The sequence below is a fragment of the Harmonia axyridis genome, chromosome 5 (assembly GCF_914767665.1).
Source record: "Harmonia axyridis chromosome 5, icHarAxyr1.1, whole genome shotgun sequence".
Classification (NCBI taxonomy): Eukaryota; Metazoa; Arthropoda; class Insecta; order Coleoptera; family Coccinellidae; genus Harmonia; species Harmonia axyridis.
This window is the reverse complement of record NC_059505.1, coordinates 17172452-17316630: the sequence shown is the minus strand read 5'-3', so window position 1 is coordinate 17316630 and position 144179 is coordinate 17172452. Positions and strand designations below refer to the sequence as shown.

Sequence of the window (144179 nt, the reverse complement as noted above, 5' to 3'; positions counted from 1 at the left end):
AATATACAAGTGAATAATTTTAACCCATCAAAAAATTCCATGGGACGTCAATACATCAATAAATTTTAGTTCAAGGTAGTTAAAATAAGTTTCATCAAATCTATAATAATTAAATAATAATATAATATAATAGGTGAAGATATTATATAATATAATGTTTATTTACTATAAACATAAAAAATTAAATATAAATATAAATAAAGTCAAAATTTAAATTAAATTAACATTGAAATAAATTAAACGAAATCAATAAATGAACGTTCAAAACAGGTCAAATCTCAAGACATTGATAGTCAATATTCATAAAATAATTAAATGTAAATATGAATAAAGTCAAAATTTAAAATAAATTAACATTGAAATAAATCAAATGAAATCAATAAATTAACGTTCAAAACAGGTTAAATCTTGAGACATTGATAGTCAATATTCGAGTATAAGAAAAACAATACATAGGTACATGACAAATAATTCAAAATGGCTAATCCAAAACTCACTCATAGTGTAGAAGGCTTTTTTGTACAAATTTTTTTTTATTTCATGTTTCAACTTATTTTTGTTCATGACTTCGAAAGCTTCAGGGATCTTATTAAATACTTGTATGGCCTCATGGTTAATGCTTAGCTGAGTCGCCGCGACCCTATGATATGGTGTTCAAGAGTTCCTCGCATTCCTTGTGATGTAATTGTGGAACTCTCCATTTCGCGTCAGTTTCTCCTTGTTGTCGTGGATGTATAGGATACAGGAATGTATGTACAAACAGGTGAGTGTCATTATGTTCTATTCTTGGAAGTGACTCCTACAGCTTTCAGCCCTCCCCAATCCACACAATATACGAATTGCATTTTTTTGTTTTGTAAAAATCTTCTTCATTTCTGGTCCACCACCGCAAAACAGCAACCCATAATTCAAAACACTACTGAAATATCCATAATAAGCGATTTTGGCTGCTTGCTTTCCTGCCCATTGTTTAGATCTCCTAATGAAGTAAGTGTTTTAGTTTCACTTTATATATTTATTGAAACACTTCTTGTTTTAACTATTTATTTTATTATTATACAAGTCTGTAGTTGTTGTAGTCTGCACACGTGCTAGTTGGGAGAGGACCTAACCTCTCTCATCTCGAGGATGTTCGATATTCTGTGGTCATAGAATATTGCCACAGAATATCTTTATCTTTTTACAATATACAACATTAAAAATATACAACAGTAAGTAGGTACTGACAATTTCTTTTCTAATTCCTCTATGTGTTTCCAGAACTTCAAATCCAGATATATACCCAGGAATTTCAGGTTTATCTCAGTCGCGGGTTTAGTTGAGGTTTAGGTGAGGTATTTTGTTTTTTCCCTGCTTATTTTGAACTTATTTGCACTTAACCATAGTTTAGTCTGTTCGAGGATCTTCGATGAAATATCTTTGAGCTCTTCTTCAGTAGTACCAATTGTGAGGAATGAAGTGTCATCAACAGAGAGCACTGTACTGTGTGATTTAACATTTGGAGGTAGGTCATTCATGTATATCAAAAATAATAGAGGCCCCAGTATGGACCCTTGAGGAACTCCACACTCCACACATTCCCAGTCCGAGTATTTATCCTGAATACAAACTCTTTAATATCTAACTTGCAAGTAACTACTGATCAACTTCAGCGGGACACCTCTAATGCCATAGCTCTCCAACTTCCAATATCATCATTAAGGGTATCAAACGCCTTACTCAGATCGCATGCTATCAGCCTGCACCTCTTTCTTGTGTCCAAAGCATCTGCAACCTCAACCAGTACCGAAGTTATTGCTGTACTTGTGGACTTATTTTCTTGGAAACCATGTTGTTCATGACATCCTCGGTTTGTATCAGTGAACAATCCGAATAGCTAGTAATCTCCCGAAATAGCTTCAGGTCATCGGCAAAGAGTATAAAAGAACAATATGAAAAAACCTCGTATACATCATTAACAAACAATAAAAACAACAGAGGAGACAAAGGAGAACCCTGAGGCAACCCAGATATTGCCTCAAACTCTCCAGAACAAAAATCGAACATCTTCACCCTTAATTTGTTGCCCCTAATTCAGTGAACCAACCAAAAAAAAACGATGAAATGTTTTCGGCGTAAATTCTAACCTCTCTTTTGTGTTTCAGTTCTCTCCTGATTCTTAGTTTCTTGCAGGTTCAAGTTTGTTAATAATAATAATAAGGGGTAGCGGTAGGAAATCCCTAGCGATTCACCTATCAGGAGAGTTGAATCGACTCCTGCCCACCGCAGATTCCAGGAGCTCTCTGATCCGGGAAGCTGTAACCTGTCGAAGGGTCCCTGTCCAGGGTAACGGACGAAGCCGTGTGGAAAGCAGCTCAACAATTCTCCCATCATAGCTCTGCGGATCGTAAAAAGCGATCAGAGGCAGTCCCCCCACGACACGGAGGAACCCATGAATGATGGTGGATTTGAGGAATAGAAATATAGAGCCACTGCCTGAGACGGGCGTCTGTCGAACAAAATGCTACGCCTCCACAATCTCAACATTCTAGGTCTAGGAGAAGAATAACACGAGTTTCTCCGACTGCTGAAGTTCTGTGCAGGATCCCCAACCAGCACTCACCCAAGCAGGTCTACCAAGAAGACGCATGAAATGGACAAGTTCGATAAATTAAACGATCATGCGCATATACTATGGAGTAACTAATATGGAAGAGGATGAAATAGGCTACCGGCAAAAGCTGTTTGCAGAATTTTACATAAACTATCCCGAAATTCAAGTTTCTGAGCAAAGAGTAGCCGACCAATACCGGGTCATATTGAGAAATAAATTTGTAGCCGATGAGAGACTTAACACCATAAAAAATGAAGTCCAACTGAGGCTACATAATAGGAACCTCACTAACAACGAGACGACAATTGAAGAAAACTACGATTGTGCTGAAAACCAACACAACATCAATGCACAAATCAATACTGAGGAACAAAACAGCGGAGATTTGACACCAGTAAGAGATGAGCAACGGCGGAATATACAAACTGCAACTATGGTAAACCGAGAAGAAGGTCGAAGAGATCTATTAGAGCAATTATCTGTTACAATGAATAGATATTCCATAGAATTCGATGGTACTGATCCTCTTAAACGACCAATTCTTCCTAGACTGAAGACATCGAAAAAACTCTCACATATTCTGTACATAATGTACAAAGAAATAATTCCACCGTTTCTTTCGAATGACCAAAACCTCGAGTCATTGCATCTTATTACCTACTGTGCAGCCTCTACAATATCAGCAGTGCTCGGCGTAAAGCCAAAACCTAGAAGTGAGCAACCAGCACAGAAAAAACAGCATAACAAACCACATTGGCAAAATAGGCTAGAAGCAAAAGTTAGTAGCCTCCGACAAATTAAAGGAAGGTTAACACAATTCGAAAAAGGTTCTGCGTCGAGAAAACTACAAAAAATAGTGGATGCAATTATGGATCGCCATAGGCGACATACAAACAACGACGCCAACAATGAAAGTGCTCGAGAAACTCTAGATACACTCAAACAAAAATTGAGTGTATACTTTGAACGACTGAGAAGATACAATGAGAGTTATAAACGAAAACATGACAATATGATTTTTGAAAACTCCGAAAAGAAATGTTATAGAATGCTTAATGAAGAAACGTCAACAAAATTAGGGAGTCCTCGAAGCGGCGAAGATATGGAGAGTTTTTGGACCGATCAACTGTCAACACCAACTCCTTTTAAATCCCCAAGCGCGTTGGATAAGAAGAGATGAGAAATCATGTGAGACCATAGAAAGTATGCCACATAGTGTATTAACGTCTGAAGAACTACAGGAAATATTGAAGAACACTCACAATTGGAAATCTCCAGGCCCAGATGGAATTCACAACTTCTGGTTGAAGAAGTCGAATACATAAATAACATAATACATAATTGAACAGAAATGCCAACATTTTTAACAACAGGTATCACTTACCTAATACCGAAGGATTTTAAAAACACTATGGATCCATCAAAATACAGACCTATAACATGCCTACCAACAATATACAAAATCATCACATCATGTTTAGCATCTCGTATCTACAAACATTGCGAGAAAACTGAAATAATTACAACACAGCAGAAAGTATGTTCCAAGAATTCACAAGGATCGAAGGAACAGCTGGTAATAGATTCCATCATGTGCAACCAAGCCTACAAGAAACATAGAAACCTCTTCATGACTCATTTTGATTATAAGAAGGCTTTCGACTCACTTCCACATGGCTGGCTGAAGAAAATTCTGGAAATATACAAGATCGATCCAATTATAATCACTTTTTTGAAGCTTGCAATGGTCAATTGGAAAACGAACATCAAGCTTTCCACGGCAAACAAATACCAAGCTGATTCCAATTAAGAAGGGAATTTTCCAAGGAGACTCCTTGAGCCTTTATGGTTCTGCTGAACCCACTCTTTAAACAGCTGAACGCTACTGAAAAAGGTTTCAACATTAAAGGAAATAATAATACTACCATCCTCAATCATTTGCTGTACATGGATGATTTGAAACTGATAACAGGCAATAAGAACCACTTAGAAATTATGGTCAAACTGGTGGAACATTTTTCGAAAGATGTAGGTATGGAATTTGGATTGGACAAATGTCGTACTCTCAACGTAGTGAGAGGAAGAATTCAAGATTAACCGATCACTCTCGCAAATGGACAATCACCAAAGAATGAAGCAAAACTTAACGACTGAGTTCATTAGGAGAACCCAAAAAATCTTAAAAACAAACCTTAACAGCAGAAACACGAGGAGAGCCATCAACACATATGCATGTTCAATTCTAACATACTCATTCGGTATAGTTCCATGGAACAAAACAGACATCGAAAACTTGCAACGTAACATGAGAACGTTGATGAAAAAATCAAACAAGCACCATCCGAAAAGCATCATTGAGAGGACTACACTGCCGAGAAATAAAGGAGGCAGGGGTCTAACGGACATCATGCAACTTGCTAGTGGGCAGATAGAAAGCCTGCGGAAATACTTCAGAGATCAAGCAAGAACATCAGAGTTCTACAAAATACTGTGTGAAGCAGACGAATCAACACCTTGTAGGATTTCACATATGCCTACTTATGCGTTTCGTCCCTGGCACACATACCGGACTCATCAGTGTGACTTTGGTATATTTGTGTGTGCCGTGTCACAGACGCTTGGGGAATTTATTATTATCGGGCGCCGCCGGGACTCGAACCCGGCACCTTGTCGCATCTCGGTGAGTAAGTCTACACACTTACCCACATGGAGAGAGAAGCCCCTGCATGGAAGATATTTCAACGAGGTGAACCAGGATCATGTCGACATTGAAGCGTCGAACTATTGGCTCACATCAGGTGCAATGTACCCAGAAACGGAAGGTTTTCTTTTAGTCATCCAAGATCAAGTGATCTCAACTAGAAATTACTGCAGGCATATCTTAAAGGATCGAACTATTACTGACGATCGATGCCGATATGGGTGTTCAACAAATGAAACAATACAACATATCACGGGAGGATGTCAAACGTTTGCAGGAAATGAATATGCAGAGAGACACGATGCAGTAGGAAAGATACTACACCAAGAATTGGCAACCATATTAAAACTAATTCATTCTGAAAAAATGCCATATTACAAGTACCGACCGGAGACCATCCTGGAAATCGAACGCTATAAGCTGTACTGGGATCGTACAGTTTTGACTGATGAAACAGTCCCTCACAGTAGGCCAGATATACTGCTTGTTGTTAAACAAAAGGCAGCAACACTCATCGACGTAGCAACACCTAATAACAACAACATGCGTCAAAAAGAGGTCGAAAAAATTTCAAAATTTCGAATTTCAGATAAAGCGCCAGCGGGGAATGATATCAACGAGAACTATTCTATCATCTCAACAACAGGAATAGTACTCAAAAATCTCAAGAGAAATATCATGCAACTAGGAGTTAGTGCGTATATATATATAATATAATGCAAAAAGTTGTTCTTTTCGGTACTGCAAGGACGGTGAGAAAATTCCTAGGAAGCGAAGGATAGGTCCAAGGATCGCGTGTAAGAGGTAAGAAGTTCGACGAGAACCAGGGGGACCACAAGGACCGGACACGACTGAGCTCTACCCTTCTGATATTTTAAATATCTGGGATTCAGTGAATGATTCTCTTAGCGAGGAGTGAGAAGCCGACGGCGAGGAGAAATCCTACGCGTATAGCCAAAGTCGGGGGGATAATAATAATAAGTTTATTAATCTCAATAAGTACAATATGATCACTATACAGGGTGAGTCTTTGACTTGTACATATATTTTAACCGAAGATTCTTGAGGTCAAAAGAAACACTTTTTCATTTGCCATTTTTTCCGATTCGGCCCGGTTAAAAAGATACAGCCATTTTAAATTTTCATAATGAGCTAATTCACCCCTGGAAACCGGAATACTGAAGTTTTTGCAAGTATAAGATATACCATTTGAACCTTGGAAATAAGCTACTAAATTGGAAAAACCATCATAAACTCACTTTTAACATTCCATTTGTTGAACAAAGTAGTATTTATAATACAATAAATGAGTTATCCCAATTTCATTGACGATGAAGATTAAATATTTTTCTCTTGATTTTTTATTTCATTTTCGATAATCATAACGAATTGAGCTCGCTACCACCCATATTGGCTCAGCTCTGATATTCATAATTCATATCCATTCATTTATTATATCGCATTTATAATATATCGTTGTTTATTTCATTTCGTGAAAGAATTGTCATTTAAGAGTCCATTCACGCGGCGCAAATTCAGGCGTTTTCTTAACTAATTCGGTCTTGATTTTCTCAGGAACGGTAAACGCTATCGAGATGATTCAAAACAATATTGGAAGGTCTTTATTCCTTGTATGTTCGTTAGGTAATAATTTCACTTTAAGTTGCAAATTAATTGTTTTATTGAAGTAGAAAGTACGATTTTCAATACCAATTTTGAATAATTTATTGTCGCTTCAGTTGACCTAAGTTCGAAAATCTAATACAACATGGTCATAGCCTATTTCTTCTTCTTTCCAATGATACCAATTTGAAATATATTACATCATAGTTACTCAAAATTATATGTGACGTTGTAAATCTGTTTCAAGTGCCAGAATTGTGAACTAAAAATCGTTGCTCCTGCCTGAGGGGCGTGGCTTGTAGCTATCAGGACCGTCTTTTAGGAAATATATTCTTGAAAACCTGAATTATTTGTCACGAACAAAAAAATATTTTGTCGCTTATACCTGCATGTTTCTATTGCAGCATTGATTATCTTTAGAGCCATACGACCGATTTTCATGTAACTTTCTCGAATGAAAAAATGGATTCCTCATGGAAGGTTTTGGATTGGATCCAATAGTCAATTAATTACTTCAAACCGAAGGTTTCGTAAGTTTGGGAAAAAGTAAATGTCTGTTATTATGAAGGAAAGCGATTCGGATGTAATGATGGCTGGAAAATTACCTTGTTTTCACCATATAATACAAAATTTGGGAAGTTCAGAAGCTCTCTTAGATTCGGTATTGTGCTTGAGGATAATACTTTGGAAGTTGACAAGAAGTGATTTCGTGTGAATTTATTTGAGTTATTTCACGATTTTAATGCCACATCAGATAAACATCAGTTGTAAATAAAGGTTATTCGGTACTCTTTTGTGTACCGTATTATTTCATTGCTGGACAATTTGACAGTTTCTAGGTAGGTTCAGCATTGCATAGGTACCTGAAAGAAGGCAATTTCAGAGTAAAGATTCAAAATGGTCTATTTTTGTACCGATACATATATTTCTACTTACTCAATGATTTTATGTAGAAATGAAGAATATCAACTATATCTGACATTAAAATAACGCATTTTCAAACTGAAATTTCTAGAATGGTATTTTCAATTTGGGGTTGCGGTACCTATTACTAGAAGTTTTCATATCTATTTGGCCTGTGCAGTTCTTCTTATAATTTTGTTTATGTGTATTGAATCGAACCTTTTTTGCTGGGAAATATCTTTGGATGAATTCCAAATTGTTTATATTCTGCAATTCATAGATTCTCTGAAAGAACTTTCTAATCACTCCGTTTTTTTTTTAATGAAATTTATCTAATATGCGTTTGGTGAAGGAAATAAAAATTGGGTTTCAGTCGAAATTAGTTTTCGTACGTGATATGTGTAGAATTTCGAAAACAATATCATTTTGAAGGAAAAAAAATAACGAATTCAACGAATTAATGATATATAGGGTGTTCCATTAAAAAAAATATAGGTTTGTATTGAATCTTCAAAACCATACCCCGAAAAAAAAAATTGAGTACGCCACTGGATTCTACGCAGAATTCTGAATCAGATGTAGTTTTTACCTCAGCATTATTCCTAATAACTTCGGAGATAAAGGAGGGGTCCGAAAAGTATCAATTTCCAAAATCGCCCTGTATCTTTTGAACGGAAACAGTTATGCAAAATCTGATTAGACCAACTTGAGTTTCACGAAAAAGTAGGACAGGAACGTGAAAACCGCAAGGCTCTATCTTAAATAACAAGCGAGAAACCTGGCAGTCTCACCCAAAATGGGATGCACTGTACTTGTCCAGAACATCCAGAAATACTTGATATAAGCACATCCGCCGTCAGTAGTGTCATGAATCCTGGTGATGGTTATGCACAGCTGAAGAAAATAGGAATGATATGAATATCCCTTGTTTTTCATTTTCACTGTAAGAAAGAAAGAAGAAGAAAGAAAGTTTATTCAGAAGTAGGTAACAGAAAATCATTCGAAATTTTTCACAATGATGATAACTATAATAATTTCAAAATAAAAGAGTACACAATGAAGTATGTAATGCCTGGGAACAGATAGCGTTGAAATCTATGGAAGAAGCCGCAGCAGAAGAAGTGAACTAAGCGATCGAATGTGGAAGTATCGACATAAATGGTACACCTTCAATAACGGTATTTTGTGGTGGTAGTTGGGCTAAACGATCTCATCGAAACTGGGGAAATTATAATTCACTCTCCGGAGTTCCTACAATTGTTGGGTTGCAAACTGGAAAAATTTTATATTTGGGTGTGAAAAAAAGGATTGCATAATATGTCAAAGAGTTCAAACTAACAATGACATACCAACAGACACATGCTATAAAAATTGGAATTCATCTTCGACCGCCATGGAAGCTGAAGGATTTTGTTCCAGTTCACCTATGTACAACAAAATGATTGCCGATGGGGACAATAGTTGTTACAAAAAATTCTTGATAGTAGACCTTATGAACAATGTACAGTTGAGAAAATAGAATGTACCAATCATTTACTGAGGAACTACTGTAACAAATTACGAGAACTCTCGAAAGCACGTAGTGTTCTAGGGCCATTGAAGATCGAGCGAAGTGTCTATTAGAGAATGAATTGTACTCGAAGATCACAAACAGTGGCCTTTTTATTAATAAAAAAAGGTCAAGGTCCTTCTCTAGATGGCATTTTTGAAAAAAGTAATCATTCAATTGAAATCAAATGCGTTTTTTCAGCAAGAAATAATATGATAAAGGACGCTATTGAAAGGAAACAAATCACATATTTGGAAAAAATGATGATCAGGAATATCGATTGAAACAAAGCCAGAATTATTATTTTCAAGTTCAGGGACAATTAAATATAGCTGAAAGAGAAAAATGCTTTTGTCGTGTGAACTTTGAAGGACACTTTATTCATCGAAGTCAACATCGATGAAGAGTTTTTCGAAGGAAAATTTCATTAGAACTGTGTTTTACCTGTAATAATTGACCTAAGACATAGAGGCTTAAAAAAAAGAATCCTCAATACAAACTAGATCTTCAGGATAAGAAAAATTGAAGATAACAGAAGGCAATTTGAAATATATCATTATGAACCAAGCTGATTTTTTAATTATAACAAAGTACTATTCCTTAAAACTGTAGATATTTATGAAATGAGTTCAACAAAATTCTCAATGAACCTTTTTTATTTCGGATTAGATATTTCAAAATTCATTCCATTTAATTCATAAGGGTTTTTAACAATTCAAAAAATGAGGATAATGGTATATCAAAGCGTATTTGGATTCTCAATTCGATATCAAGTAATTATGGAAAGTAGAGTCTTTTTCAAAACCTAAAAAACAGTTCGTGTTTCTCAACTCTGTTCTTATTATAAAGAAACCGTCTTTACAATTACAACCATAATCATAGGTGACCATTTGACAATCATTTCATTTCATCAAAATGCCAAAAATCCGGCTGCATATTCCGACACGCACTAGTAAAACTCGAGAAAGAATTGAGATCATCCCAATGCGTTACAAATTCATTCAATCTGGGCTGAGGGCCTAATACGTTCTCGATATTTTTACTACGATAGTCGACGCCCACCCGCTCTTGCCCCTTCACGTTGCGACCCCTCTGCTTCCCAAGCATTGTGGTGTAAACAGACTCTTAACCTTACATTCTCAAATGAATAATATTCATCTGTGAAAATTCTAACACAGACTATTAGTCTGTGCTTTTAAGTTTGAACCTCAAATTTCGAGTGTTGCAAATTTAAACACAGCAGTTCGAATAATCTATGTTCTAACCTAAAATATTCATTTTCATTTCCTGTTTACACTGTTATTGTGATATGATATTTGATATTATGTGTGCATAAAATGAAAATCATCGAAGATTTGAAGAAACCTAACAGAATATTGAAGCTCCATACATATTTTCAAGAAATTTAATAACAATTTCCAAAATAATTGTGTGGATACAAAATAAATAAGTGTGCATTCTGATAGAAAGCAATTCCTTTATGAAATGAAGCATTTGATTTGTTCCACCTATCTCATAAAAATATTGATCTGCATCAATATTTTTGAAGCCATCAGTGTGAAAATATGGAAATAAAGTTTTATGGCTCTGTAATCAATGGAAAATGTTGAACTCCACTTGTAATCAAAGGACCCCGCACGTTCAGTATGGGAAATGGCTTTCCGTGAATTTGGCTGAATTTTTGATATGTTGTAGTTCTTGATGAACTGATCAGAAAAGTTCCTAGCCACAAAGCTCAAAAATGGACAGTTTTCGAGATATGGAGCTTTGAAAATGGAGTTTTTGCAATTTTCGGGGTTTTTGCTCATCAATCGGGTAGCTCTCATTTCTGGTTTTGAGGGAATTTGGATGTTCGGCGGCCAGAACCCGACTGAGAAATGATCATCCTTGGTTAAATTAGGCACCGCCATCGATAATTTTTTATACACTGCTCCACATTGGCTATGAAATGAGATAGAAAATCCAAGATCTTCCATACATCTTTTCATGCCACAAAATGACGCCAGAATAATTCACATGACCGAGAAACGACATATTGTGAGATTTTTTTAAGAGAGACCATAATAACTGAATCCTCATATATCTGATGTCAAATAATATCAAATATGTTAGCCGAAATGTTCATAACCAGGCACCGCGAGCTGTAATGGGGGAAAATGGGAAAATCATAATCATATATCCTCAGGGATAACAATTGTGATCACTATTGATGTCATTTACATATGATATGTGATTTGTTTGTCACAAATCTCGATAATCTGACAATGGGGTGCCAAGACATTTTCCTCAGAATGTCTCGAAATTGATGATAGCATCTCACAGACAAACGAATCCGTGAAAATGTCTGCAGTTTTAATACAATACAGGGTGTTTCCTAAACATGCGGCAAAAATTCAGGGGGTTGTTCCTTGGACTATTTTAAGCAAGTTTTGTCCTTGGATGATTTTTGAAAAACCTCTTTGTTTCGAAGATACAGGGCGAACAACATTTTTCATATTTTTGAAATTAATAATAGTTCAAATAAAAATGCGTACCGCACTGTGTTTACTAAGTAGGTACAATTTATTTTTAAATTTGTTTAACACATTCCAATTACTAAAAACGGCCAGTTTTTTGACTAAAGGGGCCATCTAAAATCATTAGTTTATACCACTCCAGTAGAAAATGTGGAAGACTTGCGAAATCGGATCATTGCTGGGTGTAACTTAATAAGAAATGATCCTGGTGTTTTTGAAAGGGTTCGGCAGTCAATGAGGAGAAGATTGGATGCTTGTATGCTGGCTAGAGGTGGTCATTTTCAACAGTTTTTGTAGGTTGAGTTGAATTTTCATGTAATTTTTCATATTAAAATGTTATTATCTGAAATTTTCTTTCCCCTATATCTTCGAAACAAATAGGTTTTTCAAAAATCATCAAAGGACAAAATATTCTTAGAATAGTCCAAGGAACAACGCCCTGAATTTTTGCCGCATGTTTAGGAAACACCCTGTATAGTACTATCCGGGTAGAATATAGAAGTCCAAGTGTTGGAAGCTAACTATGAATGGAACTTCCGATATTAACCCACGGATTCTTGAAAATAATTTTTTTTTCTATGAACTTTTTGAACTTCACACATACGAATGAATATTACCTAATAATATGATTATTATTATGAATGTTACTCTCATTATCATATTGTTTTTGATTGATCTACTCATTCATTTTGCCAACGATCATATTATTAGATAGTATTCATTCGTATGTGTGAAGTTCAAAAAGTTCATAGAAAAAAAAAATTATTTTCAAGAATTCGTGGGTTATTATCGGAAGTTCCATTCATAGTTAGCTTCCACTACGGGCGAGATTCGCACATTCAGGTTACTTTCAGGTAATAATCTTTTTAATCTCGCCTCTATGGCCTCTTCTACGTCATTTGAAGACGTATATGATACATCTGATCCTAACGACGGTTTCAAGCGGTTCTTCGATGTTCTGGAGTTTCTGTTGAACTCAGCTTGTCCTATCAAGAAAAAAAAAAAATTTGAACAACCGGAAAGCACTGTGGATAACTGAAGAGGTAAGAGTGGCTAATCGTGAATTGAAAAATACTCATTGGCTTTTTCAACAATTGAAATCTGAAAGGGCTAGAGAACTTTACCTTTCAAAAAAGAGGGAGTACAAAAATTTGCTGAACCAAACCAAATTAAATTTTCACAAAGATCTCGTAGAGTGTTCTAGCAACAAAGTTAAAACAATATGGAATCTTGTTCGGAAGGAGACTGCCAGCAAGAGCTGCCATAGTAACATCAATTTAAATGTAAACGGGAGAATTTATTGTGATGAACGAGAGGTAGCTGATATTTTCGGTGAATATTTTTCCAATATTTGTTCTTCGAGTTTGAGTCAGCATTTTCAAGATAGTTTGTCTGGCTCCTGTACAACTGAGCCACTATCAGCTCGAAATTTCTTTTTTTTTCCGGTGGTTGCCGATGAAGTCTATGCCGTTATAAATAACTTTAAGAATAAAAATAGCTGCGGATTCGATATGATTTCGATTAAAGTTTTGAAAGTTCTTTCACCTCAGATCTCGGAGCATCTCGCCCACCTGATTAACTTGTCGATCACTTCGGGTAAGTTTCCTAGTGTCTTGAAAATCGCGAAGGTTATCCCCGTACACAAGAAGAATGCTGTTGACGACATTTCAAATTATCGTCCCATATCTCTTTTGAGCACTTTATCGAAAGTCATAGAGAAATTGGTATTCAATAGAATGTTGGATTATTTGAATAGGTTTTCATTAATTACTGAAAGCCAACACGGCTTCCGACTCAACCGATCGACCAATACAGCTGCTTGTGATTTACTTAGTTTTGTTTACGACTGCCTTGATGGCGGATCCTATGTTGCAGGGCTCTTTTTCGATGAATCAAGAGCATTTGACTGCCTTAATTTTGAGTTCATTCTGGCTAAGTTATACAGCCTTGGATTCAGGGGTGTTTTTCTTGAGTGGGTCAAAGATTTTTTGAATAGTAGGTATTTCTATGTCCGCATAGGACAACAGGAATCTTCCAGATATCCAGTTGAATTGGGGGTCCCGCAGGGTTCTGTATTGGGACCTCTATTATTCATTCTGTTTGTCAATGATCTTCCTCTTCACGTCATGATGTATTCAGCAATGTTGGCCCATATCAAGATAGTTTTGTTTGCTGACGATACATCCTTTATAATTTCCGCATCAAGTCTGATTGAACTCACAGCCAGGTGTGAACTTTTGGTGCGCTGTTTCACTGATTGGTGTTTTCGTAACTCGATAATTCTGAATGTCGATAAAACCGATCTTTTGTACTTTCAGTCGCGGGATATGGGTCGCCAATTAATCTTGGAGCTTCCGTCGGGTGAGTTGAGGTGTTCCGAGTGTGTGAGGTTTCTTGGACTGCAGGTTGACGGTGTCCTGAGTTGGAGGAACCACGTTGACTCAGTATGTTCGAGATTGAGTAGTGCATTTTTCGCAATTAGACGTCTCAAGCAAGTCCTTTCGGAGGAATCTCTAATTTGCGTCTATTATTCTTTGGCCTACTCTCACCTTAACTACAACATCGTGTTATGGGGAGGATCCTCCTCGAGTCATCGTGCATTCATCGCACAGAAAAAAATCATGCGGCTCATTTTCGGCCTTTCACCAGTGGAGTCCTGTAGACCCTACTTCATTTCCAACAGATTGTTGAGTTTTCCCTGCGTTTTCATGTTAAATTGTTTATTGCATATCAAAAAGAACTCAAGGTTGCTGAAAAAATGCTCTGATTACCATGATTACGATACAAGACATAAAGATATTCTCTGTATTCCAAAACATAGAACAACAAAATTTCAGCACTCGCCAACCTACTATGGTATCAGATTGTTCAATCATCTTCCGGAGAGACTGAAAGTTTTGGAGTACAGAAAATTTAAGAATGAAATTAAGGAATTATTGTTGATGAACTGTTTTTATAGTGTCAGCGAATACTTGGATTACTCTTTTGTTTAAGGAATTTGAATCTTTTGTAGATAAAATTTTCTGTTTCAGTTACTAATTTCTTTCTTTTTTCGTATTATTGTTATTATTGTATGCATATTCATTTTGACGTTTTCTATACAGTGTACTCTGTCTTAAGGAAATAAAGAAATATTATTATTATTATTATTATTAACACTTGGACTTCTATATTCTACCCGTATAGTACTATATTGCATTAAAACTGCAGACATTTTCACGGATTCGTTTGTCTGTGAGATGCTATCATCAATTTCGAGACATTCTGAGGAAAATGTCTTGGCACCCCATTGTCAGATTATCGAGATTTGTGACAAACAAATCACATATCATATGTAAATGACATCAATAGTGATCACAATTGTTATCCCTGAGGATATATGATTATGATTTTCCCATTTTCCCCCATTACAGCTCGCGGTGCCTGGTTATGAACATTTCGGCTAACATATTTGATATTATTTAACATCAGATATATGAGGATTCAGTTATTATGGTCTCTCTTAAAAAAATCTCACAATATGTCGTTTCTCGGTCATGTGAATTTTTCTGGCGTCATTTTGTGGTATGAAAAGATGTATGGAAGATCTTGGATTTTGTATCTCATTTCATAGCCAATGTGGAGCAGTGTATAAAAAATTATGAATGGCGGTGCCTAATATAAACAAGGATGATCATTTCTCAGTCGGGTTCTGGCCGCCGAACATCCAAATTCCATCAAAACCAGAAATGAGAGCTCCCCGATTGATGAGCAAAAACCCCGAAAATTGCAAAAAATCCATGTTCAAAGCTCCATATCTCGAAAACTGTCCATTTTTGAGCTTTGTGACTAAGGACTTTTCTGATCAGTTCATCAAGAACTACAACATATCAAAAATTCAGCCAAATTCACGGAAAGCCATTTCCCATACTAAACGTGCGGGGTCCTTTGTACTATAATATGTACCTACATTATAGCCAACCCTACTACATGATTCATCTTGATTTTGCCATTGAAAATAAATGAGAAATATTCAGTATAAATATCCACAATTTCTGTTGCCTGTTTCTTTCAACTCAACTATTTGTTTTCACATTAAAACAATTATGGCACTCTTGGAAGTATGTCAATCATATGCTCTAGGATGAATTTATGGAATAGCAAAAGAATAAAAGTATTCAATCTCAATCAATTGAATATTTGTCTAGTATGTACCTAGTGCTATAATATATTTCGATGTGAGTTTGAATGGCCCGAAGAAGAATATAGTGTTGTTCGATAGCAGCTGTCTTTAGTGGGATATTGATGGTTTTCATTATAATGGGACTATTTTGTGAAAACTTTCTTAAACATGGGCTTTATGGGTAATCTGGACTTTTCAAAAAGAATGTTGATTTTAATGAAGTATCTTCTTATTATAAGAGCGGTGCCAAAGCTCAGTAATTTGTAATCAAATTGAGGAGTTGAGGTGAGCTTATTCAAATAACTTCATTTTCAAACTAAGTTGGCTAGTACTTCAATTCTAAGACCTGAGACATGACATCATAGTAAATATTCATTTCTGTGGATTTTTTTCCATAACAGAACAGAGTTGCATTTAGCCAAAGTACCCAATTTTTTCAATTTCACAGATAATTTTTTTTTTTTAAGATCAAGTTACTCGAAAACGGCGCTTTGTACAAGAAAATATGAAGAATACTTTTATTTTTCAAATTAGCCAAATATTCTTCAATGATCGTTCAAATTACTTTTGAGAGTTGGGTTCTTTGAATTTCTGGTATTTTTATGGGATGTAATGTTCAAAATGAAGAAAATGAAAGATGTGTAGGGCATCTTGTGTTCGGAAAAGATGTATCACATCAAGGAATAGCTATATTCCAAAAATCATTTCCTTTTATAGAGCCATTTACGAGATATAGCCGAAAATCAAATTTTTTAATCGATTTTCAACAGCCTGTATTTTTGTAACCGGGCCGAATCGGAAAAAATTATAAAGGAAAAAAGTGTTTCTTTTGACTTCAGGAATCTTCGGTTGAAATATATGTACAAGTCAAAGACTCACCCTGTATATAATATAGAAATGAAACAAATGGGATTAAATGGCCATTACATTCAGCTTCCCAAGTTAGACTCAGGTGCTGTTGGGCCATGATTCACATTCTTACAGCAACAGTACAAAAAAAGAAAAAAAATACAAGCTATAAAGAAGAAGAAACAAGCAATACTAAAATCGCAAAATATAAGGAAAATAAATCAACAGGATGAAGATATTAGGTTGTACACATATTGGTTAACACAGGAAACGAACAGTCAAGAGGAAGTGAACATCTGAACATCAGGAAAGCAACATAAGCCTCTCTTTGTATTTATTTTTAAAATAAGCGCACGAGGAAGCGAATTAAAAAATTCTGCCTTCATTGATGACATGAGCGATTCTATAGGCGAATGATTTCTTAAAAAGCTGTTTTCTATGCTTAGGAACGGTCAGCAAACCTCGCAGTCGTAGTGTTCTGCACTTTCCCTGAAAATTACTCGCCTCATCAGATAGTCAGGAGTTTTTATCTTCAAAATTTTATAGAAAAAACACGCCTCATGGTAGAGCCGATACCTCTGCATATTTAGCCAACCCGCTTCCGTCAACTTATGAGAAACTCCCTGTCTACGTGGAATGGCATATATGAATCTCAGACATATTTATATTCATATTCATATTCATTTATTTTCCTCAAAAATTTACAGGAGATGTCAAAAAGAGTATAGATAAAAAAAATTCTTCACAATAGTAATAGGTATAGTACACAACATAAAACAAATATAAATATCCATATATATATATATATATAAAGACAAACATTATTTTAAATAAATTAATTTAGGGTTTGTTTGAAATTCGTAATTCATAAATTCGTCCATTGTGTAAAATACATCTTCTACCAATATTTTTTTCATTTTTTTCTTGAAGGCTGCACAAGATAATGATTTTGTTTGCTCAGGTATCCTGTTGAACATCTTCAGCCCGTTGAATATGTGCATATTTTGGATTTTAATGATTCGATGGTAGGCTAACACATATTTTCTCTTGGTTCTTGTGTGGTGGTCGTGAATTTCTTGATGTTGTTTGAAGTGGTTCTTGTTCTTGAAGACATACATTAGACACTCGAGTATGTAACATGATGTAACAGTAAGTATACCATATTTCCTGAACAGTGGTCTACAACTCGCAGTTCTGTCAACACCAGCGATCAATCGAACTGCTTTCTTCTGTTTTAGGAAAATACTCCCAGCTTGTGGCGATGCACCCCATAGGATAATGCCGTATGTCATTCCTCCATGAAAATGTGCATGATATACAACGAGTGCTTCGTTAACGGTAAGTGTGTTTTTTATATGCCTTATAGCGAACAATGCTGTAGAGAGCTTCTTACCCAACTCAATTGAATGCTGTTCCCAGCTTAAGTTAGCACTGATTGTCACTCCAAGTAAGGAAATGATATCCGAATCTGGCTGTTTTGTGGTGATGGTCAGTTGTTGTGTCTTCTCGGCATTCACTTTCATTCCATTTCTTTCAAACCATTCCACTGCGTCTTTTATTGTTTTTTTTTTTTTGTCCTCCAATAAAATATTCCTTGTGGCCTTGTTTAAGAACGTTGTATCATCGGCAAATAATATTTGTTCATCCGCATCAACGTAATATATCAATTCGTCAATGTAGATTAAATATAATACAGGACCCAGCACTGATCCCTGTGGCACACCAAAGTTAATTCTTCTTTTGGTTGATTTTTTCCTCCATAATCTTTAATTTGGTATCGGTCATGCAAATAAGATCTGAACAGGTTTAGTGCTACTCCTCTTATGCCAACATACTCCAATTTTGACAAGAGCTTTTCGTGATCGACACAATCGAACGCTTTGGTCAAGTCCATGCAGGTCAAGGTCACCTCCTCAGAATCATCCAGTGCCTCCATTATGTATTCGACAAGGTTCAGCAGAGCAGATGTTGTCGACTTTTCTTTCCTGAAGTCATGCTGACACTCATTCAGGAAGGAGTTTTTTTTTAAGAACGATACCAATCTAGTTCTCATCAGAGATTCAAAGACCTTTGAGACAGCTGGCAGTATAGAGATCGGCCTATAATTTTCGTATAGATCTTGATCGCCCTTCTTATGAACTGGAATTACCCTAGCAAGTTTCAGCTCATCTGGAAAAATCCCCTCCTCAAAACATCTATTTATCAGCAATGAAAGTGGGCCGGCCATGCAATGGATAACTTCCTTCAGCAATCTCACGGAAAATTCATAAATATCCAAGGCCGACTTGTTCTTCATCGAGGAAACTACTTGTTTCACCTCCTCAGGTGTTGTTGGAGATAAAAAGAATGATTTTGTGTTTTCCACTTTTCTGTTCTTCAGAAGACCATCGCTTACTTCTGAGTTACCGGTCTGCACATTCATCTTTTCCGCTATATTGGAAAAATATATGTTGAATTCTTCCTCTGATAGTTCCTTTGAGCTGTTTCCACTGGGATTACATTTAATTCTAGAGTTTATGACCCTCCAAATATCGCGACTTTTGTTATCTGATCGATTTATAAACTCCATGTTCCTCTTTTTGATGATCTCATTTATTGAATTCTTTAGTTCAACTTTTAACCCTCTGTATAATTTCAAGGAATGTTTATTTCTTTTCACTTGGAATATTATGTGAGCAGCTTCAACCTTGTTTTGAAGTTTCATTATCTCCGAATTCACCCAGTATTTCTTTTTAATCTGATTTGAAATTTTTATTTTTTTTTCAGGAAAACAATTGTTGAATATCGAGGATATCGTCTTATGGAATATTTCGTACGACTCACGTATGGAATCAACATATAAATAACTCCAATCCACCCTCTGTAATTGCTCACAGAAGGAGAGGGTATTTTTCTTGTTCAATGTACAAACTATTTTATGTTCTTTTTTCCAGGAGAATCCGCCAGTGCAATGTCCAATCTCTGTCCCAGATGGTCCGATAAGTAATGGTTGACTGTGTACGCATAATAGTCGGTACATTTTATATTTGTGAAGATGTTATCAATACATTTACTTGAAGTCGCAGTAATACGAGATGATTCTTTAAATATAACGTGTAAACCATATGACAATAATAATTCTCTGATTTTTATATTCTCCTTGCTTTTGCCGTTGAAATCAACATTGAAGTCGCCAGTAATGACGATCCTGAAATGTGAGCCTTCTGAAATTGAACTTAGCGCCTCGTCCATTTTATCAATAAAAATGTCAAAGTCACCCTTAGGACGTCTATAAATACATAAAAAATACGTATTCGTAGCTACCTCGAATATTCCTCACATCTCCACATGCCCTTCCACTGACAATTCATTAATTTTACTTATTGGTTTCGTAACCATATCGTCTCTTGCAAGTATTATATTGCCTCCCTTTTCCATTTCTCGGCGAGTGAATGTACAGTGCATCCCATTTTGGGTGAGACTGCCAGGTTTCTCGCTTGTTATTTGAGATAGAGCCTTGCGGTTTTCACGTTCCTGTCCTACTTTTTCGTGAAACTCAAGTTGGTCTAATCAGATTTTGCATAACTGTTTCCGTTCAAAAGATACAGGGTGATTTTGGAAATTGATACTTTTCGGACCCCTCCTTTATCTCCGAAGTTATTGGAAATAATGCTGAGGTAAAAACTACGTCTGAATCAGAATTCTGCGTAGAATCCAGTGGCGTATTCAATTTTTTTTTATGGTATGGTTTTGAAGATTCAACACAAACCTATATTTTTTTTAATGGAACACCCTATATATCATTAATTCGTTGAATTCGTTATTTTTTCCCTTCAAAATGATATATGATACTATATAGGTAGGATGGTCAGAAATGTTAAAAAAACACTAAAACATCAAATAATAATGATTTTTTGTTAATGAGCAATGGATTTCCCATATGAAAAAAAGGTTCGATTGGATAATTTCAATTTGTGATTTTTATAAATAGTAGAGTAAGCAAACAAAGATAATACACTCATCACTTACATGAAAAACAAAACGTAGGTACCCATGGGCGCCCGCAGGGGGGGGCCAGGGGGGGCCATGGCCCCCCCTGAGATTTTGATTTCCTCATTTTTCAGCACGACACCCTCAATATTACTAATGACAATCATGGACGCCTTATCGTTTTTCAATAATTTTCATTTTGCCCCCCCTGAGAAAAATTTCTGCGGGCGCCCATGTAGGTACCTACCTAATAGCAACAAATAAATAATATAAAAATTCATAAACATTGTATGATATCTTGCAGCTTAAACTGTTCAAATTAATGTCCATTTTCCTCTAATACATAATTGACAAAACTTTTCAATACGCCTGAGTGCATTTAATATTATAAAAGGGTGGTTTTGTAAATCCTGGAAAACTGCCTCTCTTGATGCACGAAGTTCTTCGAGACTGTTATGTCTTTTACTGTAGTATATAATATGTATTAGGGAAAATGGACAGCAATTTGAACAGTTTAATCTGTAAGATATTATGCTATGTTTATGAATTTTTTTATTATTCATTTGTTGCTATTAGGTAGGTACTTACGTTTTGTTTTTCATGTTAGTGATGAGTGTATTATCTTTGTTTGCTCACTCTACTATAAATAAAAATCACAAATTGAAATTATCCAATCGAACCTTTTTTTCATATGGGAAATCCATTGCTCATTAACAAAAAATCATCATTATTTGATGTTTTAGTGTTCTTTTAACATTTCTGAACATCCTACCTACATAGTATCATACATCATTTTGAAGGGAAAAAAATAACGAATTCAACGAAGTCATGATATACAGGGTGTTCCATTAAAAAAAATATAGGTTTGTGTTGAATCTTCAAAACCATACCCCGAAAGAAAAAATTGAATACGCCACTGGATTCTACGCAGAATTCTGATTCAGACGTAGTTTTTACCTCAGCATTATTTCTAATAACTTCGGAGATAAAGGAGGGGTCCGAAAAGTATCAATTTCCAAAATCACCCTGTATCTCTTGAACGGAAACAGATATGCAAAATCTGATTAGACCAACTTGAGTTTCACGAAAAAGTAGGACAGGAACGTGAAAAACGCAAGGCTCTATCTTAAATAACAAGCGAGAAACCTGGCAGTCTCACCCAAAATGGGATGCACTGTACTCGCTATCTTATAGCCTAAAATATTCAAACCTTTCAGTTCTTCGTTACTCATCCAATGTTGTGTCAAACAAACGACTTTATAGTCAGAATTTCTCAGGCATTGTATGTTTAAATTAAGAAATGACTCATATTTTTCATCTAACGGTTCATTTTTTTTTCATAACCCTAACAGTGTTACTCTTTTACATTTCTCTCGCGAAAAATCCTAAATCTCTTAACTACCACACCCAGTGACCTACTCTGCCAACATATAGGTACCCAAGCTCTCTTCGGTCGACGAATTTGCGTTAGTACCCGTTATTAGGATATCTCCTTTTTGAGACTACTTTCCCCTAAAGTAGACATCAAGTTTGTTCTTGAATTCTTTTTTTTTTCATATTTCAATTTTGCATGTTTATTAGTTTTACTCACAGTTTTCTTCTCCGACAATCCACTAATGTTTTCTACTGATGTAGATTCCTGTACTAGATCAAAAGAAAGGGAAAGTTCCACGGTAGATGGATTTATTTCTTCAGGAATTAATTCACTCCTCTTTGAAGACATAGATGGCGCAATACGTTTATTCACAGTCGATCCCATTAAATTTGTGTAATTTTTCAAAATTATAATTTTGTCTTTCAACTCATTGATCAAATCGTTCTTTCCTTCAATTATTGTGGACAAATATTCTCTTTCAGTGTCTCTGCAAATTTCGTTTTTCAATAGGGTACTTACTGAATTTGTTTCATCGTCGCAACTCAATGAATCATCAACGTTTTCTCTAGATGGTTGATTTCCACTCAACGATTGTTCGAAAGAGGCCTCATTTAAATTTGCTCTGCGGGTTTTCAGTTCGCGAATTTCCTGATCTTTCTTCTCACAATGACAATTTTTGGAGGTTATGTTTTCACAAAAAACGATTTCCCCATCAGCTTTCACATACATTCCACAAATCTTCAGTACACAACTTGGATGGTAATATTTGTTGCATTTTGAACAAGTGATGAATATTTTCACCTCTTTTGTACATTTATGTAGGGTTTTTATATCGTTGTCTAGGGGTTTATATAAAAAAGGCCGCCGGAACTTAACTATTGTTTATTTACACAATGTACAATTAAACTTCAATTGAATGTACAGCCACTGAACTTTCGTCTATAGAACTATCGAAGTTATTTTATTCCGTCTAATTGTTAATAGTCTAATTATCGAATTATCTAACTCGCTGCGTCTACTCTTTTACGTCGAATCATATGCGTCTATCACGTCGAATTCTTTAACCTTTTCCGTCTAATCTGTAACGTCGAATATCAACTATCTCCGTCTCCTATCTTACGTCGAATTCCACCCTCGTTCATCTGTATCGTACTTCAGTCCTTAAGTTTCAAGTACCTCTTCCCCTTACGTCTCCCTATCGATAAATCTGCATGGTGCAACCTTTGGCCCGGTGCACACATCCGACTTTTGCAGTTACGACACCCGTTGCGGTGTCGTACCTATTCAATGCACACTACATACTACACCGGCGTGGTTGCGGAGCCAGATCAATTCAATGAGCACTAGTTTCCCATTCAGCATCGTGAATGTAATACTTTCTGGACTTATTTGATTATAGTATTTGTTGGATCATAAAAATTTAAAACTTTTTCAGTTTTTCATGATTTCTACGAAACTTTCACTCATATGATCTTGAAATCTCTAGCTGTTTCAAAAATTGAATTTAAATTTTTATCAATAAGAGTTTGAATAAGACACTTTATTACTTTCGCAAAAACTATAGACAATGATAAAATCGTTCGGAAGAAAATATATAGGCTACCAGCGGACTCACCGATCATGAGAAATAGAAATGAATTGTTGAAAATCCTGTTGTTCGAAGAATTGATGAAAACATACTACTACCCAATAAATTTTTCTGATGACTTCATCTCATTTTAGTTTCTTCAATGAAGAACTCGATATCCAATTCCCTCGCTACCATTGTGCGAACTCACGACAAAAGTCGTATGTGTGCACAGGTCAATTTGGAATAGAGTACTGAGAGATCGCATGTACGACTGCGGCACAGTTGCGGCCTAGAGGGACATGCTACCAAAAAACGACCGTAGGCTGGCAGTTACGACGTCGCAACTGCACGGCGGGTAGTGTGCATGCTCCCATTTGATTCTTTGTACCACAGGCCGCAAGTACGACACAGCAACGGTGTCGTAACTGCAAAAGTCGGATGTGTGCACCGGGCCATTCAGTCGGGTGTTAAGAATTTGGATCCCACATTTATTACAAACTTTTTCTGCGCTATGAAAATTACGCGGCGCCATCTTGTATATAAGTTTTGGAGTCTTTGAATGCGTCCAGTATTATACGAGTTCAGCGCGGGGCCATACACAGTATCACAGAAACTCAAATGTGACAAACATAAGGACTCACAGAGCATTATCTTTGTGCTCCGGCTGAGGGAATATCTGTGTGCATAAATCTGCTTCAGGGTAGAATAGGCCAACCGAAGCTTCCAGTTGATATGCTCAGTGAACTGTAGCTTGTTATCAATAACACATATCAGGACCTGTGCTACTACTACTCTTCAGTAATAAATTAATTTAAATAGAGCCTAAAATTATGGTGTAATGAGATTTTCCATATTCGATTTGCATTTTTACCTACTACCGGTATATAATAAATCCAGTAGTACCCACGAGATCTCGGTAATCTGTAGAGCAAAAACTTTCGTAATAGTATAATAAATTAGCTTGAATAGAGCCTGAACTTATGGTGTAATCAGATGTTCCATGTACCTACATATTCGTTCTACATTTTTCACCTATTTTAATCACTTTCATCTGATCATATTCTCTTACAATAACTTTCTTCTACACTTTTAAAGACTGAATAACAAATGTCTTTAGAGATCTAGTACTCTCAAAGATATTAAAAAATCAGAAATAAAAAAGTTTATGATGAACTTACTTTGACGAAGGAAATAGTATTCCTTCAAAATAAACTTTAGTAAAATAATACAACAAAATTTGATTATCTATGATTGCATTCATATAAATCTGAAAATATTATCAATTGAAATCAAATTGAATGTAGAAATGCACAATCAATTTTATTCATTGCAATTCAATGGAAAAATCATCCTATCAATATGACAATTCCTAATCGGAATTGATTTTTTTGATGATTTAAAAGACCGCTCAATGCTAAAGTAAAAGGTAATGGTACTAGCTTCTTCTCTAATACAGCTCCTACAGACCAATTAGAGTCAATATGACCTTTGAACACAAGTTCACTCTTTGGTAAATCAACTTGATACCCAATAGAAGCCACTGATTTCTGCATTCTATGATTGACGCTATAGTTGTAGTATAGTTGTTTTCTGATTGGTTGTTGTATGTGTATTTTTGTATTTGATTTTTATCGTAGAAAGTTAACATGTAAGATTGGTTATTTATTATTGACTTTTTTATCACTGTAATTTTGAAATATAAGGTTGACATTTAAGTATTGTCTTCTGTTCTGCGATGCTTTGTTGAATAAGTGATTGAATGATTGATTGAGTATGAATCTAATATGTAGTACCCTGGATATCTCGCCTGAGGGGCAAAAAATGTCGTAATAGAATAATAAATTGGCCTTAATTGGGCCTAAAATTACTATGTAAGTTAAATTATTTTGGAAAGTTCCTTTACGATTGGGTTCTGCTAGCTTAATGATAAAGTTAGCAGAACCCAGGGTTTTTTGAAAAAACTTGAATTCAGAGAGCTTTTAATTATATTGACATTAGATTTTCCATATTCATATTCGATTTGCATTTTTCACGCACTGCCCATGAATCAAGTAATACCCATAAGATCTCGGTAATCTGAAAAGCAAAAAATTTTATAATACGGTAATAAATTAGTTTGAATAGCGCCTTATATTATGGCGTAATCAGATTTTCCATATTTATATTCGTTTTGCATTTTTCACCTAATGAAGAACCAAAAGTTTAAGTTGAATTATTCAGGGGAGTTTCTTTACGATTGAATTCTGTTAGCTCAATAATAAAGCTAGTAGAACCCAGGGTTTGTTTTTCAGAACTTGAATTCAGAAATTTGACAATGGGTTCAAACGTGAGCCTAAAATGAGCATAAATCAGATGTAATCAGATTGTCCATAAGAAACCGATTAACTCGGTGGTTCTGATAGCTCAAAGTTAAGTTAACAGAACCCGTGATTCCTTCGACAATTTTGGAGTAAATCGTTTCTCAATAAGGTTAGAGATTAGCCTAAAATAAGCCTAAAATTATTGCTTAAAAAAAATCAAAAATTCGAAAGTGGTTCGGATAGCTTAACGGGGGTAATAGGAACTGATAATTCTTGACCCAACTCAATACCAGGGAGTTTTTTTCTCAAGCTAGAAATTTTTGATAGAGGCAGGAGGAAGGACAAAAATAGGATGAAGTATCTAAACATGAGATTTTCTGAATAATTTAATATTTTCAAGAATTATGTTCATATTGGTGCATAATGCTATAAATAATCAAAGATTAATTATTGTGAACTCCCAGAAGTGGATGTGACAAACTGAGCTATCAGAGCAGCAATAGAATATATCGCTTTGAAAATCTGTAATAAAATCGAAGATATTAAAATTATTATTGAAACACATACTTTCAAAAAGATCAATCATTAGTCAGGTTTTTCTTTCAATGTAAGTAAGTAGGGGAGAGCGGGGCTGGAAGTTCCCGGGGTAAGGTGTTCTGATGCTTTGTAACGAAAAAAGATAGCAAGATATGCAAAATATGCTTCTAAAGCACCAAGTGGAGCGTCAATTTAGCAGTAATTTTTATTACTCTGGTGACGGTGGTTGAGTGGCTGTGTGCACGTGCTCTCGAAACTTCACGTAATTATCAGTTTTCATGTTTGAACTATTTGGTCTATCTTTGTTAATTATGAACCTATTCATGCATTAATTTCCCCACTTGTTGTTACATAAGTAAGCAATCTTATTGCTTTAGTATTGTTTCAATTGATTTTGTTAGTTTGCCAGTATGTCAATGTTCGTATATTGAAGTAATTTGGGGTCATAAGTTCCAATCGACTTTCAATCGTATTTAAAATTTTCATGACAATTTTTTTTGTATTCTACGGATGCGAAACTACTAGACAGAGAGAGGTAAGACCTCCAAGACAATTGTTACGTCAAGCTTCCCCTGCTATTACCAACGACGGAAAATCTGTTAAAACTGTGGCAAGAGAAATTGAATTTTCCGCATGACCTTACATTGAATTCTAGAAAATGACGTTGACCACAGACGACTATTCAAACTGACATGCCATTAAAAATGGATTGGCTAAAAAACAGGCAGCAAAAAAGACAAACTGATGAAGGCATTACAAGGACTGGAACAGAAAAATCATAGATACAAGAAAAGTAAATGGTAAAAGCAAGGAGGAAAGTGGAGAAAAATATCAGGATTACGAAGGGGCAAAACGCAAGATACCGAGAGTGACCGCGGTAAGGTTCTGTGGTGGGATTCTGTAACGGCAAAGCGAAGCGAAAACGTGACGAAACGACAGTTTTGCTCGGTTCGGTATTCTGTAAAGGGATTCGGCAATAGTCGTGTTTGCCGAAGCAAAGAACGACCTCATGACGATAACGAAACATTTTAGGGTTCGTTGTCATTACGAAAAGTCCGACGACGTTTTTGATTGGTTTACTTTTACCACGTGACCAAGTCTTAAGCGTCATATTATGACACTTGAATGATTTCGATGTTATAATTTTGAATGTTTTGCTTCACAATATCACAATTCTTAATATTAACTTTGAAATTCATTCTATTAATTATTGAAAAATTGCGTCTTGATTAACGATTGGCGCCATATAAAGGAGTCATGACAACTTCCAGGAAATCGAGCATTGGCATTCAATATTAAAAGATCAGAATTGCAAATCGACTGCACATTAATTGAGTGATATCCTTTTCTGTTCAAAAAGGAATGCTCTTCTTCTGATTGCTTCAAGATTTTTATGTGTGTACAGTCGATTGCTCCAATTATTCCTGGTATTCCACATTTCCTTTTATTTTGGGTCTTCTCAGAATCATTAGGGAATTTAATTCTTCCTTGGAATACATGGTTAATCAATTTAGTCACTTCACTAACACAACGACTGACCATGGGTTGACTTACTGCTAGCAAATATTCTTGTCCAATACCGCGTTGGTAATTTCCACTGGCAAAAAATCTCAGAGTTATCAATATTCGCTGTTCAAATGGCGTTCTCGTGTTCCTCCAATAATTATCCATAAATGGTTTCAATTCATCGAATAGAACGTGAACTAAATGTTTCGACAAACGGAAAACGTCTATGAATCTCTCATCCGTTAAGTTAAATGGATCACTTCTATCTCGAAGAAATCTATTCTCCTCTCTTGTAAGAGTTAGACGAACTCTTCTTGAGATTTCCTCGTCGATGATCAGAATCATTGAAAACATGATGAATATTTCTTTATACCTATACACACTATTAGTTGACTCCCCGAAGTTATTTTGTAGTATGGGTAGGTTTTGTAACTGGAATAAGAATGAAGGTTTTAAATTATAATCCATTGAACGAGGTTCCATTTCGAATTTCTTCCAGTGCTCAAATAAGAATTTTTGTAATACTCAATATTTACATTCAGGTGCTGTCTTCAATTCGCTAATTCATTCTTAATGATAAACTAAACAGTTTAAAATGGTATGAAACCCTTTGTTGAGTAACTTCCAATGAGAGTCATAAATCAAAATATAATTTCTGACAATACTCAAGTTAAATACTGTGGATTATTCAAAGGACATTACAGCTAGAGTCCATAAAAGGGACTCTTATCTCATTGCTCTTATTAGAGATTATCTCAGGTACCTCATATGTCAAAACCTGCAGAATCCTACAGTAGCTTAAATATCTACTTATTTGCAACGTTGCCAATGTTCCTTCGTGTAAAGTCGGTAAGCTCCGACAACGAAACTAAAAGCGTAAAGATAACGAAACGATAAAGAAAAAGACGCTTACAGAATACCGCATTCGCTTCGCTTCGTAACGTTATCGCTTTCGTTTGCTATGATAACGAAAGTTACAGAATCCTACCCCTGGAATGGTACCTACTGGCTAATTTGTTATGATTCAAATTAAAATTCTCGACCAAGACAACAATGGATTGTGGATAGAGTGTACTATGTGTAAAAATTAGGCTCCTACCAAATTATTGTGAGTCAGATGAAGAGAAGATTGATGAATAAGATTGCTGATGAATAAAAATGGAGATTGTCAAAGTTAGTCACAATTGATAAAAAAAGACTGCTGATTGATGATTAGACTTAATTAACCTGAATAAAAAGTTTATATGGAAGTAACTGATATGTTTTTCATTTTGAAAGTATATTTACACATTAGATAAGATTTATAGATTTTATGGACTTCAATTTTATTTTAGCTAAATAAAAAGATTCATACAAACCCACATAATCATAATTCATTATTTCAACAAAATATCAGAATCTAAGAGGTACAATTTGCCTCAAAGGTGGAACAACTCGCCCCAAAGTGGGGTTGAATGCTCCGCTCCGAAATTTTACAAACCTTTGCTTCTGTGAAAAAAACTATCGAGGTATCAGTAAAAACGACTATAAGATTTTCAAAAAGAATAAATATTCGTTCGATATTATACCAAGTTGAAAATGAAATCCTTCATTATCATGATGAAAATTCGTATTATTTAAAAATCGGAACGTCCAACCCCACTCACCCCTACAATAATAACTCAACTTCATTCAATATATAAATAATAATAATAGTATAAGAGCCCGTGGACACCAGACTCAGTCCAGACGCAAGTCTCGGGGGATTAGTCGACCCCAGCCATGCCAAGGTCTGTGCTGGCATGGTTCACCGCAGCCTCCTCGGGGCGAGAGTTGGACAGTGATCGACTGACACTGACCAATGCGGTGCGACTCCCCATACCCTGCTGTAGTGTCGTGTCTTGGGGTATTGCACGGGGTTTACGATGCCAGGTATGCAAGGGATCAGCACCTTCATGCCTGATATACCGACATGTGGAATCTGATGTCTGTGGTCATGTCTCGCGAGCAGAGGACACATGCCGGGGGATTTGGCTTAACCGCCTCAACCGAGTGTATGAAAGACACAATAAGAACATTCCCCAAGACAAGGTGGAACAGCGTATGCCGAAGTCTGCGTGGCTAGTGGGAGGATCTAGTCCTGAATATGCGAACTCCAGATACCAGGCGACCTCTGGTTTAATTGGCCTTCCAGGGGCATGCGCGGCTCTGCCTCTGGTGACTGAAATTCCTAAGCTGCACGTGGGACTTCATATGGACCAGATAGTAGAAAGAGAAGGGCCTAGCACTAGCCCTAATGTGCTAATTGAGGAAGAACAAAGCCTCACTCAGCCTGAGGAACAGGGCGCAAGTCCTGACCACATGGCGGAGGAAATGCTGCTGAAGAGGAGCGATGAAGAGGTCGTAGCTGGCCTCGAAAAGCTGACGGTCAGGAGACCTAGACTCTCCGGGGCCGCCAGAAAGAGGATGAAGTTCCTCCCCAAGAAAGGGATGGCTCCTGACGATTCCAGGAAAGAAGCCTCCAAACCAATTGGTCCAAGGCAGACAACAGGCCGAGGCACCAAGAGAACTAGGTCGGAGGACAGCACGCCTAAAGGCAAGGAGCCTAAGAGTGCCAAATGTGAGGCTTCAAAAGTCGCACGGTCCTCAAGAGGTGCCGGGGCGCAGGCCTCGGGTGCCTCCAAAGTTCAATCCTCTGGAGCTTCCGGGGCTCAGCCCTTAGGAACTCCAAAGGTTCCTGCATCAGGTGGGTCCACCTACAGGCCAGCTTTACAAGGGGCTATATCCCGAAATCATGGAGGGAGGCGAGGGTAGTATTCATACCCAAAGAGGGTCGAAAAGGCTCCCTGGAGCCTAAATCCTATCGACCCATATGCCTCACCTCCTTTCTCCTGAAGACCATGGAGAAAATAATTGACAATAATATAAGAGGAAGTTTAAAACTCCACAGCAAACAGTTTGCTTATAGGGCGGGTAGATCTACTGTAGACGCCCTTCATCATCTTCTTAGAGAGGTGGAAGGCACCCTCAACGCAAAGGAGATTCTGCTTGCAATGTTCGGTGATATCGGAGGGGCCTTTGACAATACCCTACATACCTCCATATGCAATGCAGCCAAAAGGAAAGGGATAGAACCCTCCACTGTTAAGTGGATACTAGCTATGTTGAAAGGACGAACCGTTACAGCCTATCTGGGAGAAACCGAAGTGACTGTGCTGACGTGCAGGGGATGCCCTCAGGGAGGGGTTCTATCACCCCTGCTGTGGAGCTTGGTCATGGATGGCCTCTTGGAGAGGCTTACAACAGGCGGATTTAACGTCCAGGCTCACGCCAACGACATAGTGGTAACGGTTAGAGGCAAGCATGGGGGCCCAATAAGTAGCCGAATGCAACTTGCTCTCAAAATTATTGAAAATTGGTGCGAGGAAGAGGGGCTTACTGTCAACCCCTCGAAAACATCAATAATTCCGTTCACTAGAAGAAGGAATCTCGACTTCAGAGCTCTGGTCCTAAATGGTCAGACACTGCACTTCTCTAGTGAGTGTAAATATCTAGGTGTTATCCTGGACAATAAACTGAACTTGAAGAAACATATAGATAAGACTCTTTCCAGAGCCACGGCGGCTATGTGGGCATGCAAAAGACTCTTTCGAAAGACATGGGGAGTGAAACCGAAAATGGTACTGTCGTTATACACAGCGATGGTACGCCCTATTGTCACCTATGCATCTCTAGCATGGTGGACAAAAACCGAGGAGGTCACCACACGCATCAGGTTGCAGAAACTGCAAAGGTTGGCGTGTATTGGTGTCACAGGAGATATGCGCACAGCTCCCACGGCAGCGCTGGAGGTCATACTAGACTTGCCTCCCTTACACCTACATGTGAGGAAATGTAGCCTGCTCGAAGCAATAAGAATTTCCCATAATGGAAAGCTCCTTCCTTGGAACTGGGTTGGACATATGAGGATACTGAATCAACTAGATTCAAACCTCCTTGCAAAACCATCAGATATGCCAACCACCTACGATTTTGAAACGCCCTTTGAAACGGTTATAAATGACCGTCATAGTGCAATAAGTCTCATAAATCGTCTGGACAAAAAGTCATCCATATGGTTTACAGATGGATCAAAAACAGAAAAGGGCACCGGCATTTGGGATATATGGACCTAGACTGAGGATCTCTAAAGCCCTGTGAAGTGAGCCCTCGCTTCTACAGACCGAGATAATGGCTGTTTATGTATGCGCCCAGGAGTGTCTCAAAATGAACCTCAAAGGGGCGCATATCTACATCACCACGGACAGCCAAACCACGCTGAGATCCCTGGAATCGTGCTGTCAGGGGTCTCTGCTGACTTTGGAGTGCCGTAACACCATAAAGCAACTGGCCAGAGGAAATAAGGTGACTCTACTATGGGTATCAGGGCACTGTGGGGTTGAAGGAAATGAGAGAGCGGATGAGCTTGCAAAAATTGCATCAAGTTTAAGACCTGCTGGACCTAAGCCTTTCTGTGGGATAGGAAAAGACCAATACAAAGCTGCGGTCCAGCTATGGGAGTTGAACAGTAGGACAATCCACTGGACTAACACTCCTAGACTTGCTCAGGCAAAGAAATTCGTGAAGGTTTCACCTACTTACACCAGAAAGCTCCTGAAGCTGTCGCGAGCAGAGCTTCGGGTGATGGTGGGACTGCTGACGGGGCACTGACGGTACAAACATCATTTGTACCGTATGGGTAAGTCAGCAGACGAGATTTGCAGGCTCTGTGGATCGGAAGTAGAAACGGCTGAACACTTGATATGCAAGTGTCCAGAGTTGGCTGGCCTAAGAACCATTCACATGGGCAAGCCGGTCCTGGATACCAGAGAGGTAATGGCCAAGGCCCCTAGGGAGGTTGTCAATTTTATTAACGTCGTTGACGACCTCCCTGGGTTTCTATGAATGAGTAGGATAGTGAACAAAAGATCTGCATGGTCGCAGTTCCCGGAAGGCTTACCGAAGCAAAACGACCCCAGTTCAAATAATAATAATAATAACAGTCCAGACGCATATTAGCATGCATCCCAATGCTAAATACTGCAATCGAGCAGTAGACAACACGCAAAGTGTGTGTGGAATATTACCAACTATTTTACTACTCTCCAGTAGATTCTCATCTTCTAGATGGTAAGTGTAGAAAGCCGGATTTCCTGGCTTCGAGCTTTCTGGTTACTTATCTGTAGTGACTCAAAATTTTATTTTAATGCTAATTCTATGATTCGTCTTTGTTTGAGATATGACCTCGATTTGCTCCATTCGGAGAAAACTGGAAACAGAAGAATTCTATGTTTCTTGACAGCTTTTCGCTTGTGTCAGGAAAATTTTGGTTGTTGCGAGGGGACAGCAGGAGATTGGACTTTTACGTCCACCTCTTTTTGCTTTTCCTTTGCAAGGTGGTATCGATCCTAGTATCCCATGACGATGTTGTGGCATAAGGATGGGAGTGGAAGGTCTTATTTAAGTCCTTAATGGATTTTCGTTTTGTAGGATTTTAACGTCATAAACTCGCTCGTCATTTTTTTTGTACTCGTTGTTTGTAAGTCTACGATGTTTACGTTCCATCATATATGTATGTACATCAACTTTAGAAAACGGATCAATCTTATCTTCATCACTTCTGTAATTACAAGTATTAATTATTGGATAGAAATAATGGCAAACAAAATACATTTCTTAGTTTAGTTTAGTCCGATTCCTCTTTTGGAATTTTGCTCAAAAAATTTTGTTGAGTCAATAATTCGTTTGGATAATTATCGGATGATAAGCTTGTCTCGAGTAATTTAATTCCTTTCGGAGATATATACTTATACGACGTATATGTAGAGTCTGAGTATAGGAACAAAAATGTCTTTGTTGATGCGGAATGTCAGGTGAATAACCGACTAGACTGTAGACTATCTATCAAAAGTACGGAATTTTTCAATTATGTTCTAGCACTTTGTAAAAACGACCAAGATTCATTCAACATGAATTAGCATAATGAAACAAGAAAGGATTTATACTTACTCTCACAAGTAATAAGAAGTTTATCTCCAGAAGGGAATTGCTCATTGAAATAGGTCTCTCTGCTCTTTTCGTGAAAATACTGTAGATTTTTATATTTTCTTTATTCATGTAGTACCAAGGAAGTTGATTGAGTAAATACAGAGTTCTTTCGGACTGGAATTGAATAAAAATGAATCAATTGTAAATAATTCAGCTTCTGTTTGAACTTCTATTTGAGTCAGAAAAATTAGGTAGGTATGTTAAATTTGACTTTGACATATCTACCTGAGAATTAAGGTTTGTTATGAAGTAATCTGTTATAACAATTTCATACTAGGATACATACCTACATAAAATCAATGAGATTCAAACAGTTCCCAAATTGAAATTGTAATATAATTAAAAGTATTAAATCGGTACTGTAGGACTGTTTATTGTTTTCCAGATATTCACTAATTCGATCAAATTACAAAAGAGATTAATGAATTTTGACACTGTATATTATGACATCTTGTTGGCTAAATTGTTCAAATGCGGCATTCGAGGACATGCTTTGAAACTTATGCGAAGTTACATGTGTGACAGAACTCAAAGGGTGAAAGTTGGTCGAGATCGGAGTGCTGCTTCGGTGGTGGACATTGGAGTACCCCAGGGGACTATCTTAGGTCCCATATTATTTCTGGTGTATATAAACGATATAGCTAGAATAAGAAATTTAAAGGGAAGTATCGTGTGTTTTGTTGATGACACAGTACTTTGTGTCACAGGAAGGGACTGGCAGAGTGTTTACCGCACTGCTGAAGAGGATCTTCGAAGGCTGCATATTTGGTTGAGCAATAATCTTTTAAGCTTGAATGTGGATAAGACTAGATATGTTTCATTTTCTCTTCTATCAAGTGATCAGCCTGTAGGTACTTTAAACATACATGAATCCACATGCACTCACAATTCATTGTGTCAGTGTAATTCAATTGAGAAGACCTCCACTATCAAGTACTTGGGCCTGATAATTGAACAGCATTTGAGATGGGACAGCCAGGCAGAGTTTGTTTTGAAGAGGATAAGACTCTTAATGTATAGGTTTTATACTCTCAGAGATATCCTTTCTCGCGATAATTTACTTCTGGTATATAAGTCGCTAGCAGAATCTATAATTAGATATTGCATTATCGTATGGGGGCGCTTTTCGTAAGAGCTTGTATCACTTATAAGTGGCCAAAAACACCTTGATCAAGATTGTTTCAAGAAGGGATAGGCGATTTACGACTCTTCAATTGTACTCGGAAACCGGGCTGTTTTATATATGCTAGGGAATCTACAATTTGTTCAATGCAACGTTTTATTACAAATATGGGGATATTATCACAGCCACATGATCTCTTATTTTTCATTTTCTTGATAGTTTTAATAATCTCTGCCCTTTCAATCTTGAACATATAAAAAGAATTAATGGATCGTTTCATCTAACTGTCTCTTTTTGCATTTGGTGAAGTCTTAATATCACTTTTGACTGTATTGGTAAAATGTCTACTGAACTCATCTGCCAAAACCTTTTTATTGCAGCTACCAACATTTGCTATCGATGGAAGATTTAGTACTTTTTTCTTGTTACCTTTCAGTTCATTGATTATGTTCCACACAGCTTTACTTTTGTTTGCTGCATTTGATATAATTTCACCATAATATTTTTGTTTAGCCTCCCTCAAAGCTGCGTCATATTTACATTTAATTTTCTTATATTCCTTAGCGTATGTGGAATCATGAGTTTTTGCCACAAAAAGAAAATCGAGATTTGTTTTTAGAGACCTAATTAATGGTGATCTTTTTATTTCGTTTGATTGTGGCGTTATTTTAACATCCTTAAGTGGGAAACAAGTCTCAAAGATGGTATTTATATGACCAGCAAACGTGTTCCACATAGTGTTTATCTCGCTCTTAGGCAACACATAAATTTCTGACCAATCAATCTCACCAAGCATCCGCTCTAAATTCTCATAATAACTATCTTTGAATATTCTAACTTTTTTTGTGAAATTGTTATTCAAAGGGGTATTGCTAGTTTGGAATGTCATCTTTACACCAGAGTGATCTGATATATGCTCCTCTAATACCCTTGTTACTCCCATCACATTAGATATAACATTATCTATACATGTGCCAGATGTTTTAGCAACTCGAGTGGGTTCCATAGTACCTAAACCTAAATTATAAGTTTTCAATAGCATTAAAAAATTTCTAGAATCTTTGGTGTCCTTTAGGACATCTATATTAAAATCGCCGGCTATTATAATTCTACATTGCTCCAGTAAACATTTATCAAGAAGTAAAACCAATTTTTCAAAAAACAAATCCATATCATTCCCTGGTTGCGAACAAGGTCTATATAAGGAGATAATTATGTATTTAGTGTTTCCTTCCATACATTGTATTGCACAACATTCGAACACTCCCACAGCACTTATTGAATTAATATCCTCTCGTTGTACGCAGTTTTTTCATCTCGACTGAAAATTACGGTTCCCCCATGTCTACCTTTTTCACGACAGAAAGCAGCTTCCAACTTATATCCATCAAACTTATACTCTTTCAGTTCTTCCATAGATTCCCAATGTTCAGAGACGCATAGATAGTCTACTCAGTGTTTGGCCAGCATTTCCTCCACCCTCAGAAATGAGGTCCCAATACACTGAACATTCTGATGAAATATATTTATATCTTTCAATATTGGCTTCAATTTACTTCTTTTAGGATATTTGGTGGTCTGCCCAGCTCCCTCCGAAAAAAATTCTTGAATGAAAAGTTTCTGACTAGTACACCCTCCGGCCAGAACTCTGGTTTACAAATATCAGAATAAAATTTCTTAGAGGCCACACCAATGCTGAATGCAGAGTTATTTTTCTTTGTATTTAGCTTTTTTACATCAAACTCATATTTATCATTACTTTGTTTCAAATATTTGATCATTGTTTCAGCTGTCACTTCCTTTCCTGCAATTTCACCAACATATATCCATTGTTTTTTTGGAGCTCCTTGAAAGCCTATATCCTTATCTATTTCTTTAGTACCAGTACATATATTCCTATTCATATTTCTATTTTTTCCTTTTCTAGCAGACATCCATTGGCCTTCATAGTCATCTGAAACACCTCGCTCATTTCCACTCATTCTGACGGCCTTTGATTCCTCTCTTGCCTGTTTATCACTGGAAAGAACACTGAAAAAATCCCTAACATTCTCTTGCATGTCCTTTTGTAGTATTTCAGTGTCATTTTCGTAATTTTGGCTCATACCTGGTTTGTTGATCGTTATTATTGGCTTTTGAATACTTGTCGCACCTGCAAACTTGTCCACAATTGTTGGCATTAAACTTAAATGTTTGTTTTTGTTTATACTTGTCGACTTGTTTGACGTCTTTGACATTTCTTCGACAGTAGTTCCTCTCGACTTGTTTGACCATTTTGACATTTCTTCTATAGTAGTTCCTGTCTGTGTTTTCTGTGCTCTGCTTATCACGTTAGCATAACTAGACTTGTTTTCAACTTTTTTTGTTAAGTCTTTAATTTTTTCTTCTATTAACCTCACTTTCTCTATTAATAATTCATTATTCATTTTCAGTACTCCGTTTTTGTCTTGTGTTTCCTTTACTAATTCCTTAAGATATTTAATCTCAATATTTTGCATTTCTCTGTTTTCCGCGGACATGACCATGTCAGACCTTTCACAACACTGCACTTTATGATCGTCCAGTATTCTCAAATTTGGCTGCCTTTTAGCACAACTTGCATGCAAAAGTGAATAATAGTTCACACACACGCAATTTGACAACTTTTTCTTAACGCAACATTTATAATTTGCACCATTTTCCGAATTATCAGGAGGACCCGTCTCATACTCAACTTCGCTTCCTGATGCCATTTTTAATTTATATTTATCTCGATTGCTAATATAACTTATATCTGGTAAGCATTACAAGCATTACAATACATAATCGATGTTAACTTGGTCAACTTCAAAAACGAAATAGTCGATCAATGGCAGAGCGGATAGAACTAAACTGAAAGTGAATTAAGAGTATTCAAACGATGTGTCAGAACATCATACCTAGCCAGAATACTAGGATCTAAGAATCGAACACACAGAACTAACACACCCAGGGCCAAGCGACCGGGTGGAAAGAAGTTTAGCTTCTCTCGGGGCATAATTCAAGGGCGCCAAATTGACCCTAGATCGTTCTTAAAACTATAGCAAAATTTCATGATGAAAATTGATTGTTTTTGAAACACTAGGTACTTGCATGAGATAATTATTGTGGGGGTGATTCAAAATTCAATATCAAGATTTCAAGGGAGTATTTTTCAGGTCAAAATAAGACTTTTTTCCATGAACATGTGTCCGCAAACGTTAAGTTACCGAACCAAAAAGCGATAAAGTTCTTATGTCTAGTTAATGTCTAAGGAAACTTGTAATTTGCTCATAAACCAAAAGTTTTTTGTTTCCAATGTAATATCTAATAGGTTCTTATCTTTAGTAAAAATTTTAATTAAGTGTAGCCAATAACAAAAAATGATTTCACTCTTTTCTCGATGACGATCGCAGATGCGTAAAAGTAACAGAAACCGAAAAATTCATGAATATAATATAGTATTCATTCACCACCGCCGTACTGCAAAAGTTTATGAGGTGACAAAATATATCCCTGTAGCTTCTTACAATCATTCGGCTGCTGTAAACCCTAAAACATAACCTATAGTCCAAATTTGATCTTGAGAGCACAAAAACTGAAAGAGCAATGAAGAAAAAACTAAAAAAAAATCTTGAAACTTGTAAGCCCTGTATTAGGGATGGGAATACCGGTTACTCACCAGTCACGGTACATTCGCGACCGCTCCAGAAAAATACCGCTCCAAAATACCGCGATTTTGTAACTGTGGTTACAGGTAACAAAACCGTAGGCGATTGCAACTAAGTTGAGTACCAGCGACGGAGGAACGAAGGAAACGAGACCGTTGGGATAGACTATTTGTGGACTGTCCTGTTGAATGATTCATTGTTCAATGAGTTTCTACGTAATTTTAGAAGAACGTATGCAAGCATGACAAAATCATAAAACCATAAAAATGTGTTGGTGGATCAGAATAACAACAAAGGTTAGAATCTTCGAAGAGCACCTCATTAAAAACAGATGGTATAACTCCAGTGGAAATATACCATCATCAGGTAATCTAGGTATTACGTGAAAGAAATAATCTATGTGTATCTGGAATTTCATTGGCAAATTGACTGAATATTACACATTGATAGATACTCATTTCACATAGGTAATATCTATAATCGATTTTTTGTTTACCGTTATTTTACAGAGAATTTTTAAGTATATTTGCATTTCCAATTGATTCAATTGAGAATAAGGTTCAATTGTTGAAAATAATCTCGGACTAACTAATGTTGTAAATGTACACCGAAAGCTCATCTATTCTATGTGTGACATGCGCAGCATGCTACTTCTAATTTTATGTATCTGTGCTTCTCATTCTGGAAGCTCTCAGTTCTTTTTTAACTCGTTGTCGTCGTTGTGTTCACAGTTTACTTTTTCTCTTTTCCTTTCGAATAAACCGTTATAAACTCTGCAAGTGTTTTATTAAATATAAAAAACAACAGGTTATGGACACCAGATCGCTTACACCGCGTGTGAACCTAGTTTAAAGTTTTTCAGTTCGGGATAGTTAACAAAAAGTCGTTTTAAACAGTGATACACGTGTTTTCTCACAAAAGCAAAATGGCCGCCAATTACTTGATGAGCGTCCCCAAGCTTTTAGGACGTGAGAATTACGACGAGTGGGCTTTCGCAGTCGAGAATGTGTTTGTGCTTGAAGGACTAAGTAAATGCATCGACGGTAGCGAAACGGATCTTCCCACAATTGCTAAAGCCAAAGCAAAGTTGGTATTAACAATTGACCTTTCTTTGTTCCCACACGTGAAGGACGCCAAAAGTGCTCAAGAATTATGGACCAGTCTCAGAAACTTATATGATGACAGTGGTTTCATGCGAAAAATTGGGCTTTTACGGACATTAATATCGGCCAGGCTTGAAAACCACAATAGCATGGAATCTTACATAAATCAGATCATCGAGACTTCTCAAAAACTACGACGAACAGGTTTTAAAATCGATGAAGAGTGGATTGGTTCCTTGTTGCTAGCAGGTCTTCCTGAAAAGTATAGTCCGATGATAATGGCCGTGGAACATTCGGGATTAGCAATCACCACAGATTCAATCAAAACCAGATTACTAGACATGCAGATAGATGGAGGTAACAGTGGCAACAATGGTGCGTTCGCAGCGAACAGGAACACCAGATCAGGTTACAGAAAACCTTGGAGAGATGGCGCTAGCAAAGCAAGAGAGAATTCTGCAACCAGTGCGGCCGGTAAAACGTCAAATTCAAACCGACAGGCAAGTCAAAACAAAAAGGACCTCAATAATATTATTTGTTTCAAGTGCAAGAAAAGCGGACATTATATGTCTAAATGTCCAAACAAATCTGGATCTGAAGGAGGTTTTAGTGCTGTATTCACAACCGGTAATTTCAAAGAGACAGATTGGTATGTGGATAGTGGAGCCAGTGTTCACTTAACAGCATCTAAACAATGGTTAATGAACACAAGAAATCCTGATTTATCAGAGATAGTTGTTGCGAACAAATCCACAATTAAGGTTGACTGTGCAGGTGATGTCGAGATCAGAACAGTAACTGACAAAAACCATCGCATAATTTTAGAAAATGTTCAATATGTTCCAGGATTGACAACAAATTTACTTTCTGTTTGTCAGCTAATCAAAAATGGAAATAAGGTATCATTCAGTGAAAATGGTTGTGACATTTACAATCGCCATAATATTTTAGTGGCAACTGCTAGCTTGTGCAACAATGTGTACAAATTGAACGTGCATGAAGAGAAGCCAGTGTGCTATCAAGCAGTTAGCAAGAATACTTGGCATCAACGTTTGGGCCACATCAACGATTTATATTTGAAGAAAACATCGAAGTTGGTAGATGGCCTTGTGTACCAAGAGAAAAACATTGGAAATTGCGAGGTATGCTGCAGGGGTAAACAAGCTCGTTTACCATTTCCAAAAGAAGGCAGTCGAGCAGAAAAACTTCTGGAAATAATCCACAGTGACATATGCGGTCCAATGGAAAGCACATCATTAGGTGGAGCTAAATACTTCATCACTTTCACTGACGATTACAGCCGTATGTGTTTCGTATTCTTCTTAAAAACCAAAGATGAAGCATATGATAAATTCTTAGAATATAAAAACCTAGCTGAGAATCAACTTGACACAAAAATCAAAGTTCTGAGGAGTGATAATGGAGGAGAGTTTTGCAATCGAGAATTCAGCATGTTTTTAAAGAAAGCTGGAATTGTACACCAGACATCAAACAGCCACACACCTCAGCAAAACGGAATGGCTGAACGAATAAATCGAACACTGGTAGAGAAGGCAAGGTGCTTACTGTTTGAGGAAGGACTGAGTAAGACTTTATGGGCCGAAGCTTGCAAAACAGCGTGCTATTTGAGGAATCGTTCAGCATGCTCGAAGATAGAGAAGACACCATACGAAATGTGGACTGGTAGAAAACCCGACGTCAGTCACCTTCGTGTATATGGAAGTACAGTCATGGTGCATGTGCCAAAGGCCAACAGAAAGAAGTGGGATCAAAAATCAACAAAGCATATTCTAGTGGGCTATGATGAAACTACAAAGGGCTATAGGTGCTTCAACCCTAGTACGAAGAGTGTCATCACAAGTCGTGATGTGACGGTATTTGAAAAACCACCCGTAGTATCTCTTACTGAAGATCCAGAGGAAGATCTGGATTCAGTGGGGGATGAAAGTGAACCATTGTCTTTAAGTTCTGATGAATTAATCAATAATGAGTTTTCAGATAATGACTACGTTCCAGATATTCAAATAAGTCCACCAGACACGACACAGGTTCCAAGAAGGTCGCAAAGGAATGCTAAGAATAAGGCATTTGATGATTATGTCACCTACTTCAATGGTGCCCCTTCACCGAACATGCAACAAGTTCCAAAGTCTGTAGCAGAGGCGCTCTCCAGTGCAGACCGGCAGGAGTGGCAGCGTGCCATGGAGGAGGAGATTGAGTCCTTCTACGAGAATGAAACATGGGAACTTGTAGATCCACCTGAAGCGGCCACCATAGTTCAGTGTAAGTGGGTTTTCAAAGTGAAGTGCGGGAGTGAAAATGAAAACAAGTATAGAGCGCGTCTTGTAGCTAAAGGTTACACTCAGAGAGAAGGTATTGACTATAGTGAAACCTTTGCTCCGGTAGTGAGACATTCCACTCTGAGACTATTGATAGGATTAGCTGTAAAGTTAGATTTAAGGATTCTGCATTTAGATGTAAAAACAGCATTTCTAAATGGCATCTTGAGGGAAAATGTTTTTATGCATCAACCCGAAGGCTTTATTTCTGATCAAAGCAAAAACAAAGTTTTCAAGTTAAAAAAGGCTGTGTACGGCTTGAAGCAGTCAAGTCGTGCATGGAATGAAAGAGTTGATGAAGTGTTATCAGATATAGGCTATAGAAAATCTAAATTTGAGCCGTGTTTGTACGTTAAAAATAATCAAGGCAAATTAACGATTGTTGCTCTTTATGTTGATGATTTTTTTGTTTTTTCGGCAGACACGAAAGAGACAAAATTTTTGGAAAGTCATTTAAGCTCTAAATTTAAAATAAAAAATCTTGGAGAAGCTAAACACTGCTTGGGCTTGAGAATCAATCGAGATAAAAGTAGTATAACTATTGATCAGGAGCAATATATAAATGATCTATTGATTAAGTTTAATATGATTGACTGTAAAACTGTGTGTACCCCTTTAGAAATCAATGTTAAACTCAATGTTATTGAAGGGGAAGAAACTTGTAGTCTAGAAATTCCCTATCAGGAACTTATAGGAAGCCTCATGTATTTGGCATTGATGACACGACCTGATATTGCACATGCAGTGAGTTCATTAAGTCAATACAATAATTGTTACACGAGACTGCACTGGCAGTGTGCAAAACGTGTCTTGCGATATTTAAAGGGAACAAAGAATTATTCCATGAAATTTTGTAATGATAACTCTAGTATAGTTGGCTTTGCTGATGCTGATTGGGGATCAGACAGGCTAGATAGGAAATCTTTTTCGGGATATGTTTTTAAGTTTTGTGGTGGATCTATATCGTGGAAAAGTTGTAAACAGCGGACAGTTGCTTTGTCAACAACCGAAGCTGAGTATATGGCTTTAAGTGATGCCACAAAGGAAGCTATTTATCTGAGAAATCTTTTATTTGAGCTCACTGGAAGATTGGATTGTATTGAAATTTATAATGATAATCAGAGTGCCCAAAAGTTGGCAAACAATCCAGTTTTCCATGACAGATCGAAGCACATCGATATCAGGTACCATTTTTTGAGAGATGCAGTTTTGGAAAATAAAATCAGTTTGAAGTATTTGTCCACTGAAGAAATGGTGGCTGATATACTAACTAAGCCATTGCAAAATGTAAAAAACAAGAAGTTCCTGGGTTATTTAGGTTTAAGTACTTAAGTTGGTAGCGAAGATGTGAACTTTCGTTGAGTGGGGGTGTTGTAAATGTACACCGAAAGCTCATCTATTCTATGTGTGACATGCGCAGCATGCTACTTCTAATTTTATGTATCTGTGCTTCTCATTCTGGAAGCTCTCAGTTCTTTTTTAACTCGTTGTCGTCGTTGTGTTCACAGTTTACTTTTTCTCTTTTCCTTTCGAATAAACCGTTATAAACTCTGCAAGTGTTTTATTAAATATAAAAAACAACAACTAATTTACATTTGCTGCAACCAATTTTTATCGAAGAAATAATCAAGAAATATTAAAGAAAACATTGAAAATATCGAAAATCATCAATCGAATTGTTTAGTTCTAATTCTGGAAGATACTATATCATAGAAATCAAATATATTCCATTAGGCACTAAAAACACAATAGCAGAAACGATTTTTAGGAAGTTACAGGAAGGTAAAGGAATTTCTCCTCATTGAACATGGCGCAAATAAATGAAAAAAATTTAAAAGCACTGACAGCAGGAGTTTTTGGGCGATTATAAATGAATTTAGTTTTGTGAAAGGCACTGGTGTACTATTTTTGTTCACAAATATGAAAGTCAATGGCAGTACGCACAACACTGTAGATGCTGTAGACGTGGTATTCAACGTGAAACCTTAATGAGGTCCGGTGCCGGTACGCCGTAACTATCGTTACCCTATGTCCTACGTGAGCGACTAATGTTACGATGCGAGCGACGCCAATTTTATGTACTACGCGAGCGATGTGAGCAGCGCGACTTTTTTTGTCCTACGTTGAAATCTACAAACGCGACACGACGCGACATAAATATGGTTGGGTTGGGTTGGGAATGTGCATTGCGGAAGATCAGTCCGTTGTCATACGCATATAATGAGGTGGTCAAGAAAACGTAAATTATTCATATGTGAAAATGTGGCTTCAAAAATGCTAATTGTAAGACGCAGAAAAATGGAGAAAGAAAGAGAAATCCAACAAATTAAATATTTTTGGAACGAATGAATTTTGGAGAGTTTCACCACTTATATAAACAATTAAGGACTTTTCCAAATTTATTCCACAGTTCCTACAACATTTGACTATATAGCAACAATAAAAAAAAATCTAAGAAATACGTAAACCATTACTGAATTGAAATATTTTTTTTCAATCTGCATGGATACCTACGTATTACATATAAATAAGGTTTATTTATTATTACTCAATGATATATTAACCTCAACTATATTTATTTCCTTCAAATGGATATTTCTTCAGCATTAGTAATATAAGTTATGCGTAAATAAATGAAGTGGAATAATAAATGATGATTATTGGTGGGATTTCAAATAAATTATTTATTTCCATGAAACTAATATTTGTTTGACCATAGATCCAATAAATGATCCATTAACTATAATGCATTTTCGATAATATCAAATAAACACTTCTCCCAGTGTATATAATACTATAGTTAATTTGTCAATCTCACTTGTTTCCCCCAGTTCATCGGCAATTCTACATTCTCTATCCACCAACAGTCGATTATGATATCTTTTATCAGTCTTGTCCCAGAGTATACTGGAATTTCTAACAGCCAGTATTAAAACTTCGTTTGAATCATTCATTGTAGAGCGGTCGAAGTAAACGTGCCTGCATCAACAAGAACTACTGAAGTTCGCGCGTATTCCGCTTGGAAATATCAAACAATTTGATCGCCGACAGAGCGCGAAATTCGGCTGAAACAGTTTTACGACCGATACGACTGCACGTAGGACAGCGCTATTATATTCCAATGTTTGATATATCGCGTTTGGTCGCGTCGAGCTAATCGCTCGCAATAATTCGTTCACGTAGGACACAGCGTAACGCTGTGTCCTACGTGTGTCCTACGTGGGTACGGCCATGGTGAGCCGCTTCTCGCGTCTCGCTTTATCGCGGCTGATTAGACTAGCGCTCGGCGACTGGTGAACCTGCTAGATTGTAGCAGGTGGTGGTCATAGTGCACCGCTCTTCAAAACGTCTCGTTGTGTTTGCCGCTGCAGCATAATTCATTTTTCATCATGAATTTATGCCGTGAGGATCTTTTGGGTATCTTAATAGCTAGTGATAATGTTTCTTTGAAACTAAAACATGGAAGGTCTGATTATTTTGCAAAAATTTCCACTTTCTATAAATATTTCAAAATAGCAACTCATACAACATTATTTGGTTATTTTGCTCTTAATATCTATTTAGAAACTAATGAGTAAATAAAATATAAAACACCGACCACCAGTGGTCGAGAATTAAGTACAATCAAATTGGTTCTCGACCGCGAATAAATAAAGGGTAGAAATAAGTGTTTCAACGTTAATTCGGTGGTCGCAAACTAATATTCAGAAAGTAGATATATAAATGAATCAGGGTATCGAAAAAAAAATGAAAATGACCCAACAGAAATATATCGGTTGAAATAAACAATTATTGAAGTAACATATTGGTTCTCAACTACTTTGGTCGAGAAATAAAAGGTACAAATTTTCCAATATCAGTTCGCGACCGCCGAATATTGAACAAAAAAATATACATTTATTTGCTTTTTGATTGAAATACACTCGAAAATATATCTTATAGTTGATATGGAACAAAATATACACACATAATTCATTCAAAATAAGAAATAATTACTATTTTCTGGTCATATATCACAAAGCACTTTTCTAAGAGAGGACGAGAAAGAACCCTTTTCTATGAAAGACGATTATAAACTAATTTTTAGCGCGAAAACTTTGACCTATACCACTACTATGCAAACTATCTTGGAAGGGTAGAATGGTCGAGAACACGTACCGCGAAAATATTTTGCACTACATGATATATTTTAATTATTATTTCATCTCAAATCACGGAATGGTCGAGAACCAGTGCATTTACCCTAATTCTCTTCATATTTTTGTTCATTGGTTCAGTACCCTGAGTATATTTGTTTATTTCATTTACCATATATCGACTCATATAATTTCCACCGACTGAAAGATGTAGATGAATTTCTTGTAATTGAAACATCAAATTTTCTCTTAAAAAAATTATATTGAATAAGTAAAAAAAATAATATAAAATAACAATATCCCATATCACGCTATTTAAAAACACTTTAGAAATCAAAATTTCTTTATTAATGTCCATCCTATCGATATTTATTCACTACTACGTCCAAATTCCTTTATGAAATCAATTGAGCGGGCTTACCGGCAAGCGAGAAAAGAATTAGTAATTCATTCCGGTAAAAGCGAGAAGAAGCTGGCTGAGCACTCGGAAGCGGGCGAGCAGGCGCACTATGTCCATACCAGATCATTTCTTCGTATGTTTATTACCCGCTAGCAAGACGCGATAAAGCGAGACGCGAGAAGCGGCTCACCATGGCCGTACCCTTACCCTATGTCCTACGTGAGCGACTAATGTTACGACGCGAGCGACGCCAATTTTATGTACTACGCGAGCGATGTCAGCAGCGCGACTTTTTTTGTCCTACGTTGAAATCTACAAACGCGACACGACGCGACATGAATATGGTTGGGTTGGGTTGGGATTGTGCATTGCGGAAGATCAGTCTGTTGTCATACGCTTGTAGAGAAACAGTTACAATGAGGTGGTCAAGAAGACGTAAATTATTTATATGTGAAAATGTGGCTTTGAAAATGCTAATTGCAAGACGCAGAAAAATGGGAAGAAAGAGAAATCCAACAAATGAAATTTTTTTGGAACGAATGAATTTTGGAGAGTTTCACCACTTATATGAACAATTAAGGAATTCTCCAAATTCATTCCACAGTTATTGTAGATTGCTTCCTACAACATTTGACTATATAGTGAATGCGATAAAGCCTCAGTTTCGAAAAAAGCCAACTAATTTTCAGCGACCAATTTCAGTAGAAGAAAGGCTCATGTTAACTTTAAGGTAGGTAGAAAAATGCCTTTTACTTTTTAACCTTTTTATTCTTTGTTATCAGACATTAATAATGTTAATTGAACTCGTGTATTACATAATCGTATTGTTCTGGATGTCTAGAATCGGATGATTGATCATTACCGTTGTAGTCTGAAGAAGGTGGAGAACAATATGACGTTGATCGCGATGCAATATTCGTGATATGTGATGGTTCCCGCTTACGCAGTTCCTGATACAGCAAATGCTGTACTTGAATACGAAAGTTTAATTTATCTATCGAAGAAAGTTGCCTGACATGCGGCAAAAGTGATTTGAAAAAGTTGATGTCGTCATCGTCATCGTCAGTATTTCTCAAAATATCCAATTTTTCAGCTTCGAGTTTCAACATCTCACGTTCAAAACTATCATGCTGATATTGTGAGGTTCCAGTTTTTCGTTTTCTACTAACTTTTATCGGATTTTTCGGACTACTTGAGGAAGGCAAAGATTTCTCCAAGTTCTCCAGTTCCTTTTGTAAACTTGTCGGTCTACTTCTTTTCGAGAGTCTTTTCGGACGAATTGCTGATTCAGGAACGTCTTCATTATAAGTCAATTCCCCATCTTCCTTATCGCTTTCCTCTTGTTCAATCCATCGATTGTCTTCAGACTCGTCACCTTCTAGCGATTTAGATAGGGATTCATCTCCAAAAATATTTTTCTCCTGACATGATGGCAAGTTACCTTCAGTTTCTCGAGGAGTTAATATTCGTTTCAAGAAATCCATATCTTCAAAATAACACCATGTACCCTTGTAACGACATGGTCCGCTTGCTTCCTCACCTGATCTAGACTTGTGCACTTTTTTTAGTTCTCTATTGAAAGTATCACGGAGATTTTTCCACCTCCCTTTAACTGTTTCCTCTGAAAAATAAAAACAAAAATTTTGAGATTGAAACCATACTTTTTGTTTCAGATACTTGGCAACGGGTATACAGTTCAGACAAATTGCATATTCTTTCAGAATTTCAAAGAGTACTGTAGCCGTTATTGTTGTCGAGGTATGTGAAGCTATTTGGAATACACTGGTAAAGAAGCATATGCCAGAACCTACTATTTCTTCATTTAAAGAAATTGCAAAGACATTTTGGGAGAGATGGCAATTTCCTAATTGCATAGGGGCTATAGACGGCAAACACATAAGAATAAAAAAACCTGCAAATTCAGGTTCTATGTACTACTGCTACAAAAATTTTCACTCTATAGGTTTGCTTGCTGTTACAGATGCTAACTACAAATTTTTAATGGTCAATATAGGCTCCTACGGAAAAGACAGTGATGGTGGTGTGTTTGATGCTTGTCCTTTACGACGTGGCATAGAATCAGGAAGAATTATATTGCCAAAGCAAACAACATTACCAGATTCAACAATTGAAACACCTTACGTGTTTGTTGGAGATGAAGCTTTTCCACTATGTGAATACCTTATGAGGCCTTTCCCCCGACGCCAATTGCAAGAGGATGAAGAAAAAGATATTTTTAATTATCGACTATCAAGGGCTAGAATGGTTGTGGAATGTTCATTCGGCAGTATAGTTGCTAAATTCCGGATCTTGGGAAAAGCGATTGAAACTAAAGTAGAAAATGCAGTACACATTGTAAAGGCCATCACGTTGTTGCATAATATTATTATAGACTATGAAGGAGTATCACAATATGATATGGAACAATTTAGAGATGGTAGGATTGATCCACGGGTACATATGAAAGCTTCAAAAAAAAATAACGCATCTACGAAAGAAGCAGCATGTGTGAGAAAAAAATTTTGCAGGTTCTTCACATTACGACCAATTCACCGTGTATAGTTAAAACTATTATAAATAATAAATAATATAAATTATATGCATTTTGTCTTAAATATGTTCCTTTCAAAACTTTACAAAGAGTTTCAAATATACATTGAGAGAAATCCATATTTTTTTATTAATAAAACACTTATTTGGAGGTTAGTATTACAGCAGATTTATATTTAATATATAACAGATGTGAATCAAGGTGCCTAGGGTTCAAACCCGGATACCCTCAATATGAACTCTAAAAAATTACTCAATTTGGCAAACGGTTCTTCTCAGATCCTAACAATCGGATAATAGAAACAACCAAAATAATTATCTAAGAAATAAGTACCTACATTAACCAATACTGAATTGAAATATTTTTTTTCAATCTGCATGGATACATATTACATTAAATCAAGGTTTATTTATTATTACTCAATAATCTCAACTATATTTATTTCCTTCAAATGGATATTTCTTCAGCATTATTAATATAAGTTATGCGTAAATAAATGTGTAATAATAAATGATGATTATTGGTGGGATTTCAAATAAATTATTTATTTCCATGAAACTAATATTTGTTTGACCATAGATCCAATAAATGATTCATTAACTATAATGCATTTTCGATAATATCAAATGAACACTTCTCTCAGTGTATATAATACTATAGTTAATTTGTCAATCTTACTTGTTTCCCCCAGTTCATCGGCAATTCTACTCCATTCTCTATCCACCAACAGTCGATTATGATATCTTTTATCAGTCTTGTCCCAGAGTATACTGGAATTTCTAACAGCCAGTATTAAAACTTCGTTTAAATCATTCATTGTAGAGCGGTCGAAGCAAACGTGCCTGCATCAACAAGAACTACTGAAGTTCGCGCGTATTCCGCTTGGAAATATCAAACAATTTGATCGCCGACAGAGCGCGAAATTCGGCTGAAACAGTTTTACGACCGATACGACTGCACGTAGGACAGCGCTATTATATTACATTGTTTGATATATCGCGTTTGGTCGCGTCGCGCTAATCGCTCGCAATGATTCGCTCACGTAGGACACAGCGTTACTTTGGAACCGGTTACTCAAAAATACCGTTCCAAAATCGCGGTATTGAAATACCGTTCAGTAATGAAGCGTTTGCGGGAACAGGTTATTGACAAAAAGCATCATTTTGACCTGAAGAATACGCGCCTGATATCTTGATACTGAATTTTAAATCATCTCTATATTTACTCGATGTTTTTGTATTTTCTATATTTGCATATTTCTTTAAATGGGGGGCGCTAGAATCCGTATGTCGTCCCAGTCGTTCACCGAAGGATTGAGTGAAGCTCTAATTTTTGCGGATTGTGACTTTGAAAAATTTACATCTTTTTTTTAACATATTAAGCAAAATACTCCAGACGAATCTTTAATGCCACTATACAAAAGCTGCTAGGAAAAGCTAAAGATAAAACTTTCAATCATTAAATGACATAACAAACAACGGTTGTAGAAGAAAGATGCGAAGCACATAATGATTTGGGAATTCGAGTTGAAGAAATCATCTTACCTATCAATAATGAACATGTTAAACATTCGAACCATAGTAGAATTGTGTTTAATGAAATTTGATTCTCATTGAACTCAATATCATTTGTTTTACCGAGAATATTTTAAGCATTGAAAACCAAAAGACTTTCTCCAGAAAACATATAAATTATTGAAAATGTTTTTTAAAGGTTAAGTAAATTGAATAATAGTAGTTTTGCAAAAAAATACCTTCAGTTTCAAATGAAAATACTGCTTATGATTTCTTTTCAAATTGTAAGATCTTACAAAATGAGAAAATTTTTGCCAGTAATTCGAATCCTACGGACATAGTGGATCTTTCATCCGTGATAATAGGCGTTAATTTATATTTGACAATTTACTTCATTATGTCCTAGGTTTGTATAATAGTGAAATTCTGTAAATTGATTGTGAGTAAATCAATATAATCTTCGAATAATGTTTTATTCAATCTGATGAACAATTCTCTAATGTATATATATTTTCAATATTTTAGATGCATATTAAAAAAGGTGCGTCAAGTTGGTGATCCACTCCCAGAATTTTGGTATCAAATTGTTTTGGGTGTTTTGTGCCCATTTTGTGCCAATTTTTGCCGTATAAAAAAAATTTTGTGCCCATTCGGTTTTCGAGATATTTCGAGATTTTCCCGTGAGTCACCAACTTGACGCTGTGACTCATACATGAAAATTTTCAATTTTTTTTATCTGGGTATTTTGTGCCCATTTTGTGCCAAGCTATTGACTACTAAACCCCTAAGGAAGGGAGTGTTTGGAGAAAATATTTATCCCGATTGCTAACATTACTAACATCTGCTAAGTATTACCATAGTATAAGGAATATACTATCCTTATACTATGGTATTACAAGGGAACACATAATCGATGTTAACTTGGTCAACTTCAAAAACAAAATAGTCGAACAATGGCAGAGCAGATGGAACGAAACTGAAAGTAACTTAAGAGAATTCAAACGATGTTCAATATTCTTTAAGACAAAATAAAGACGGTAAAATAAGTCTGACAAACACATGTGCTTTCGATTAATTGATTCAAGGCCTTGCAACAAATGTTTGTGTCAACCAAGATGAATTGAACAAGGGCAGATTTTACAAGTGATTTGTAACAGAAAATGTCATAAAACACATGGTCGAAATGTTGGCGGTAATTCTTCAATTTAACATTTCTTGATTTCTCGGAATTTATCACTGTTTTCCATAAAACCAATTATATATTATTCATTTCAGCATCCTCATCGAATTTGATCATATATTCCGAAAGAGCATTAAATTTGCCTTAATTAGAAAAGTCATAAGTGGCAAAAGAGTTTTACTGACGAGTGTGGTGAGGTAGTGAATATAAATATTCTGAAGAGAGCGAAATAAGTCGTATCTCTCCAATCGTTTTATGAATGAAAAATTATTGATGAGAATATGTTTTCTTTGCAGTAAAAACTTCTTCATTTAGTAGGCTTTCGAACGGCATATCAAAGTTTTGTGCTATAGCTACTTTCCTTCTGCTGTAATATCATGGCTAACGCGATAACAATGAAAAAGACAAAAATATTCAAACTTTCCTTTGCCCTATTTCAGAGCTTCTTTCGATTGGATAGTGAGATAATTCTAATGGAAATTATTAATTTCTACCAAACCTAATATTTCATACAATATAAATAGGTATTTCAAAAGATAACCAAATTTGATTATTAAATACAAAAAAATATGAACGAAACCGATGAAAACATTAAAATAATTGTTCAAAATGTCCTCTCTTTTGTTCAATACATTTTCCACATCTTTTTCTTGTTGGACCCTCCACTCTTCGAAGTTCACTACGTTTTTGATGCATTCGTTCACACAACGAGGGGATTCTTTCAATAAATCTTCTTGAGTCTGAACGCGAATTTGTACATTTTCTCTTTAAAGTGTTCCACACATAAAAATCTAAAGGGTCAGATCGGGGCTCTTGGGTGGCCATCTCAATGGACCGTATCTTCCGATCCAACTCATTCCAAAATATTGGTTCATTAATTCCGCTACATTCCGACTATTATGGGCCGGGCAGCCATCCATCTGAAACCAACCAATTTGTCTGGTAGGCATTTGGTCTAATGTGCCTGGTAGGTTCTCTATGAAAATATTTATGAATTCTTCAGAATTAAGACGTTCTGGAAGAATTACTGGACCAAGTTCGCCCATCATCAGTCCCAAACATACGTTTAACCTTAATTCATGTTGGAAATGGGTAACAACAGTCGCATGTGGGTTTTCCCTTTTCCATAAATGGCTATTTCGAGTAGCAGGTGGCGGTTGAACTTATTTGATTTAATCATTTTATTCGGTAAAAATAACTAGAAATTAATTCATTTTTTTATGAAACATTGAGTTCAATAGAAATAAGTATTTCCATGTGAATTATTTCAATATCCAATCCTAAGCACCTCCGAAATAGAGCAAAGGAAAGTTTGAGTATTTTCGTCTTTTTCATTGTCATCACGTCAGCCATGACATTACAGCAAAAGGAAAGTAGCTAACACAAAACTAGATATGTTATTCGAAAGCATGCAAAATGGAGAAGTTTTTACTGCAAAGAAAACATATTCTCAATTCAAGGATATCGGGTGTGGTCATCAAACTCTATAAGATCTATATCATTTATTGTACCATCTTAGCTTTTGGTCATCATTGTGTGACCATCTTCAGGGAGCTGAAATATACATTCAGTGAGACAAAAACAACAAACATGACTTAAAACACTCACATCAATTCGAAATATTGAGGAGTTAATAGTTAAAAATGCTTCAATGGTCTGATTATTAATCTGGAAACTACGATTTTTCATTCAGTATTATCTCTCAAAATTATTTAAAACATATTCTCATTTATAGTTTTTCTTTCATAAAACGATTGGAAAGATACGACTATTTTGCTCTCTTCAGAATATTTGAATTCACCACTTCACCATACTCATCAGTGAAAATCTTTTGCCACTCATGACTGCTCATATCAAGGCAAATTTAATGCACTTTCGGAATATATGATCAAATTCGATGGGGACGCAGAAATGAATAAGATATAAATGGTTTGATGGAAAAAAGTGATAAATTCCGTGAAATCAAAAAATGTTAAATTGAAGAATAACCACCAACATCTCCACCATGTGTTATATGACATTTTTTGTTGCCAATCAATTGTATAATCTCTCCTTGAAGTAAGGCCGTTTCAAAAGTGTACACCCTGTATATTGTTCAATTCATCTTGGTTGATTTCAGCGAGAAACTTGCTGTCACAAAAATTTTTTGCAATCAATGGATCGAAAGCACATGTGTTTGTCAGACTTATTTTTCTGTCTTTATTTTGTCTTAAAGATATTGAACATCGTTTGAATTCTCTTAATTTACTTTCAGTTTCGTTCCATCTGCTCTGCCATTGTTCGATTATTTTGTTTTTGAAGTTGACCAAGTTAACATCGATTATGTATTCCCTTGTAATACCAGATGTTAGTAATATTAGCAATCGGGATGAATATTTTCTCCAAACACTCCCTTCCTTAGGGGTTTAGTAGTCAATAGCTCATCAAAGTTGGTTGGGATTTATCAAATATATTCTCGACGTACGGTTCTATTTGGCTTGTTTCTATTGGTTTGAAAACAAATTTTATCTTGAAAATATGCAAATGAAACCGAAAATTAGTAAATATGCACTGCAAGGCAAAAAATATCCCATTTGAGACACAAATTTATATGCATTTGCATATGAGGTTAAGCAAATGCAGATTTATCCGAAGCATAATTTTATAATACATTGCTCGTCGATGAAGTGTGCTACATTTATCCATCGCACTGGAATAAGTACAAATATTTCGAAAACTGTAGGGGAACAAAATCCATACCATACGCCACAAAATGAGCACAATTTATCTAAATAAGAAAATTTCCGTCCGACAAGTAAGTGACTGACAGGGAAAACTCAAAATATTTCGAAAACTGAAGTGGCACAACATTTTTTTTATACGGCAAAAATTGGCACAAAATGAGCACAAAATACCCAAATAAAAAAAATTGAAAATTTCCATGTATGAGTCACAGCGTCAAAGTGGTGACTCACGGGAAAAACTCGAAATATCTCGAAAACCGAATAGGCATAAAATTTTTTTTATACGGCAAAAATTGGCACAAAATACCCAAATAAAAAAATTTGAAAATTTCCATGTATGAGTCACAGCGTCAAGTTGGTGACTCACGGGAAAAACTCGAAATATCTCGAAAACCGAATGGACACAAAAATTTTTTTTGTACGGCAAAAATTGGCACAAAATGGGCACAAAATACCCAAAACAATTTGATACCAAAATTCTGGGAGTGGATCACCAACTTGACGCACCTTATTATATAGTAGGAATTTTTTCAATGCATATTTATCCGAAGCCTAGTTATAATTATGTTGCATTGGCAGGCAGGCATTGGGTTGGGGTGGGAAAACACAAATTTCTATGAATCGACGTTATAATACCTTTTTATCTTCAGGAATACCTCATCACGCTGATATACACTAGGGGAATAAATTTAAGGATCAAAATAAAATTTGAAATTTCAAACGGTTTTTCAAATGGCTGTATTTTCCATAACAATGGTCGTATCTCAATTTGAAAAGAAGCTTTTTGAAGCTTGAAGTTCAAAGTTTAGAGATCTCATGATGACAAAATTTTTCAAGCAACTTGTATCGCTCAATCCTAATGAATACAGTGTCTAAAATTTCTGCAAATTTTTTTCAGATTTTATTTTTGCCATACAGACTTGGGAATTTTTTTTCCAACTTAACCACTATATGGATGTTCATTCAGCTTCAATATCCTTTTCTCAAAATTTTGATACGAGCATTTCTCTCTGAAATATCGAACTTTCAATTGAAAAGGACCTTTTTGTCTTTAACCATCAATATCTCTCCAATCAATGTTTACACAGAAAATTTAGGGGATGTTTTGAAATCTTGAATGAATTCTCTACAAGAAGTATCTATGGTATTTTCGGGAAAAAATTTTCTTCGTTCTCTACATCAATTTGTTTGTCATTTTCTGTATCAAGTCATTATATACTTCCCAATGATTATTATTGTGGCGACAAACAGTCCAAAAGATTCCGATGCTGCTTTCTAAGGCAGCTCCTTCATATACGACGCAACTCCGCAAATTATGATATCAATCGGGCATCAGATTCAACTTTTTTGGTTTGGCACCCAAAATTATTGGCAAAGGCAGTTCTCTAATAATTCCTGCACTTACTGTGTTTACTTCGATGAGAACTATATTTTCATAGATTCGTTCAGACCGTAAACGTAATGCATATCAGCCATTTCCTCATTTGTGTATGTCATTTTATTACCAAGTGAATTATTAAGGTAACAAATTAAGAACAGAACAACAACACACAATTAGTATTAATTCAATTTCGAAAATTCCCAAACTGACAGCGTCATACCAATTTAATTGTCACTATCGCTAATAGCGACCTACCAGATAGATTAGTTTCGTATTTTTGCATTTATGACGATGTATCTCTGTAGTTGTTCGTAAAATAATGTTTTGCTGCTTACTGGTTTATTTTGGGCAAAAAACCCAAGAGACATTTTTTGTTTAGAATGAAACAGGCTATCGGAAATAAATTTTTAAATGGTAAACAAATAATAAGACAAAAAGTTACATTGGAAATAAATTTTAGGGGTTGCGTTTTTCACCCCTTACAACCATGGGGTAAACCAAATAAATTACTGGCTAAGTGTCTTTTTGGTAGTACAAAACGTCAGGTTAATTTCAATATTGTAACTTTTTCAGTGCTTGTGAAAAAAATTGTTAAACAAATTTTATGTACCCCCTTTAAGGGGCTGTATCTTAACAAGGGATGCTCCAATGAAGTTTCTTTATATAAAAGATCCTATCTTTTTTTCGATGAGGAATCACCTCCTTAAGAGTCTGTTTACACCACACTGCTTGGGTAGCAGAGGGGTCGCGACGTGCAGGGGCTAGAGCGGGTGGGCGTTGACTATTGTGGTGAATATATCGTGAACGTATTAGCCCCTCAGCCCAGAGAGAATGAATTTGTAACGCATTGGGATGATCTCGTTTCTTTCTCGTGTTCTACTAGTGCGTGTCGGAATTTGCGGCCGCATTTTTGACATTTTGATGAAATGAAATGATTGTCAAAAGGTCACCTATGATTATGGTTGTAAAGACGGTTTCTTTATAATAAGAGCTAAGAGTTGAGAAATACGAACTCTTTTTTAGGTTTCGAGAAAGACTCTCTACTTTCCATAATTACTTGATATCGAATTGAGAATCCAAATACGCTTTGATATACCATTATCCTCATTTCTTGAATTGTAAAAATCCTTATGAATTAAATGGCGTGAATTTTGAAATATCTAATCCAAAATTTCATTGAGAATGTTGATGAACTCATTTCATAAATATCTACAGTTTTGAGGAATAGTACTTTGTTATAATAATAAAAAAAATCAGCTTGGTTCATAATGATATATTTCAAATTGCCTTTTTTTTCTTCAATTTTGCTTATCCTGAAGATCTAGTTTGAATTGGGGATTCCTAATAGAATTTTTTTTCTAAAAACTCTTCATCGATGTTGACTTCGATAAATAAAAAGTCCTTCAAAGTCCATACGACAAAGGCATTTTTCTCTTTCAGCTATATTTAATTGTCCCTGAACTTGAAAATAATAATTATGACTTTGTTTTAATCGATATTTCTAATCATCATTTTTTCCAAATATGTGATTTGTTTCCTTTCAATAGCGTCCTTCATCATATTATTTCTTGCTGAAAACAGGCATTTGATTTCAATTGAATGATTATTTTTTTCAACAACGCCATCTGAAGAGGCACCTAGAAAAGGCCATTTTTTATTAATAAAAATTCCACTGTTTGTGATCTTCGAGCACAATTCGTTCTCTAATAGACGCTTCGCACGATCTTCATTATTTTTCCCGAATCTATAGCTTTTGCAGAAAAATGTTTTTGTAAAATGCTTTCAACTGTTGAGTAACAACTTGTCATAGGAGGCATTTTACATATATTGAAGCCGTCAACAATTTCCTTCTCTACTGATGCCAATCAGCAGAATCAGTTTGAAGCTGTGTTTTCAGCTAAATTTCATTATAAGCTTCTTCTGCTTTGATTAAACCCCTCAAGAATTCAGCCCTATATTATTGGAATGTTCCCTCATCTATGTATGGTTTTTCACAATTTTCTCAATAATTATCTGACCCTGCAGAGAACTGTAGTTTATCACATTCTTCACCGGCCCTAGAACACTACGTGCTTTCGAGAGTTCTCGTAATTCGTTACAGTAGTACCTCAGTAAATGATTGGTACATTCTATTTTCTGAACTATACAAGGTGGGCAAATTTCGATGTTCTAGCACTTCAACTTTTGAACCAGAGGATAAAGACAAAATCTGATACCCCATTCTAGTTCTCTTTTTCTGGGAAACTAACAAGAGTAGTAGGTATTCATTTTTGGCTAACTTTTTTTGTTTTCGAGTTATAGGCGAAAATTTGAAAAATGGCGATATCGGAAACCATTGATATCTCCGCGAATACTGATGATAGAGCTCTGAAATAAAAACAACATAGAGGCACTTCTTTACGTAAAATCCAGTGGCCTGCTCGTCTTTTCAAAAGGGTTTTTAATTATGAAGCTATGACCCAAAGTTATGTTTTTTCAAATGGGAACACTAGATTTCTATGCTATTTTTTGAAAGCTCAATCTTTCCTGATTTCAAAAATATATAACATCGTATGGTATCGTATCAATATAAATAATGGAAAATGGTCAAATACTTTTTTCCATAAAATAATAAGGTTTTGTACCATCTAAGAGTCTCAATATTTCTATGGTTTCAACTGTTGATGAACACAGAAAAATTGAGCTTCTTATAACAAGAGTAGTATCAAGAATTTTTTTTTTGTAACAACTACTGTCCCCATCGGCAATCATTTTGCTGTATCAATTTGTACATAGGTAAACTGGAACAAAATCCTTCAGCTTCTATGGCTGTCGAAGATGAATTTCAATTTTCATAGCGTGTATGCACTGTTGTTGTTACATACTTCATTGTGTACTCTTTTATTTTGAAATCATTGTAAAAAATTGTCTTTCTTTCTTTATACAGTGAAAATGAAAAACAAGGGACATTCATACCATTTCGAAATTCTACACATAATGCGTACGAAAACTAATTTCGACTGAAAACCTATTTTTATTTCCTTCACCAAACGCATATTAGATCAATTTTATTCAAAAATAACGGAGTGACTAGAATGTTCTTTTAGAGAAATTGCTGAATACAAACAATTCGGAATGTATCCAAAGATATTTCCCTGCATAAAAGGTTCAATTCAATACACATAAACAAAATTATAAGGAGAACTGCACAGGACAAATAGATATGAAAACTTCTAGTAATACCTCAACCCGAAATTGAGAATACCATTCTAGGAATTTCAGTTTGAAAATGGTTATTTCAATGTCGGGTATATTCTTCATTTCTACATAAAATCAATGAGTAAGTAGAAATATACGAATAGGTACAAAAATAGACCATTTTAAATTTTTACTCCTAAATGCCTTCTTTCAGGTACCTATGCAATGCTGAACCTACCTAGAAACTGTCAAATTGTCCAGCAATGAAATGATACGGTACACAAAAGAGTACCGAATAACCTTTATTTACAACTGATGTTTATCTGATGTGACAATGAAATCTTGAAATAACTCTAATAAATTTACACGAAATCACTTCTTGTTAACTTTTAAAGTATTATTCTCAAGCAGTAGCACAATACCGAATCTTAGATAGGTTCTGAACTACCCAAATTTTGTATTATATGAAATATGTTAAAAACAAGGTAATTTGCCAGCCATCATTACATCCGAATCGATTTTTTCAATAACAGATATCTACTTTTTCTCAAACTTACGAACCTTCGGTCCGAAATAATTAATTAACTATTGCATCCAATCCGAAACCTTCCATGAGGAATACATTTTTTCATTCGAGAAAGTAACATGAAAATCAGACATATGGCTTTAAAGATAATCAATGCTGGAATAGGAACTTGCAGGTTTAAGCGACAAAATATTTTTTTTTGTTCGTAACAAATAATTCAGGTTTTCAAGAATATATTTCCTAAGAGACGGTCCTGATAGCTACAAGCCACGCCCCTCAGGGAGGAGCAACGATTTTTAGTTCACAATTCTGGCACTCGAAACAGATTTACAACGTCTCAGAGAATTTTGAGTAACTATGATGTAATATATTTCTAATTGGTATCATTGCAAAGAAGAAGAAATAGGCTATGACCAATTTGTATTAGATTTTCGAATTTAGGTCAACTGAAGCGACAATAAATCATTCAAAATTGGTATTGAAAATCGTACTTTCTACTTCAATAAAACAATTAATTTGCAAGTTAAAGTGAAATTATTACCTAACGAACATACAAGGGATTAAGACCTTCCAATATTGTTTTGAATCATCTCGATAGCGTTTACCGTTCCTGAGAAAATCACGACCGAATTAGTTAAGAAAACGCCTGAATTTGCGCCGCGTGAACGGACTCTTAAATGTTTTACACTTATTCAGTTACACCCTGTATATTGTTCAATTCATCTTGGTTGATTTCAGCGAGAAACTTGTTGTCACAAAAATTTGTTGCAAGGCCTTGAATCAATGAATCGAAAGCACATGTGTTTGTCAGACTTATTTTTCCGTCTTAAGTTTGTCTTAAAGAATATTAAACATCGTTTGAATTCTCTTAATTTACTTTCAGTTTCGTTCCATCTGCTCTGCCATTGTTTGACTATTTTGTTTCTGAAGTTGACCAAGTTAACATCGATTATGTGTTCCCTTGTAATGCTTACCATATGTTAGTAATATTAGCAATCGGGATAAATATTTTCTCTAAACACTACATTCCTTAGGGGTTGAGTAGACAATAGCTTATAAAAGTTGGTTGGGATTTGTCAAATATATTCTCGACGTACGGTTCTTTTTGGCTTGTTTCTATTTGTTTGAAAACAAATTTTATCTTGAAAATATGCTGATAAAACAGATAATTAACAACAAGGCAAACATATCTCATTTGAGACACAAATAATGCATATTTATACGCATTAGCATATGTTGTTAGGCAAATGCAGATTTATCCGAAGCATAATTTTATAATACAATGCTCGTCGATGAATTATGCTACATTTATCTATCTCACTGGAATAACTACAAATATTTCGAAAACTGTAGGGGCACAAAATCCATCCATACGCCACAAAATGAGCACAAAATACCCAAAACAATTTGATACCAAAATTCTAGGAGTGGATCACCAACTTGATGCACCTGCATCCATGGTTACGGTATGACATCACATGAAAACTCGACAAGCGTTTTTGTAGAGTATTTTCATCAAGATTGGAAGAACAATACTAACAAAAATAATTCCAATAATCCCTGTAACGGGCTTTCAAATGATTCATTCCCGTAAATTTCTAGACATAACGCGATGCAGGAGACTCTATATTCAGAATTAAATACTCGCTTATAAAAGATGGTATTGAATTTATTCAATACTATCGTTTACGCTATGGGCATCATAGCCAAGATTACATCTTAGCCATCTTCAATTCATACCAATCGAGTCATCAAAGTTATACCATTAAATTATTATTGAATATTGTAATATTTAATAGTTAATAGTAACTCGATTGGAATGAATTTGAAGTTGGGTGAGATGTAATCTTGGCTATGATGCTCATTTCTTAGGATGGTGAACAATTTTATTATCACAAAAAAGCACAACAATATTCTACACACATGACAATACTGGCTTCTCATTAAGGTATTTTGAAAAACTAGAAAAGCACCGAGCGAGTTCTTGACTACTCACTTCATTTTTTACGTTTTGACCTGATGACACATAGAGGGCCGATGAAATGGTTCCAGCGAGGGCAAAACAAATAATTCCGTAGTATTGATTAGTCATTTGAGTCGAGTCATTCTGAAAAATAAAGGAAAATATACTAAAATATACATGAACCCTGTCTCACAGGAAAAAAACTCTAGTCGTCTGGATTTGTGCTTAGTAACGTCTGAAAGAAAACTCAAAGGAGCACATATAAGCAGTAGTAAAGAAAAAATTATAATGGAAAATAAAGCTTTTATTACCATAATTTGAATGATCCGATTTAGGTCCGTTTTGTTCGATAACTTGTTGCCATATTGAAATTAATACCATTATGGTTGTCTCATAAAAGCCCTAGTACCCTTTGATAAAAATCTGAATCAGACGGTTCTCACGCACAGGAACATATGGCACCGACTTGGTTATAGGTCTGGCCTATAAGGTGGGTGCATAAATACCTAACAACCAGGCCCCCGGAGTTTCTGGCGAATCACTATCGATGTGAGCGGCCTGGCTTTGTCCTATACTAGTTAAAGCTGGCAGCTTCTGGCGATTAATTCCTTCAGACAGTCAAATTATTGGCAATACAGTTCCAAATTGAGTATTGCGTCGTAGAGAAGCAGTTCATAGTACCTGCCAATCTCACAAAAACAATCAATCCTAGCTTGACCACCGTTTTCGCCGAATCACATCTTTGACATCGAAATTACGGCAATCAAATCGACGAAAACAAAATTGCCCGTGATTGGCTGTTACAGTATCAGGACCATGGACACTTTTTACATTTTCATCCTTCATCGAAGAAAAACTATAAAATATATCATATTTTCTCTTTGCTAGTGTCCATCTTTCACGCGTGCTCAAACTCAACTGAATAACAAGATATAAATAACATCCCGTACTGACGCATATAAAAAGTTATAACAGTTTTGGAATGCTGATAATTGAAAAAAATATTTGTTGGTTTTCTCATCAGCTAAAAATAATAGAAATACTCACCGTGAAGAATTCAAGCAGTAATGAACCCCCCAATACGACGGCACCCAGAGAAAAGGCAATCAGCGGAAAATAAATAATCTTCATTGCTGTCAAAGATGTTCTGAAAACAAATAGATACGCAAAAATTTTACTGATGAAATGTTTTCGACCGCAATGTGTTGAACCAGAGAATGTTAGGAAAATAACCCTTGAACTTTACGAGAAAAGCTGTCCATGAATCAAATATTATTCTATGCAATAACACTTCACAACTCTATATTTTAGGATATTCATTATTTTTTTTGGAGGTTCAGAGATTTAGACAATCAGCCGATGCGAAACGTTAACTCGATCGCTTGATGCAAACCGTTAACACCATTTCTACGATGCAGAACGTTGAGACAATCAGCCGATGCAAAAGCTTACACGATCGTTTGATGCTAAACGTGAATGTCAGTCCTTCAGAACATTGAGACAATCAGGCGATGCAAAACGTTCACGGGTGTAGCCATGTTTCAGGTTTTCCCTCCTGGTTTTGCCAAAGATATTATTTCTAGTTAAAAATAACAATAAAATATTTATTTGGCAATTTTAGAGGCGAAGTCCAGCCAAGGCTTCTCGACCAAATCTTTCGATGTAAGTGAGATATTATCGGAAAACTTCGGAATGTGGCATGATGATGTACTTTCGCGAATTGAACTGGGGAGGGAGTTGAGGCGTGGCGAGAAACTTCCCTAATTGAAGGTATCATTAGATCAGAAGTGATATAGGGATATAGTCCTGAATATGTTTCACATGATGAAGAGTATTTCACAAGAAGGTCTACTGCAAGATCCTAAAGAATGTGTGGTGTTGGTTTCTGAAGGAAAGTCTATCACCAAAGAATTACGACAGCCAATATTTCACAAGAAGGTCCACTGCAAGATCCTAAAGAATGTGTGGTGTTGGTTTCTCAAGCAAAGTATATTACCAAAGAATTAGGACAGCCAATGAACCAACGAGGGAGAAGAATTCTTATCGAGTTTCAAGAAAGATTCACCACAAGCTGCTGAGAAATGAGAGTTGCCACTGTGTGGAAAATTGTTAACGATGAAATGTGCCTGAATTCTAAAAATGCAAAAATTAATCTTGTGCATAGGAAAAAAATCTAGAGAGGACATCTCTACCTACCGATATCTTTATTGAGAACCTTGTCGAAGATTATCAAGAAAATGGTTTTTGACTAATTGATGAATTTCCTTAACAAGTTTTCTAGCATAACTAACTGCCAACACGGGTTTAAAGCCTACTGGACTGATATTCGTATACGACTGTCTAGATAATGGCGTTTCGGTGGCAGGAATGTTTTCTGACGAATTTCGTGCATTCGACATCTTAAATACTGACTTCATCTTGGACAAGCTATACAGTCTCGGATTCAGAGGGATTTTCCTTGAATGGGTTCGAGGTTATTTGATAGACCTTATGATGTTTGTTCGTGTGGGAGAAAGTAATTCCGATAAATACCCTATTGAAATGGGTGTACACAGGTATAGGTATTCATCTTGTTCGTAAATGATCTCGCAAGTTACTTGAAGGGAAAATTAAAAAATTTTAACCTCGCCCTCTATAAATGTTAAAACAACTGTGATCCAATTTCTATTCAATAAAAGTCCATTATTATTATTATTCTGATCTTACTGTTTGCAGATGATTAATCGCTTTATATAACTCCCCTAGCCTGACAGAATTGCTTGTGAGATGCTCGTCCAATAATTCTCTGAATGGTGCGAAAGAAATTCACTTATTCTCAACATTGAAATGACCTACTGTATTTTCCGACTCGGAACTATAGTAATGAACTGGCAGAGGAGTGTGTTGTAAGTTTTTGTTGCGCATCTTTCGAAAGAATGGAAACAATTGGAATATAAATCTGACCGTTCACGGCAAATTCCACCATACTCCGTTATGGAAACGGAAGGTGTATTTGAAAGGGACAACTGAGTACCAAATTGGAGATTCCATCCGGGATTCTGGGATGAAATACCGCAATTATCCGAGAAAGAGCTTTAAAATTAGCTGGGAACGCCTCACCAAACATTAATCACTATACATTATACATATAATGTGATTAAATATCTTTCTGATTGGAATAAAAACAGCTGTGTTTTTCTGTAAATAACAAAGCTTTTATTATTATATACACTATTTACACTTACATACATGATCTAGAATATTAATCCTCCCTGTAAATAACAAAGAAACAACATTCAATGTTCTTATTCTCTAGGTTGTCGTTAGATAACTTTTACAATTTTGAAATAAACAAATGAACCACTAAGGCTAAAAAGCCAGCGCGTAGTTGTAAAGTGTTTTTTTACATTATAAAATTTAACAATTATATTAATAGTGTCTACTGCCTAAATGGGACAATATGATGATACTGATATTAACACTCTGTGAACTACTCATTTAAACTCCGGGACAATGTCATTAGTGTGCTGTCTTTTTGATTTTCAGTGATAAGTTCTATATGGAATTTTATTCGTGTCTATGAGATTATGTATTATTTCTCTATCTGTTTCATGAAGGTACTGCTTTGTATGTTTTCTGAATGATATCACTGATGTTGAGTCCTTGATTTTCCTAGGGATATTGTTAAATATTCGTGTACTAAGATAAGTATATCCTCTCTGCCCAATAGTTTTGGACGAATATTCAGTGCGCGCCATGTTTTCTTCTTTTGCCCTGGTACTGTAGTTGTGATCAATATTCCTTAGGCTACTTTTGTTTTTGTATTGATCCACCGCTACACGTAGGAAGTAGATTTGTCTGAGGTCTAATATTTTACTCTCAGAATAGAGCAAGGTCGATGAATACGTTCGAGGCCTATTAAAACAGATCTTCAGGAATTTTTTCTGTAAAATATCCAGATAAGCTAAGTAACTGCTGGCAACACCTCCCCAACCCAGGATCCCATACGACAATCTAGACTCGACCAATGCATGGTACAGGATTTTCATTTGGTGAGTATTCAATATATTTTTGAAATATAGAAATTTAAAAATGATGCTCCTCAAAGTACCTACAGTTTTTTTTATGTGGACATCCCATCTAATGTGTCTGTCAATGTGAACACCTAGATATTTGACAAATTCTGAGGACTTCAATTGAATAATATCATCAGCATTTTTTATTTCCAGGTGATTGAAATCGGGGAGATGAGATGAGTAACAAGAAAAAGGTAAAAACGAAGTTTTTTCAAAGTTTAGTGTTAATTTTTTTTGATTGAAACAATCTATAATTTTACTCATATCACATTCGACTTTCTTTTTCAGGTTTTTCCAGGATGTGTCTTCATAGAATATTGCCGTGTCATCCGCAAAACTTATGATTTCTCCGTTGGTCTGTGAGGTGAGTATGGTATTCATGTAAATGACAAACAATACCGGTCCCAATACCGTCCCCTGTGGCAACCCATATTGTACTGTTCTTTCTTCACTAAAGACATTTCCGATTGCTACACGTTGCTTTCTGTTATCCAGGTAGTTCTCAAATAATTTAAGTACGTTTCCCCTGAATCCTAGATCTCGCAAATCCCCCAAAAGCTGTTTATGGTCAACAGTGTCGAAGGCCTTTGCGAGATCCAAAAAAACAGCAACAGAATGTTTCTTCCTATCCAGGCTATTATATATTTTTGATGTCAGTGAACAAATCGCGTCATTTGTGGACCTTCCTTCAGTGAATCCAAATTCTTTTTCAGATAGAAGTTTATTTTTATCGATGTAACTGACTATTCTGGCCTTTAAAAGTTTTTCAAATACTTTTGCAATGTTACTGATTAGAGTAATGGGTCGGTAGTTGAGGATTTCGTCATTTTTTCCACTCATGAATAGTGGCTTTATTATACCAAGTTTGAGTGTTTCAGGCCACTCTCCACATTCAATTATTTTATTAATCAAAAACGTGAGGGGTTGTGAAATTTCGTTTCTGATTTCTTTTAGTAACTCTGCCCTTATTCCATCAAATCCGAGAGCTTTTTTGTCTTTTAAATTATTTATAGTAGAGATTAATTCATTTTCTGTTACAGGTGAAAGAAATATCGATGATTGTGTCCAAACTCTTCTCAGTGGTGGAATTGCAGGTGCTTTAATTTTATCAGCAAATTTCTTCCCTAGCAATGTATAATGTTCATTGAATAAGTTAGCTATTTCAACTCTATCAGTGATTGTTCTATTTTCGTATTGTACCCGGTTTACAGTATTTTGTTTTTTTGCAGCTGATAACTCCTTCACAGTATTCCAAATAATTTTACTATCACCTTTACTAAGGTCAATTTGTTTTTTATAATATGAGATTTTAGCATTTTTTATCAATGTATTAACTGTATTTCGGTATCTCAAATATTCGTTTTTTAGGATGTCATCATTTTTGTTCATTTTGTACTGTTGGAAAAGCTCGTTTCTGTGATTTATACTCTTGATTAAACCTTTTGTTATGCAGTTTTTTCTTTTAATTTCGTTATGTTTTATTTTAAATGATTTAGAGCAGTTTTGAGTTGTATTTTTTAAAAGTAATAAGATATAATCTGTCCATGCCTCGACATCCTGTAATGAATAAAACAGGGTCCAATCATGATTTTTCAACTCATTTCTCAATTTATCATATTGGACAATAGTCTTTGTATTATTTGAATTTGTTTGGGTGCTCATATGTTTCAGTGGCAACTCTATCAGTGTAGAAGAGTGGTCTGTCACATCTATTTCCAGCACCGCAGACGACACAGCAATCTCGTTTTTTGAATTTTTATAAAATATATGGTCCAAGCATGTGTTACTCTGTAATCTTGTAGGGCAATTTATTAATGAATGAAAATTTGATTCGTACATTGTATTCAGATAGTCGAAAACAATTTCATCCTCAACCAATATGTTTAAATTTAAATCACCTGCAATGATATGATGGTTCGCATTATATTTTTGAGCTGTTTTCAAATATTCCCTCAGACCCATAACAAATTGCCTCGAATCAGAGTTAGGAGACCTGTATACAGCAGTTATACACATATAATCATTATCTACTCTAAATTTTACCTCTATTGCTTTGCATTTATCTATACGAACTATTTCAAAGAATATTGCAACTCACTGTATTCGGAATGAATTGATCGATCATACTGATGATACGTTTGCGAATTTAACAACGTTCCGTATTGGTATTAAGCAATCTGATTCATTGACCTGGCTATGCGCGTAATTCAATCAGATCGAGGAAATTCCTTGCATCTCCCCCTTAAGACAATTTTTTTTTTGCTACAAAAAAATTTTGCGTGAATTAAATATTGCACAAATTAATAAATAAAATTTATATGCTGTATATGCTTATATACAGTATATGCTGAGGTTTTCATTAACAAGATTTTGGAATGAGCTTCATTATGTAAAATATAGTTGATTCTGATTTCTTATGTCCTATGTCAATTCCATATATTGAATTTGATATCTTCTATCTTCAAAATTTTATATGGCCCGATTCTCACTTCATCTAATTTCTTCCGGTTCATTCTATTACCATTTTCAATGTACACTAAATCTCCCACATTAAAGTCGAACTCCTTCCTATTTTTGTCATATAATTTCTTATTATACTCATGATATTTTATACTATTTCTATATGCAGTCATTCTATCGTTTTCTAGTTGATTATAATTTTGATTTTTTTTTCAGTTCATTCGGTAATATTGATGTATCTTAATAATAATAACCGTCAAAATAGCGTCAAATATTACATCTTTGAATATTAATACTTATTTCCTAAAAAAAAATCTTTTCCACATAATCAAAACCAAAATTTACCTATCGAAAAACTCCCTTATGTTATAGGGTTCCCTTTCTATTAATAGTGTTTTTACTCTTTTGATGAATTTCTTACCGTTACTGACTTCTTTAATTTCATTTGGAAGTTCATTAAAAAGTTTCATGCACATATATGAAGGATTCCTCTATGTGATAGTTAAACGGTGTATTGGTAATATGAAATCTAGTGTTCTTGTATTATAACACGATTCTACGGTGTTCCCTGTGAACCTCTCCTTGTTTCTACTTAAAAAAGTTAGGCAATCAAGTATATACAAACCAAAAACCGTCAGAATATTATTTTTTCTGAACATGCCGCGGCAAGATTGTTTGAAAGGTTACTTGAAAATTATTCTCATGACTCGTTTTTGGACAACAAAAACATCCTCCAGGTTGTATTCCATCCCCCAAAACATGATCCCATACCTGAGAACTGACTCAAAATTAGCGTGATATAAAATTTTAAGGGTTTTTTCATTCATGTATCTACTAGTTGTTCTCATTGCAAAATTGATTTTATTAAGGTTTTGTTTCACATAATCCGTGTGTACTCTCCATTTTAAAAAGTTGTCAATAAATAATCCTAAAAATTTCGAGTGCTCAGAAAATTGATGTTTTTCACCGTGTAATGTTATGTTGTTGGGCTCTTCTTTCCTATTTCTGTCTGTACTGAATATTACAAAATTAGATTTCTTTGCATTTAATAACAGTTTATTCCTTGAGAACCATTCTTCTGCTCTAGTGAAAAAGTCTGTTCCGGTTCTAATCAATTCACCTTTTTCGCGTGCACCTACCACTAAGTTAGTATCGTCCGCAAAATTTACAATACTCTCTACAGTATTTTGTACTATTTCACACAAGTCATTTAAATATATTATAAATAGTAGAGGTCCAATTACACTCCCTTGGGCTATCCCAGTTTTGTTAACTAGCATGGCAGATTTCACAGTGAAACCATTTTTAGTTATTTTAACACTTTGTGTTCTTTCAGATATTTATGATCGGAACCACTCATTAACTTTTCCCCTTATTCCATATATCTCTAGTTTTTTCAGTAAATATTCCTGATTGATTGAATCATACGCTTTAGATAAATCTAAAAACATTGCTAATACCATATTATTATTTTCTATTAGATCAATTATGCTTTTCGTAAGCTGAAACATAGCTGTTTGTGTTGATCTGTTTTTTAAATAACCGTGTTGACTCTCCGCAAAGAAATTGGTTTGATGTAAAAACCCAATTACCCTTGAACACATTGCAAGCTCGAAGATTTTGGAGAAGCTTGATAACAAACAGATTGGCCTGTAACTTTCTACGAGTTTGTGGTCACCACTTTTGAATAACGGTTTGATTAATGCCCGCTTCAACTGTTGAGGATATATGCCTTCTCTGAAAGAATTATTTATAATATAGGACAAAACTCTACTTATACTTGTGATCGATGTTTTCACTATACTAACTGGTATTTCATCTTCTCCACAACTGAGCTTATTTTTCAAGGATCTTGCCAACAGTATTATTTCTGTTGGTTTAGTAGGTCGTAAGTACATTGATTGGTCATTTTTCTTTAGTTGAGTAAGATCAAATTGTGTGTCTTTTAATTTTTCCAACATTTCTAACGCTATATTATTGAAGTATTTATTAAATTTATCCGCGACAATCATTTTGCAGTTTACTTTTACCCCTTATTTCGTTACACACAGCCCACATGGTTTTGTTTTTATTGTCAGATTGGTTAATTCTGTTCTCATAATTTTATATTTCATATTCCTTTTTTGTTGTTTTATACGACTCGCAATATTCAGAGTTGTGTCTGCTTAATCTACAAAGAATATCTAAACGATTTTTTAATTCATCTATTTGCCGATTCGGAGGAATATTTTTCCGTTTTTTATTATTTGCCAATGTAAGCGGAAAACATTCACAGAAAACACCATAGAATACTGACATTAACTGGTGCCATTGTTCACATACATTTGCCCTATCCATATCATAAACTAATTTCCAATCTTGTTGTTGAAGTCTAGTTACAAAAGTACTCTTGGCATATTCAGTGAAAAATCTACAATAATTTCTATAACGTTTTTCAGCAATCACATTTGGAATATTAATTTCTTCGCCCTCTAATAAATATTTTGGACTTAATTTCGTCACTGTATGCTCAGTCTCATTGTATTGATCTATGCAGTTATGAGCTACAGTTGTCCATGCATGCTTATTTTTCCCTTCGTTCGTTGTACATCTTATTTTATTTACAAAGGTTTTGTTGAGTCTTTCATATAAACCATTCGAAAATGATGCATTAACTCCTGCAAAAATCATTGTAATCCCTTTTTCCACCAAAAAATTGTTGAAATCTTCAGAGTTTATACCTGGATATTGATCTGTCAAAAGTATTTGAATATCGTGATCTTTAAGTACATTTTCTGTTAGTTTAACGAAATCATTTGCATTTTGTGTTTTCGATGTTAATATGTAAGCATACCTTGAAAAGTGATCTCTAGGAGGTGTAAATATTTTTTCGTTGATCTTGAGCTACCAAATCCACCTTTTGTGTCTATGGAGACTATTTCGAATGTTTTTTTTTGCGGGCCCAAGATGTGACATTGAGCCAATTTGGTTTTGTCCTCTTGTTTTATTTTTTATGCAAATTTCACAATATCTACATATTTTTCTTATGTTTTCTGATATATTTGCTGCTGTATAATGAGTGGGTATTTTGTTTTTCATTTGATTTATTCCAATATGATCAAATTTATTGTGTGTGTCCTTGATAAGGTTTTCACTGAATTCTTCTGATAGTAAAATTTTCTCTTTTTTTCTTGCTTTTTGATAACAAAAATTATTTTTACTGTCCATTCTCAGTTCATTCTTATTGATTTTTATATCTTCATTCTTCTTCTGGTCTTCTAAAATATCTTTTAATTTTATTAAGTTCACCACTTTTATCTTGTCTTCTTCTTCTTCAGCGTCTAGCACCAGGTTTCTGCTTAAGAAATCTGCTTCTAAGTTATCCTTGCCCGGGCGATAAATAATCTCAAAGTCAAATTGCGACAAGTAATAAGTGAGATCTCCTAGTTCTTCGTCAGTTCTAGCTTTTATATTCATCTTTTGTAGAGGTTTGAGATCTGAAAATACTTTGAAGTGTTTACCTATAAGCCAATGTTGCCAATACTTTAGGATTCTTTTATTATCATACATTCCAAATAAATTGCTCTTTTCTTTTTCTGTGATTCGTTCAACTTCTCAGAAAAATATGCTACTGGTTTTTCTGTTTTACTATTTTCGTTCAGTTGTGGTTGTTTTAAAACGGCACCTACGCCTTGCAAGCTTGCATCTGTATATACAGGGTGGCCACTTTTTCAATGGTATTGTATTGGTAAGTTTTAAACCATAAGAGTAAGAAGGTCGGTCAAATGGAGAAAAAGTTGCATGCATAGAAGCATTATCAAGCCGTTCAAACAAATCGAGATTATCAGGGCCGGTTATTATATCATAAGAAAAGTAAATTCTGTCATTTTGATTTTTTTTTCCCACTTTATTTCAAATATTATCAAAAAATGTTACAGGAATTTTTTATTCGACAGTAAATTTTTCTCAATTTGACGTAATCAGATTTCGTATCCAACGTTTCGTGCTCTCTGGGCCACCCTCAACCTCATATTTTTCAATACGGACCTGTATATTTTATGACACTTTTCGAAATAACTTTTAACGCTGAATTCAACGATATATCATACAATGTCATTCATTGAATGTTCATCGAAGTACTGCCTCGTCTATACGCGTTTTGCTGTAGCTCTCAATCACCTGTAGTTAATAGCTGGTTATCTGTGTTCTACATTGATATTTTAGTGTTGAATGATACAGTTTTCTGTCTTTCCTCAGGTAGGATAATATAATTTTCCTTTTCCAATTCACTTTGGTAAATCTATGTCTTAATTCTGTCGATTTTTTCATCACTGATCTTTGTTTACATCTCTAAGGTCGATATTAGTATCCCACCCGCGCAGATAATTGTTGATCCTGGCGTTATTTCCCCCCCTTCGTTGAAAGCTCATTGGTTTTCGGTTTTTGATCCCCACATTTCACAATCTTTACATATTTCATTCTCTCGGCTCTGTCGTGGGAAACGCGTGGACCGCACTGGATCATAATATTTAAATTCAGCAGACCGATAATAATCGTAGCAAATTATTTCGCGGCCTAATCACCATTTCCTATCAATCCGTGGTCTTCCCTCTCTGTGAAAGTCTCTTGTATCGACCCACAAGGGTGAAAAGTTTACTTGCCTCTCCTTTCCTATTTAAACTAATATTTTTCTACTAATCATGCCCTCGTAATGCTTTAAATGCTCGAAAAAAGCCACCGAATCAGATAAAAATGTGTTAAAATGCTCTACCTGCCGCATACTCTATCATGCTTCGTGTGTCGATATATCGCCCGTTGACTCTGAGTTTATGAAGGAGTCGAAGGGTAAGTGGAGCTGTCCGCCGTGCCTGAGTAGCAAACGATTGCTACGGAGTAACTCGCAATCTGATCAGCCTGTAACACTCGAACATTTTTCTCTCCTAATGAGTAAAATGAGTTCAGTATCTGAGGACATAAAATCAATAAAATCAAATCAGTCTCTAATTTTGGCCGAGCTGCGTGAATGCAAAACAACTCTCGATGAACATACCTCGCAGTTAAGTAGCCATAGCTCCATTATTGACGATTGTCAAAATAAGTTGTCTCACAGAACGCTGTGGTTTCGAGAGTTGATGAGATGACTAACGGTATAGTAAAGATTAAATCTTCTCTATCCGCTGCTCCCGATAGACTACCATATCTATGTTCTTTGGATTCCGCTGAGATTTTAGAGCGAGTCAAACGTTCTTATAACATTTTGCTTAAAAATATACCTGAATCTGACACAGAGGAGGGTGACACCGACGTGGCTGTCAAGATACTGGAATCTATTGATAACTCTATACAAAGCGCGATTGTCAAGATTTCCCGTATTGGAAAACGTAATCCATCCCACTCACGTCTGCTGAGGGTTCCCTTTTCGAACAACGGGGTTGTGGGAACATTGCTGAGAAACAAGAAGAAGCTTCTCAATTCTGGAGATTTCAAGCGCGTACTAGTTTCTGATGACAAGACTCCTCACCAGTTAGCAACTCTGAGTCAGCTTCGCCTTGATCTGAAGGAGCGCGAAAGGTCCGGAGAAAGGGACTTGACAATAAAGTACGTCAGGGGAGAGCCAACAATTGTATCCCAGACTCCAGAAAACTGAGTGGTAGCGGTGCCATGCATGAATAGAATTTTATTTATACTTACATTCAATCTCTCCATTCGAAATATCATGAACTTCTCTCATTTGTTAGAGTACATGGTCCATCGCTCATTTTCATTACTGAATCTTGGTTGCATACTGATATTTCTGATTCTGTAGTCCTTATTCCGAATTACCAATTATATATATTATACGATGGGCGGTGACTTTGTATATTTACCTTTGTGCTTTTTGGTTTACTTAAGTTTAGTTTAGTAATGTACTTCTGTTTAATTTAATTTTTTTTTCTCCATTTCTGAGCTTTTATAGGTTACCAACCTCAGCTCTCATTCAATGTAATAATAATAAAAAAAAAGTTCATTTTCAGGTGATTTTGACCCTTATCCAAATAAACATGCAATACATTTCGATGAGAAAATCAACTTACACATCTTGAACTAAATGGAACATATCAGAATCAAATCAAAAAACAAGTAATAATTATTTACATATTTCAATTCATAATAATTGAACGAATTATCATTTAATGAAAGAAAAATCGAATGATTATTCGAAAGTAAATGAAAATTAACCATTTTGTAAAATGCACTTACTGGTTCTGGAACCCATACTTCTTATACATTTGCTTATTTCGTCTTCTTGAATACCTTCCAATACATTCTCAATCTCCTCGCGAGAAATCACTATTGTTGGAGTTGTCATTTGTTCCGTTGAAACAAATTACAGAATCGAACTTTATTTTTATATCATTACGATATTTGTTCAAATTTAAAATCATTGTATTCGCAGCTCTTGACTATTTTATTAACAGCAGTTTTTGATAAATTGCATTCACTACAGATCCGACCCAAAGAAAATTGGATAAGGTTCGAAATCACCTGAAAATGAACTTTGAATGACATTGTATGATATATCGTTGAATTCAGCGTTAAAAGTTATTTCGAAAAGTGTCATAAAATATACAGGTCCGTACTGAAAAAAATGAGGTTGAGGGCGGCCCAGAGAGCACGAAACGTTGGATACGAAATCTGATTACGTCAAATTGAGAACAATTTACTGTCGAATAAAAAATTCCTGTTACATTTTTTGATAATATTTGAAGTAAAGTGGGAAAAAAAGAAAAATCAAAATGACAGAGTTCACTTTTCTTATGATATCTCAATAACCGGCCCTGATAATCTCGCTTTGTTTGAACGGCTTGATAATGCTTCTATGCATGCAACTTTTTCTCCATTTGACCGACCTTCTAACTCTCATGGTTTGAAAGTTACCAATACAATCCCATTAAAAAAGTGGCCACCCTGTATATGAATCGGTAAGCCTGGATCGAAAATGGCTAAAAATTGTTGGGTGCAAAGAAAATTTTTCATATAATCAAATACATTTTGACATTTTTCGGACCAAATGAATTCCTGTCCAGTAAATTATGTAGTGGGTCTAAAGTTATTGAATTATTTGGTATGTATTCGTTGTAAAAATTAATTTCACCCAAAAATTGTCAAACATTTTTTCTATTTTTTGGCACAGGAAAATTTCTTATCGATATTAAATTATCCTTCATTGGCGAGATCGTGTTATGATTTCTTATGTGGCCTTAATCGAGTGCGAATGTGCATTTCGAGAGTTTTAATCGAATTCCTTCCTTCATGATTGCTTCTAATAACTGTGTCAAATGATCTATGTGTTCTTCGAAGGATTTTGAAAATATTGAAATGTCGTCTATATAGTTAACTGTGAAATCTGATAATTTGTGTTTTCTTATTATATTACTAAGAATTCTTTGGAAAATAGACGGAGATGTTTTTAATCCGAATGGTAGTCAAGTCCATTGGAAGTGACCTTCTTGGATTACAAATCCCGTTTTTCCTCTCTATTTTCAATTCGTAAAGTGCTTGACCAACAAGCAGAATTAATATCAAGCTTTGAAAAAAATTTGCAGTTTCTTGTTTTAATTACTAGGTCTTCTATTAATGGGAACGGTTGGGATTGAGGGACCCTTATTCTGTTTAAATCTCTAAAATCTATGCATAATCTTGATCTTCTATTTTCATCTTTTTCCAAGCCTAAAGTTACCGGGGCAGCAAAAGGGCTATAGGATTCTTCTATCGAATTTTTTTCAAGTAATTGAGATATTTGTTCTTCTATTTCTTTCTTGTCATCAATTGTACATCTGTTAGGGCTTTCACTACAATATTTATCTACTATGAGATCTATTCTTGCTTCATAGTCTTTTACGGTACCTATGTCGTACTCATCTTTAGCAAAAATATTTTTATATTTGTTTACTGAATCTGTTATGATTTTTTTTCACTATTATTCAAATGATTCATTGAAATATTAAAAGTATTCATCTCTACATGTTTATTTGAATTAATTCGATACTCATTCATTAATTTATTAGGTGCAGAATCTTTTTGTTCTATCTCTAATCTTTCATTTTGTATCAACTTAAATTTCTGAATACAATTTAGGGCTATAAGGAAATTGTACTCAAAATTTTTATTATTGATTATGAACACGTTTACATATTTTCCTATATTTAATATTTTTATTTTTAATTTTATCATACCATCTGTTTCATGAACACCATTAATCGTTCTCAAATTAGTTTTCTTTTGATAGCCATTTTTTGTCTTTAAATTAATCAATTTAGAATTTATCAATGATATATTAGATCCTGGATCATAAATTGCAGGTATTTCCAAAATATCATTCAACCTAATTTTGAGTTCAATCAATGGTGGCACGATTAGTTTTTTGTATCATCGGTACTTAATTCTACATGTTTCAGTTTGTTACCTTTCTTTTCTGAGTCTTTAAACCAACATTCCATTTCGGGATGAAATGTTGTTCCTTTGTTATTATCTTTGCATATTTTACAAGGTATTTTTTTCTGTTTTTCCTTTAAAGTCAGGTTTGAACTTTTTGACTTCTGTATTTTTTTTCATGCTTAAATGATCTAATTTATTCAATTCATTATGTAGAACTTCAGATTTCACCATTTTTTCTCTATCAATTTTCTAATATGAAGTTGGGTAAGCCCATAGCAATAGGATCAACAAGCGTATCACTATCCATAGTTTTTTTACTTGTAATAGTAATTTTTCCTTCTTCATAGAATATTCTAATAGTGAACCTGCTTGATATCTAAATGCTATTGCATATTTTATTGGAGACCCACCTTTACATGAGAAAGTTTTACAAAAATTTTCTCTCCAATCATTCCATTCTGCTGTGATAGTGAGTTTCAATAGAGTACAATCATTCCAATCTGCAGCAATTTTTTCATAATATATCCATAAATGATTTTAAAATTTCTATTTTATTACAATTTTCATCAATTTCGAATCTTTCACATTCTTTTTCAAAACTTCTTAACCATTGCTCTGCATTTGCATTTTTTCCATCAAATTTTCCGATAGTAAATTCTGTGGCCAATTTACACACATTTCTCTCTCCAATATTTTCTTGGTTTTTCTTCAGTATCTTCTCTAATAATTTTTCTAATGAATGTTCTGGAGCACTAATCCTTGTAGTTGTGTCACTGCTTCCTTCACTCACTTCCTCTAAGAATACGTTTTCAAATTGGATATATCCATCCTCATCGAAATAAGTATTTTTCATTTCTTTTGTTAAACTCACCCACACTCTCTTTGTTTGGCCTTTGTGAGCAAGTTTTCTTGATTTTTGTATATGCCGCAGTTTTTAGTAATTCTACATGTAATAATGCATTTGAATACTCATTTGGGATTTTGAATGAATTTCCATCCATTGTAGTTATTCTGGTCACACAAAGCACATTTGACTTTCCATCTGAAACAGCCAGCATTTTGAATGTGATCTTCAATTTTTCCATAGTGATTTAAAACCAGAATGTTGTTTTATAATGTGATTAAATATCTTTCTGATTGGAATAAAAACAGTTGTGTTCCTCTGTAAATAACAAAGCTTTTATCATTATATACACTATTTACACTTACATACATGATCTAGAATATTAATCCTACCTGTAAATAACAAAGAAACAACATTCAATGTTCTTATTCACTAGGTTGTCGTTAGATAACTTTTACAATATTGCAACTCACTGTATTCGGAATGAATTCATCTATCATACTGATGATACGTTTGCGAATTTAACAACGTTCCGTATAGGTATTAAGCAATCTGATTCATTGACCTGACTACGCGCGTAATTCAATCAGATCGAGGAAATTCCTTACATATATATATAAAAATGTTTGTTCGCGCATTGAAACAAAAACATTTAAATCAAGATATATATTTGTTGTAATGAAATTAAAAAGAACTCGAACAAAATGAATACGATTCATTTCTTATATTTTAACAATTATGGTATGCCGAATGAACAAACATGAATTCAGAATCGGTAGAGAATAGGTATTTGTTCTATTTTCAGTAGGTTACACTTACTGAATTCCAAGGGTATGAAGCATGATACTTATTTTGAGTCTTGTTCTAACTGAAGTCTGATATAGTTGTGAAGAGTAGCGTTGATGTAAAGGAATAGTCGAATAACATATTCCTTTTACAGCTTCATTAATAAAAATGAGTTGAAAAACAGCGGAATAGCCGAAATACGACATAGCTATAGCAAGAGCAGATAGTACCAAGGCTACTGGAAAGTTCGACATATGAATCAATGTCAAGATATATTCGGAGTAATTTGGAAAGTTCTCACGTATCCAGACAGCCAAATAGGTTCTTTTGTTGAAATACTCTGGGGATAAAGTGAATCCTAAAGCAGCCAGCAAGGCTAATCCATAATTGATCAGTACAATGAGCCTCAACACAAATATTTTGGAGCAAAGTTTGTTGTATTTCTTCTCTCCAATGACTTCTGCATTAAGCGGTATTCCTATTGACTGGAATGTATCAGAAAACCACATTATGTCTTTGTATTTCAGCAAAACTGTCCAGAGGTTTATTAAAACCTGAAAACAAAGAAGGTATGATATTTGATGATGGAAAATATGTATATAGAATTGATATATGAATCATTCATTCAACTAATGAATTAATGTACAATAATAGTAAAAAATCGGACCCTTTTAAGGTTTATGAGTTTGTTATCGCTTTCAAGACTATTACATTTATTGCACTACGAGCACATCTATCTTTGTCGGCGTCGCCCCTTATTTATCATCTGTGATTCTTGTATTCGTCATCTGTATACAGTTACCCGTTGTTTTCGATTTTTTGTATCATTCTCGTCACAAAATTTCAATACTGTAGTTATCGATAACCAAATTTTTAGTATGTAGCCGTAACCCATATCCGGATGCTTCACTCAAATTAAACCGAAATCCTATTGAGAGGGTGAACCAATTCCTTTATTTGGGGTCTATAATAACAGACCAGCTGGATCCGGATATGGAAATTAAACGTAGAATAGCAATGGCCAAGACCACTTTTGCGAAAATGAAGACCTTTTTATGTAATGACCACCTTAACCTGGACTTGAGGCAGAGAATGGTCAAGTGCTATGTTTGGCCGGTGCTTTTGTATGGTGTCGAAACATGGACCTTCAAGTTGTCAACATTGAACCGCATTGAAACATTCGAAATGTGGATACACATACGTATGCTCAAAATTCCCTAGACAGCATACAAAACAAATGAAGAAGTGTTAAGAATAGCCAACAAGAATAGAGAATTGCTTAAGTTCATCAAGCGTAGGAAGATATATTTTCTGGGCCATGTGATGAGGGGAAGTCGCTATCGAATTCTCCAATTGATAATCAGCGGCAAAATAGAAGGAAAGAGGGGTGTAAGTATTTATTTATGAAGTACTTGAATTCTATCAAGCTACTTGGTCTTTAGCATTCTGTAGTATCACATAAAAAATAAAATAATGAAATGAGAAGGAACCTTGTAAAAAGCACATTCATTTATTAAACTATTTTGTATAAAAGAACCAGAAATATCAACAATTTCAAAATGGGAACCAAAATTTAAACACTATAAATAATAATGATGACAATATCAAAAATACAGTTTCTTAATATTTAGAAACCTTCCAGCACAGTTTGATTATATGATTAGGCTTTTAGGTTTTTCTAGCTTAACGTTGAGCTAGCAGAAGCCGCGATTTCTCCGACAATAGAGAGGAAAAAAAATTCAATAAGATAATATATTGGTCTAAAATTATGGCCAAAAATAAATCTAAAGTTCCAAAAGTGGTTCTACTAGATTTATTGGGGTAAGCAAGAATATCGCAAGTCAAATCAAGTCCAGTTCAAGTATGTATGTAATATTTCACGAGCTTGATTTTCAAGTCAAGTAGTTGGTTAAAATATCAAGCTACTTGGATTGATGAATCCCTAGAATACATGAAAACTGAGTTGTGATCTTTCGAATTATTTCGCCTGTTGCTTCAATATTTTTTCTCTTGATATTTTTGGGCGCCCCTGCGGACCTTGCGCCCGTAGCAAGTGCCACCTTTGCTACGCCCTAGATGCGGAACTGAGATTAACATATAGTTATTGAATTGAATTTGAGATCGAACCGAATTAATATTTAATTAGCCAATTGTAGTAAGGCTGATTTCTATCAGTTCATAAATATGTATTAATTTATCGAAGATGAAGAAATAAACAAAAATATTCAAAATTTTCGATTCAAAATATGGTATACTCACAAATATTTCAATTCCACCGAAAGAGCCATGTTTCAACAAAATTTCTTTATCGAATGTTGATAACATGCGATAAATAGTGAGGCATAATGCGAAAGAAAACTGGAACGTAACATAATGTAGAACCAGTAGAATGATCTTGAATTTCATAGGTTCCAGTGTGACGTAAAGTAGCAATATCAGGGGATCTTTGTATTTGTTTCGATATTCTGAAAACAAAATAGATTTTAGTGAGTTCCTCATTAAGAAAACAATAGTAAATGTTATCGTCTATAATACGGTGAACAAATTCAGTTGTCTCTTTGATTTAAATTTGGAGTATCTCATCCAAACGAGACCGACAATAGGTATTCATCACACACAAATTTTAACCAAAAAGACATGATAAAACATTCCGCGACCCCGTAACTGAGGACTGGACCGACCGGTGCCAGCCACTTATGAAGTATTCTATCTCTCTATTTACGTTGTTCCTTTTCGTGGATCACCGAACTAATAATCAGTCAGAAAATGCAGTTGCCCCTGCTTTAAGCTAGGTTGACATGGGTAGTGCATGGCGTTCGATGATTTCACTTTCTTTTTCACGGGAACAGAATGACGTATATTATAATAATAATAAATTTCTTTATTTGCAGAAGTATGACATAACAGATAAATGTTCAAAGAAAATATAACGCTAAAAAAAATAACGTCTGCAAATCGGAGCTTAAGGCAGTAAAACTGATATGAAATTAAGTTCCAAATTCACACAAACTGTTTGTTCCACAAGTTACATGAAAAAAAAAGTTCCCCCATAATTCCATGCACTAAATAAAAAAAAGATGAAAACATTCAATCATACCGCTTGCACCTCACACTAATCGTCCAAGAAGCATTAGCTTCATCCTGTATCTAAACTTGGCTAGATCGAGACCCTTGAAGTCATTCAGTATCTGATTGTACAGGGTGGGCAAATAAGCGAGGTAAGCGGCTATATCTCAGGATCCACTCATCGCGGAGACTTTCGGTAAAAAATGTTACCACTAAAGTGTACAAGAAAACACACTGGAAATTGTTTTGAAATTCATACCTCTTTCGCTAGGAGGCGTAATAGCTACCGTCGAGTAGAAAAATGAAATTCACTCGAAAATGTTTCATATAACGTTGAAGAAAAAATATCATCACTGTAATTCTTGGAAAATTCTCTATCTTTTTGAATTGTCACTTTCGATTTTACGACATCAAATGAGGGTAGGGGAAAGGGAGAAATCTGACTGAGTGAAATGCCTGTAACTTCAGTTTGGCTCAACATTTTCGAGCAAATTAGATCTCATCTGAAAGAAAATATCTTGTTGATTGAGGACAAAATATACTCATTATAAATTTGTTTTGCTGCTTTCGATAAGGGGCGCTAAGTCAGAAGTTCATTGTTTTGTTCATTTTACTCCGAAATTTCAACTGTAATGATAGGATTCTCTTAACAGAAACAGAAATTCTATCAAATTTGCATGAAATAACCGGAACATCGCAGAGCGATAGTTTCAGGCGTTCTGAAGTTATGGGCGAAAGAAGATAGTTTTCAACTGATGCACTGCAAAAAAACAAATTGTGTCTTTAAGTTCTGACAGAAACAGAAATCCCATCAAATTTGTATGAAAAAATCAAAAGGTCGCAAAGCGATAGCTTCAGGCGTTCTGGAGTTATGGCCGAAAATAGCATATTATTTCACAGAGCTGTGACGAGCACTGAAAAAAGTGCTTGAGCACTAAGCACTAAGCACTCGAAAAAAAAGGGCTTCGAGCACCAAGCACTAAGCATCGATTTTCACAAAAGACTCGCGATTACTAAGCACTTTGTAAAAGTAATTCGAAATTTCGAGCACTAAGCACTTTAGTAGGAACTGTTGAAAGTGAAGTTTTTTAATCGGAAAATATATTGTTCCTATAATCTAATGTAAAATTATGGTCGGGTAAGAGAAGAAGTACACCAGAATTTTATAGAGTTGATAATATGAACTGGATTATCAAAATAAAGAAGAATGAGCAAAATGAAAATGAAAGAGAACAAGTTCAAATTCTTCAAATATGATTTTGAATTTTTAACAATTCAATTTTTATTTTAGAAAAATGTTTGACTATATTTGAATGAAAGTAAAAATTGAATTGTCACAATAATGAATGATACTAGTTAACCAACAGATAAATTGAATATCAAATAGCAGAAACCTGCATGGAAGGGACGAATGTGATGAGTTATTATTCCATACTTGAAAACTTATGACTATATATTTTACAGTCATCATTCAGCCTTATTATTTCGTCATAATATCTGCAATGCTCGACCGAGGGTTCGACTCACTGATGATGAATCTGTCTTGAAATTCGATTGTGTTCGTCCGGCCGAAAAAATGATAATTCTCGGAGAGATATTCAAACTTGAAATTTTCAGGATATCTTCGAATATCGAATGTTGCTGTTTAGTTTGTCCAAATCCAACAAGGAATCTCGTAGATATAGACGTAGATAATGTTGCCTTTAGATGTTAAATAACAATTTCAAGAGTCGTAATGAATATTATGTGGATAGCTCAACCGAAAACATAAGATTTCAAACAGAATATCTTGAAAAAATTATCCAATATTTCCTTGATCACAAAACCGACGAGTTTGGCTTAACCATAACTAGGCTTCGGATGAATATGAATTTGCATAACTGCATATTCCAATGTATATTTGAGTTAAAGTTCATATTTTAATCATTTTCTGTTTTAAATACATATTTCCAAGATAAAATTGGTTTTTAAACAAGAACAAATCTAATAGAACCGTTCTTTTGGCAAATCCCAAAGAGCTTTTATGACTTTTTATGACCTATCCAACCCGCAAAGAATGCAGTATTCGGAGAAAATATTTATCTGGTAAGAAAGATAGTAAACCTCGTTTCTGTCGTTGTTTTTTAAGTGCCTACTGAAATATTTCTTTAGGCAAGTAGGTATCAGAGCAATGAGAATTCGAATGAAAATATGGAACAATGGAATAATGGAACTTTTTTGCGTATCAATTTCTTGACCCTTATACGTGTTAATTCTTATTATTTTAATTTTCACTATCGTTTATCTAACTCATGTAAATAACACCATTTTTGTTTTATAGACTATTGGCCAATGCTATACTAAACTAATAAAATTTTGAGATTTTATTCTTTACGACCTTTATACCTGCTTCTGTATGTATTTTGTTCAAACAAGTACTTCATTAATTTCAACTATAGTATAAAACGAAGAACTAACTGTCACATAAGTGGATACATAAGATTTTTGTCCGATCAGAAAAGATTTTACCGATTTGTGTTTCTTTTTCAAAAATTCCTCATTTTCATATGAGTTCTTTCCCCAAATAACTTCAAATATTGCCAAAATCTTGTTATCACTGACAATGATGTACAAGATACCCAATGAAATATAACCAAATACAAAATTATTTCAACATCAGTGTTCGAGGCACTAGATACAAGATACCTACCTTTCGAAATTGAATCTGAAAGAATGTTATACATGATATATAAGGTTGAAGTTGATAAGTACGATTTCAAGTTACAAAAATTATTATAATAATTATATTCAATTTCAATCGTAACTTTCAGAATTAGAATAAATCAATTCGATTCAAGATAATCAAATTTTTGGATGTTTTTTTTAATTTCCTTTCAACAATTGAACATAGTCTCTTATTACAAAATGAAACCGAATGATTAAATTGATTGAGATTGAGAATACAAAGATACGTAAAAATTCTTTATAAAATAAAGTTCATAAAAAACGATTCTGTAATATGAAATGAATATCTATAAATCTGAAATAATCAGCCACTTTAATTTATCAATGAAATTCCAGTTAGACATATTTTTTTCCGCTTAATAGAATAACCGATGTGAGATAATGGTAGGTATATTTTCGAATGAAGATTTTGCAAAACTTGTTTTACCATCTGTTTTAAATGATGTACCCTTCGAAAATTCCATCACATTTCGTAGTTATTCTGAACCGACAGCCACCAAAGAAGTTTTATGATTTTATTATGTTTATGGACGGTCTTCTAGAACCGCATAGAACCTCGATGAACAGAGAATTGATTCATCGGAACAGTCAAGGTATCCCAATTCCCAACCATTTCGGTGAGATTTCTGAATCTTATAAAATCTACCAACTGATTTCTTCCTACTAAAAATTTCATGCAAATGCGAAAAATCTAAAAAAGTTGATTTCTACTAAATCTGGTTACACTGGTACGAAGCTTCAGACATTGGTTCGTTTGGTCTTTGGTCATAAAAATGGTCTACGAACTGTCCGGAGTTGCTTCGTTTCCGAGATATGACGAGCGAAGAAGTTTCGAAAAAACGGTACCTAGTTATTTATGATGATTATTAATGATGGTCGCCAACCTCCGTTGAGGAGACGGCACTTAAAGAAGAAGAAGTTATTTATGAATTATCCTAAATATTTTTCTGTAGTTTTTCATTTTTTAGATTGAATAACTAAAAATGGAACTTTTCGGTCTCCTGTATTATCTTCATATCAAGCTTTGTTATCGAGAAAAAAAATTAGCTCAACTCATTCTGAAAACTATTCATGGTGTTTAGGATCCACATGGTGTTTATGATTCAATAGAGTGGCTTCAATTTTTTTTTCTCGAAAACGAAGCTAGATATGACGGAAATACAGGTGACGAAAAAGTTGTACATATATTATTAGTTGTTGAATCTTTGAAAATTTATTAAAAACCACAAACGAGTCAGTTGCGTACTCTTTGTCCTCAATATTGTTGTGTCCACTGAGACACCACTGGACCTAAATAATTCAATCTAGTTAGAGCTAAATAAGCGCCATATTACTTTCAATAACTTCACTAAATTCATTTAAATACCCAAGTACCAAATATTTAATATTTCGTAGATCCTTCAGAATACCTATTTGTTGCTATTTACTAGTATTTTTTTTACAGTTTGAACACAATTCGTCTGAAACTACTTACCGGGAAGGTGAATGAGTATAACCAGGTAAAATCTTTTGGACCGAGCTGCGCGGAATTAACTGACGTTTGAATTTGTTTTGAAATTCATAACAAATAACATGTTTACTAGGTCCTACCTCCAAAGATGATAAATCAACAGTTGACCTGTCATGATTGCCAAAATGTATAGGTATATTCGACAGGAAGGCTTTCCAGATTAGCATTAATGAACATCTAAAGAGTTTTCTTAACTGCAAGAACAATTGTACATATTTCAATCCTTCATTGGATTGAGGACATACGTTCAATCATAATATTGAAATTCTACAGACCGAAATTGAAAGTTGAGGCTTGAAATTTCTAGAACCACTAGATATACCTAGATAGTCTTAACAAAATTATTAAGCGCTGAAATTTCGTAATGAAGGAATTTATTTGAATGAGATTTCGAAAGAAAATCATTGAAAACTCCACTGGGTGTTCGAAATGATAAAATTCATTGATGACGCATTCGAAATTTAGTATTGGACTATTTCAACTGGTACACCCTATAATTTATTTTGTCATTCAGGAGACAAATTTACAAAGATACTAAAATTTGCTACCTGATAAGAAAATAAAATGCAGGCTATGCCATTTAGAATATGCCCGATAATAACGTTTGAATGAGTCGTCAATTAGTTGACTCGTTTTGTCGTTAGGATCTTCCAAAGCCTCTTCACTTTATAAAAAATCGAAATATTTCAAAAACGGTAAATTTTGAGCGAAACAACTCAGGTTAATTTATTCCGTGCAATCTGAAAATTCAATGAAAAAAGGTGTTCCATAAAAAAATATTTGTTTATTAATCGAGGTAGGTAAATTTTTTGGTACACCCTGTATATTTCCAAACAATTAGATAATGTAGCTCTAATCTAATAGAACCTCGTGTTACTGTGTCGAAAAATAATCGAAAATATCAGCCCTTAACTGAGCATCGCATCAATGTTGGAACAGCCTGTATGGATTGGATAATAAAAATGAAAGAACTCATTTCAATTTATAAGATATAAGTCATCGTTTTATTCTTATGATTCTCCAACAAAGCCTCAGAATTTTTATGATAGCAAAATAAAATAAAACATATTTTGCCTTATCAGCATCGGAATTTTATTTTCAAAGCAGTGTGACCAGATTTACTAGAAATCTACTTTTTAGTAGTTTTTTCGCAATTCCAGGAAATTTTTAGTAGGAAGAAATCAGTTGGTAGATTTTAGAAGTTCTATAAATCTGATCGAGACGAATGGGAATTGAGATGCCTAGACTGTTTCGATGAATCAATTCATTGTTCTTCGAGATTCTACACGATTCTAGAAGAAAGTACGTAAACATAATAAAATCATAAAACTTCTTTGGTAGCTGTCGGCTGAGAACAACTACAAAGGATGAATCTACAAAGGGTATCCCATTAAAAACAGATGGTGTATAATATTCGATTGAAAATATTCTATTATCTCACATCTCGTATTCTAGTCGGCGGAAAAAAATATATGATATATAATAATAATAATAATACCTACCACGGGTAGCGGTAGGTGAATCCCTAGCGATTCACCTATCAGGAGAGTTGAATCGACTCCAGCCCACCGCAGATTCCAGGAGCTCCCTGACCCGGGAAGCTGAAACCTGTCGAAGGGTCCCTGTCCAGGGTAACGGACGAAGCCGTGTGGAAAGCAGCTCAAGAATTCTCCCACCGTAGCTCTGCGGATCGTAAAAAGCGATCAAAGGCCGTCTCCCCCACGACACGGAGGAACCCATGAATGATGGTGAATTTGAGGAATAGGAATATAGAGCCGCTGCCTGAGGTTCGTCAGGGCGTGTCTGGAGCCGGCGCTGGACATGACAATATGCGGGACGTCGGTGACAGAGTGTTAAGGAGACGGGCGTCTGTCGAACAAAATGCTACGCCTCCACAATCTCAACATTCTAGGAGAAGAATAACACGAGTTTCTTCGACCGCTGAAGGTGTTGCGCAGGATCTCCAACCAGCACTCACCCAAGCAGGTCTACCAAGAAGACGCATGAAATGGACAAGTTCGATAAATGAAACGACCATGCGCATATATTATGAAGTGACTAATATGGAAGAGGATAAAATAGGCTACCGGCAAAAATTATTTGCAGAATTCCACAGAAACTATTCCGAACTCCAAGTTTCTGAGCAAAAAGTAGCCGACCAATACCGGGTCATATTGAGAAATAAACTTGTACCCGATGAGAGTCTTAACACCATAAAAAATGTAGTCCAACTGAGGCTACAGAATAGAGACCTCACTAACAACGAAACGACAATTGAAGAAAACAACGATTGTGCTGAAAACCAACACAACATCAATGCACAAATGAACACTGAGGAACAAAACAACGCAGATGTGATAGCAATAAGTGATGCACAACGACAGAATATATATGCTGCACCCGTCGAAAATCCAGAAGAAGACCAAAGAGAACTACTGGAGCGATGATCTGCCACAATGAATAGATGCGTTATAGATTTTGAGGGCACTGATCCATTGAGACGACTGATTCTGCCAAGATTGGGGACATCCAAGAAACTATCTCATCTTCTGGTCATGACCAACAAGGAGATTATACCAAAGTATCTTTCTGACTACCATGATCTCGAATCATTACACCTCATCATATACTGTGCAGCATTTTCAATAGCAACAGTGCTAGGTATGAAGCCGAAACCTAAAATTCAGCAACCAGCCAGAGAAAAACAACAAAATAAACCACATTGGCAAAAAAGGCTAGAAAATAAAGTTCATAGCATCCGCAAAGATATTGGGAGGCTCACCCAATTTGCAAAAGGTTCGCCGTCTAGAAAATTACAAAAAATGGTGAATATAATAATGTATCGTCATCGGCAACATGCAACATATGATCCAAACAATGAAAATGCTTAACAAATTTTAGACACACTGAAACAAAAACTTAGTGTGTACTCCGAAAGACTCAGAAGATACAATGAGAGCTATAGAAGAAAACAGGATAATATGATTTTTGAAAACTCCGAAAGAAAATTCTATAGAATGTTAAACAATAATATGTCAGCAACACCAGGAAGTTATCCAACAGTCGAGGATATTGAGAATTTTTGGACAGATCAACTGGCTACACCAACCTCCTACAACTCCCAGGCTGATTGGATAAGAAGTGAAGAGAACTCCTGTGAGACAATAGAACACATGCCGCATAACGCAGTTTCTATAGAAGAATTCCATGAAATATTGAAAAACACACACAATTGGAAATCACCCGGCCCAGATGGAATCCACAACTTTTGGTTGAAGAAATTTTGGTGTATACACGGTAGGCTAGTTGAAACCATAAATGGTGTTATAAGGAATCCAACGGAAATGCCCAAATTTTTAACAACAGGGACCACTTACCTCTTACAGAAGAATCTGCAAAATACAGCGGAACCATCAAAATACAGACAATTACTTGTCTACCAACAATATATAAAATCATCACATCATTTATAGCATCTCGTTTCTACAAACATTGCGAGACAAATAACATAATGACAGCACAGCAGAAAGGATGTTCCAAGAATGCACTAGGATCGAAGGAACTGCTGATAATAGATTCCATCATATGTAACCAAGCCTTTAAAAAACACAGAAATCTTTTTATGACATATTTTGACTATAAGAAGGCCTTCGACTCTATTCCACATGGGTGGCTGACAAAAATTTTGGAAATATACAAGATCGATCCAATTACAATAAACTTTCTGAAGTATGCAATGTGCAACTGGAGAACGAATATCGAACTCTCTACGACGAACATGACTGCTAAAGAGATTCCAATAAAAAGGGGAATTTTCCAAGGAGATTCATTGAGTCCCTTATGGTTGTGCTTGGCGCTGAACCCCCTTTCTAAACAACTGAATGCTACTGAAAAAGGTTTCAATGTCAAAGGAAATAGAACTACTATTGCACTCAATCATTTGCTAAACATGGATGACTTAAAACTTATAACAGGCAATAAAAACCACTTGCAAATTATGGTCAAACTGGTGGAAAATTTTTCGAAAGACGTGGGGATGAAATTCGGATTGGACAAGTGTCGTACTATTAGCGTAGTGCGTGGAAAAATCCAAGATGAACCGATAGCTCTCTCCAATGGACAGGAGATAGAAGCAATGAAATCGGACGATCTTTATAAATACCTAGGAATGAAACAAAACCGACGAATCAACCATCAAAGAATGAAGGAAGACTTAACAACTGAGTTCATTAGGAGAATCAACAGAATTTTAAAAACAAACCTCAACAGCAAGAACATGACGAGAGCCATCAACACATATGCATGTTCAATTCTTACATACTCTTTCGGTATCATTCCATGGAGCAAAACAGATATGGAAAACCTGCAACGCAAAATGAGAACCTTGATGACGAAAGCACACAAGCACCATCCGAAAAGTAGCATTGAGAGGACGACACTGCCGAGGAATAAAGGAGGCAGAGGTCTGCTAGACATCATGGAACTTGCCCATGGTCAAATTGAATGCCTACGAACATACTTCAAAGACAAATCAGGCACGTCAGAGATCTACAAAGTACTGTGTGAAGCAGACGAATCAACACCTTTACAACTGCCACAAGGAGCAATTGTCATACAACCACCAGACAATCCAAGAAAAACTGCAAAGATGGAGAGAAAAGCCCCTTCATGGACGACATTTCAACGAGGTGAACCAGGATCATGTCGACATTGAAGCGTCGAACTATTGGCTCACATCAGGTGCGATGTATCCAGAAACGGAAAGATTTCTTTTAGCCATCCAAGATCAAGTGATCTCAACAAGAAATTACTGCAAGCATATCATAAAGGATCGAACTATTACTGACGATCGATGCCGTTATGGGTGTCCAACGAATGAGACAATCCAACATATCACGGGAGGATGTCAAATGTTTGCAGGAAATGAATATAAAGAGAGACACAATGCAGTAGGAAAGATACTACACCAAGAAATGGCAACTAAATTAACAATATTCGTTCTGAAAAAGTGCCATACTACAAATACCGACCGGAAACCATCCTGGAAAACGAACGCTATAAACTGTACTGGGATCGTACAGTTTTGACTGATAAAACAGTCCCTCACAACAGGCCAGATATATTGCTAGTTGATAAACATCAAAAGGCAGCAATACTCATCGACGTAGCAATACCCAATAACAACAACATGCGTCAAAAAGAGGTCGAAAAAATTTTAAAATATAGGGACCTCGAATTTCAGATAAAGCGCCAGTGGGGAATGATATCAACGAGAACTATTCCAATTATCATCTCTACAACAGGAATAGTACCAAAAAATCTCAACAGAAATATCAAGCAACTAGGACTTAGTGAGTATATATGTAATATAATACAAAAAGCTGTTCTTTTAGGTACTGCAAGGACGGTGAGAAAATTCCTAGGAAGCGAAGGACAGGTCCAAGGATCGCGTGTAAGAAGACCAGAAGTTCGACGAGAACCAGGGGGACCACAAGGACCGGACACGACCGAGCTCTGCCCTTCTGATATTTTAAATATCTGGGATTGAGTGAATGTTCCTCTTAGCGAGGAGTGAGAAGCCGACGGCGAGGAGAAATCCTACGCGTATAGGCAAAAGTCGGGGATAATAATATAGTTCATTGTAGATAAACATTAATCACAGAGGCGTGAGCCTGTACGTGATTTGTAATACAGCTTATAAAATTAAACAAAGCCAATACAAAACATTCAAAATTAATAATAATTATAAAATTAAACATAGCCAATATAAAACATACAAAATTAATTATAATTCTAATGTGACAGGAGTAAAGATTCATTTAGGATCTTCCACAATGAATGGTCTCAATGACGAAACGCATCAAGACAAAAATGGGTCTCTGGTCTCTCATCTACAAAATAGTCGAACTAATGATTAAGTGTAGGGAAGGTTTTCATTCGATAGTAGTCATTTCAGAATAATATTTTATAAAATATATAACGATCTCTCATTATGGGTTGATGATTGAATTAAAATATTCCCTTCCTCTTTCAATTATCCATTTCTTTAATTCATTTCTACGTTTTTTAGGATTTAATATCATCTTCAAATCTTTGGGAACCGTAGAGTATAATCGCGGAGCAAGGTAACTGAAACTTCTTTGGCCAATACGTTTTTCTGCTCTTGGTGCAAAGCATCTGTTGGTCTTATTTCTTGTGTCATAAGAGTATTCTCTTGGTTGGATTTGAATTTTTCTCGAACTTATGGCGGATAAGATTTGCAGTACAAATAGCTGATGAGGATTCATAATTTTGGATATTTCATATAAATCATCGGATGGAAACAAAAGTGGTTTTCCATAGATAATACGAAGCAACCACTTCTGGATTACTTCAACTCTTTTCATGTGACAATTATAAGCTCCACCCCATCCTATTATTCCATACTGAATCTGAGACTGACACAAGGCAGTATAAATCAGCTCCAAATTCGAAACGCTCAGGTAATTCTTCAGGTATCTGAACTTTGAGAGTAGATACCACTAAGGAATCGATGTGCTTATCCCACTTCAGATGTCTGTCAATTGTAACCCCAAGATATTTAATATGATCCGCTTCAGGAATGGATGTATTAGTATCAACTGCTAGTTCAACCATATGTGGAAGACCAGATTTGTAGGATGAAAATGGTAAGTAGAGTGTTTTCTCAATGTTCATTGTGAGTTTATTATCTTCAAACCACTCTTTTATGTGAAAAAGATCTTTTTCAGTCTCTTCCTTGAGTTTTTCCCACCTGTCATCCTCATACACTATGACAGTGTCGTCCGCAAAGCTCATAGCTTCCCCCTTATTCCTCATTAACAATAGGCTGTTCACATATACGAGAAACAACACTGGTCCCAATACCGTTCCCTAGGGTACTCCATATGTGACAGTCTTTGGTTTGCTTGTGTGTTGTCCTATTTTCACAAACTGGGTCCTATGTGACAAATAACCTTTCATTAACTTGTACGCTTTTCCTCGAAATCCATTCAAGTACAGTTTACGGAGGAGTTTCTTATGTGACACAGTATCAAATGCTTTCTTGAGGTCTATGAAAACGCACAGACCCACCTTGTCTCCATCTAGACAGCTGTATATTTTCTCCATGAGCTTTTTTATTGCGTCCTCCGCAGATTTACCTTTTCTAAATCCAAACTGGTTTTCAGACAAAATTTTATTTTTCTCTAAAAATTTCAGAAAACGAACTTTGATCAACTTTTCTATTATCTTGGATATGTTGGAAGTTAAACAAACTGGTCTATAGTTTGATATGGCAGTTTTATCCCCTGATTTGTAAACTGGTCTAATAATGCCTCTTTTCAGAATATCTGGGAATTGACCAACTTCAAAACAATAAAATTGGCCAGCAACATCAACGGTTCCGCTATTTCTTCACGAATATTCTTCAAAAGTTCTGCCCTGATACCATCCTCACCCGGAGCCCCACCACTTTTTAATTCCGAAATTATTTCTTTCACTTCCCTTCTACAAGTTGGGAATAGGAAAAGTGTATTGTCACAGAAATACTCTCTACTCTCTCTCTGTGGTACTTCTCTTATTTTATCTGTTTGCCTATTTCACTATAATATCTATTGAGCTCCTCCACCATTTGTCTCCCATCTGTTACCTCAAGTCCTTCAGAATCCTTAATCGAGTCTATTTTAGTTTCTGGCCTACATCTTCCACAAATATCATCAATGTACGACCACAGGGATTTTGCACTGGAATTATTTTTAGTTATGAAATTATTAATGTGATCTCTTTTTGCATTTTTTATCATCTTCTGTAAAGTATTACGGTATCTAATATAGTTTTGCTTCAATTGAACATTGAATGGATCTTTCATCAATTCCTTGTATAATTTATTTTTATTGATTATAGATTTCAGTAGACCACGAGTAATCCAATCCTTCTTTCCAGATTTTCTATATGTATGCTTAATTCTTTTTGTGTGCCTTTCAGTGTAATGGTTTATTAATTCAATAAATGATTCAGCAAATATATTCACGTTTTTGTGTTTAGAAAAGTTGTACCAATTTATCGTTCTCAAATCCTCCCTTAATTTACCATAATCTATATAAGTTTTATATTCATTAACATTTTCTTTTGGTACATCATCAATATTGAGACACAATTCTATCGAATAGTGATCGGTTACATCTGTGCGAACAATGAATGACTTATTCTGATTTTCAGTGGGATGGCGACATCTCAGGAAGAAATGATTCAGGCAACTGTTACTAGATGGTCTAGTAACATTGCTAATATATGAATTGTATCCGAAAAAACTGAACAAACTTTTATACTCATCAACATATTCATTCTTAGACAGCAGGTTAACGTTCATGTCACCCACAACCACGTGATAGTCACATATCCTTGGTTTTTCTATATACTCAAACAGGCCTTTGTTGAATTCACCTGGACTTGTCTGGGGTGAGCGGTAAATTCCCAATATTTTAACTATTTTTCCTCTTAATTTCAAATCTACTTCCAATGCTTTTTTATCCCCAATAGTCACTATTTCATGGCTGTATTGCAGATCCTCCCTAATATATATAACTACCCCATCATTTCTGTTATATGTTCCATTGTTGTACAAACATGAGTAACCCCTTATGTTGAAAAGATTCGGATCAGAAATCCTGAAAGTTTCCGTGAATACAATTACATGGAAATCCCCTTGATATGTTCTTAATAATACCTTGAATTCATCGAAATTCTTTTCTAAGCTCCTAATATTGTTATGCAGTATCTTAAACTTTTCCCCCACGTCACGATTATTCAAATCCCCCAACTGATGTATATATTCAGACTCATATATTTCCAAATCAAAATCCCTAACAAATTGATCCATATAGAAAACAACAGCGAAAACACAATTACAAAAAAAATCTCAATGGAAATTTGTCTCTTAAATTATAAACAACAACAAAACATAAAACTCAGCCAACCGATTTAGCCTCCCTTCTTCAATTTGCTCACAGGGTTAATAGATTTCTTGATACCACCAAAAGACTGCGACCTGGTGCTTCCCAGCTCCTCTGAATCCTTCAATTTATCCTTGTTGACTTTTAGGTCTTCAATCATCAGCAAGTTCTCGTGATCAGTTACCATCTGCTTTACTCGAGTTGAAGGGTGAGGATCATCTGGCGCACTAGTTCCAGTTACCAGATTCGCACTATCACCAGATTGAGAATTAAACTCTTCGCTTTTGTCCGTGATGTTGACTGAAAGGATCCGATCCAAATTTTGTTGATCTTTCAGTTGCTGGACAGAGAATTTTTCACCATCAACGAATAAGCAACCAGATCGAATATATGCTCTGCAGTTTTTCTGCCTTGCCAGATTCAGGTGTTTCCTCAAGATTTTGGAATCACGGTGGTCTTCTTCACAAAGGTCCTCGTTGATGTAGACTTTAGAGCCCTTTAGTTTGCGCCGTTTCGTGATCACCTTAGTTTTGGTCAAATATGATAAAAATTCAATTTTTACTTCAGGTTTATTCTTTCCCAATCTGTAGATATTATTAATATCCTGTTCACTCAGATTGATATCCAGCAAATAATTCAGCTGGGAAATTGTAGATTGCACAAGATCCGAACTATCCAGCCTCAACCCAGTCACAATAATATTATTCTTCAAAGCGTTTCTCTTGATCTTCAGCAACTCATGCTCTACTTTAGAAGTCCTCTCTTCACATGCCTCTTGTCGAATTGCCGTGCTCAATCTTAATTTTTGGATCTCCCCCTTCACTTTCTCGAGCTCTTCCTTCAATGTAGCTGTCTGTCGGTCAAATTCATTCTTCAAAAATTTCGATAATATTTCTTCATTAAATTCTACTCCCGGAACAAATGTTGACGGTGTATGGAACCCTTTACTATTATGATAAGTAGTATCATCAGATGTCAAGTGATAACTATCTGATAATCAAATGATTCCGTTTTCCGTCGAGTAAACCCCGATGATTCAGCGTTAATCCGACTCTTCGGAAAATAATTTCAAACTATTATATTCTCCTAAATTATAGTTCAGCTTCCACTAATTTTTCAGAAAAAATTCCACTATTTACTTCGAAAATTTAGCAAATTCATGTAGAGGGCACCGAAACACGTCAACTCATATGGCTACCATACAATATCAATCCTGTTGTTACTGAAATTTCATAGACAAATTGAAGTGGCTGAATAATCTGGTTCGATTCAAGGAAAAAAACTTCAGATAGAAGAAATCCTGAAAAAATGTGTTCACCCCGGTCTTCCCTCGGGTCTACCAGCAACAAAAATGGGTAATAAAATTATCAAACGTGCCGACAGTAACAGCGGACAGCCGTAATCACTTCTGAAGATAGAAACTCGCCTAAATGGAAATTTTTCGGAATAATAAAACGAAGTGATTTCCATAAATCCCTTACTGTTTGTGACAATTGTTTCGCCAACACTGTGACATAATCAGGGTACCTCAGAAAAAAGAAAAGATAGAGGTGCCTTATAGCATTTGTTGACATCGCTATAACATTTTTGTTTACAAACACTTATAATGTACTGCGTTGCCATTCTGAGGAAGAAGTAATCTTTTCTCCGTTCTGTGGCATAGATGTTTTGCGAATATTCTGAGGATTTGGCAACACGGTTCTGTTGTTGTTATTGCACGTGTCAACTAGAGGTGCGTTAAGGGTTAACTGTTCATTTTAATTTCACGTTTGTAATCGGCGGTATTTCATACAAGTTTGTGAATTTTAAGTTACATATTGTTAATTTTAATCATGGTAAATACTCGAAAAACATGTATAGTGTGTAAAACATCGGAAATGAAAACCTAACCTATCATAGGTTAGTTCACGTTTTGAGTCCATAGGCGTAGAATATATCTCGTCTATGGCGTAGTATTTGTGAGATATCGAAAACTTAATTCAATGCTAACATTTGTAGGTTTCCTTCAAATAGAGAATTTAGCAAAATATTGTGCCACGTATTAATATTGCAAATGAACAATTTGCCGAAATATGCATATGTTTGTTCCAAACATTTCAGCACCGAAAACTTAATAAGAGGCAGTAAGAGAACCATTGACTACGCCACTGAAATGTTTACCGCCCCTCTAGTTGTTAATTTTGCAGGTTTGTTGTTGTCCTATCTCACTTTATCATCATACTGTTGCAATTGATTACAATACAACGCTATTTACTTCTAAGGGCACCTCTATCTTTTCTTTCCTCTGAGCAGGGTACATACATTTCAACAGACCTTAAATAAGTGACAAAAATATGAGCATTGCCTGAAGAAACATAAATACTAAATAGGTCGAAATAAATTTTAAAGGTGTATTGGACGTTCACCACGCCAGGTATTTCTAAACTATTGAAGAAATTCTATAATGAACAAACAGATGTAAACTCACTCCTACTATTGAATTTCTTCGAAAAATTTGAAAATTCCCATATAACCGTAAAGTTTATTATGTCCAATTTAGTATTTCATTAAGGTTTTTCGAAATATCATGTCAAACACATTAAAAAATAATTCAGATTATATATTTATTTTTATGTAAACACTTCACAGAAATATTATCGGACTTTATTTCGTGAAATAACAATATACTAGCAAGAGGTTAATATCTAGCATCCATAAATAATGAAATACAGTACAATCGCGCTAATATGAACACAAATAATTCTGGCTTGTTCATATTACAGAAACTGTTCATATTTGTGAAGGTCAAGAAATAAGAATTTTTACATGTTTTTTAGGTTTTATTTCGTAATGAGTACATGAATATCGATAAAAATGATGCGCATAAAGTTATAAAAAGATTATTTCAATGAGAAAATATTCAAATATTTCAAAAATAATACAAGTTAATTATAATGACTGATCTTTTCTGAAGAAAAACGATGTTATTTTAGTTTGGGTCTTCTTCGCAGCAAATTTCGATGAAACTGCTTTCTCATGTAAGTTTTTCAGGGTAAGTATCTCAGTCTAATCCAGAGTATTCTATTTTGCCCACTCCATTGATATGTTCAAAGCTTGAACTGCTTCCGCGTGTGAGACTTTAACTGACTCGGCAGAAATTTCAGTCACTTTCTTCAGATTCGTTGCACTCTTCTAGATTAGTATCTTCATCTCTGTTCCATTCATCTATATCTTGACCTGAGTATTCCATAGGCTGTAGAGCTTGAAGCAGAGAAATTGTTTGTTCAACCACAGACTCCATACCTCTCGTCCCAGTGAGCTTTTTCTGCAAAACTGATAGTGGCAAATTCTCTTCATCTAGCGGATTTTGATCATTTTCAGTCTCGGTAATTATCTTATTCCAACATTTTTTTAATAACCTGAGGGCTCAACTTGTTCCATGCTGTAGCTAAATTCATCATTGCCTCACTTAGTGTAAGTTTGTTGAGGGCAGATCCTACCGGTTCATCTCCAGTAATGATTGAACTTAGAAGGAGGTTCCTATAATAAAGTTTTGTGAGCCTGAGCACATTTTGATCCATCGGTTGAATAAGAGGCGTTACATTTGGTGGCATAAACATCACAAAAATATGTCCATCACTGGTTTTCAATTCCTCAGCCGATGGATGGGAGGGTGCATTGTCTAAAAGAAGCAGCGCTTTCTCAGGAAGATTTTGAGTTCTCAGGAAGTTTCGAACCTCTGGAACAAACTGTTGGAAAAACCAATTTTTGAAAATGTTACACGTCATCCATGCGTTTCTACTGTTTCGGTATACAAGGGTTGAAGTTCTTGAAAGATCTCGGATTTTTCGCTTTTCCAATAACCAGAAGTTTAATTTTGTGCGAGCCTGAAGCCTAAACAGCCTAAAAATGTGATTCTTTGTTTGGAAATATTTAAATCAGATGCCGATTTTTCGGCTAGGGAAACAAACGTTTTATCTGGTAGTAATCGCCAGTAAAATCTTCATCAGCGTTGTATATCTGATGTTCGTTAAATTCATGTTCTTGAATGACTCTCTCCAATCTTTCTTTAAAAGCAGCAATGAATTTTGGCTGACTCGAGAGTTTCTCCCCTGTTATTTTCAAGAACACCATAACGTTCTTTGAAGCGCTGGAGCCATCCATCGCTTGCTTTAAATTCAGAGATATTCAAACTTGCACATAAATTCAAGGCTTTCTGTTTGATCATTTCTCCAGAAATCGGCATATTTCTTTCTCGTTGGTCAAGGAACCATCTATACAGCTGCATTTCCATTTCTGGCATTTCCGCCTTCTTTAGTGTACATTTTTTGGTCAATCTGAACGTATTGCCTACTCTCTCTCGAATTTGTATTTTTTTGTTTTTTATAAAACAAAACCAGGAATTCCATATTTCTTCGCTGATAAGGTAACATTCAGGCCTTTATTGATGTCTTCTAAGACTTCAGCTTTCTCATGAAGAGATAAACATCTTGATTTTCCACGCACTTTCACCATTTCCTTAGCTATTGTACTACTCATAAGAAGAATGCGAGACAACTAATAAAAGCGCGAACCGGCAATGCATAAATGACGATAAATCGTGAAAACCGATTCATTCCTTTGAATAAAATAGACTAGTTCCGACAAGTTCATACTAACGAGATTATACTATGTTCATATTATAGAGTAGTCAATACAAAAAATTTTGTGTTCACATTACGGAGTGGTTCATAATAACGCGTGTTCATATTAGCGCGATTGTACTGTATATCATTTTTGGAATCACAAGATCGTAAGTTTAGAAAAAGTCTTATTCCACGAGATCGAAATATGAAAATAAGTTTCATAATGAAAACTAAAAAGCAAGATATGGAAACTAAATTTACTTGTAGAATACAACGCAAGCATAAAAAATAGAGGTATGATTAGAAATAAGGAATTGTGATTTGTGACAATTGTCGACACAAAGCATTCATATTTTCAGAAAATTATTCAATTTTATCGTTAACAGTCTGGCCAACTACTGATGATCGAACTTTGTTAGACGTCCTTCAATCATGCAAATATCAAAATTCTTATTGTTGAAAAAAAAGGGGATGGTAATTGTAATAACTTTCTCATTTACCTATAAGATAGGTATTGAAATGTTCAATTTCAAAATATCATGATAGTACCTACTGTTTATACTTTATTTTATAAGAAATATCCTGGGATATGATTGAAAATACAATTTCCTACTCTCCTTCCGCCTAACAAATGCATTGATTTTTTATTAAATTAAACTTATCTGATATATAAATGCACACTGAATTCACACAAAAGAGCCAGCGTCAGATCTTTATTGTGTACCTATTGAATTTCAATACACGATCAAAGACTAATCAGATTATGTGAAACGATCAAGGCGTCGGCGCATATTCGTGTTATAACAAAAATTCGGAAGTGTTTAGTGCTTAGTAATCCGCAAAAGTAATCGCGAGCACTTCAGTGCTCGGGAGCCCTTTCGGGATTACTAAGCACTAAGCCTTTTGTCAAAGTGCTTCGATTACTAAGCACTAAGCACCGATTTTAAAAAGGGCTCGGGAGCACAAAAAGGCTTCAAGTGCTTTCGAAAGCACTAAGCACAATGCTTTGGCACAGCTCTGGTAGTGCATGGCGTTCGTTGTTTTCACTTTCTAATTCACGGGAATAGAATGACGTATATTCCTATTTTAAGAACCTATTTGCCAAATTTATGTTGTTTCTTCGTCGGCACAAAGGCATACCGACCAGCCCTAATGACTGCACGTGCCTTTCAGCGTCAATCTGGATATTTATGACTATGATGCGGCTCTTTTTTGATGGCAATTAACTTTGTCGGTATTCCTGCCTGTTGTTTATGACCGAATTGAACCTCATTCCGAATTTCTAAACATGTGATTTTTGTTGATCAATCACAAAAAATTTGTGGCTCTTTGTTCATAAGACATTTTTTATCCAAGGAATCGCGCTTTTTCGTTTTCTCTTGCCGTTAATATTTTCACAAAAATTTTTGTCTGAGAATTGTTTTATATAGTTACTCTATATGCAGGGTATCTCGGGAAGAATGAGTAAATGAAGGTCATCATGGAGGACTCGTATCAAGATCTCCGTTTGCTATATACAGGGTGATGTTAACCTAATAAGTGAAATTTCATAGTTCAATAACTCTTTAACTAATCGACCGAATAATTTCAAATTTTGAAATCGCGAACAAATCAAATCCGCACTTTTTCTATTTTCGGAAATATTGGATCACCCTGTATGTGATTTATGATTTTATCTCGAATCGTAATCACAAATAATTAATTCATAGAGAAAATTCAAAAATTATTATCGGCACTGTCATAAAGGTTGATCAATAAACATTGCCTTATGAGTGGAATTTCGTTGTGCGATAAACTTATCAGTAGAATTAAGTTCGAAATTTGTAGTTCGCAATTCCTAATATATTTGATATTGTTAATAATTTATGGAATAAATATATTATTATTATTATAATTACATATTCATAGCAGAGTGTGTTGACTTTGTCAGTGTAAGGTTGGGTTTATATCCTAAGCAGTGCAGCTTTCACAAGTATCAAAGCATGTGGCGCCGTTACACCAGACACTTCCCCATCATTACCGACGTCCCTGAACAGTACATATTGAGGGATACATGAGGGAAGCTTGAGCGATTTATAAAAGGCGAAAAAGCAAAGCTTGGCTTCTACTTGACAATGTCGCTGCAATGCCCCAACACTTGGCAGCTGTGAGTCGAACCTTACGCCTCACATATTGGTTGCTCATGACCAATCAATAGACCATTCCAGTATGACGTCATTGACAGTTGGCTGAGGGACAAACAAAAGATTGTTTACCTATCTATAAACCTATAAACCTGCTTCATAGACGCGGAGATTATTTGAAGGAGTTATCTAGTGGAAGTCGTAGTGCGTGAATAGAGACTTTAAACGAGGTCCTTTAATAGAAAAAAATCAGAAATGGTAGTATATGCTCCAGACATTTCATTAGTGTTAGATGTTAACCAAACGAAAATTGAATTATTGCAAATGTACGTAACCTAAAATAATGTTGTCTGCCCCTCAGTAAAACATGGCCGACCTTTCAAAATCTGCCGTTCTGGAATGGTCTATAGTTGTACCTATATCGAAATGTTCCATGTAAGGTAAATGTCCCAATTATCGACAGTGTCCCAATTATCGACAGTTTCCATTTGTTTTTTAAATAATAAGATTAAGAGTATACTGAGGAAAATTTGCAGTCTACTAGTTAAAACTTTGAAGTTTTCTGAACTAAATAAAACAGCTGATGATCTGTCGAGTGTCAGTCGACGTCGAGAGAATACCGTTTTCCTTGCTGAACTGGTTAGTGCGCGCCCTTTACTTATGTCTCTCTAAATCCACAAAATGTTAATGAATTACACTTTTTTGAACTCAAACATCTATATATTCGAGTATCTCCAGTTTCATAGGAAATTTGATATTCATTACATACTTAATGAAAAATTGGGATGTCGATAATAGGTACACTGGAAACCAATCGTCGCCAATGAATGGAAGTTGGCAAAATAGAAGATTATTCAGTAATCTTCTATTTTGCCAACTTCACATACCTTCAGCTATCTGTTTTAGCCCTACAAACAATTGTTCTCGCCACTTTCTTCTGAAGGATCAGAATGTCCTTGATCTGAACCGATGCCCCACAGGAGAATTCCATATGTCGCCAATGAATGGAAGTTGGCAAAATAGAAGATTACTGAAGCCTTCTGCTAGCTACTGCAATTTTTGTTAATGAATCGATGAGCGGTTCTCATGAAAGTGCCCGATCTAATGTAACTCCTAACAATTTGATGGTCTTATTTTTGTTGCTCTTTTCTAGATAGAGATGGTAGAAAGAAAAATTTGATAATCTTCGGGCTCAGTAGAAATTCGAGAGGGGTATCTGCTGCTTCTATCTGTAGTGAAATAAGACAACTGCTATCTGTTAACGTAACTGAATCAGACATCAGTAACATATATCCACTGGGTAAAGCCCAATCAAACTCGAATTGGTGTCTCAATTAAAAAAAATAGAGATGCTTCAGAATTGTAACAAACTGAAAGGCTCGAAAATTTTCATTTTCCGTGACCTAACGGAAAAACAGAGAAGTGAAAATTTAATTCTGAGAACGCACCTCAATCAAGTTAGAGAAAGCACCAATGATCGGTGCTACATCAAGGGAAACAGGCTCTTCGTGAATAATAAGTCCTATACGGTTGATGACTTACAAAACGAAGAAGATACGAGAATGAAACATAATAGTGCCCCTCCAACACCAAACAATTGTCTGAATCGATCATTGGAAGTAGAGCAAGACGTGCAACAACATACAACTTGGAGACCTCGCATGGGTCGCATGGGCGCTGAAGGAAGCCAAACAAAGGGTAAAATTAGGAAAGAAGAAAAAGTATCGACAGACTTGGAAAAACTTAGCACCCAGAAAACAGAAGCAATAAAGAGAACACATAAACCAACCGCAGTGCCATCCATCACGGAAGCAGTGAGGAGTAGACTCAGATCCAATAAATAGGTTACATTTTAAATGTTTTTGTTGTTCCTTCAATTGTCTTCATTTGTGGGTTTATCGAGATGATATCTTTATTTTATATGATTGAGTTTAGATTTACATGAATTATCACCACCTAGAATATCTATGAGTTCTCATTGCATATGTTTCGATTTATCTCTCAAATGTTGTTGAACTAGTTTGCGATGGATCCTTATATTCGAGACTTCGATCTGACAAGAGTGGATACATTTACTTTAGATACAATATCTCAAACAAATGAAGTTCTGAAAATTAACCAACAGACAAATCATTTCAAATTAGTACATAATAATATCAGAAGTATTGGAAAAAACTTGGACGAGTTCAAGATTTTCCTCTCACAATTTGACTTCCAATTTGATTGCATTGTTCTCACAGAAACAAGAAAGATTGAAGATGAGTGTATTTTTAATTTGTCAGGGTACAAGATGCTCTATAATGAGGGGAATTTGAATCAGAATGATGATACTGTCGTATATATAAAGACAGATATTTACAAACATCAAGAACTAATACATTTCAATGATTCGGTATTGTTGAGACTGGAAGTAGAGTTTTTCGGTAATCCTATAATTGTCCACGCCCTTTACAGGTCTCCCTCCACTTGTATTAACCAATTTAACCAGAATCTACAAGACTATTTGGACACCCAGGCAATGGATGATCATAAATGTAATTTCATTGTTGGGGATATAAATATAGACATTCTCGACGAAAATGACTACAAAGTTAGTTGACTACTACTTGACAGTCATGGCAGAGTACGGGTATAAATCGTTGATAAATGCATCAACACGCCTTGAAACTTGTCTTGACCATATCTTTATGAAACCCTGCATTGCACGAGATATCGAATTTTCAATTCCGATAGTAACTCTCACAGACATAACTGACCATTCAACCATCATTGTCCAGGAAGTAATAGGAAAAAACACCAAATCGAAAATAAATGACCTGAAAACTATAAAAAGATTTTATGAAAAAATTTTTATTGAGAACATTAAAAACAGGAAATGGCAAAATATTGTCTCAGATACCGACTTGGATACTGTGGCTGAGAGATTTGTGTCACTTTCACAGTATGAAGTTGAGCAGTGCCATGGGCGCCCGCAGAAATTTTTCTCAGGGGGGGCAAAATGAAAATTATTGAAAAACGATAAGGCGTCCATGATTGTCATTGAAAACCGGAAAATTTTTGTGAATCCATTACTTTCCTTTTTTCCTTGCCCTTTGGATTGAGAAAGTTATATTGAGGGTGTTGTGCTGAAAAATGATACAATCAAAATCTCAGGGGGGGCCATGGCCCCCCCTGGCCCCCCTCTGCGGGCGCCCATGAGCAGTGCACCAGTTATATATCAATAAGAGGAAACCAGAAAAAAAGGAAGGATTGGATATCTTCATCTTTGGTCAAATCAGTGAACAAGAAAAATAGTATGTACTTACAGCTAAAAAACGACCCAAACAATTCGCGTCTCAGGAGATCACAATTTGGTTTTCAGGAGGGAAAATGCACCCAAGATCCGCTATTACAATTAACAAGCAAGCATACAAATATCACTTGATAGAGGCAAGCCGTCAATAGGGGTTTTCATTGATTTATCGAAGGCATTTGATACTGTTGACCACTCCATTTTGTTGACCACTCTAGAGAATATTGGAATAAGAGGAAACGCATTCAAATTATTACAATCATACCAGACAAATCGGAAGCAAATAGTTAGAATAAAAAGTATAAAGAGTTCTGAGAGGGATATTGAATGTGGCGTTCCACAGGGAACAGTTTTGGGTCCAGTACTATTCAGGATATATGTAAATGGGTTGTTTTTTATAGGTTCGTCCGGTGAAATAACTAGTTTTGCGGATGACACTGTGGTTTTCTATTCTGGGGAATCCTGGCTTGATGTCAAAGAAAAAACAGAAAGGGATCTGAAAATGATAAAAGATTGGTTTGATTGCAAACACCGCTCCTTGAATTTCAACAAGACTGTTTTCTTGCCTTTCTGTAATTATAAATCTTCCTTGCCACACTATAAATTCATAACACATCAAAATACATTCAGAATATCCTCAACAACTAATGTAAAATATTTAGGAGTTTTCATAGATTCTCATTTGAGATGGGACTCCCATATGAATTATTTAGTAAAAAAATTAAGGACCAAGGATAAAAGAAAACTTAGTCGGCCGAACCATGAGTATACCACACGTCATAAAAATGAATATATCATACCATTTGCATACAAGAATATAGGTCAGAGATCTCATAATTTTCTGGGACCAACAGTGTTTAATTCCCTACTGGAAAGCATGCATTCTATGAAATCACTTTCACAATCGAGAAAAGCACTTGAAAAACTAATAATAGGTCAACCTCGTGAAGAAGTTCGCCGGATATTTGATAATGGTGATTAATGTTATTTCGAAACTGTACCTCCGTTATTGGTTATCCCCAATTGAATACTGTTATAAACTGGCCTGTAAATAAATAAATAAAATAAATGAATAACTAAACTTTATTGATCCATCAAGACAGTACAGTTTAGGACAAGTCAAATACAAATGATTCAAAGAAAAGCAACAAAATAGAAAGAGAAGAAATAGCAAACAATTAATAATTACTGATTACAAGATAGTAAGGTAGTAAGGTGTTAATGTCACATTCATTACAATACAATTGCCATAAATGAATCGAAGACACAAAACTTCAAAATAAAGAGCAACAAAAATAAGACCATCAAATTGTTAGGAGATTCATTAGATCGGGCACTTTCATGAGAACCGCTCATCGATTCATTAAAAAGAAAACTTGCAGTGGCAAGCAGAAGGCTTCAGTGATCTTCTGTTTTGACAACTTCCATTCATTGGTGACATATGGAATCCTCCTGTGGGGCATCGGTTCAGGTCAAGGACATTCTGATCCTTCAGAAGAAAGTGGCGAGAACAATTGTTTGTAGGGCTAAAACAGATAGCTGGAGGTATGTGTTTCGGAAACTTAACATACTCACCATACCAGCAGGGCATATTTTAGAGTGTTTCACATATATCCACAAAAACTTAGACACCTTTCCAACCAATAGCACATTCAATTTTTTCAATACACGAAGCCGAAACAAACATCCCATACCATGAACGGAAGTATGCAGTGACTATTGGGGACCAAAAGTTTACAATAGACTTTCCAATGTCATCAAATAACTGAATGGAAAGAAATTAAAAAAATGAATTGATGAAAATCTCCTAGATACAAGATACACTATTGAAGAATTTCTAAAGGACTGAATGTGAATTTTCAATTGACGTAGCAAGTAAATTATTGATGCTGAATATTTTGTTATTATTATTATTTCATTCAAATCTCCTACGACTTATGTTTGAATACTCACTTTGAAAATTCGCCAGTACTTCGTATATTTTCATGGGATGGACTTCTTCTTCATTATTTCCAATGTAAACTGAATCATCCATCTGAAATCAAATTCAAATATGAATCGTTATTATTTACAACATCATTTTTGAAGGTTGTTTAAAATTATCCGTAACATCATTCCCAGACTCTGGAATAAATTTTTTTTTGTAGTCCCAATATGAACTTTTTCACAGTTAGAAGGTATAGTATATCCAAAGTCACTTGAACTAGTCCATAAAAACACTTGGCCAGATATTATTGCAAAACAGTCATAAACCATAGGCGCACACTTTTTAAACCCTCTAGTTGAAAATAATATTTATGCGTAAGTAGGTATGGAAGTCTGATGTCGATTCTTTCAGAAAATTGGCGAAGTGAATAGCTTTTGATGTCACATCAAAAATGATACTATGTCATTCTACGGTGTTATAATTTGATTTTTCTTTATTCTCGACGTGTAATATACTATCAAAGAACATTATCAACGATGATGAACTGATCATTGCATAAAATTATAAGAGCACGAAAATGTTTAAGATGAATTCGGAAATTTTTTGTCTGAAGATAAGACCAACAAGGGAAGAACAGGTGCATGATCTTGAGATCCTTGAATGACATCCAATTTTCTACGTCAAATTAAGAGCTACGTTGCCGAATTGAATTTTACTTCTTCGTTATTGTAAGGCGAAGTTATGTCCAGCTGTGGCTGGACGATAATGATATACAGGATGATTCACCGCGATGGCCTATTAGACCTTCATGGTAAACTAATATAAATTTCGTGCTGAAAATTTGTATATTAGGTTTTTAGATTATGATCTTTCTCCTTGAAATATTTTCAGACCTCTTCAATTTCCTCTTATACCGGAAACAGATTACTTTCTTCTTTGCAATGGCACCACCAGTATATTATTACATTATCAGATAGCTCAGTTGATGACAATTTCAGCAATATCCCAATACTTGGGTATAAGCTCAATGGTTCATGAGTTATTGAGATTCTCATAAAAAATCTCATGAAAAAGGTTTTTGAGAAAAAACCTAGGGAAGAAGAGGGTAGGTTCGGACATGGGGCACTTCCGGACATTTCAAATTTACCGCCTGGCAATTACACCAGATTCACCAATCATTGACAAAAGCTTCTGTAAACAGTTTGGAATCGTTGACTCCGGCTCATGTTCCATGAATTTGAGTGAAAAGTGGATATATGTTCAAAAAATCCGAAAAAGGATTAATGATACAAGGTTGAGGTATCTACTAGTAAGATCGTACACCTCAAGGAGTGAGTTTCAGGTAAGAAATGATGAGTCTATCAGTAACAACGCATATTTTTATTAATCTTACCTCAAAAAAGTATAAGGATTGTTTAGTGTTTGAGGAAATTGTGACGACTCGACTCTATACAGATGGAGCACGTTCGGACAAAAGATGTGGGGCAGGTTCGGACTGTCCGGAACTGCCCCTTGCTTCATTTTCGTGTTTGTCCGGATGTGCCCCATGATCTTTCAGTAACTTCTTACTGTTTGTAGGATGGTGGGAACATACAAAAAGAAACGTCCTAATCAGCCAGAAATTCCTAGAGAAGTCTTGAAATATGCTGTGAAGAATGTTATCAGCAAGAGTATGTCTTTAAGAGCTGCTGAAATAAGATTCAATATACCTAAATCAACTTTATTTGACAGAGTTGTCAAAGCTAACAAACGTTCCAATAATAATATAGAAGACTCGCTCTGCTCGCCGAAGGGGCTCCGCCCCTTGGACCCCGTCACTATGCCGGTAGATCCTTCACTGGGTATCCCTCTAGAAAATAAAAGATTTTTTTCGGAAACCTCGTATCGTTAGCTGATTTCAGACGATTCACTCGGTATCCTATGCTGATTCTAGGGTAGAATTCTATATGACTTCTTTCCTAGAACATACCATTTCGCCCTTGCTCACATGAAAATATTTGATGCAAATAACTTTCCATGACGACAAATCAAGGGCGGTCCTAGCCTTAAGTTTGAGGTTTGAGGGGGTTCGCCGTTAAGGGTTTCGAGTTTTTCTATGGTACCAAATCCCAGATTACACCGATATCGAGCTTAACCTCTCAAAAATATTTATATTTAGATATTTATATGAATATTTATACAGGGTGTTTCAAGTTCGAAGGCCTATTAGACGTTTCTGGAGAACGGGGCCGATTTGAAATCTGAAAATTCAGAACATGACATTGTTCATGATGCCCTATTCAGGTAAAATATTTTAGTTCTGGCACTTCCGGTTATACAAGAAAGATTTCCATTCTCAATTACTCTCTGCTAAAATTATTGCGTTAGTTCTCATAGTTTTCAAAATATTAAAAAAAAACCGTAAAAAAGAGAGAATTTCCATAGTCACTATCACGTGAATTATTATCACTGTGAATATCCTATGCGTATACTCAATTCACTTTCACAAACTAGAATGATGTTGGAATATCGTGCATATCTTGAATTTGAAAAATAACATCACAGGGTGTTTCAAATATTGTGCCAAAAATTGTGAACAAAATTTGATCATAACTTTCGATTTTCAAATCAGAACCCTATTCTTTTGTGATTTCGTTGAATTCTACGGTAAAAATAAGGGTAGTGTTCAAACATGATTATGCTCTCAAATTCAAATAATTGACAGGATCATTAGGACTACAAGCCATTTCAAAACGCCTGAAAGTCATAGGAATGATTCAGAAACAAAAAAAGTGGGTGCCGTACGAGTTGAAGCCGAGAGGTGTTTGAACGGAGTTTGTTTGTTTGTGAACAGCTGCTTTCGAGGCAAAGACGGAAGGAATTTCTGCATCCGATTGGGACTGGAGATGAAAAACGGGTTCATTACGATAATCCCAAGCACATAAAATCATGTGGATATCCCGGCCATGCTTCCACGTCGACGGCTAAACCGAATATTCTCGGTTCTAAGGTCATGCTCAGTATTTGGTGGGACCAGCTCGGCGTAGTGTATTATGAGTTGTTAAAACCGACTGAAACGATCACAGGCGATCGTTATCGAACGCTATCAATGCGTTTGTGTCGAGCATTGAGAGACAAACCGCCGCAATACGACGAGAGAGTAGATGAATGGATTTTACTGCATGACAATGCTCGACTCCATGTTGCGAAAGTCAAGATATACTTGAAAAAGTTGAAATGGGAATTCCTACCCCACCCGACGTATTCTCCAGACGTTGCTCCCTCGGACTATCACTTGTTTCGATCAATAGCACACAGCCTGGCTGACCAGCACTTCCTATCTTATGAAGAATTAAAAACTTGAATCGATTCGTGGATCGCTTCAAAAGATGACCAGTTTTTTCAATTCGTACGCTGCCCGAAAGATGTGAGAAAGTATAGTGACCAGCGATGGGCAATATTTCGAATCATAAATGTATAACCAGTGTTTTACAATAAAGCCTCAAATTTCGGTAAAAAAATTTGTACGCTTATGTATTTGTTATATTATAATATATTTATTTACTTATAACGGTTTGAGCCTTTCAGATAGAAATTAAAAAAAAATAGTAAATCTATTGTTTCATATGAAAAAAAAAGAAGACAATTGGCAAGTATAACACAAAATCTAATTTGGTCTGTGAACCCTTTGAAAACCTTGTAATCACAGCGTCCTCGTCAACATCAATGTCCCTGTATATGTTCAGGAGGACTAAACTGAACCCGATGCCAATATCGAAAAAACCAGAATAACACCATATGAACTACCATTTATTAATTTCGAAAATAAATTTGCCGAATTTTCTGCTCGAATAGCTGTGCGAAAATTATGAGTTTCCATACAGTTTTATAATACGTCATAATCTCAAACAATCTATTAATATGAATTTCCACCAAGTAAAAAACCGATCCCATCAAGAAGATCTGGCATACAGGCAACGTTGCAGATGATTTCGCATCTGACAGACGATACGTAATACGTATTAAACATGATGGCCGCCGCCATATATAAACAATCAATAAAACCATCGATTTTGACGAAAAAAAGGCATTTTTAGTTCAGGTAAAGCTTGAAATGTGATCAATTAATCATTTCTAACGAGAATCAGTTAATAAAATACAAGAAAACTAGCTATTAATGTGGATAACCTCACCTTCATTAGGCCAATTTCACAATTAAAGAAAAAAATTCACAATTAAAAAAAAAAACTAGCTGGATTAAGGAATTTATGACAGCGGATTCATAATCTAAGACCCAAAATAAGTAAGTCTGCAAAATTTCATCACTTTTGAATCATTATTAAAATTAATTCTATATAGTAAACACTGTTTTTCTTTTCAGAAGATGGATTATTTTCGTTTGGATGGATAATTATACAGGATCTTTATTTGTTTAATATCAACGAGTTTAATATAGTATAGATTAGAAGTATCTAGAGATGTTGGATTCATAATCTAAGACCCAAAATAAGTAAGTCTGCAAAATTTCATCACTTTTGAATCATTATTAAAATTAATTCTATATAGTAAACATTGTTTTTCTTTTCAGAAGATGGATTATTTTCGTTTGGATGGATAATTATACAGGATCTTTATTTGTTTAATATCAATTAGAAGTATCTAGAGATGTTGGACCAATTCAAATCTAAAAATTGAGATTAAAACTTCAAATTATTAACTAATTTGTAAAGAAATACACAATATTTGATCAACAATTATATAGGGTGTATATATATTTGAAGTAGTAATTAGACATTTTGAAATCTGAAATTCTCATTTCTCTAGAAATGGCAATTTCTTTCTTCTTTAAAAAATTTGGGAAAAATGCATAATCAAAATGTGAGAGTTATTATCAGTCAATAGAAATACCACCTGAAATAAAGAAACTGCATTCAATGTTTATTTTCAGTTTTGACAAATTGAATTTACATAATCATTCGATAAGATCTATGAAAAGACCTACAGTGAAATTTTGTTTTAGGAATATTCAGTATAGCTATAATGAACTGAAAAGAGGCAGAATGAATAGATCTACCTTTCAAAAACCCATGGCTTATGTTGCCTTACAAGCAATCATAATAATATCATATTATTTAGATGTAACATCTTTGAGAAATCAGGTTATAAGAAGTCCCTCATTTCCAAGGTTCATCAATACTTTTTTCAGTTGAGCAACAAATTATTCTTCTATTTCATAATTTATTAAGAAATACAATATATAATCAACAATTATATAGGGTGTATATATTTAGAATATAAGGAAGGACACCTTTTGAAATCTAAAAATTTGGTTAATAGTAGGTTATTTTCAATAATTTATAATATCGAAAGACCAATTGGACATTCCTGAAGAACTAAGGCGTTTTTAGAATCTGAAAATTGTATCGATGAATTTTGCATACTCTTCTGTTGCATATTTCTTGAAGGTATAGGGACAAAAATGATTTTTATGGGTTCTGGTGAATGATCAAAGGGATACAGGTAACAATTTCATTAATACCAGTCGAGATGTAGTTATCATAGATAAGGGATGATATAGAAATTTCACTAGATAATTCTGATTTAGTGGAGGACAGCTGAATGATGGTTCGCTACGTTATAGAGTAAGCTTGTAGCTCTGGGTTTTACTCAGAAGTAAATTGAACAGGGCAATATATATAGTAAATAAAATTTTGATAGATATTAGTTAAAAAAGATCAACAATTGAGCATTGTATCTACTTGCTAACTGTTGTTGCATTGTACGTGGATGACTTTTTCGTTTTAACTAATGTTAATTCTGAATGAATATAATATCTGATAGAAAATTCAAATGATAATTTTATCATAAAGAATTTATGGAAAGCTAAAAAATGTTTAGGGCTGAATATTACTCCTTTGAAAACTCAATTGAAATTTGATTCAACAAAAGAGAGTTGTAATGATGAACCATATAAGAAATTAATAGATTTATTAACATCTTTAGCAGTATTAACTAGTCCTGATATAGCATACTCTGTTAATTTCTTGAGTCAATTTAATAATTATCTCATTGTTGAACACTGGAAAAGTGCAAAACTCATTTCAAGATACAAAGATCATTGTTCAATTTTTACATCAGTCAAAAGGAACTGAGTATTTGAAATCGGTACTAAAATTGTATCGGCCAATACTATTGACCCATATTAGTGGGTTCGAATAACTACACTGACTTGATTTTTTTCAAATGATAACTTTGGATCTGAATCAATTAATAATGTAATTTTTACCAAAATCAAAAGCAATGAATAAATCAGTAGGATAGCATTTTCAAACTGGCCATAGAGCAACTATTCCTATAACGATTGAAAATTAGTGAAATAGGTATCTACATGTTTATACAAGTTTAATCATTCATTCATGAAATGGAAAGTTTTGATGAATAGTTACTTTTTAAAGTATTTTTATACCTATATTGAATTGCTGGAAAATTGATACCAATTTCAAAAGTAACTGCCATGTTGAAATTCTTCATATACTGAATGATCCTTTAAATTTTATTTCTGTCGTAACATTTTGAATAGTATTTCAACTGATTTTTTATATGTATATCCTAGTATAGCTTTAATAAACAAACTAAAAAGAGACAGAATGAATAGACTTGCCTTTCAAATACCCATGGCTTATGTTACCTCATAACTGGTGGAACCTTTATGAGAAATCAGGTAAAAAGTTTGAGTCTCTAATTTCCAAGGTTTATTAATTCATGTTCCAGTTGAGCGGCAAATAATATAATAGATGATATATAGTTGAAATTATTCGTATGGAAGATTTCACAACGACTTGACTTATTCATTATAAATTCAACAGCACTGCACTCAAATTCTTCAAAAACGGATGGGTCATTTATATTTTTGCACTCTCCTGTCGTAAAAGTGTATATTTCAGATATTCAAAAAACACATGGAAATTTTTGAATGTCATCTGTCATCTCTTTTTCCAGTAATAAAGCCAATTGTGACTTATCTATAAGGAGTTTTTCTATCTGTTTAATACATGATCAGATGAAGCTTCTGTTCTCTTTTGTAGTTCCATCTTCTGTCGCAATAGATTCAAATTCTCACGAAAGAGAATGTAGTTTTATAGTTTGTGGAATATAAACGAAAAATTCCTGAAATAAAGTAACATTCATCCAATTGAATCAATAATTATACAAACCCTTCAAACGAACCTGAACTGAAAATGCATTCGATGATATCAATATTCATTTCCAAATTTTGACAAATATCTATCGAATTTTTGATTCGCCGAAGACTTTGCATTTTATCTGTCGGCATTTATTTAAATATTGAATAACAATTTTGGAAACTGCAAACTTTTTCAAGAACTTTCATATATCGAAATGGAATATTTATTATTAACATGACACTGACAGTCAAATTGTCCACAGATACCACAGAAATATGGGACTTGAAATGTCAAAATGATCCAAAACACCCCGTATACTCGAAAACCGCGAGGAGAATCGAAGGTTTGGGATTTTTCCCGGGATCTCCAGACGATTTTGAGGGGGGTCTTATTCTTGTCATTTTTGCTCTAGATGGTCCCGTTTGGGCTGTGATTTTACGTTTAAAGTTTGACGTATATGTGCAAGCGGTTTTATATATACTTAGACTCTGGAAATGAAGGTGGTGAATCAGAGGAAGAATTTGCTTCATCAAAATATGCAACACGGCAAGTGTTCTCACGAAATGAAGAAATCGAGCTGGAGATATACAGGGTGGCCATTTGAAAACGAAACAGGCGAGATTACAGACGACATAAAGTTTTTCGATAGAAATGCTCGGACAGGTCGATTTCTGTTTCAAGGGGGACAACTTAAGATGTAGGTTACGGACGCATAGCGCTTCAAGCCTTGCTACTACAACCCTCACCCCCAAATTTTGAATAGGGAAGATGAGGTGAGTGATACCTCATTTGAAAGGTATTTTTATATTGATTTCAGCACAGTAATTGTTTTTTCATTTTATGCATTAGTTCTCGAAATATTCTTAACTAAGTATTTGAAAATGAAGTGGTGTTTTCATGGCACTTGTAGTGTTTTGTGAAAAATCGACATTTTGAGCTTCAAAACAACCATGACTGTGGCTTCCTTCCTAACTAACTAACGCATGAATATTTCGAGAACTAATGCATAAAATGAAAAAACAATTACTGTGCTGAAATCAGTATAAAAATACCTTTAAATTGAGGTTTCACTCACCCCATCTACCCTATTCAAAAATTGGGGGTGGGGGTTGTAGCAGCAAGGGTTGAAGCGCTATGCGTCCGTAACCTACATCTTAAGTTGTCCCCCTCGAAACAGAAATCGACCTGTCCGAGCATTTCTATCGAAAAACTTTATTTCGTCTGTAATCTCGTCTGTTTCGTTTTCAAATGGCCACCCTGTATATCAAAAAGTGTTCAAAGATATGTTACGGCTTGACATATGAATTCTGTCGTGAACTGGCTTTCCAATATGCTTCAAAACTGAATGAGAAAATTCCGAGAAATTGGGAAATCAACAACAACATGAAGCGCTATCCAAGGCTCTCCAATCGCAAACCTGAAAATACAAGTATAACTAGATCTTCAGCTTTCAACAGAGCCAATGAGGAGGAATTTTTCAATAATTATGCCTCAGTGCAGGCGACATGTAATTTTTCACCAGATCGTATATGGAACACTGATGAAACGGGTATAACCACAGTCCTTCAAGCACCGAGAGTGATAGAAGAAACAGGAACAAAAGCTGTAGGACAATCCGTATCCGCTGAACGAGGATCTCTTGTCACGATATGTGGAATAATATCGGCTGTCGGGGCTTCAATTCCACCTCTTTATATCTTTCCTCGTGTGAGGATGAAGGATCAGTTCTTGTACGGTGCTGTTCCTGGGGCTGTTGGTTATGCTGAGAAATCAGGATGGATGTCGACCAGAGTGTTTCTCAAACTGTTAGAGCATATACAAAAACATACGAACAGTGGCCTCTCAAATAAAATTCTGCTGCTGATGGATAATCACGAAACGCACGTCTCTATTGATGCCATCTTGTATGCAAGAGAACAAGGAATTGTATTATTGTCGTTCCCGCCACATTGCACACATAAAATGTAGCCACTGGATAAGGGAGTGTATGGTCCATTCAAATCCAAATGCAAGATTTCTTTTAATGATTTCATTCTATCGAACCCTGGTAAACGAATATGATGTTGCCAAGTTGTCAGCACAACCGTATTTGCAAACATTCACTCCCTGTAACATTATAAGTAGTTTCAACAGTACTGGGTTATGGCCTATTAACTCCCTAGTTTATAAAGACGAGGATTTCTGTGCCTCATTCGCAACAGACCGTCCTCTTGAAAACAAGGATGGGGAGTCTTCTACAAAAATAGTCGATACAAGTATTGTTGTTCCACCTAATTCCAATGAAGAAATTCAATGCTCACCCAAAAATCATGAAGTAGAAGATATAGTAACAGATGTGTTGAATATAATAATACATGAAGCTACCAAACCCAAAATTAATATACTTTCTGTTGTTTCTGTTGTCAAACCATCAGATGTGATACCCTTACCAAAGGCTTGTCCCAGAAACACTACCAGAAAATCGATAAAGGGAAAATCAAGAACTTACACCAGTACTCCTGAGAAACAAGGAATAGAAGAATTAGAGAAAGCCAAATTGATGAATGTGAAGAAAACAAACACTTCGAGAAAATTGGCGCCTGAATCTAAACCAAAGAAAATGCAAAGTAATAAACAGTCAAAGAGGAGAAAGAAGAATAAAGTAGTTTCAGATAACATTTCATCATCAGATTCTTATATAAATCTACCTTTAATTGCCACGAAAAAAATAAGAAATGATTTGTCCGACTCTGATATGGATTTCGATTATAGTGGTGATGATGATGAGCTCAATCAACTTTTGGATGACGAGAAAATCCTGTAATGTAAAATCACACGTATGCCTGTCGGCTGCTCAGTTGATACGGTGAGGGTGTGGGCACCAAATGAACTTGTTAACTTGACTAATTAATTGTTGTGCGCCAGGCTTACTAAAGTAAACCAAATTTCATAAAAATGAAATTCCTCAAAAAAAATATTAATAGGGATGATTAATAAAAAATATTGCTGAAGGCTGAGCAAAAAAAATAAACTCAGAACATTTACAAATGATGAAAATTTCACTGATCTTACAATTCGGATATTAGGTCTCCAGACAGAATTTGGAATAAGTAGGTTATCGAAAGATGAATTTTGATATCTCACTTGGTAGATCCTGTTTCTCAATTTTGATAGTTGCTTGATATCAGAATATTGCTCTTGGATCGAAGTGGTGAAAAGAAATTCAAATCTCGGGTTCCAATTTGGTGGATGCTCGCCTGAAGTGAAACTCCCCACTTCAACGGCACTTGCAGTATTTCGTCCAAATATTAGATGAAGGTTTCTGTGTAACCTTGATCAGGATGCAGATTCAGTGCAGCCTGGTTAGGAACTTGTACGGAAATTGTGAAATCTTCTTCGTATCAAAATGGATGCTCAAGCATGCGCGGAGAGAAAAATTCAGGAAATTAGTTTTGTACAATTGTCGGAGATAAAAATTTTCTGGTAGAATTTAGAAAAATAGTATCGAAAGTATTGTATAAAATTTGGAATTGACAGAAATTATAAACTATCATATAAAAATGAGTTACTTATTGAATACTTTCCGGAAAGTGAAAAAAAACTTATGTTTAAGAAACAATGAAATACAAAGAAAAAAATGGTACATATGATTCGAGAGTTATTATAAGAAGGAAATTCATTTAATTTGAATGAAATTTAGGGTTAATTTCAGCAAGAAAGGGAATATGTACTTACTGGCGGCTCTCAAAAGAAAGAAGGAAAAAATAAATCCTTACACACAACTGTGTATCAAGAGTAAAAAAAAAACAATGGAATATCAAATAAAACTATCAGAAATCAAATTCTAAGATAGAATTAATGATATTCAAAGAAATAATTAGGCCATATTCAATATCTAATATTAAGGTACTCAACCAAACGTAAAGCCACCAAAAAATATCACACTCACTCTCCACCTGTTTTCAATCAGTCGTCAAATCAATAGTAATGCTCTTTCAGCTGAAAACTGAAAAATTCCCATATTGAACGGCAATATCCGAGCACTCTCTGTATCAAATATGATAATCGATAGTGTTCGATAAATTACATCGGGGTCAGTGGCGTTTCTTAAACATGAGCTGGGCAAGATGAGATACCGTTGAACCGTTACACACCACCCCAACTGGGCGAAAAAAAATTTGGAAACTTTAGAAGTTTACAATATTTTTTTTTTATTTTTTAATTCGCTATAGAGCAAAGGAATTGACTTAGGAAGCAACAAATTGAAATCAGACTCAATATTCATAGTACATGAAAATATACGATGCAAGGAAAACTTTGAGCGATACAGATAGGTGAGATAAATAAGGCATGTAACATAAATCAAAATGGTATGAAAAATGCATTGATTCCCAAATATCATAAATACCGAAGTAATTCAGAATCAACACAACACATTTCTGCTGAATAGTTCATATCATGAAAGCACAAATTTTCCATAAAGGAGCTACCAAAGATAGATTCTTTCATAACATTGCACCATCCAACAGTAATTGATTATGTATCCACGCATAATAACTGCAATAGAGAAAAATAGAGAAAATATTTATGAGTCATCCGAATCAGCGCTGAAATACTCCTCCTCAGCTGAATCCGAATCATCATCATAAGATGATTTAAGATCTTTAATGTCCCAACGACCCAAATCGTTACCATCCACGTCCTCGTATACCAAATCTGAAACAACCCTAGTAATAATGCAAGGCAAATATTCAGGAACCAATTTCGCAGAGTAATTATTAGCCGCTGAAGACAAAGTTACATTTCTTTTCCAGACTTTATCGCCGGCATAAAATCTTACTTTTAAATAATTCGGGCAGTTTCTGCACATCATCAATGCGTTACAATATAGAAATTGTATTATTTTGATTATCAGAAATTTTTCCATAGAAATCTCCAGTAACGGGAATATTTCTAGCGAAATTAAGGAAAGCCAGAGAATAACCCGTGACATCATGTTTGGCCAACCTGATGGCCTGAGCCACTTTAAATATAGAAGAATCCCAAGTTTTATGATTTTCATGAATATAACACCGAATTGAGGTTATAATAACTTTGTTGACTCTTTCCGTGAAATTTACTTGGGGATGATATTTAGCATTATTTCACATTTTCTGAACACGATAAGTTTTCATCAACTTCTTGAATTCGTTACTGACAAATTGGCTTCCATTATTGACAATAAATATCTGCGGTACACCGTAAATAAGAAATACATTATTTTCTATGCACTTGAGAATACTCTTAGAGGTAGCTTTTGACATGGGGTGTACTAACACGAATTTGGTGAACCAATCGACATATACCAAGACATACTGATTACCATTTTTAGATCTTGGATATGGACCTAACAAATCAGCAGAGATACATTGAAATGGGAAATTAATGTTCTTGTAAGAACCGCACAAACAGGACATTTTCTTACATATTTATACACATCTTTACTAATTTTTGGCCAGTAATATAATTCAGATATTAGAGCTAGCGTTTTAGATATCCCTAAATGACCTGAAGTTTCTTTATCGTGATAAAATTGAAGAATCTCATGTCGATTGGCTGAAGGCACAACAATTTTCCAATCGGTCAAATAACTGACAATAGTATTTCGTGATACAATATGCTTATAAAGTATTAGGTTTAGAGAACCTTTTCTATGTTTAATAGTGAAATCAAATTGAGAAAGTTTAACTGCTATCTAGTCAAACGTCCTGATGGTTTTGAAAGGTTATGAAGATAAGAGAAGCATGATCCGTTTCTATCGTGAATTTCGTACCTTCTACATAACTTCGAAATTTTTCGATACCAAAAATGACCGCTAGGAGTTCTTTTTCTGTGACGGTATATTAACGTTGACAAGCTGTAAGTGTATTACTTGCGTAAGCTACTGGATGTTCTGCGCCATCACATTCTTGGTATAAAATTGCACCTGTCCTACGCCGATATCAGAAGCATCACACTGAATGACAAAAGGTTTTGAAAAATCAGGGCTGGCTAATACTGGTGCAGAAACTAGGCGAGACTTTATTTCGGTGAAAGCTACTTCGGCTTCCGGAGTCCAGACTATCGGTTGTCCTTTCTTCCTACCATGTAAGAGATCTGAAATTGGGGAACAAATAGATGAAAAATCCCTAATGAAACGACGATACCAACTGACAAGACCTATTAAACGTTTAATTTCAGTTGTATTTTTAGGAGTTGGATAATTTACTATCGCGGAAACCTTTTCTGGATCAGTTCGTAAACCATGTTCATCAACTACAAAACCGAGATAGACAAGAGATGGACGACAACATTCACATTTATCTAAGTTTACAGTAAGATTAGCATTCTTAAGTCGCTGATATACTTCCTCCAAAACTTTGATGTGGAGTTCAAATGTAGGAGTAATTATATCGTCGAGATAAACGAAACAATACGGCGCTAGATCAGGTCCTATTACCTTATCCATTAAACGAGCCATTGCTTTTGGACTATTCTTTAATCCAAACGGACAAACAACAAATTCAAACAAACCACGTTCATGCACTGCAAAAGCGGTTTTCGCTCAGGAAGATTTATCTAACGGTATTTGGAAAAAAGCTTATGTTAAGTCAATTGATGAGAGATATTTAGAATCCCTTAGTTTATTAAGTATACCATCTATTAGAGGCATAGGATACGTATCATCCACCGATACTTCATTTAACTTTCTACCGTCAAAACATACACGATATTCCCCCGAACGTTTTGGAACTAACCATAAAGGGCTACACCAAGGAGATTGAGAAGGTTGAATTACTTTAAGTTTTAACATTTCGTCGATTTCTTTATTTAAATGAGTCTGCATAGCAGGAGATAAGGGATATTGTCGTTGGACAATAGGTTTAGCATTTCCGGTGTCGATATGATGAGTTATTGAGGGAGTACGACCTATCCTATCTTTAGGAGCGATATATTCGAAACATTATATTATATTCTGAAGATCATTTTTCTGAGAGAGTGTTAATAATTTAGAAAATGGTTGAATGGCATTGATTGTACACACGGAGGAATCGAGAGAATAGGAAAAATCAGAAAACTCAACTTCAATACCGAACAATTTGAAGAAATCCATCCTAAAATGAGATTATGAGTAACAGATGGAATTATTGAAATTTTTAACTTCCTCACGACACCTTCAAGTGAAATAGGAACCAAAATATACCCTAGGAAATCTTGAGGTTTACCATCAGCAGTTGTAACATTAATTGGGGACTCATACTCTATCGGAATATTATATCTTTGAAGAAGAGCAAATCCTGCGGAACCTAAAATGAAAGATGTGCTGCTAGTATCGGTGACAGCGAGCATTTTCTGATCAAAGACTTCGACATTGAGATAAGGACGGTTATCGTTAGGTTTCATGACGAAAAGAAGATTCATATTTACAGAGGATGTGAGAGATGATGAAAGTTCTACTGGTTCTGAGTGTTTCTTCTCCCCTTCGATTGGGTTGAAGTGTGACTGGCTGATGGCCGATTTACTGAACTTTTGGATTCTGGACTGGTGACAACGTTCAGTTTTTCGCCATCCCGATTCACGTTTTTTGAATTGCAATTTGCAATTATTACACCTAGATTTAACGGTATTTTTTAGACCACAACCATAACAAAAAACAGTTCTAGGTTTTCGACATTGAGGATAATTTTGACCAGTTAAACCACAGTACCAACATCGAGAATTAGATACTATAGATATATTAGTGGAAATCTTATTTTTTCGGAAATTTGGTCGGTGACTTGGGGATGGAAAGTTTGATTCAGGCAAGGGTCTGCTGAGATCTGGTCCCAATAGGCCAGCATCATGATTCGAAGGGGCTCTGTAGCGATCAGCCCATATTCGAGACTCTTCCAACTTCTTGCAAAGTTCAGACAACTCACTCACAGTCTTGAGACTATACAACGCTAAACCTGAAATATAAAAAGGCAGCAAATTCCGGCGAATTTTCCTAACCCTGATCTCCTCATCTGGCTTGACAGTTAACCTGTTAAAAAGACCCTACATTGAAGAAATATACAAAGAAACTCGCTCATTACAACCTTGAGTTCTGGAATTGATTTCTTGCTCCAAATCTTCTTCATAAAAGTATGGAAGGAAATCTTTTTTCAACTCCTTGACCAATTCACCCCAATTTTGAAACTTGCATCTATTATTCACAAACATCGTCCACGCAGAACCTCTGAACAGATCGCAAGCAGACTGAAATAACTCCTGTTCGAACACACCTCGAGCTTGCCTCAATAGTTCCACCTTTTCCAAGAATGAAGTAACTGACTCATCCTTAACAGAACCTGTGAAATAAATATTCCATTTATAGGGAGGAACGAACCTAATATTCGAAGGACTAGCATACTTGACAGGAGCATTCTTCTCAGTTGGAGTAGAAGTTCTAGCTGGAGAAATTTTTAAATCGAGATCTGCCTCTAACTCTAACACCGTATACTGAATTTCCTTCTTTGCCAATATTTCGGCATCCTCATCAGCAACAAGCATGGCCAAACGATTCGACAAATGAGCTAAACGACTCGATATTCTATGAAAGATAGAATCATCCTTAGTTCCACCGAATTCAGAAATAATATCTTTAAGATCTTTGATAGTTTCTTTCATTTCAGTTACATCCTGATCATGAGAACAGGGATTTGTTACGATATAAAAACTACAATTTGCCTTTTCTTGGCTCAGAAGCCCTCTCAAAACTCTCCTCTTGCTTTCAACATCGGCAGTTGGTTCAACGCCGCGAATTTTAATTTCATACACCAATTCATAGGCCTTCAAATGATTGGTATTCATACTTCATTAACTTATAGAAATCAGTAACGAAAATTAGTGTAAAAAAGCGAAAATATAAAATAAGAAAAGTTAATTTGAAGAGAAAGATGGTCGTTCAATATGGTATAGAAATGTGAATACGAAAAAATATTAATACTGAATAACAATGTACCAAATTCTGTCGGATCAAATGTATAACAAAAAAATTCCACTCAGCAAGATTTAGAAAAGAAAATAAATTATGTCAAGCCAACGCACCCCTTGAGGGCCCCGCGATGGGCGCCAATTGTGTAAAGTGAAATCACACGTATGCCTCTCGGCTGCTCAGTTGATACGGTGAGGGTGTGGGCACCAAATGAATTTGTTAACTTGACTAATTAATTATTGGGCGCCAGGCTTACTAAAGTAAACCAAATTTCATAAAAATGAAATTCCTCAAAAAAAAAATATTATTAGGGATGATAAATAAAAAATGAAATTAAGTAAGAGAAACGGGAGATAGATAAGAGAGATTTTGCTCAGTGGTAAGAAATAAAACAAATTAAATTTTACAAATATATTAAAACTATTTAAAAAAACAAATTGCTGAAGGCTGAGAAAAAACTCAGAACATTTACAAATGATGAAAATTTCACTGATCTTACAATTCGGATATTAGGTTTCCAGACAGAATTTGGACTAAGTAGGTTATCGAAAGATGAATTTTGATATCTCATTTGGTAGATCCTGTTTCTCAATTTTGATAGTTGCTTGATATCAGAAAATTGCTCATGGATCGAAGTGGTGAAAAGAAATTCAAATCTCGGGTTCCAATTTGGTGGATGCTAGCCTGAAGTGAAACTCCCCACCTCAACGGCACTTGCAGTATTTCGTCCAAATATAAGATGAAGGTTTCTATGTAACTTTGATCAGGATGCAGATTCAGTGCAGCTTGGTTAGGAACTTGAACGGAAATTGTGGAATCTTCTTCGTATCAAAATTGATGCCCAAGCATGCGTGGAGAGAAAAATTCAGGAAATTAGTTTTGTACAATTGTCGGAGATAAAAATTTTCTGGTAGAATTTAGAAAAATAGTATCGAAAGTATTGTATAAAATTTGGAATTGACAGAAATTATAAACTATCATATAAAAATGAGTTACTTATTGAATACTTTCCGGAAAGTGAAAAAAAACTTATGTTATAAGAAACAATGAAATACAAAGAAAAAAAAAGGTACATATGATCCGAGAGTTATTATTAGGAGGAAATTTATTTAATTTGAATGAAATTTAGAGTTAATTACAGCAAGAAAGGGAATATGTACTTACTGGCGGCTCTCAAAAGAAAGAAGGAAAAAATAAATCCTTACACACAACTGTGTATCAAGAGTAAAAAAAAAACAATGGAATATCAAATAAAACTATCAGAAATCAAATTTTAAGATAGAATTAATGATATTCAAAGAAATAATTAGGCCATATTCAATATCTAATATTAAGGTACTCAACCAAACGTAAAGCCACCAAAAAATATCACACTCACTCTCCACCTGTTTTCAATCAGTCGTCAAATCAATAGTAATCCTCTTTCAGCTGAAAACTGAAAAATTCCCATATTGAACGGCAATATCCGAGCACTCTCTGTATCAAATATGATAATCGATAGTGTTCGATAAATTACATCGGGGTCAGTGGCGTTTCTTAAACATGAGCTGGGCAAGATGAGATACCGTTGAACCGTTACACACCACCCCAACTGGGCGAAAAAAAATTTGGAAACTTTAGAAGTTTACAATATTTTTTTTTTATTTTTTAATTCGCTATAGAGCAAAGGAATTGACTTAGGAAGCAACAAATTGAAATCAGACTCAATATTCATAGTACATGAAAATATACGATGCAAGGAAAACTTTGAGCGATACAGATAGGTGAGATAAATAAGGCATGTAACATAAATCAAAATGGTATGAAAAATGCATTGATTCCCAAATATCATAAATACCGAAGTAATTCAGAATCAACACAACACATCCCTGCTGAATAGTTCATATCATGAAAGCACAAATTTTCCATAAAGGAGCTACCAAAGATAGATTCTTTCATAACATTGCACCATCCAACAGTAATTGATTATGTATCCACGCATAATAACTGCAATAGAGAAAAATAGAGAAAATATTTATGAGTCATCCGAATCAGCGCTGAAATACTCCTCCTCAGCTGAATCCGAATCATCATCATAAGATGATTTAAGATCTTTAATGTCCCAACGACCCAAATCGTTACCATCCACGTCCTCGTATACCAAATCTGAAACAACCCTAGTAATAATGCAAGGCAAATATTCAGGAACCAATTTCGCAGAGTAATTATTAGCCGCTGAAGACAAAGTTACATTTCTTTTCCAGACTTTATCGCCGGCATAAAATCTTACTTTTAAATAATTCGGGCAGTTTCTGCACATCATCAATGCGTTACAATATAGAAATTGTATTATTTTGATTATCAGAAATTTTTCCATAGAAATCTCCAGTAACGGGAATATTTCTAGCGAAATTAAGGAAAGCCAGAGAATAACCCGTGACATCATGTTTGGCCAACCTGATGGCCTGAGCCACTTTAAATATAGAAGAATCCCAGGTTTTATGATTTTCATGAATATAACACCGAATTGAGGTTATAATAACTTTGTTGACTCTTTCCGTGAAATTTACTTGGGGATGATATTTAGCATTATTTCACATTTTCTGAACACGATAAGTTTTCATCAACTTCTTGAATTCGTTACTGACAAATTGGCTTCCATTATTGACAATAAATATCTGCGGTACACCGTAAATAAGAAATACATTATTTTCTATGCACTTGAGAATACTCTTAGAGGTAGCTTTTGACATGGGGTGTACTAACACGAATTTGGTGAACCAATCGACATATACCAAGACATACTGATTACCATTTTTAGATCTTGGATATGGACCTAACAAATCAGCAGAGATACATTGAAATGGGAAATTAATGTTCTTGTAAGAACCGCACAAACAGGACATTTTCTTACATATTTATACACATCTTTACTAATTTTTGGCCAGTAATATAATTCAGATATTAGAGCTAGCGTTTTAGATATCCCTAAATGACCTGAAGTTTCTTTATCGTGATAAAATTGAAGAATCTCATGTCGATTGGCTGAAGGCACAACAATTTTCCAATCGGTCAAATAACTGACAATAGTATTTCGTGATACAATATGCTTATAAAGTATTAGGTTTAGAGAACCTTTTCTATGTTTAATAGTGAAATCAAATTGAGAAAGTTTAACTGCTATCTAGTCAAACGTCCTGATGGTTTTGAAAGGTTATGAAGATAAGAGAAGCATGATCCGTTTCTATCGTGAATTTCGTACCTTCTACATAACTTCGAAATTTTTCGATACCAAAAATGACCGCTAGGAGTTCTTTTTCTGTGACGGTATATTAACGTTGACAAGCTGTAAGTGTACTTGCGTAAGCTACTGGATGTTCTGCGCCATCACATTCTTGGTATAAAATTGCACCTGTCCTACGCCGATATCAGAAGCATCACACTGAATGACAAAAGGTTTTGAAAAATCAGGGCTGGCTAATACTGGTGCAGAAACTAGGCGAGACTTTATTTCGGTGAAAGCTACTTCGGCTTCCGGAGTCCAGACTATCGGTTGTCCTTTCTTCCTACCATGTAAGAGATCTGAAATTGGGGAATAAATAGATGAAAAATCCCTAATGAAACGTTAAATTTCAGTTGTATTTTTAGGAGTTGGATAATTTACTATCGCGGAAACCTTTTCTGGATCAGTTCGTAAACCATGTTCATCAACTACAAAACCGAGATAGACAAGAGATGGACGACAACATTCACATTTATCTAAGTTTACAGTAAGATTAGCATTCTTAAGTCGCTGATATACTTCCTCCAAAACTTTGATGTGGAGTTCAAATGTAGGAGTAATTATATCGTCGAGATAAACGAAACAATACGGCGCTAGATCAGGTCCTATTACCTTATCCATTAAACGAGCCATTGCTTTTGGACTATTCTTTAATCCAAACGGACAAACAACAAATTCAAACAAACCACGTTCATGCACTGCAAAAGCGGTTTTCGCTCAGGAAGATTTATCTAACGGTATTTGGAAAAAAGCTTATGTTAAGTCAATTGATGAGAGATATTTAGAATCCCTTAGTTTATTAAGTATACCATCTATTAGAGGCATAGGATACGTATCATCCACCGATACTTCATTTAACTTTCTACCGTCAAAACATACACGATATTCCCCCGAACGTTTTGGAACTAACCATAAAGGGCTACACCAAGGAGATTGAGAAGGTTGAATTACTTTAAGTTTTAACATTTCGTCGATTTCTTTATTTAAATGAGTCTGCATAGCAGGAGATAAGGGATATTGTCGTTGGACAATAGGTTTAGCATTTCCGGTGTCGATATGATGAGTTATTGAGGGAGTACGACCTATCCTATCTTTAGGAGCGATATATTCGAAACATTATATTATATTCTGAAGATCATTTTTCTGAGAGAGTGTTAATAATTTAGAAAATGGTTGAATGGCATTGATTGTACACACGGAGGAATCGAGAGAATAGGAAAAATCAGAAAACTCAACTTCAATACCGAACAATTTGAAGAAATCCATCCTAAAATGAGATTATGAGTAACAGATGGAATTATTGAAATTTTTAACTTCCTCACGACACCTTCAAGTGAAATAGGAACCAAAATATACCCTAGGAAATCTTGAGGTTTACCATCAGCAGTTGTAACATTAATTGGGGACTCATACTCTATCGGAATATTATATCTTTGAAGAAGAGCAAATCCTGCGGAACCTAAAATGAAAGATGTGCTGCTAGTATCGGTGACAGCGAGCATTTTCTGATCAAAGACTTCGACATTGAGATAAGGACGGTTATCGTTAGGTTTCATGACGAAAAGAAGATTCATATTTACAGAGGATGTGAGAGATGATGAAAGTTCTACTGGTTCTGAGTGTTTCTTCTCCCCTTCGATTGGGTTGAAGTGTGACTGGCTGATGGCCGATTTACTGAACTTTTGGTTTCTGGACTGGTGACAACGTTCAGTTTTTCGCCATCCCGATTCACGTTTTTTGAATTGCAATTTGCAATTATTACACCTAGATTTAACGGTATTTTTTAGACCACAACCATAACAAAAAACAGTTCTAGGTTTTCGACATTGAGGATAATTTTGACCAGTTAAACCACAGTACCAACATCGAGAATTAGATACTATAGATATATTAGTGGAAATATTATTTTTTCGGAAATTTGGTCGGTGACTTGGGGATGGAAAGTTTGATTCAGGCAAGGGTCTGCTGAGATCTGGTCCCAATAGGCCAGCATCATGATTCGAAGGGGCTCTGTAGCGATCAGCCCATATTCGAGACTCTTCCAACTTCTTGCAAAGTTCAGACAACTCACTCACAGTCTTGAGACTATACAACGCTAAACCTGAAATATAAAAAGGCAGCAAATTCCGGCGAATTTTCCTAACCCTGATCTCCTCATCTGGCTTGACAGTTAACCTGTTAAAAAGACCCTACATTGAAGAAATATACAAAGAAACTCGCTCATTACAACCTTGAGTTCTGGAATTGATTTCTTGCTCCAAATCTTCTTCATAAAAGTATGGGAGGAAATCTTTTTTCAACTCCTTGACCAATTCACCCCAATTTTGAAACTTGCATCTATTATTCACAAACATCGTCCACGCAGAACCTCTGAACAGATCGCAAGCAGACTGAAATAACTCCTGTTCGAACACACCTCGAGCTTGCCTCAATAGTTCCACCTTTTCCAAGAATGAAGTAACTGACTCATCCTTAACAGAACCTGTGAAATAAATATTCCATTTATAGGGAGGAACGAACCTTATATTCGAAGGACTAGCATACTCGACAGAAGCATTCTTCTCAGTTGGAGTAGAAGTTCTAGCTGGAGAAATTTTTAAATCGAGATCTGCCTCTAACTCTAACACCGTATACTGAATTTCCTTCTTTGCCAATATTTCGGCATCCTCATCAGCAACAAGCATGGCCAAACGATTCGACAAATGAGCTAAACGACTCGATATTCTATGAAAGATAGGATCATCCTTAGTTCCACCGAATTCAGAAATAATATCTTTAAGATCTTTGATAGTTTCTTTCATTTCAGTTACATCCTGATCATGAGAACAGGGATTTGTTACGATATAAAAACTACAATTTGCCTTTTCTTGGCTCAGAAGCCCTCTCAAAACTCTCCTCTTACTTTCAACATCGGCAGTTGGTTCAACGCCGCGAATTTTAATTTCATACACCAATTCATAGGCCTTCAAATGATTGGTATTCATACTTCATTAACTTATAGAAATCAGTAACGAAAATTAGTGTAAAAAAGCGAAAATATAAAATAAGAAAAGTTAATTTGAAGAGAAAGATGGTCGTTCAATATGGTATAGAAATGTGAATACGAAAAAATATTAATACTGAATAACAATGTACCAAATTCTGTCGGATCAAATGTATAACAAAAAAATTCCACTCAGCAAGATTTAGAAAAGAAAATAAATTATGTCAAGCCAACGCACCCCTTGAGGGCCCCGCGATGGGCGCCAATTGTGTAAAGTGAAATCACACGTATGCCTCTCGGCTGCTCAGTTGATACGGTGAGGGTGTGGGCACCAAATGAATTTGTTAACTTGACTAATTAATTGTTGGGCGCCAGGCTTACTAAAGTAAACCAAATTTCATAAAAATGAAATTCCTCAAAAAAAAAAATTATTAGGGATGATAAATAAAAAATGAAAGTAAGTAAGAGAAACGGGAGATAGATAAGAGAGATTTTGCTCAGTGGTAAGAAATAAAACAAATTAAATTTTACAAATATATTAAAACTATTTAAAAAAACAAATTGCTGAAGGCTGAGAAAAAACTCAGAACATTTACAAATGATGAAAATTTCACTGATCTTACAATTCGGATATTAGGTTTCCAGACAGAATTTGGACTAAGTAGGTTATCGAAAGATGAATTTTGATATCTCATTTGGTAGATCCTGTTTCTCAATTTTGATAGTTGCTTGATATCAGAAAATTGCTCTTGGATCGAAGTGGTGAAAAGAAATTCAAATCTCGGGTTCCAATTTGGTGAATGCTAGCCTGAAGTGAAACTCCCCACCTCAACGGCACTTGCAGTATTTCGTCCAAATATAAGATGAAGGTTTCTATGTAACTTTGATCAGGATGCAGATTCAGTGCAGCTTGGTTAGGAACTTGAACGGAAATTGTGGAATCTTCTTCGTATCAAAATTGATGCCCAAGCATGCGTGGAGAGAAAAATTCAGGAAATTAGTTTTGTACAATTGTCGGAGATAAAAATTTTCTGGTAGAATTTAGAAAAATAGTATCGAAAGTATTGTATAAAATTTGGAATTGACAGAAATTATAAACTATCATATAAAAATGAGTTACTTATTGAATACTTTCCGGAAAGTGAAAAAAAACTTATGTTATAAGAAACAATGAAATACAAAGAAAAAAAAAGGTACATATGATCCGAGAGTTATTATTAGGAGGAAATTTATTTAATTTGAATGAAATTTAGAGTTAATTACAGCAAGAAAGGGAATATGTACTTACTGGCGGCTCTCAAAAGAAAGAAGGAAAAAATAAATCCTTACACACAACTGTGTGTCAAGAGTAAAAAAAAACAATGGAATATCAAATTAAACTATCAGAGATCAAATCGTAAGATAGAATTACTGATATTCAAAGAAATTATTAGGTAATATTTAATATCTAATATTAAGGTACTCAACCAAACGTAAAGCCACCAAAAAATATCACTCACTCTCCACCTGTTTTCAATCAGTCGTCAAATCAATAGTAATCCTCTTTCAGCTGAAAACTGAAAAATTTCCATATTGAACGGGAATCTCCGCGCACTCTCTGTATCAAATATGAGAATCGATAGTGTTCGATAAATTACATCGGGGATCAGTGGCGTTTCTTAAACATGAGCTTGGCAAAATGAGATACGGTCCGTTGAATCGTTACAATCCTAAAAGATGATTATCTATTAGTGTAGTTCGCAAAAAAAAAAAAATCTTTACATTTTGTTTGGAAAGTGATCGATGTAATGCAAAATGGAGAATTCGAAGTTACATTTTTGAAGAAGTGTATAAAAAGATTTGTTTACCCGGAAATTTAGGATATCTCATATATTGAGAGGAAAGACATTGTATCAAAGTTACCTAAGCCCATGACAACACCGGGGACTTCAAGAATGGCATCTTTTCTTCAATTTAATGTAAATTTTTTTGGTTACGATGTTAATTAATGTTTCATAGTATTTTGTCAACAATTTTATATGGAAAATAAAGCAAAATTTCCAAAATGTATCTTCATCCGAACCTACCCCATTCATGTCCGAAAGTGCCCCGCTACGGGGCACTTCCGGACAATTCCCCAAATTCACTAATATTACATTTTCTGGGAAATTATTCGAAATTTGCACGTATATGATAATGGAGAAGCATATAACAAGAAGGCTCTATTTGATGAAATTTCAACAATTTGATAAAATTAACAATCGATGGAGATATAATAATTTGTAAAAGAGTGTCCGAACCTGCCCCCTTCTCCTCTGTATTTTTTATTCTTTCAGTCAATTTTACTTATAAAAAAAGGGGGGTCTCAAGCAAACCCTATACTTTAAGAATTATCGAGGAAAAACTTGAACTAAGGAAAACCTGCAATTTCTCATTGAATGGAGTAGTCTATGTCTTCTAGAAAACATAGAAAGAAAATAAAAAGTCGAAATTTCATGAATTTTTATCAATTGTTTGTTGGGATGGTTGAAAATGCATAAACCAATAAAATTTTCAATTACGAATAATTAATGACATTTCATGAAATGTCAAATTTAGTTATCCAAATATCGACTTTAAGTTTTACGTTTTCTGGTAGTCATAGACTACTCCACTCAGTTAGAAATTGTGGTATTTCCCTAGTTCAAGTTTTTCCTCGAAAACTCTTGAATTTTCGTATTCAGAATCAGAATAAATATTCAAAGGTATAGGTTACCTATTATTATAACTGTCTCGACTGATGTTAAAAAATGGTAAATGGTAAAATATTTATATTTTTCATTAAATACTTGATTGATTTTTCGATCTGGCTACGCATCTGCTATTTTGATAAAAAATTGACGTGTTTCAAGATGATTTCTTGGAATGATCTGTTTAGCTATCATTGAATTTGTTTCATACTTTACGGACACAGTGTATATTATGTCAATATGCATCATTTCAGAGATGACGTTTTGAAGTCAAATTCGCCAAAAATCTCGAAAAGGAATTATCTCACAGAAAAATTTTTCGAATAAAAAGGTTGAGGTTTTAAGGGAGAAATCCAATGCCTGAACTTCTCCATTTAATTCCCCCTCATAGGGGTACGGAGGTTAACTTAGGAATTTCGGTCTAAGTTTTGTGGGAGAAGTCCACTTATGCCAGAAACTTTTCCATTTAATTCTCCCTTATGGGGGCAAAGGGGTCATCTTAGGAATTTCGAATGGGACCCCCGTTTTTCCGCAGATTTGTATCCTACGGCAACAGAGACGAAAGTTTCGTACGAACAATTTCTCTTGAATCGTAAATAATGCCTCAGTAATCGAGTTTGAAATTTTAGACGTAAATGTCCAACTATTCGTTGTAATCGTTGTGTAGTAGTGTAGTGCCTCCCACATATTGCGGATTCGCTGATAAAGCACTGATAGCACGCTTAACCTTGCTTTCATGCTTTCATAACGCTCTTGCGCTCTGTTCTCCGCGAATATATATTCCTACAACCTTCTCAGGGGGATCGTCGGTACTGGAAGGGGAGTGAATAATGACTAATTCGGCACCGCCGAGGATATAGCCCAACTGCACTACGTTCACCATACTCCTCTAAGGTGTATTTGTCAGATATCAATTTGTGCCAAACTGACGATTTCATCATTGATTTCGGGATGAAACACCACAATCCTTGAAGAGAGAGCGCGCCATCGAAATTGCTTCGCCAAAGTTGAAACAATGGAAAAGTTCTGAGAATAAAGACAGAACTCAAATACAGGATAACCTGTCATGATTCGTGAAAAATTGTTCGTACAAAACTTTTTGATTTTTATGCGTTAAAATTCGATTCTGAAATGAAAAACAGGGGTTTCCGTTTGAAATTACAAAGTTGACTGCCGTACCCCCCACAAAGGGGGTTAAAGGTGGAAATAGTTCTCGCATAAGTGAACTTCCTACGTAAAACCTTAAAACTCATCAATAAAAATCTCTCAGTTGTAACGAAGATTGTATTATAAACATTTTTAGTCCATTGCTGTGAACGAAACGAATCTTTTATCAATTTGGCGAAAAATATTTTATTTTCACACTTATGTAATGAGTCTTATATTTATATCGAATTATGATAAACTTACAATTGAAACTAAATTCCAATACACTTTGTCGAATCACTTATGCACAATTAAACCCTTGTTATATTGTACTGAATTTCGAACTCATTAGCATGATATGAATATTCAAAGAGTCATTATATTTTTTCGCTACTTATCGATGATGATTATTGAATGACAATAAAAAGATTTTTTGAAGCTCATTATACAGATTTATCTGAAATATTTATTTTAATGACTTTTTCATCGACCATATATCTCTGAAGATCATTAAATATTTCACAAGTCAAAAATGCATGAATGATGAAAAATATATATACCTACTTATCTCATTCGAAGGGTAATAATAGTTATTTGTTTTTCAGGCAGCAAATTAGTAGACTGACTGTCGCGGTTTATAGTTCATAGCCTAGCATAGCGAGGCTGGGAATTCTGCTAAGGCAGTCTACTTTGCTTCCGAGTTGAACATATAATTTTTGCTTCGATTGCTTGTATTAAAATTCCTACAATATTTTAATTTTTCCTGCAGTGATAAATAAAACAAAATAGTAATTATAAGGTACCTATAGTTTTCGACAAGTTATTGTGATAGCGACGTAGAAGTACTTACTCCTCCGGAAATAAAGGAGATAGCAAAAATATTGAGTTATTTAATGGATTCGGTCCTTACTTGGCGGAAATTCATTATAAATAAAATAAAACGAAGTAATTTCCACTATGTTATTTAATTGTTAGCAACAATTGTTTCGCCACACTGTGGCTTCATCAGGCTACATTTCTGAACTGATAAGAGTACAAAGGTTTTCGGAATCTTATATAGGAACAAAATTGACACAAAAATATTCGAAAGGGTATAAATTACAAAGTTATATTGGACAATCCCAGGCGGTAAATTGTCCAATATAACTTTGTAATTTATACCCTTTCGAATATTTTTGTGTCAATTTTGTTCCTATATAAGATTCCGAAAACCTTTGTACTCTTATCAGTTCAGAAATGTAGCCTGATGAAGCCACAGTGTGGCGAAACAATTGTTGCTAACAATTAAATAACATAGTGGAAATTACTTCGTTTTATTTTATTTTTAATATTGAGTTAAATTTGTTGTCGGAGAAGTCTGGGAGGAATTATGAAGGAAATTATAAAAGATGTATGGATTAGGTAGGCTAAGTGCTAGTGGATGGCACATCACACATAATTTAGGAAAGCATTAAATTTCTTCAGTGAGTCTGTTGTACCTTACAACCATGATGTGAGGGCTTGATAAGCGCGGTTGCGATGGCGTCATCTACACTCAGGAGCGACTGGTGTGATGAATTTATGAACTGAATAAATTTATTAGGAAAACTGGCGTTTGGATATGTCAAGATACACTTTTATATCTATCCAGAAAAAAATTTGGCAAACGATTATCACGGTGCTGAATTGGTGGCAGAATTCAAAAAAGTTTTTCAGGAAACTTAGGAATTTATACAGGGTGTTTCAAGTTAATAATAATAATAATAATAATAATATTTATTTTATTTGCTCCATCAAATATGTTACATGGAAAGTCAGGATATATAGATACTAATATATAACACGAGTTAAATGTACACAACAAACACTGTTACAAGTTTAACAAACAATGAAAATAAACATTTAAAAAGTACGATCAAGGAATTCTCGCACAGAATAAAAACAATTATCTTTCAAAAAAGTTTTCAACGAATGCAAGAACTCTCTCCCTCTTAGATCTTTCAGACAATCTGGTAACCTTTTGTATATCTTGGCACACATATAATTTGTACTTGATTGGGTTCTCGTGAGACGATGATGTTTAATCAGTAGATGGTCCCTGTGCCTCGTTCCATAACAATGAAAACTTCCGAGAGTTAAAGTCCGAATTATTCTCCACCACATATTTCATACATGCGAGGATGTAAGCAGACGGCAGAGTCAGTATTCGCTCCTGTCTAAACAAATGTCTGCAACTTGTTCTGGTTGAGACTCCACACAAAGCGCGAAGAGCCTCTTTCTGTCTCAAAAAAATCCTATGTGCAGCAGAAGAACATCCCCACAGAAGTATACTATACCGTAGGTGGCCACGGATTGAAAGTTGGCAAAATAAGTAACTCTACAGACATCAGCTGAGGAGACTCCTCTCATCCGCCTTATCGTATATATGGCCGTAGAGAACCTTCTTGATAATTCAGACATATAGGGTTTCCATGAGAGATTTCTATCGAATATTATACTTAGTAATTTAATCTGTTCTGCATCGTGATCCTCGTGGCCTCCGAATCTCAGAATCTGGGTTTTATTTATATTTAATTTCAAACCATTTGCAGAAAACCATCCCTATGCAGCCAGCATAGACATTGAAGACGCATCTCTCAGTAACTCCACAGAATCGACTCTGTTGAACAAATTCGTATCATCAGCATAGCGTACAGTCGCACTGACAGGGACATTCAGAGGGAGATCGTTTGTGTATATATTAAATAATACTGGTCCCAAAATTGAGCCCTGTGCAACCCCACGCTCTATAGTATAGGTAGTTTTTTCACCCTTCCAGTCAACAATATTCATTCTTCCCTGAAGGAATGACTGAAAGATAGAGAGTGTTGTGCCACGAATTCCATAATACTCCATCTTGTTCAGTAGGATCTCCCCCACCACACTGTCAAATGCCCTCGAGAGGTCACAACTCAGCACTTCGCATTGATCTTTATCATCCAGGGCCGCTGTTATTGATTCTAATAAGCTAGTCAATGCAGTAGGGATGTGTGGTTCGTTCAATTTCGACGACCCGGGTCGAACCAGATCAATAGCTCTGACTACCCGGTTCAAAAGACCCGTTCAATTGACCCAATGGTTCTTTTCAGCTCACTAGCTCAGATCGAACCATGCACGATTTGCGCATGATTCAAAGATCCGTAGATCTGGTTCTTTCGTTCCTTCTTTTCTTTACCTGGTCAAGTTAAGGTTAAGAATGTTTTTGTTAAGTTAAGATCACCTTTGTATTTGTGGATCGGTATGTTTTTAATAGGATCGAGAATTCGTGATAATGATATATTCGAGACATGATAATAAACATAAAGGAGATAATCCATTATCAAGAAGTTATAAGTTACCGAATTGGCCGAATATAATGAATTGAGTTAATTGAGTTGAGATCTGATCCATGTAATGATTATGAAAAAATTTCATAAACCAATTTATGTCTCGTTCAAATTGAATGATTGCGGACTATTCGACGTTTTAGCTACTAATAAATCATGAATGTATAGTTTTAACTAAACTACATTCATGTTTCTGAAAAATTTTTATCGAAAAATAATAAACAATATACATTAACACATTTTCAAGATATCATAATTGGTAATAATCATGAGAGGGAGCCATTACAGACAGTTACTATCTATCATTTTTGTTCAAAACCGGGTGCCGACTGCCGAGCCGATGATTCATCTGCGAAATTGATGTATTTTATTACTACCAGATGTTTCTTTGCGGTCAACCCATCCGAAATAGTCTACCTAGACTAGAAAAACGAACCATTCCATGGATCTTTCGATCTTTGGGACCTAAAAGATCCACAGATTGAATGAACTGAACGTGAAAGTTTGACTCATCTGGATCGGTTCGAACGAACGAATCATTTTCAGCGAGACGACCCGATCGAACCATTCGTTTTGAAGACCCGGGTCTTTTGATCCGTTCGTTCGTGAACGACACATCCCTACAATGTAGTAGTAGTCGATTTGCCAGAAGAAAAACCATGCTGATCCTCACTTAGGACATTTTTACTCTTTGAAAATGCTATTAGCCTTCTCTTCAGGAGTTCTTCGAGGATTTTCGAGAAGACGGGCAGAATTGAAATGGGCCTATAGTTGTCCGCATAATCGGCATCTCCTTTTTTGTGGAGTGGTACAACTCTGGCCATTTTTAAATTCTCTGGAAATATTTCCTGTTGCAGACACTGAAATTTTACTCATAATATCTGCCACATATGGAAAAATACTTTTCAATAGTAAGGTGTTCATGCCATAAATGTCTTGCGTTAATTTTCCCTTGAGACCTTTCACAATACTCTGGAGTTCAGATACGTCAGTTGGAAAAATGAACATTGAGTGGTCGTTAATCTTCTTTCTCGACATGTAGTTCTTGAATAGAATAGAGGGGTCGGCATCTGATCCATGGAGAATCTGATTTCCACTATCTCCAATATCAGAGAAAGATCCTGCCATATCATCAGAGGACAACTGGGACTGCCCGGCCCCAGTGCCTCTTCTTCCCGTCTCTCGTTTTATAACCTTCCATACAGCTCTCGATTTATTTTCTGCACCACTAATGAATTCGCTGTTATATTTTTGTTTTTGTTTAGTGTAGCTTTCTCTCAGACATTGCTTGAGGTGTTTCAAGAGCTGTTTGGAGCATTCGTCCCTCCTGACCCAGTTGATGGTTCGACAGCCTATTAGACTTTTCTGGAGAACGTGGCCTATTTGAAATCTGAAAATTCAGAATATGACATTGTCAAGATGCCCTATTCAGCTAAAATATTTTCGAAGCTCCGGCACTTCCGTTTATACAAGAAATGAATACAGGGTGTTTCATTGGGAAACGGAAATTCTTCACAGATACATAGGTGGCACCAAGGCGGTTCAAGAGATACCCCATTTATTGGGTCGTACTGTCTTCGTAGCCGAGATACAGGATGTTTTATGAATTTTACCCGTTTCTTCGTTTGATATGGCCTCAGAAAGAAACGGGTAAAATTCATAAAATATCCTGTTTTTATGAATTTTACCCGTTTCTTTCTGAGGCCTTATCAAACGAAGCACCCGGTATATTTTCTGCATATTTGGCAAATATGTTCCTAATTGAGAGCCCAAACATTTCATGCAATAACCGCCTTGAAAATCGATGTCCGGGTTAACAAAAAATTATGACTCGTTTGAATCCTCGAAATATCACCCTGTACATCGGAATTTTGAAAATCTGTTTTAATTTTCGGAAACACCACTAAAAACTAAACTGAGACGTGTACTTCTAATTTTCACGCAGACAGTTTTACTGCAGAAATTTTCAACGTAAAAGTGAAGTTTTTGAGTACTTGGATACCTGAAAGTGGTTTGAAGTGACTTTTAACAATGCATTATCAAAAATATTGAATCCATAATTCTTTCGACATTACTTTCAGTTTTTATTTTTGAGTTACTCTCTCGTCGTTTCTCATTACTGTACAAATTTTCAACGTAAACGTGAAGTTTTTAAGAATTTGGTTTGCTGGAAGTGGTTTAAAGTAACTTTTAGTGATAAATCTGTAAGTTAGTTATGGAAAGCATAGTCCTTTTTTGTGTGTAAAGTCTCTTGTTTCTTTTAGCAGAGCTGTTTTCACTACTGCGAATAATCATAAAATTTCGTATTCGATCAAGTAGGTTGACAACCATCATTTTGACAGAAAACCATTGTGGATAATTCAGATTTATTAATTATTTTGTTATTATATTTTTTGTTCATAATTGTTTCAAAATATACGATATCAACCTAATGCAACTCAATTCTCCATAAAGAGACACTGAAATAGTATACAGCTATAAAAAGGAGAACCAATGTAAAAATGAATTACAAAGTAATATTGAAATAATTATGGATTAAATATTTTTGATAATTCATTGTTAAAAGTCACTTCAAACCACTTTCAGGTATCCAAGTTCTTAAAAACTTCACTTTTACTTTTACGAAAATTTGTGCAGTGAAACTGTCTGCGCGAAAATTTGAAGTACACGTCTCAGTTTAGTTTTTAGTGGTGTTTCCGAATATTAAAACAGATTTTCAAAATTTCAAAATAACCATTTGATTATTTCATCTGCTGCTTCTTGTAATCTTTGGTGTATGATATTTGCTCTTCTATGTTTGACTGCTATTCCTGTGTCATACTCATGAACGGCAAGCAAATTTCTCGGATTCCTTGGTATATCATGTATGTATATAAATAAATACGTATTATACAGGAGAGGTTCTAATACTGAGCCTTGTGGACTCCTGCTTCTAAGTGTCTTAGAGTTGATATTTCATCTTCTAATTTTACGTAGAAATTTCTATCCCTCAAGTAATTTCTGATGATTCGGCACATCTTAATTGAGTATTCCACTGTTCTCATCTTATAGCCAAACTCAAATGCTACTCTCACATCTAGTAGTAACAGTCCAGTAGCTTGTTTGTCTTGAAAGCCCTGGGTGATGTACTCTGTTAGCCGGAGAAGTTGTTGTTCAGTTGAATGTTTATCTCCGAATCCGAATTGTTCTGTTGGTAGAATATTCAGATTTTCGGTTTCTTCTTTGAGTCTCTTGGCAACTACTCTTTCTATTATCTAGCTAGAACTGGTAAGAGACTCATCGGCCCATAGTTTTGCGGGAATTTTATTTTCTTTCCAGGTTTATTGAATACAATCACTGCGGCTGTTTTCCATCTGTTTGAGAAGGGTTCTGTTCTCATTACTGCGTTTGCAATGTGTAACGAAGTGAAATTCGTTACTAGAATCACCCGGTATAATTTGCCCTAGGTTTAGAATTCAATAATTATTTTACTAAAATCACCCAGTATAATTTGCCCCAGGTTCAGAATTCAATAATTATTTTACTAGAATCACCCAGTATAATTTGCCCCAGGTTTAATTTTCCATCATTATTCTACTAGTCATATGAGTAGGTGAAAATAAAATTTTAACCGATGCAGTGAAAGTATTTTTGTCCAGTTCAGGAAAATTCATTTGGAATAATTTCTGGTTCATTTATTTCATGAAAATATAACAATGCAATTTAAAATCTCAGCCTATGTATAAAAACTTCTCTTCAATGTGTTTTTTTTTACATGTTGTCGTTTGTTTTTTATAGGCACACCGCCGATTATGGCGAAATTTTCCCCTTCCAACCGACACAACAAGTAAGGTATTTCGGAAAAAGGGGATTATTCTTGCCGGTGTCTTCGAAGTATAAAGATATTTTTCTAGTTACTCCTGTCGGTGTCTTCGAGCTAGATATTTTCTAATAATTATTGAGCGGATTAAGATTGTTTTGTGGTTTTCCTGAAGTATTTAGAGTTGAATTTTCAGTTTACATTTTTCTTTTTGTACGTCGGACGTTTTTAGTGCAGTAATTTATAGTTGTGAATTTGAAACTTAGCTCGTGCACGAAAAGAATTTGAGTTCGTGTGGTGAAGTGATTAGGATTGGTAAGACCCGTTTTATTCCTGTCTGTATTACCGGTGATTTTCCTGTGTTCCATCGCTTCTTTCCGAGTGTGATTTTTTTTTTGATTTTTCTTTCACAAGTGGAGTTTGTCTGTCAGGTTCCTTATTGAGAGCAACTCTTATTTGGAACTACCAGGCAAAATTTCTTATCTTGGGGAGAGGGGTCGCTTATTTCTGATCTTCGGATCACTGCGGTCTTTACGGCGAATTACCCTCTCCGGTCGGATTCGAGTCGTGACTTGGTGGATGCGCCGAAAAATACCCTGCTGGAAATTTATTTCTTAGATCCGTCTTTCTCAAGTGGAGTCTGTGTGTTGGGTCCCTTATTACAAGCAACTCTTATTTGGGACCACCAGGCAGAACTCCCTACTTGTGGAGAGGGGTCGCTTATTTCCGATTTATGAATCACCGTGGTAATTTCGGTGAGTCATCCTGTCCGGTCTGACTTGAGATTCATTTTGGTGGATGCGCCGACTAATACCCTGATTGGAATTTGTTTCTTAGATCCAACTCATTCCTCAAGTGGAATCTGTGTGTCGGGTCCCTTAGAGCGAGCGTCTCTTATTTGGCACCACCAGACAGAATTCCTGAACTTGTGGAGAGGGGTCGCTTATTTACGATTTATGGATCACCGTGGTCATTTCGGCGAGTCACCCTTTCCAGTCTGACTTGAGATTTATTTTGGTGGATGCGCCGACGAATACCCTGATTGGGATTTATTCCTCAGATCCACCTTTCTCAAGTAGAGTCTGTGTGTCGGGTCCCTTATAGCGAGCAACTCTTATTTGGGACCACCAGGCAGAACTCTTTATCTTGGGAAGAGGGGTCGTTTATTTTGATCTCCGGATCACAGTCGCATTATCCACAGAGTATTTAGCCCTAATTCCGTTGATATCCATTTTGGTGGATGCGCCGTTACAAGACCTGATTCGAATATATTGTTCAGACTTGTTTTCTCGAATAAAGAGGTATCAAACCAGACCGTACGGAACACAGGATAGGTTGTCACATCTGACTCATTAGACTGCATTTCACACGCCATTCTCAATGCTTTCCACGCTTGTCCGCACTTAACCGCTTTTATCATTGCTCAATTTGCCTGCTCACTGCTTAATCATTTCTGCTGTTTGATATACGCCACCTGCTCACCTCGCTTGGTTCCCATTCCGTACCGTGTTGCATTGTGAATATTTGCTTTTGGTGTTTAGTAGCCTTTCGCATTATTGTATATAATTTGGTATTGTACATAAGGGAACGATTAGTGTTTAATGTAGTATGTTTCTTCAGAGTGTCTTTTATTTCTCTCATAGACATTTACTGCCATCTAGTGAAAGAAATCACCACTGGTCAATCGCTCTCATCTTAGATTGAATCGAACCCTTCTCCAACTGTTTAAAAGCTACCCAGGGTCGATAATAGCGAGCGACGTAAGGAGTTGCGACCTTATAAAACCTATCGCAATTGGCGCTTGAGGTAATATAGAAGGGAAAGAGTATACAATCAACAATCCGAAGAAAGTCGCCGTCACAAATGTTATTTATTGCAGCTATCCCTTCTTTGGGAAAATTCTTCAGCATGATGTTTGTGATTTTATTTTTTCGTGGCGCATTCCTATTTTGCAGTTTCCTGATCAATTCTTTGATTTCTGTAGGAGAAGTTTGATTCGTCATTGTCTCTTCTGGTAGTGTCTTCATTTCTTCTTCATGTTCTTCTATTATTTCTTCGAGCTCTTCATTATCGTCGTCTTCTCTATAATTAATCCTAGATGCCCTTTCAATTGTATCGGCTAAGGCATTTGCTTTGTCGTAATTTGTTTACGCCGTTCCATTAATACCATGCAGTGGCGGTATTACTGTGTTCTCTTGCCTAAGATATTTTTGCATTATCCATGCGGAATGATCCTTCGTGTTTAGTTCGCTTATTTTCTTATTCCATCTAATTCTCCAGAGTTCAATGAGTGCATTTTTCAAGACTTGACTATGTTTGTTCAGTTTAAGCCTGTCTTCATTTTTCTTGTAGATTCTATAATTTTTCGTTAGTCTTCTGTTGATCTTGATTAATTCTTTTATTTCTATAGGGTTCTTTCCTTCTTTATGTCTTGGTGTTGGTTTGATTACCTTCTTCGTGCTCTCCTCATATGCCTTCAGTATGTGTTCTTCTAAATCGTTTACTCTATCTTCGAGTTCTTCTGGCGTGTCAATCTGTGATATTTTTGTAATTCTCAATTTCAAATTCTTACTGAATTTCTTCCAGTCCCTATAATCTCTTGTATGCATTTTTTCATTCTAGGGTCCTGTTCCTAGAATAAATTCAATAGGGTTATGATCAGAAGTTCCATCCTTTATGTTGCTCAGTGTGAAATCCTGTCTCACATTTTTCATTAATACTGTCAATCACATCCGGTAACCCTAGACCTTTTGGGGCGTATGTCGGTGTTACAGGTCCGATTACAATTGCTGCATGTTTTTCAGCATATTTTTTCAATTTATTTTGATTCGGGTTCTCTTCTCTGCTATTCCCTTCTGGTAATTTGCAATTCAAGTCTCCTATAATTATCCTCGGGTGTTGTCCTTCTAATAGCTCTTATGTGTTAGGCTCAAATGATGTCTAGGGCCAAGGAGATTTTCACCATGTCTAGTGTTATAACTATGAGTGTTATTTACCGTTGTATATTTAAAAAAATTTTACAATTCTCTCCCGGTATCAATTAGAGAACTGCCATTGGTGAAATTTAAAGGAGCAACAAAAAAAAACTAACATTGGAGATCTGTCCATACAACATTGTAGAATTCCTAAATAATTTGGAGTGAATGTGGAATTAAAACTAATTTCTTTGTTTCATTTCATCATTGCTTTATATATTTTTTTTGTACATTGACGATGCTTAACATAGGTGTATGTATTAAAGCAAATAAAGTATTAATAATAAAAAATAATAATAAAAATAATAATAAAAATAATAATAATAGACTCTGTGAATTTTCTTCAAGTATCTAATTGTACATCTGGCGGTTTATAAGTTGAGATTACACTTATTTCTTCTTTGTACATTTTCAGATTGGCCTTTATTGTTTCTATTAACATATCGGGGGTGGCTCTTTCGACGTTATGGTAGATGCCTCTCTTGACAATCAATGCCACGCCACCTCCGTCTACCGTGTCCGGTCTATCGTTTCCATGTACCATGTCATTTTGATACGATATTTTATCCTTTGATGTTAGCCTTGTATCTTGCAAGGCAATTATATCTGGATCTTCTTCTGCTATCAGTTCTTTTAATTCGGTTTTTCGCGATTTCACGCCGTTTATGTTCCATGACACTATCTTGATATGCTTCCTTTGTTTCGTAAGATTCATTAATTCGTTTTACCAAATAAATTGTTCATTTTCGAATCTATTACGGATTCGAATTCCCTCATTATTCTACTGAATAGTTTTTCGGTGATTTTATTTGTGGGGGCTGAGTCGTTCTAGCAATTTTCTTTTCAACGGGTTCCTTTTCAACTGATTCCTTCTAAGTTGTGGTTTTTTGCTCTTTTTCCCACGATATTTTCTTTGTTGGAGATATTTTGGTTTTTGTCCTTTTCTTCGTCACAAGTTTGAATTCGCTACATTATGCAGATCTTCTCATATTATATTTATATCGTCATCAAGAGGCAATAACCGCATACACTTTCTTCTCATCTCCTGTTTGGAAGCTATAATATTCTCTACCGCGTTGGTCAAGGAATTTTATTATTTTTCTG

General features: G+C 35.3%; 4 protein-coding genes and 1 long non-coding RNA gene across 5 annotated transcripts; 2 read left to right on the top strand and 3 right to left on the bottom strand.

Moving 5' to 3' along the window:
- Positions 1-25520: 25520 nt before the first annotated feature.
- LOC123680833 lies at positions 25521-113414 on the bottom strand. The gene is made up of 9 exons (XM_045618950.1): positions 113410-113414; positions 108196-108388; positions 106769-106850; positions 80805-81010; positions 78579-79099; positions 63051-63150; positions 62037-62147; positions 34181-34333; positions 25521-25886 (listed from the first exon to the last, which is right to left on the bottom strand). Exons 1-9 carry the CDS (start codon positions 113412-113414, stop codon positions 25794-25796), a joined length of 1464 nt encoding a protein of 487 aa, XP_045474906.1. The 3' UTR covers positions 25521-25793.
- Positions 47736-50606, bottom strand: LOC123680014. Its single transcript, XM_045617645.1, has 2 exons — positions 50218-50606; positions 47736-48609 (listed from the first exon to the last, which is right to left on the bottom strand). The coding sequence occupies exons 1-2, from the start codon at positions 50354-50356 to the stop codon at positions 47783-47785; spliced, it is 966 nt and encodes a 321-aa protein (XP_045473601.1). The 5' UTR covers positions 50357-50606; the 3' UTR covers positions 47736-47782.
- Positions 65492-67511, top strand: LOC123680016. The gene is made up of 4 exons (XR_006747469.1): positions 65492-66034; positions 66212-66252; positions 66347-66422; positions 67099-67511. It is a non-coding gene; the product is annotated as an uncharacterized LOC123680016 (long non-coding RNA).
- Positions 113415-115288: 1874 nt separating the features above from the next.
- LOC123680832 (MFS-type transporter clz9-like) lies at positions 115289-115873 on the top strand. The gene has a single exon (XM_045618949.1). It carries the CDS (start codon positions 115289-115291, stop codon positions 115871-115873), a length of 585 nt encoding a protein of 194 aa, XP_045474905.1.
- Positions 115874-136921: 21048 nt separating this feature from the next.
- On the bottom strand, positions 136922-142709 carry LOC123680830. The gene is made up of 4 exons (XM_045618948.1): positions 142268-142709; positions 142054-142219; positions 137204-137691; positions 136922-137136 (listed from the first exon to the last, which is right to left on the bottom strand). Exons 1-4 carry the CDS (start codon positions 142707-142709, stop codon positions 136922-136924), a joined length of 1311 nt encoding a protein of 436 aa, XP_045474904.1.
- Between the last annotated feature and the right edge of the window lie 1470 nt (positions 142710-144179).

Excerpts from the sequence above, each read along its gene's own strand:
- LOC123680014 (XM_045617645.1), bottom strand. The coding sequence starts at position 50,356 with ATGAATGATTTAAACGAAGTTTTAATACTGGCTGTTAGAAATTCCAGT. Across the intron at positions 48,610-50,217 it reads CGATGAACTGGGGGAAACAA|AGGAAACAGTTAAAGGGAGG; the intron begins GTAAGATTGACA and ends TTTATTTTTCAG.
- LOC123680833 (XM_045618950.1), bottom strand. Across the intron at positions 81,011-106,768 it reads AGTACTGGCGAATTTTCAAA|AATATCGAAACAAATACAAA; the intron begins GTGAGTATTCAA and ends TTTTGTTTTCAG. Across the intron at positions 25,887-34,180 it reads ACTTCTTATTACTTGTGAGA|ATTACCGAGATCTTATGGGT; the intron begins GTAAGTATAAAT and ends TTTGCTTTTCAG.
- LOC123680832 (XM_045618949.1), top strand. The coding sequence starts at position 115,289 with ATGAAGCGCTATCCAAGGCTCTCCAATCGCAAACCTGAAAATACAAGT.
- LOC123680830 (XM_045618948.1), bottom strand. The coding sequence starts at position 142,709 with ATGCATACAAGAGATTATAGGGACTGGAAGAAATTCAGTAAGAATTTG. Across the intron at positions 137,692-142,053 it reads AAAGAATTGATCAGGAAACT|ATTTCAAATAGGCCACGTTC; the intron begins GCAAAATAGGAA and ends CTGAATTTTCAG. Across the intron at positions 137,137-137,203 it reads GAACACCTTACTATTGAAAA|AGAATTTAAAAATGGCCAGA; the intron begins GTATTTTTCCAT and ends AAATATTTCCAG.